A 103,635-nucleotide genomic window follows, 5' to 3' on the forward strand; every position below is an offset into this window, starting at 1 on the left:
ATTTTGTTTTTACAAGGCAGTAAACTACCACAAATGTACACAAAGATGTAAAGTTGGCATGACTTTTTTTTTTTTTTAATCGGTGAAGCTACTAAGCATCATTGGTTGAATCTTGTGTTCTTGTGTACTGAGGCTGAGAGGGTTGGAAGAGCCAAGCTAACAGGATGTGTCAGAAGACAGAAGTTCTGCTCCCTTCAGAGACCACCTTCATACAGGATTATATAAATGTTGAGCATCAACTTCAGGTAGGAGGACAAAGTGAACACAGAAACTGGATAACACACAAAGACTTGCCAAAACAGAATACTGGTACTTTAGTTCAGTCTTTAATTAGAAAATCTACTGTATACTTATACAGTATGTATATGATACTGTAGCAAATCATGTTAATTTCATTTGTCACATGATAACCTGGTCATCAAAACTTTACCACTTATAAATAAAGTTTTATTTGAAATGTCTTTATGCAGCAGTTCTTCCCATCATGGAAACACTTTCAGTTCATCCATCAGCACTGTTGCTGCATGGAAGAGCATTCGCTTTTTTGTTTCCAACATACAGAAAAAAAAAAAAATTAAAACAAAAACTTAGACCAGTCAACACAAAACGGCAGTCAGAAACCTGAGTTGAAACATGAGTTTTGGATCTGAACAAACACCCTGAATCCAGTTTATGACAGCAGCTTTCAGAGATGGGGTACATTGTGAGAGTTTGACTCCATGTTTAAAAGAAGGCAAAATGGGCTGGGCATAGAAAGAAACCCTTATAAACATGCAAGTGAAATGAACCTAGAGTGTATAATGTATAATATTATCATTATTATTTTCATTGTTATGGGAGGAAAAAAAAAAAAAAGTCATACATTCCATAGTTTCAGCCTAAAAGGACAGTCGGAACAAAATGCTCTGATCAACCTGACAGACAGTGTGTGGTTCAGTATATTACAGTCAGTCCATAGATACAGATGCAGAGGAGGAAACAAAAAAACAAACAAACAAAAAAACCCAGATCACAGTACAAAGTAAAGATAATAACTTAATTTGCTTGATCTTTAAAAAATCTGCTATTTATATAACCTACCAGCTGAATGTTATTTCAGATAAGAAGAGAGGTTTACGGTTCCTGCCCAACCTTACAAGCAAATATGCCTTGATTTGAATTCATATTTTTAAATCCTCACACTTTGTAAGAATGCAACTTTGTCCAATTGAACAGTACCAGGCACTGAAGTTCTATGGCCAGAGGGTTTTTTTTCTAAATATGACCCTGAATGTAATTGCTTGAAATGCAAGGATTTTCCCTTTAAACATCAATGTCCCAGCACTGTTTACTTACATTAATATATTTCATACATGTAACTAATACAAATTTACTTGCTCTTTGCAACTCCAAAGTCCTTATGTCCACCTGTGTAAATTTGGTACTCCTGTATGTACAGTTCACTTGTAGGCAGTGGAGATAATATATATATATATAAACAGCAGCTTCTCTGTCCTGTGCTGTGCTTCAGAATCAGAGACTGATGATAATGCATGTTCAGTCTGGGTGATTACCGTGGCTTAAATTTTTTTCTTCTTATACATTCTTGAATAACAGCAGAGAGCATCAGAGCTCTGATATGGCTGAGAAATGACAGTCCATCAGTATACAGACCCTCGGAAGCTGATTCTACCACTGGGAAAATCAAGACACATCTGCCTTAACTCCCCTTCCATATTCATCTTCACTTCTCTGCTACTTTCCTCTACCATCATGGTTTGGTTTTCTTATTTCACTTCTTAATTTGACTTCCTTCTAATATCTCAGTCTTCTCTGGTTCTACCTGTTGCAATTAATTACTGTATTTATCTGGGCTTCTGTTTAACAAGGCTCCCCCTTATTCTCTTTTTCTCTCAGCTTGGGTCAGACGAACTCAGTCAGGTGTTTAGCTACACATCCTACTGGCCTGACTTCTTGTCCTTCTGGAAGCTGAAGCTGGTACGCCGGCTTAGTTTGCGCTGCTTTTGGGCAAAGTAGTCAGCTCTTGAAGTGCTGGCACGAGACTCCAGAATGTAGTTCACCTGAGAAATAGTCAGAGGCGCAAAGGACAAATGGAGTTTTCAGTAGCATTCGAACAAGTCTTTGCAAAAAGTAAGGTGAAACAGCAAAGATACTTCATAGATAATTTTTTCAGTTCATACCTTTTAAAATTGTTTTAGATTTAATAAGCCCTCATAAATCAGTAATACCTCAAAGCATGATTTGCAGTTTCCTGACAACAGCACAAGTGTACTGTGAGTTTACTGTTTGAAAAGGAGATTTAACAGGTCTTTTCAAGTCTTATTCCATTTTAATCCATCACCCTGCCCAACAGTAAGAAGATTCAGAGGAATGGGTTTTCAATGCTAAAGCTATCAGCAAAATTGTGCTACAGAAGACATGGGCTGAAATATAGTAAACCTATTATATAAGGAAACAATCAGGAACACACACCAAAAAAGACATTTATTGACACTAATAGAAATTGACTGTGAAATTAACACTTCACCTTGAGCACGATCTCGTTGACTGTAGCAGCATCACATTCAAAGTAAAGCGCCTTGTAGTCATGATTGCTAAGATATGTGAGCTTAAATATCGCATGACCTGCAAGCATAATACAGAGATAACTGCATTTAGAACACATGGAAAAAAAAAACAGTAAAAGCCATATCGTCAGCTAACGAAGTCCCACTAGTAACTTTACAAACCAACCATTTTCATAATCAGAAATATTTTTAGGTGTCCAAGCACTTTGTTTTTTAAAGGGTCATATTTAAAGGGTTTGATTTGTTTTTTTTAAGGGTCCTATTATGTACTGCTGGACCTTTCTTAAAGATTATGTTTGTGCAAGAAGGGCACTGTGTTGGAGTTCAAACACAGGCTAAAACAATGATAGATGGGGTGAATCGCAAGATTGGAAATTGCTTGTGGACGTAGACAAAAGTCCTTGAGTGTATTGCCGTAACTACGCTAAGGCCAGATATGGTGGAAATAAATGGATAGTTTATGCTACAGAGCTAACAATTCTATTTGAGGATGTGGTGGATGAAGCTTTTGAAAGGAAAAAGCTGAAGTATGCTGACTTGGTTGCTGAGGTGAGAGAACATGGGTGGCAGGCACATATAAGACAGGTAGAGATAGGTGTTAATAGATTGTAGCAAAGTTTGCCACATCATTGCTTGTGCAGTTTGGCATTATAGACTGTAAATTAAGAGTAGCTCTAAAGGAGTTATCAGAAGTAGCTGAAAGGGCTAGTCAGTGCTTGTGGATAAGGAGAGCTCAGATTAGCTGGGGTAATGCCCAATAAAGGTGGAGTAGTTAATGTTGTTGTGTCACTGTGTAGAGTGGTAGATGGAACCAGCGGCATGGAGCAGGCATTAATAGTGTTGGCTTTAGTCACTGGGGAGGTGAGGATGGTTCTGTTGTGATGGAGAACAGATGCTGATATAATAGGTAAAATCCATGTGAAACTGGCAGCACTGAGCAAACATTAACAGTGCCAGTTGGGCTGAATACGGCCTTAGTAGCTGTGAAGGCCATCATGGATTTTTTGGGTTTTGCTAGTGGCATAGTGCTTAAAGATGTGTGACTTGGTTTAAAAGTGAGTTTGGTGGAAGGTGAAGCAGGGACCTCATTGTTGAGCCTCCTGGAGGTGGCATGGGCTTTTATATATATATATAAATAAAAGCCCATGTATATACACATACACACACACACACACACACACACACACACACACACACACACACACACACACCCACACCTTTAAAGTAATACTTGATCTATTAAAAAACAAAAAGTTCTAACTTGGACTCTTCTCCTCCACAAGGTCACAGGCGCACAATAAATCTGAGTCTATGGAGATGGGTTTTTGGCGGATCCAGAACTTAGTGCTTGTCTTTTGATTGGTGACAGGGTCGATCTCCACCTTCTCACCAGATATGCCTGAAAGATGACAGGTTAACTTGTTATTTGCAAGAACTGTGCCACTTTAAAAGTGCTGCCAAAAACAAAAAAACAAAAACATTTTTATGCTCACAAGGGGTCCAGGATTGGAAGAGCACAATAACTGTGAGCTCATATGGTGGCTTTGGCAATGCAGACCATTTAAACCAGATTAGACTAGTAAAACATATATAAACACATGCATATATGGCACAAATATGCACACAGATACAGAGAAGTCTGGAATATCATTAAAGGTCTCCCAAAAGGTTTACACCCATTCATTAAAAATGGGTTTAAAAATAGTCTGCAAATACTAGTAACACATGGTAAAATTTGTCAATCACATCAAAATCCCAGAGGAGTTATTCAGGTACATCCTGGAAGATATTTGATACATATGGCACTTATACACAAAACTAACTGAAGATTTGCAGTTAGAGTTATGGTATTTCTTGTAGCATTTAATATGGAAATTTTACAAAACAATGTACTCCAAACAGATTAATCCGAACAATGCTTTGATAGAACCTGTGTGATACTAAGTCCTCTAATGACTGTTAGAATACCAGTACCAGTCACAAAACTAATCAAACACTAATCAAAAGACAAAGCTTTAACAGTCAACTGAAAGGAGTTTATTCATGTAGTATCTAACACCATTATATAAAGCTACAATTTAAATATGAATGCTGATTACTAGATCAGGGCTTTTGCTCAAAATGCAGTATACCTAGTTGAACATCGGTGGTGAAGCGAAGCTTGTGGATCATGCTGATCTTAAAGGATTTGTAGTGGTGACTGCTCAGCATGTCCTGTACCGTAGTGATGTCTATGGGTGGGTCCTCCTCTGAGCTTTCCTCTCCTCTGGAACCTATGGTGTAGAGTTAAACAAATGAACATGGGACAGAAGTATGAGGTCAGGGAGGAGAAAAGTGGAATAAGGTTAAAACTAGGGAGAATTAAAATTAAGTTCTCTGTGCCCTTACAAGTTAATGAGGCTTTCTGTGCACACTAAGACTAATTCCTGAGAGAATGTCAGCTGGACTCAAGCTGTGTGTTGTGTAGGGGCCAACCCAAAACCAAAACTCACTGTTCTCTCGGACAAGACAGAATTCCAGTGTGCTCTGGCTCTCCAGTGTACTGTCCAAATCCACTGCCACGTTTGGCTCAGTCTGCTTCTCCAAACGATACATGGGACCTGCAACAACAGTGATTCTGTTGAGACTTTTTCCTCAAATTGAGGGTGCCTCAATTGTATTCTGACAAGAACTTTGGATGCACACATAGGACAATAAAATAGTAGGATAATAAAATCATTATCTTGAAAAGCTTCACAATATTACCAATACACCATAGGTTTACTGGGTTGAACCTGAAACCCATTCTGTGTTCAATTTGCAAAAACACTCACAATGGGCTACTGTCACAAATAGTAAATAAGATCCCCCCCCCCCCCTTCCTACTTAAAAGGCCTGAAAAAGGCTTATAAACTATTAGTAGCATGGTGCTTATATGGGGAGTATATTGAACCACATAAGAGAATCTCACCAAGCTTTTACTAGGTTTGGTGGAAGGGTTTAAACAGTGAAGAAACAACACTGAATATAAGCAAATATTTTGGCCTTTTAAGTAGGAAAGAAAAAAGGTTCACCAAGGAAAGATACAGAGCTTGTTAACTATTAAAAAACACAGAAAGAAAAAAAATCTACCTGGGTAGTCTCCCTTTTTTCAGGAGCACTGTGATTTCTCCTGTGTTTGTGTGCTTTACAAAAAACTTGCCATCATAGATGTTTTCAGATCTGATCTGAAAATCCTCAACAGAACAACCTACTATCTTGAGATGTAAAACATCTCAATGGAACCGTAGCAATACAATGAGAAATACTACCTGGAAAAACATGGCTTTGTAGACACATTAGCTACCATGTTAATGCTATACTCAGTTATCACTGTACATAGTTGCTTTCACAATTCTATCCCTCTGATTTACACTTCAGAGTTTAAGAATAACATATAAAACAAAAAACTTTGTTAGTATACAAGCCGCTTTAGCAGACTACCTCTTCCTCCACATATTTGGAGAAACAGTGGAATGTGTCATGAGCCTTCAGTTCCTTGGAGTTTACACAAAAATACTGATTAACACCTTTCACCAGGTGGAAAAAAACCCCCACTGTACTTCTTCAGAAAGACGAAACAGGCCCAACTGCCTCAACAAGAACTAGTGAAGATTATCACAGCAATACTAAGAGCACCATTTATTGCTACATAACTGTGGTATGATATCGGCACAGTCACACATTGGAAGGTTCAAGTGATCAGTAGGGCTGTGTACAAAATATCAAAATGGCAATATATTGTGAAGACATTCTTGCTGATACATGAATCGATACAGTCACTGTTTATATTTATATTATATTCTTTATCTGAATATAAATCTGAAATAGGTCCATTTAGGTTTAAAACCCCTAAGTGCACCTCCAATTGTAAGCTCATTTTTGAGCAATTTGTACTTTGTACTTTAACACCAATTATCTGAAATTGTACATATAGCACAGTGATCATTTGGGATTCAAATTGATGTAGACATCCATTCACATCCAGGCTTATTTTTCCATCATTTAGAAGAAAATGTCAAAAAACAAAAAGCGCCTTTTATTTTTGGGGCAAATAATGTGTATGTTTGCCAGAGATTAATTTTTCAGTCATGCTCGACATTTCCTGATTCACCAGGGTCTTGTCAATTAAAGTGAACAATTTTGAGCACATATATGAAATTACTCAGGAGCTGTGCGGTATTTTCCACTAGGTGTCCTAGATATCTCCAAAGTGCCCTAAAGCCTCTCCAAATGCACACGTCATCGGTCACTATACATTGAGTGTGCAAGAAATCTTTTTTTGCAAACACATCACAACAATGTTCGACAACTTATTAAGAGACAGTATTAGTTTCTTTACAGCTTCATTGTTATAGGCTAAACAATATTAGCTTTATTGCCATTAGTCTTTTAGGCTATGCTGGGGAAAATACTGTAATACTGTAAATGCTGTAATACTGTAATACTGTAATAGTATGCTCTCATTTACACAATTTTCAGCAGGATTACAAATTATTCTAGCAGTAAATGGAAACATCCAGTGATTTGTGAACAAACATCCTAGTCCACGCTAGAAGTCACTAAACCGTTACTCCCAGCTTCCAGCGCATAACTGCACCCAAACAACTCCACATTAACTTCATCCATAATAAGCCTCTTACTTTCCATAATGTCCAACGGTATCCATGACTGCATCAGTTTTGCTAAACAGTATCACACACATGCACTACAGCTTATCTGGCTAATGTGCACAAGTGATGTATTGTGGTCCGGAATGCCCTCCCTCTCAGTGGGCCTCAGTGGTGACCATACAAGGCAAGTGAGGTGTCTACATTTTCACCTAAGCAAGCTCTATTTGTTGAAAGTGCTGCTTATCATCCCTGGTGCATCTGAAAAACACTTGTGAAGTAATTGGTACTCATGGGTGTAAATGTGTGTTACTCAAAGAAAACAGCTCTTTATGGCCCAACAGTATTGGAGGGTTTTAGCTTTCTATTCAGGAACACTGCTACATGACTAACATGTTTTGTGGTAATTAACGGCTTACATATTTTGTGTTAGGTTACAAAGAAGATGAACACATTTTTTTGTACAAAGATATGAGCAAGCATATAAAGAACTTTATTAACATTCTATATACATTCTATATTTAAACATGTCACGCAGTTGCTTTGATGGTAATTGAATTTCTTATGACAATCTGAATTTATCTTATACTGCAAGCATTGTTTAAAAGGCTACTTAAAAGGACAGGCATGAACATTCTGGAAATAAACAAAATAAACATTATGTATTCAGTGTGGGATTTCTGGTGAATGTAGTGGCTGAAAATCTGTAAGTAGGTACTTAACTATTAGTTCCAAGAAATGGACTGTATTTTAAGAATATTCAATGCTATCAAGTGATTAATTGAGTATGCCAGATCAGGCCCGCCCCTGGCCCGCTATGGGGAGCGGGTGCAGTTTTAATGCAGTATGGCTTTTAACCTTTCCAGACAATTAACCTCTTTGGTGATGGTGCTTGCTGACTTAGCATCAACTCCAACTTCAAACAAAACAAGAAATCAATGCCATGTGATGTAATAAAATGTGAGAGTTTAAGTTATAAGTGAGGTTCATGAGTTGCTTTTTATTGTTTCTGTAGAATACTGGTCATCATGTTTGCCTAACATCCAAAGGTGTCACTGTTTATACCAGTCAGAAATGTTACTGCTGTACCTTGGCAGACACAAGTACACCTTTCAGTTTTCTCTTTTGGAAAGTCAATAATTAAATTTCCAACTGTCCTTTACAAAGCCTTTGAGCCTTCTTACCTGAGCCCTTCTGTGAGCCTTTCCTTTTCTTCAGTGCCTTCTGTAGAATGTCCTTCATGGTTACTTTTAGACTGTCCACTGGAATAAGGGAGAAGCCATGTGCTGCATTTCTACAGAGAAAGGAACAAAGATCATCAAATATGCATTACAGAAAATTTAGGTCTTATTGTCAAATAATTATGTTATAACCCAACATGCTATGTGGTATTAGAGATGTGACATTTTAATTGTCTGCATACATTTGTAATACCACAACAGCCATTTTCTCGATGCTATTGTGATTATGCTAGCAGCCAGAATCATCAGCCCTGTACGAACTTGTAGAGTTTAATCGGTTAAAAGGTGTACAAAACAATTATGAAAACCTGCCAATACATAATCCACCATAATTTGCTATTGTGCTGTCACTGCCAACAGAACTTGGCTGAAGGGAATTTGGCAGAGGCATTTTTCATGCAGTATGTCATGCAGGCCAGCCAGCTAATCACCTCTTTTCTTAATCACCTATAATGCTAGGTCCATCAATCTAGATAAGCAAAAACTGTTTGGTTATATTTCACGGATATTATTTATCTATAATACATCGTAACTTGTTAGCTAATCATTTAACACTTTTACACTGACAAATGCAACAAGAATCTAGGTATCTGGATAGCTGAAGTTATTTTGAATAGTGCAACAAAGTCCCCACATTCTTACAACTCATAATAACACCTTATAACACCTTTTTACAATGATATCTTCAATCTGTATTAATTTGTCATATAGTTGTAAAGAGGTTTTCTGATTTATAAAATATTTGTCAGACTAGCATATTTTGTTGGACTTTCATCTTTCTTGGCTAATTCAATGTTCAAAAGGCTTCACTTCAAAATAGTCTGAAAGTATGTAAACAACCATGTCTACAATATAGTTAAAGCAATATAAAATGTATTAATACTATATGGGTCTAATTAATTATAAAGAATGACACCTTCATTTATTATTTTAAAATGTTCAATATGTACAAAGGTGGTGGGGCCAGAGTTAGTAACAATCTTTTGTAATAATTCACATAATAAAAATACACACACAATAATAATAAGAATTATTATTATTAATTAATTAAAAATAACTTTTTGCTGACTCAAATTGACTAGTTCCATGTTTTTTTCTCCATCATGAACTGACATTTATCAATTTTAATGAACAGAATATTTGATTTTTTTTAACTTTAAATTCTAACATTTTGTCGAAATAAGAGCTAAAACTGGATTTAAATAAACAATGTGTTTTAGATCACTGTAAACAACTGTTTCTGTTGTTTAAAATTGTATGTATATTGTCTCTATAATGAATAATATTAACACAACAAGCATTTTATTAGCAATTTTGTCATCCAATGCCAAAAAAGAAATGTTCCACACAGACTGGAAAATATGAAACACAGTGAGTATTGTAGTGGAAGCTTCAGCCCCCACTCCTGTGACTGCCATTAACCCTGAAGTGACCCTCAATAGCCCTCTTGGAAGGTCTCCTCATCAAGATGGGAGACTACCCTTTGTTCTCCTGCCCGACCGGGCCCTCACTCTTAGGACAACTCATGACAGCCACCCTAAGGTTATAAACCCCTTTTGGGCTCTAAGAAGATGGCACTCTAACAATCTTATCAGATCTTCCAAGTCACTCCGTAAAAAAGGTTTATTAATCCGCAAGGACCAATGGCCCTTACAAAGTGACTTACAAAAGTGTTTTGTCATTTACTCATAGAATACGTCCTAGCCGGTACAGTAGATTAGAGTCCAAGATAACAATGAACTAGAATACTAGAAATACATGGATTGATGCTGATGCCTAGAAGTGCAAAATACATAAGCTCCATCTCTGACATATATCAGTGCAATAAACAATAAGTATCAGAGTTGGTCAACATTAGAGCAGTCAAAACCAGTGCATTAAACAATACCCTACAATAAGTAATAGAGTATTAGACAGTCAACATAGCAGCAGCAGGGTCAGTGGTCATTTAAATAATCCACAAATACATGGGTCCATCCGGACAGCAAGCAGAGGTTCATTCCACCATCTAGAAGCCAGGACAGAGAATAGTCTCGATGCTTGTCTTCCATGACACTTGAAGCATGGTATTTCAAGCCAAGCCGTACTTGAGGTTTGAAGTACTCGAGGTACGGATTGGGCTTTGACCATTGACATCATGTATGGAGGGACTGGTCCATTTTTGGCTTAATAGGCAATCACCAAGGGTTTATGTCTGATGTGGGCTGCTACTGGAAGCCAATGAAGGGAGAGCAGCAGTGGAGTGATGTGTGAACTTCATTAGATTGAAGATCAGTCATGCCTGATCCAGATACAGATTATGACCCCAGATCTGGCCCGAGGAACTAAAAGATCTAAGTAAAACTAAAATATCCCACTTGGAATTTAAGGATGACTTCAGAAACCTTAATATATAGACCAGAAAAACTTATTTAAAAAAAACATATTTTTGAAGGACTAATAGACTTTGACCTTTCCCATATGAAAGGCCTTCTTGTGAATATCACTGCTTTCTTACATATAATTGTGTGCTTTATATTGCTTGTAAGAATGTCTGCACTCCATTTAGAAATATGCAGGTTAATTACAGTGACTGATTCCACCTGTTATAGCTTAAAGGACAACCAAATATCACTACCTAGTTCTTTTATTCCACTCTTTCTCTTCTTTTTGTACATTTTTTTTTATTACTCCACCAAAGCCGGAGATGAGACAAAGAAAGCATGAAAATGCATGAACGAACCTAGGGATAATGTCTCTCACACCCACTCCCAGGAGTCCCATTATAAAAATCGATGCTCCGGTGCAAAGAGGTAGTTAAAGTTTAAGAAAAGTTGGATCCAGAAAAAATGAATTTTGAACCGCTTGTGAGAATTAAGTACTTAGAATAGCATCTTATTTTAGTGTCTTGTATCTACTATGTTAGTCTGTCAACTTGTTTAATTTTCTTTTCAATACTCTATCAATGTAGTAAATTTGTTTCTTTTGTCGTTGTTAGAATTAGAATTAATCCTATTTGGTCAACAGTAATTAATGCCAGTTTTAGCCAACTAGTCATAGCTTTTTCATAGCTACGTATAAGATATGAGCTCACCTTGACCCCTGCAAAGCTAAAAGGAATATCTTCATAACAGATCAAAGCCCTCGATGAGTTCCAGGTTTGCCAGTTCAGAACAACTTGGATGTTGGATCAGGGTCACTGGCAGTGCAGAGGTTTGGAACCTAGTGGAACACACAAACCCAGCTTTGGTCGCACCAAACATTTACCAACTTTCTCTGTGAGCAGACTGACCATTGAAGCCAGAGCTGTATTTTCCATCATATGCTATCTCAGGGTGTCTTTAGGGTGCAGACATCCTATAAATAATTCTGTCCAGATTAATATCTCATCCCCTCGTAAGTCTAGATAGTAATAGGAATAGGAATCTCTCCCCCTTCCTACAATTCTCTGTTACCTAGCCCCTGTTGCCTTAGCTAAGTTAGCACTGTAGCTAAACAGTTCTCTGGCTTATGCAAAAATTCTATCCCTCTTATTTCAATTTTTTCCTTTTGTTGCTTTTGTTTATTATTATTTATTTCCTTTGTTTTCTCATCCCCCTTTCTTTTTTCCCCCTCTGTTGTCATTTGTTAGGGATTCTGTAAACCTGATCCAAGTCCACTATAGTGGCCTATAACACTTGTCTTACAACATCAGTAATTTGTTTATTCATTAATCAATAAACACATTTATTCATCAAGTTGGTCATTGTGGCAAATATACTTAAAACAATTGTATTTGGTCACTGCACAAAATACAATCTAATTTAGAAAGGAGACTCATAACATTAATAAACCCTGGGTAAATCACAGGTAATAGTTGATAGTTTTTCTGTATATTTAGGGTGGTGCACCTTTCCAACAATTCCTAATATATATCTTTGCTACAGTATTGTTTCAGTATCCATATAACTTCAGAAAGGAGCTAAATACAGAGGTAACTAGGATGGTAGGAGAAGAAATGAGGTTGCAGGTGTATGTGTACCGATGGAAGAAGGTAACATCAGTGGACTGAGGATACATCAAGACAAGAGCTGGTGCTTGGATGAAGGAACTCAGGGGCCTTGCATTGTACAAAACTTATGGCATTGTTCAAATTAGTTGGCTGAAGTGGGCAGGCTATACATCACAGTTTGCAAGAGATCAATACCTCTACTACTACTGAGGAGAACTCAAGCACAGGCATACAGGAAGGTGGAGCATAGGTCAAATAAAGGAATGGTGAAAAACAGGGGAGGAAACAAGTGGCAAAACAAGCTGGGCATATTTTTTGGTAATTCCACAATTATGCCTGTCCTTTAAATGGCCTTTTAAAACATGCTTCTGGTATAAGATAACTTCAGACTTTGTTATAGAAAATTCAATTAATTAAAAATTCAATTAAACTGTGTGACATGTTTAAGTAGCATATAGAATGTTAGTAAATGTCTTTAATTGGTTTCTCATGTCTTGGTACAAAAACATGCGTTCCTTTCCTTCATAACCTAACACAAAATATGCAAGCCTCTAATGAGCATTTTGTGTGTAGCATTTATTAGCATAATGCACATTAGTCATGTAGCAGGGTTCCTGAATAAAAAGTTAAAGCCCTCCTCTCTTAGATTCCTTGGTTGCTGTTGATGCCCATTCACACCTATGAGTACCAAAGGTGTGTGTGTGTGTGTGGGGGGGGGGGGGCTGTCAAATTACTTCACAAGTGTTTTCCAGACACAACCAGCGTGATTAGCAGCTGTTTCACCAAATGGAGGTTGCTTAGACAAAAATGCAGATGCCTCCCTTGCCTTACTGGTTTCTCATTTAGTTAGCTACTGCCACGCACACAGCATAACATTGCTTTGTGTTCTCTGCCAGATAAAGTATCACACATGCATGTGATACTGTTTAGTGAAACTGATGCAGTCATGGATATTATTTTCAGTAAATTATTTGATCACCAATACTTTTGGACATTATAGAAAGGAAGAGGTTTATTATGGTTGAAGTCGATTTGGAGTTGATTTGGTGCAGTTATGAGCTGGAAGTTGAGATTAACCATTCAGTGACTTCAAGCATGGACTTCAATGTTTGCATTACAATTCACTGAATGTTTCCATGTTTCACTGCTGAAAAAATTCGTAATCCTCCTACAAATTGTAAGTATAATTGTGAAAGTATACTATTTCTTTATAGCAATAATAGCAATGAAGGTAATAGCAATGAAGCTAATACTGTTTAAGCTATAACAATTGAGCTATAAAGAAACTACTATTGTCTTTTAGTCAGTTGTCGAACTCAATTTATAGCGACTGATGACTGTGCATTTGGAGAGGTTTTTGGGCACTTTGGAGAGATGTCTAGGACACCTAGTGGAAAATACTACATAGCTCTTGAGTAATTTCAAAATTGGTCACTTCATTTGACAAGACCCTGGTGAATCAGGAAATGTAGAGCACGACTGAAAATGAATAATGAGCATCCAGATACACATTATTTGCCCCCAAAATAAAAGGCACAATTTTTTTTTCTTCTCTATTACATGAGCTCAAAAGGAACCTAAATGATGGAAAAATAAGCCTTGATGTAAATGGATGTCTTGGCCCAAGTGTCTACTTCAATTTGAATCCTGAATAATCACTGTGCCATGTGTACAATTTCAGATTTAACTAGCGTTAACTGGTGTTAAAGTGAACAAGTACAAATCGTTCAAAAATGAACTTAAAACTGGAGGTACACTTAGGGGTTAAGATTAGCTCTGAATGAGTTATCAGAAGTAGTTGAAAGGGCTACTCAATTAGGAGATCTCAGAGTGGTTGTAGTAATGCAACAAAGCTGATGTGGCTGAGGTTGTCATGTCATTGTGTAAAGTGGTTGATCCAGATGGATCTGGTGGCATGGAGCAGGCATTAATGGCTTTACTCGTTCAGGAGGACAGAATGGATCTGTTCTTTTGGAGAATGCTTGTGGATATATTATGTAACATCCATGTGGAACTGGTGGCATTGAGTATGCATTAACAGTGCCAGTGGGGCTGGGTAAGGCCTTATTCACTGGGAAGGGCATCATTTTTCAGGTAGTGTGGCATAGTGCTTAAGAGGTGTGACTTGTTTAAAAGTGAGCTCAGAGGGGGATGAAGCTGGGACGCCACCGTTGAGCCTTCTGAATGTGTTGTGAGCTTAATTCAACAAAACACCTACGAAGGGAGTTGCATACCTGATGACCCCTGATAAGAGCTTCTAAAGTTGTGGTTGCTGTAATGATGAGTGTAAGCAGGGCACTATGTGAAGCTCTAATGGAGCTCTGATGGCATAGGATATTTTACATCTTATCCTGGGTATATGTACACAATTAGTTGCCTAGCCACAATACATTCCAAACAGTGTGTTCAACTTATATTGTGCCCAAGTTAAAAGCGTAAAACTCAAATGAATTCCAAATTAATGCCAGACCACCTAGTTAGAGTTGTCTACCAGAAACATTTTCCACTCATTGACTCCCATTGTTGAAATGTGCATATGCAAGGAGTCCATCTGAATTTCAGTCTAGCTAACTGGATCTACGCATCTAAGATGGCAAAAAAAAAAACTGTAAAGTTGACAATGAGCTGGAAAAAAGTAAAATACAAAATAGAAAACTGGCATTGCTAGCAAGCAAAAATGGATGAGAGAGAGATGCAAAATTATAGTAAAGTACACAGTTTCCAGAGAAACAGAACGTTTCTGACAGAGGTCCTTCATCAGCTATGCAAGCAAAGTGCTTCCAAGGAACTTTTAGAACCCTATAGAATGAATGTTATGATTTAAACATTTATTTTTTCATATATAGACTGGATCCTGCTATTACTAGTTCAGAAGCACAATGCTCTTGGAATGAACACATAGACAGGGATGCCCAGAGAACAAGAGCTAAACATGTTGCTGTAGTGCATGCATACATAGTGCAACAAGTGATGCAGGAGTGTGTGTCTTTAAACATGTCACTGTGATGTGTGTATCCATACTGCAATAACTGGAAAATGATGGAGGAGGGAAACAGAACTAAACATGCTAGTATGCCACAACTAAAGCTAAAACATGCCAGTATGCCTCAACAGTTGGACCAGGATCCAGAGTAAAGACTTATGACAAAATGAGAAACAGTTAGAGAAACAAAATAAATATAAAAGACTGCTGGATACATAGACAGATTGAAGGACCATGTTAAAATTGCATTGTGCAATTATATAGGAACACAGAAAGAATAGACCTTTTCAGAGAATATCAGGAATGGACTTGTTTAGTGTTAGTTGTATGTGTTAGATGCAATAGTCTTCCATATTACAAAGTGAAGAAATATAATCATTTCTCAGATATTCCAAAGGTTTGTTTTTTTTAAATTATATATATATATATATATATATATATATATATATATATATATATATATATATTCTAGTGCAAATAGTGTAAATATTCCATTCTAACTTTAGAAATTTGCAGATGAAAATGATCTATTCCTTAATGGAGATTTCTTGATTTGTCCTAAACGTTCATTAAAAATAATTATTAAATATATAATTGCTTAATATTGAGCAAGGACAAACAATCTCCAGAGACTCAAACAACCTCCAACTAACCAGAGAGAGAAGGTAGGGAAGAACTTCAGTTGTCAGTGCTGGAAAGTGACATGATAGCCCCGAATAGTCCTTTCCAGATGATTTACCAACTCCCAAAATCATAGTGACATGCAACTAAGAGCAGCGATGTTAAATATTAACATTTCCACCAAGAAGAGTAGTTGATCACTTTCTTTGAAGGGAGAGATCAACCAATACTTCCCACCCTGTCTTCCACACCATCATTCAGTCCTTATTCTCCTTCCCCCAAATCACTGCCAACTTTCTCTTCTCTTCCTTCAGAAGTTGTTCTGCAAATCTGGTTTATGACCATACCATCTGTCCACTCAATCCCACTCATCCCACAATTCTCCAGACTATCTCCCAAGACCTTCTCCCTTTCCTTACTTCCATCATAAATGGCTCTATTATGCTGGGTCAAATACCAACTGCTGTCAAGACCACCAGGGATACTTTCATTTGGGGGGGGGGGGGAAATCTCTATCATCATCAACATCTTCCAAACGATATCACTTTTGTTACTTTCTGAAATGCTGCAGTCTGTCAGTAAGAATCAGGATCACAAACAGTGGGGTTTCAAAAACACACTATAGAACACTATACACTATAGCACACTATAGAAACTGCCCTCATAGCAGTTAACAGAAAACTTCATCCTGCCATATCTTCCAAACTATCATCACTCCTGATCCTCTTAGATCTTTTTGCTGCCTTTGACATTGTTAATTACAATATTCTTTTATCCCACCTTTCTAGTGCTAGTATGAGAGTGATTCAGCATGGTAATGGTTTGCATCCTATCTAGAAGAGCATTCATATCAGGTGATAAGGACAGCATCCTCATTTGCATGGAGCATACTCTCTAGGAGAGGCAATACCATTTCTATACTTTCTGATTCGTTTCACAGATTACAGTTAACAGTGTAATTGCCAGAGTATAATGGTAACGTCTGAGAAATGACAGCTCTACTTGCTGAGCAAAGAGTCACTGCAGCTAGACAGGCAGATTTAGGTCATCGAAGCGCAGGAGTCTAACCTTAACCAACAGAAGATGCTAAGTGAATTCTATGTCTACACCAGGAGTTCCCAAACTTTTTATCTGGGCACCCACAGAGTACATCATGAGTTAACATGACATGTTAACAGTATACAAGCAAAATAATTTTAAAACTGACATATGAGCAACATTTATTTTTTCATAAGCTGTTTTATTATTATGATACTTTGTACCCTGTCCATATTGCCTAGACTTCCCTCAACTCTCACAAAACAAAACACAACGCACGGTGTGTTGGCAGAATGTAACCATCAAAAACATGATATATTCACATATATGATATTAACAAAGGCAGAGGTCAACAACCCCAAGTGGGTTTTAAACCCAGGTCATACAAGCAATAGACATGTGCACTGATCAATGGACCAAAGAGCCAGCTCATTGCACTAGCAGCCAGAGCGCCAATGACATAATTGGATGATTGGATAATTACAAGAACGAGCATGTGTCCATCTGTTCTAACAAAGTGGCCGGTAGGGTTGCCACCTTTCCAACAAGCCAAAACTGGACATACTATTTCATTAGACTCAACATACATTAAAGGGTTTGCTTCCTGTATTTTATATTTGATTCTGCCTGCCAACTTCTGACCGGCCAGTGGGAGGCGGAGGTAAGGAGTGACAAATAAACTGACTGATATGACTGTATTGTTTGTTCAATCCCCCACAGTTCAGGAGCACATTGCAAAAAAAAAAAAAAAAACCAACAACATACAAACAGGAGTCCAAACTGGACACCCATATATACAGCCTAAAAATAAGACTTGTCAGGTGAAAACTCAGTGGATGACAACCATGGTGGTCATATATAAATTAATAGTAGTGATAAAAAAAGGTAAAGTGAAAAAATAGGAGGCACTCTTTTGGAAACATTTTTGTGACCACAATTTGATTCTTGCTTCTTCAAAAAGGTATTACCATGTCAAAAATGTAAGCGAACATGGATGTTAATTATCTTAAAATAAGTTATGCTATGTTATCTTAAAAGAAGTTAACATCTTAGCTAGCTGGCAGGCTAAGCTAGCTAGCTAAGATTGGTTCATGTCAGAACAACATAAGGCAATACTGTACATGATGCAAATTTGACAAGCTGTGCATTGTTCAGAAGCATGTTTAGATTTCTATTAATAGGGAATCCCACTGGTTATACATTTGTCCTTAGTCTTTTATATTTTTTTAAACAGCTCTGAACCGCCCCTTCTCTGAACTATCACCACAAGTAATAAAGGTTTAAGTGATATGGGCTACTCGTCCTTATGCAAGCACACCAGCAAAGATAAAACAGAATCCAAAAGGATAGATCAGCCAAGGAGGGAAAATTAGCTTTTGCTCTGGCAACTTTAGCCCGGCCTCGTGCAAAGTGCATAAAATAAGTTAAGAATGACTCACATTCTTACAAAAAGTGACTGCTTGGGCCCCAGTCCTGGAGAAGAGTACTTCTCCACCAGAGCGAGTGTGCTGAAGCCAAACTTATGGATGGGCTCGTTGGAATCTAGAGGCGGGAAATCTGTGTCCACCTCCCCATCATCCTCAGCTATGTGGAGGCAGTATGTGTTGACATTCTCACTGCAAAGACAAGAGCAAAGGCAGACATAGTACCAGACATCAGTAATAGGTTTCAGTTAAAGGAGTTACAGGGTTTTAGAATTAGTTTTCACATAGCCATTATATGATCTTTAATGTTAAAACATGGCATGTTATATAGTTATTTAATTAGTCTGTCATTACGTTTGGTCATAGTTTGGTAAGTACTGAGGTGATGCGGTTTATTTTGAGTTTTCTTTTTGTCTTCTCTTTTGGTTCAGGAAGTTAGGGCAGGTTATTGTTGTTCATTTATGTCTGTTATTTTCTCCGTTAGGCAAGTTATCTGCTCTGTTTTTTTTGTAGGACTTTATTATTATTGTTTATTATTATTGTTTATGTTTATTATTTTGGCACCATCACCTCCTGAAGCACCCTCTATGAAATAAATATCTCCTTTTCTGTTATATCCTTTTCCACATTTCTCCTTTCCGTTATGGTCTGAACCCTAGATCGGGTCATAACACCTGCAAAAGGCCTACACTGCATGCATAGACTTGTGAATCAACATCATGATCAAAAGGGCATCTGGCATTCTGTCAGACAGCTTGGCCAGTCAGACTCCCAAGCCAAGTCCAGTGGGTCACAGAAAATGGAGTCTATTGCTTCCTCATTGCATCTGCAGGACTGTGAACCAGCAACTCAATAGGAAAGGGGACCCTTCATTCAGAGCCACTGATTTTGACCTGTTCAAGTCATTGCAGAGTAAGGCCTGATAGCCAGTATCTGTATCTCTGTATGAGGATTTGATCAGTTAATTCTTCCCTCCCATCTGTTAGATTGCCTGTTCAGTCTTAAAATGCATTACGTTTAGCTACCCTGCTTTGTCCTCAATATATCTTTACAACTTTAGCAAACTGGCATGGAGTCAGAAGGCCCAACAAATATGGAGGAAGGAGTGGTTGTTCCCAACATTCCTTGCCCTATGTCCCAGGTTCAATTTACTGTAGCATGCATCCAGTAGCTGAATTGGAGACATTTGGGTCACATCTATTTGCATCCAAATGATGAAAAAAAAAAAGTGCTGTAGTGCTGTTGACCATATGGATCTTGTTTTAATGTATTTGTAATGATTCTTCTGATTTTCCTCTAAATGAGGAAACTGTTCAACTGTTCCAAATATAATCATCTGTCCCACTGAACTGGTTCTTCGCTTAATGTGTCCAAAGTAATAATAAAAAAAGGTTTCAATGAGGTTTAAACTTCATTTTCATGGTCTGCTTTGATGCCACTTCACTATCTGCAATCATAATAACTTACCCATAGAATTAGAATAGGACTAGGTTGAACCCTGATTCAATAATTAGGTATCCAATAGCTCTTTTTGACCAAAATAACTGGTTCTTGAACTGGTATTGCTCAGGCTTCTTAGAATGTTGGTGTTATTCAAAGATGCAGCACATGTTTGCACAAGTATTTATTGGAAACAAGGATGCATCCTCAACCCGAGGAAGTAAACAGTAGTAACAAGATGGCAGAACACATAGATTACATGTGAGCATTTGTGCTGTTGTTTTGGATGTTTGTTTTTATCCAGAAATCAAGCATCGATCAACTATTGTTGCTTTCTTTTTCCTCTACAACTTGACACACACCCATGTCATCCTCATTTGCGCTGAAAAACCTATTCTTTGTTGCTGAGAAGAACTTACAGCTGGGAATATCTATTTTTGGTGGAAATGTGTCAAATGTTTCAGTTAGGTGTGCCCCAAACTGGAATGAAAATATTTTTCTAAGGCCAACTGTTCCACTTGTGTTACCTTTACCACAAAGGCAGTGTTCTCGGGACACTGAGCATAGGAGGGTATTTTTCTGTACTGGGTGGTTGTAACCGCATTTAAGTCCCACATAAGCTCAAAGCCTTTGTATCTTTTCTAGGCTCTTCTCCAGAGGAAACTTGTCCTCTCATTGTTATGCCAATCAGGCCACATCACAATCACCAAGAGTGTCAGTCCTTGGTGTTGTGCTGGCCAAATTAGATTCTGCTTTCTTTACTTCATCCAATCTCTTATTTTCATAGTTGTGTTCACACATTTCACAACTTAGCCAAATTATAAGTCTTCATATTGTTCTATGAAGTAGGGAGCATGTTCCAGTAATTTTATGCAGGCAAACCTAGGAAATGTGCCGAGTGGTGAAATAAAATAATAAACCCAAGGGAATTCCTGTTGAAACTGAGAAAGGTCAAGTCTTTTTACAGCTAGAGGGAAAAGAGGTACCTGGGGAGGATTCAAAATAGTTCTTTACTTAAGCATTATTATAAATTAAATGAACAGACAATGCCTAATATGATTAAAAAGAATACTGCTTCATAAACTATTATATAAATTATGGGAGCAGACTTTTATGATGAGCCAAAATATGGTGATTTGGCTCATCACCATCATTTGGCTCATCACTTGGAATTTAAGCATTGCAAATTCTGCATCTTATTTGTCCACTGTACAACATTGTACAAACAAAAAATGGTAATTGTTGCTCTGGAATGGTTTTTTCTACTAAATGTACTCAAGTAAATCTTTGCTGAGTCAATTTCAACAACAAAAATATAACTTTAAATATATCCACAAGCAGTAATTTTGGGTCCAAGCAGTCTCGCCAGTCTGATGTGAAGCAACATGGACACAGAACCCACCCACCATGGACACACGACATTCTTACTTTGTCCATAATTTCATGAAGATGCCGTAAAAAGGTGGTTGAGGTTAGCTCACAATGAAAAAGTGTTTTGATGAACTAGAAATTTGATTGCTAAGTTAATAAAACTGTATAGACATATACACATATAGAGTTCGATATCCCTTGCCCTCCATTCAGTCATTAAAGGTTTTTAAATGTATACAACAGCAGTTTGAATATAATGTGAAAAGCTGGTGACAGTTTTTGATGAGGGCCTAAAATTGAACTGTTCAGTGCAGCGCAATTGTTTCTTGCACCACACTGCAAGTAGTGGATGCCTTAGCACCAGTGTTGGAATTATGAAATGTATGGAATTAACTTTCAGTAACTGTTACAACTGGTTAGTTGTGACGGGAATGAGAGAATGTGTCCGGTTACATCACATCTATGAATGTTTTCTTGAAAACACCATGTCTCTTTGCAACCAAGACTACTCATGGTGTTTACAACACACAAACTGGTATGTTGGGTCTAATGTGAAATGGTGGTGAATTTCTGAGTTTTTGATGATGGTATAAAAACATAAGAACTGTACTGTGCTGCTATAATAACCTGCATTGATTATATGATAACATGATTGCAAGTACACTTCGATAGCCCTGTTTACTGTGCTGTTCTATATAGTATTTCACTAAACTTCATTATCTGTTGTACTGTATCATATTCATACATATTCAAACAAACCAGACTTATTGGAGGGCTTCAGTTTTTGTGAACATATATCTGTAGGTTGAGATATATACAACCTACCCTTGTAGGTTGAACCATGCAGTTTAAATGTGTCCCTTTTTTGTCAAAAATATCTCATTTGTACAAAATAAAGCTCATCATTTATCAACACTGAAGAGTTAACAAGACTGACATAAATGTGACATAGCTATTGTATCTAACTGGTCACTGCACATCCAGTCAGATAGATGTTTGAATATCCATCAGCCAATCAATTTGCAACGAAACAGCTTTGTTCTTTCCAATTACTGTTAAGATATTGCATTCCAGTAACTGTTATTTTGAATAATATTGACACATATCAAGCACACTTCCAATTAAAGTGTTGAATTATTGTGTGAAGTTTAGTTGTAAGTTAATTAAATGAGTGAAAGCATATGTATATGTAAAGACTGAATATAGGTATATGTTATAGACTCTGACACCACACATTGGCAAGATTATAAATAAGTAAGAAGCCAAATGTCAGTTTGATTGTGTATGCATGTGAGAGAGAGAGTGTGTGTGAGTGTGGGTGTGAGGGGTAGTATTTAGGATAACCCTAGTAGTAAGTTTGTGTGTGAAGTGTGTGTGCGTCACTGTGTATTTTGCTGAGTTTTTGAGTATTTGGTGCTGGTATAAACAACTAATAACAGTACTGTGCTGCACTAAAGACCTGTGCGGATTGTATGACACTATGACTACAAGTAATGCATGCCTTGTGAATGTTTACAAACTGCCATGTTCCGCCCATAATCTTCTGAATCTGAAATCAATGTACAAGATTGTTCCGTCATTACATGCATGTCTGTAAATTTCTATGTGGATGTAAACTACTTTTCCTGACTTCTGCCCATTTACGTTTTTAAAAATAAGGCCTGTGAATAAGTGCAAAGTGGGTAACTGTGCATTGTAGCGCCTCCCAATGTCATAACTGGTTCAATCTTTGCAGGCAACATCAGACTATCATACATGTGTGTCTGCAGAATTCTGTGTTGATATGACATACATTTCCTCACTTCTCTCCATTTAGGTATATAAACAGGCCTGTGACCCCTATGTGCACCTCCAATTTTAAGATCATTTTTTAACAATTTGTACTTGTTTAGTTTAACACTAGTTGTCTGAAATTGTACACACAGCACAATGATCATTCAGGATTCATTCACATGCAGCACTATGAATGATTTGATTGCCAATACATCATGGAAAGGAAGAGGCTTATTTTAGCTGAATTTTGTGTGGAGTTCTTTGGGTGCAGTTATGAGCTGGAAGCTGAGAGATGGTATTGTACACATGACACAACGATCATTCAGGATTCAAATTGGAATAGACACTTGGGCCAAGACATCTATTCACATCAAGGCTTATTTTTTACATCATTTAGGTTCCATTTGAGCTCATCTAATACAGAAGAAAATATCAAAAAACACCTTTTATTTTGGGGGTTGATGATATGCATTAGGATACTGAAGATTCAATTTCAGTGATGCTCTACATTTCCTGATTCACCAGGGTCTTGTGTTGTCTAATGTGAACAATTTTAAACATATACATTAAATTATTTATGTGCTATACAGTATTTTCCACTGCGTGTCCTAGACATCTTCAAAGTGCCCCAAAACCTCTCCAAATGCACACAAAGTCATCATTATACATTTAGTTTTCTTTTTAAAGCATCACAGCAATGTTGAACAACTTACTAAAAGACAACATTAACAATATTATAGCTTCATTGTTAAAGGCTAAACAATTTTAGCTTCATTGCTATTAGGCTAAATAGTTGTTAAAAAGTTATATGTAATTAAAAGGCCCACTATAAGTGCTTGGACCCCTTTTGTTTTTGTTAGGATTTTTTTTAATTATTTTTTTTTTCCCCCATAAAAAGTATGCAGATCAAACCATAAGTCCGAAAGACATGAAACTTGATCAACAGGTAGTAGTCCCTCCCGCTACTCAGACGCATGACGCCAGCCTGATCAGACTATAGGTGGTGCTATGACACATCCAAATGTGTTCCAGTGCATGACACACACCATAAGACCCAAAAAACTAAATTCCACTTCCAGTGAATTCCTCGGCTCAAGCCAAACAAAAAGCCTCAAGAAACACTTAGCTCCACCTAGATATTTTGCTAATTTGCATAATATGCAAAAACTACTTTTCTGAACCTCAATAATTATCAAAAACATTTTGACATTTCAAAACAACATGGCCACCATATGCAAATTAACCCTTCAGGTTATGCAAATTTTGCATTATTGGCTATAACTCATGAATGCTTCATTCAATTTTGATGAAACTTCATAGACAGTTTAGGCCCCTAATGGTGGTTTGCCATATTCATTTTGGCGAATGTATGTCAGTAGAGGGTGCTATAAATCCCAGATAACTATCTCAGCAGCCCAACATTAGATCAACAGGCTTTGGCAGTCTTAACATTGACCAGTCATGATGAAATTTAAATGCTGTGGATTTCAAGACATTTGCCCATTAGGGCCGCTATTACAGAAAATCAAATATATCTCCTACATATTTTCACTTAGGAACATACTGGATTCACATGATACCCTGCAGTAGTCCTAACAAATTTGCAACTGCAAGTTGCAAGTCAGAAATGTTTAGTTTTGTTGCATTCATTAATTGTATAAAATTTGCACTTTTGAAACTAGTCCTAGGATTTTCATTCAGTCACATCACATCAGTTCTTGAAATAATCTATAGAGTCTGAGACTAAATAATCATCAAAAAAATGTTGACTGTATGTGGCTGCAACACATTGATCAAATGGGTACAAGTATGACTTTTCTGAGTCAAATTACTGAAATGCTATCATAGTTTGTCTGATTTTGACGAAAATGGAAATATGCAAAGTTTGAGCACAGTAAACAGGGCTACTAAAGTGTACTTGCACTCATATAATCATATAATCAATGCTGACTTTTAGAGCAGCACTGTACCATTCTTATCTTTATCACCAAAAACTAAACTCAGCAATTCACCACCATTTCACATTAGACCCAACATTCCAGTTTGTGCAATGTAAACACCTTGATTGTCTTTAAAATATTGCAAAGAGACAGGGTGTTTTCACAAAACATTCACAAATGTGATGTAATCCGGTACTTCACCAGCTTTTCACATTGTATGCAAAGTGCTACTATATAAATTTTAAAACCTTTAATGACTGAATGGAGGGCAGGGGATATCCCAGTTTACACGTCTATACAGCTGTGCCTATACATTCTTCTTAACTTAGCAAGCACCTCAATCAAATTCATCACAATTTGTCACCTAAGCTCAACCACGTTTTTCACAGCACCTTCATGAAACAGTGGACAAAGTCAGAATGTCATTTATCCTTGTTGAGTGGTTTCTTGCGTCCATGTTGCTTCAGAATTAGCGAGACTGTGTTTGAACCCGGAATTGCCGCTTGTGGCTGTATTTATTTTTGTAATCACTTACTTGAGTTTGGGTTCACGGCCCTCGCTAGTGTATTGCCAGCAAATAAGACCAATGAGATCATAAACCCGTGCATTGGCCATTGTGACCACCACCATAGGATGCAACTTTTCTTGGGCAGACTGCATTGAGAGGTAGACGTCGATTTTTTTGGTTGCTGTTGTCCCTACATGGCCCTGTACAGAAAGAACAGAACACACACTGTCTGTTACTGTTACGCATGAAATATAAACAATTAAAATAATATTAATCTTAATTTTAGAGTGACAAGAGGAAATAAATGAGAAACACATGAAGAAAATGACAAGTAAACAACAGCTGACACACGACCAATTTTTTGTCTTAAGGCAATCTCTATGTGCTTGTAGTTGATACTAATATAGACTACCAAATAACCCCATAACCCATACTGCTTGTACATGTATATAAAAGGGTATTGTAAGCAGAGATACAGAATCCAATTATGGTAGTTATTATATCACTTTGTTAAATCAGATAGAAGAGTTTGTAGAGTATAGATATAGGAAAGCATGGGGTTCCAAGTGGAATAAAATTTACAGTACATTTAATTTTCTCTATTTCTGAGAAATAATAAGAGTTTGTTGAGCCATTTAGAATCTTTGGGTGGCCCCTTTGATTTCTGCTCTAGCAGAATTCTTCTCTGTGTATATGTTCTAATCCTTGTTTTTTTTGTCCTAAAACTCCAAGAGTTTTCTCTGCACTCAGCTGTATGCTAACTTTCATTGATTCTGACTGCTTTTGAAATATAGCTGACTAAAAACTTCTAATTTTAGAGCAGGCCCAGAACATGTGGGTTGTCAGCCTGAGTAATCTAACAGTTGTTGCAAATGGGGTCTACATTCAGCTATATCTTAGCCAATTTAAATGTGCTGTGCTAAGTATGATGTAAAATCTTGAACTGGATCAAGCAGTGTTGTGCACAGGAGCTCAGGCCATTTACTTGGCTCAAGGTGTCATCAGAAATCTCAAAGGATATCAACTCTTTTTCCTATTCAGTTTGAATTTGTAGTGTTGGTATTTTTATGACATGATGGTAATGTAGTTTGTGGCATATACAATCATGGCCAAAGGTTTTGAGACTTGACAAATTTTGGTTTTCACAAAGTTTACTGCCTCAGTTTTGTTTTTTGTTTTTTAAATCTTTTTGTCAGATGTTTATATGTTATAGTGATGTACAATTATAAGAATTTCATAAGTTTTTTTTATACATTTTATTGACAAATATATCCAGTTTAAGCAAAGACTTCATATTTACGGTATTGGCCCTTATTTTTTAAGACTTCTACAATTTGACTTGGGATGCAGGATCTCAGCTTCTGGGCAAAATCTTGACAGATGGAAACCCATTCATGCCTGATCAGTGCTTGGAGTTGATCACGGTTTCTTTGTTTTTGTTTTTCCACCCTTTTTTTGAGGATTGACCACAGGTTCTCAATGGGATTGAGATCTGGGAAGTTTCCTGGTCATGGACCAAAATTTTCAATGTTGTGTTCACCGAGCCACTTGGTTATCACTTTTGCCTTGTGACATGGTGGATGCTGGAAAAAGCATTGGTCATCACCAAATTGCTCCTGGATAGTTGGGAGAAGTTACTCTTGGAGGATGTTTTGATACCATTCCTTATTCACTGCAGTGTTCTTAGGCAAAAGTTTGAGCAATCCCACTCCCTTGGATGAGAAACAACCCCACACATGAATGGTCTCAGGATGCCTCACTGTTGGCATAACACAGGACAGGTAGCGCTCAGCTTTTCTTCTCTGGACAAACATTTGTCCCAATGTCCCAAACATTTTGAAGTGGGCTTGATTAGAGAAAATAACTTTACCCCAGTCTGCTGCAGTCCAATCCCTATACTTCCTCCAGAATGTCAGTCTGTCCTTGATGTTTTTCTTGGAGAGAAGTGGCTTCTTTGCTGCCCTTCTTGACACCAAGCCATCCTCCAAAAGTCTTTGCCTCATTCTGCGTGCAGATGCACTCCCACCTGCCATTCCTGAGCAAGCACTGCACTGGTGGTGACACGATCCCATATCTGCATCCTCTTTAGGAGTCCGTCCTTTGTGCTTTCTTGTGAGACCTGAAGCCTTCTTCACTGCAACTGAACCTCTCTCCTTGAAGTTCTTGATGATTTGATAAATGGCTGATATAGGTGCACTTACAAGCAGCAATGTCCTTGCCTCTGAAGCCCTTCTGGTGCAATGCAATGATGGCTGCACATGTTCCCTTGGAGTTTACCATAGTTAACAAAAGAAAACTTCAAGCAGCACCACCCTTTTAAAGCAACCAGTCAGCTCAGTTTGTCATGCTGATAAGAAGAGCAGTCAGCTGCCTTGCCCTTGTTAACACTTTCTCTTAATGAGATGATCACTGAAACGATTTTAGCAGGCCATTTTGTGGCAAGGCTGAATGCAGTGGCTGGAATGCAGTAATTTTTGTAATTAAGTTAATTGTCATGGCAAGGAATGACTTTGGAATTAATTGCAATCCATCTAATCACTCTTCACAATCTAGAGTTATTGCAAATTGCCACCATAAAAACTGAAGCAGCAAACTTTGTGAAAACCAAAAATTGTACTAGTGTACAACTTTATGCCATGTACAACTACATCTCCACAAAACATCAAATGACTAAATGGATAATTACTAACTGGCTAGCCTGTATTAGCCACCACCTACTGATGAATCATGATTTTCATTATAACAAATGACTGCTCTTCTGGTGCATGTTAGCTTTGCTGTTAGCTTCAGCTCAGCCTTCAGGTAACCAGTTTATTGGGGGATATAGGCCCCTTTTCTGCTTGTCTATGAATATCAAAAGATGACAAGTTTATACTTGCTAAAAACAATTTTCTTGTTTTAAGTCAAACTCACACCCTCAAACTAAATAAGGTATGGTTCAGTGAATAACTACATGAACTACCAATGGTAGGCTCAAAGGAGAAAGGTACAATTGTTTATCCATTAATTATATATTTCAAATGTTATCTAGCATGTTTATCAAAACTTTTGGAATAATTTGTTTTCGTAATGCAGTCCAGATAAACATCTAATCACATTTTACGGAAGACTTAAAATATTTGAGCTAACCAAGGAGTCAAGTTTGAGAAATCTCAAACTTGACTCCTTGGTTGGCTCAAATATTTTAAGTACAGTATTAGTAGAGAAGTAAAAATAACATAGGTTTAAAATACAAAACAATTTAATAATTTCTACCTTTCCATCAAATTTGGAGTACTCATTGAAAGGATTGTTGAGTTGTTGGGGACACTGCTCTAGCCGCAGAGAGAGGGTAGATTTGGTCCCTGTTCTCTGAGGCCTTTCCTTAAAATCCTTCTTTTCAAACAGGGAGCTCAAATCTTCTGCTACAGAGATTTAGGTCAAACAGTGAAATCAGTGGGCAATGAGTAATAAATAGGACAAAAATAGCCATGTCTATTACACATATGGCAAAAATCATATTTCATTTCACTTTTGTAAGTGGTGCTGTACCTGATTGAGATGTCGTCCTTTCTTTCCACTGAATGTTTTTACACTTGATCTGGTTCTGTCGTTCTTTCCTCAACCTCTCCAATCTTTGAGCTTTAAAATGTAGAGACCATAATTATCAAGTATGAACTACTCCAAATCAATGTATGAATTAACATCAGTTATGTGAATAACAAGTTTATATAGCATCTACATTTCTGAATATCACATATTTTGATACTTTAAATGGCTTAATGTATGGTAAACACACACAAAAAGGCATTTCATTAACAATTAATTTGGAAAATACTTATGTGCAACCAGATAAATGCAATTAATACATGGGTTAGGCCAATTCTAAAAATATTCTATACTATGAGTAATCAACACCGCTCTCTAAAAAAAAAGAAGAAAAAAAAGACTTTGCAGTCTACACAGGTGAATGTTTTTAATCCCACAGATAGATTCAAAGTCAATAGTTTTATGGTAGGTTTAGGACAGTGATATCAGTTTTTATATCAGCACAATATCAGTTTTTTTGGTACCGATCCAATAACTTGCATTTGAATGTTACCTTATATTGATATTGATCCAATATTGTTTCATGACAAACCACAGTGGAGCTGTAGTTAACTGTATGGCAGAGTTATTTTGTGTGCAATGCATTATATATACTATTTTACAGATGTCATGCATGGATATGACCGATAAAAATAAATAATAACTTTTTTTTCCTTCTATTGCATTACAGTCAGTGTCATTCTTACTGAGATAATATTTATTGCCTTGGGCATCATCTGCTTTGTTCTCAGCTTTACTGTACTTATACTCAGCGCACATGTGTACATCCCCACCCCACAGACTCACTATCTCTCTGGCTGCCTCACTCACTCCTGAGATTTACACTATAGTTTGTCTGCATTTTTTCTTATTAGTAAATACAACTGTAATTCCACATCAATTTAAAAATAATCTTATAAATGTTTTTGTGAATTTCAATGATAAGTGGCTGTTTTACCTGCTACACAGCAAATACAGACCTGGCATCAATTCAGCAAACAGTGAGGCTACCAGTGCTATGAGTCATCACTCGAGCTCTGCTTGAACCAAAATAAATTTAATTGGTTATAATAAAATGTTATATGATACATTACATTGTCAAATGTCTGCTGCTCTTTTCTACCTAATCATCTATCTTGGCCGCAGAGTGGAACATGTTCAGCTATTCTTTGTCCGTCATTAGCGATAGTTTTATCTGTGAGAAGTATAAATTGCTAGTCTGATGGAGAAGATTCTTGCACCAGAGGTGCACATTAAGACTTTAGAAAGTGTTAAGAGATATTGAGAAATTAGATGTACAAGCTCTGGATGCCTTAGGCCAAGTTAAAAAGCCTCCAACTCCGGCACTACAGCCCTCTCAGTAGGGCAAATGAGTGATGTTAGATGAAATAGCTGAGGTTCGGCTCGCCCACGAGAGCGCCACACCCCTCCCATTCACGCGTCTGAGGCGCCAGTTGAGAAACCTGTTGATAAAGCTCCGATTATAGGGAACTCCATTTTGTGACAAGTAATCTTAAAGTCTTAGGCAAGCACAGGTTCTCTAAGATAGTCAGTCATGGAGGAGCTATCGATATATGCCTTTAGCAGTCAGAAATTACTAAGTATAAAATTCTAGAAGTGTGTCAATTAGTGATCAAACCTTCCATTTATTTCCTGTAGCTCAGCAGCTGTGCTCATACCTGCAGCAGAACCAGATACACAATGTCTTTCAGTCAGCGTTTAGGCCTCATCATAGTACAGAGACAGCACTGATTCAAGTAGTTAATGACCTGTCATTGGCTTCTGAGCAGGGTTATGTGCCTTTGGTTATGTGCTCTTTGCATTTGACACCACAGATCACAACATTTTACCAGATAAACTTGAAAATGTTGTTGGAATTAGGGGAACAGCCCTTTCCTGGTTTAAATGTTAGTGAGCCACCCACTCCCAGTTTGCCAATATAAATGGTCTTTTCAGCATACAACAAGGTTAGCTATGGGGTCCCATAAGGATCTGTTCTAGGGCCTCCGCTTTTTTCTTTATGTATGTTACTTATAAGTGATATCATACATAGGCATTTTATTAAATACTGCCCATCTTAGGTAAATCTGGGGGTCCATGGGCATTGAGAGTTATGGTAAACTGGGACGTTATGATGCTGTCATTTCATTTCTCAAGTTTGGTGACTTAGAGCGGCCAGTACTGATGTTCCAGTGTGTCCCCATGCCCCAGTTTCCCGCTGGCTCTATCCTTTTATCTGTGCTGTCATAGCTAGATCTGCTGGAGTCCATCTTTCCATATTATACTTCTCCAATTTAAAAACCTTCATACCTGGACATGCCCAATAATCTATTCTCCCTTTCTGCCGAGGTACACCTACTCCTGATGTCATGCTGTTAAGAGTCTCAACCCGTCTCAGCTGTTAGGGTTCCTCCCACAGCCCCTGATGCCTCCCCTGCTGTAGCCCACCACACCTCTACCCTAGCCAACTACTTCTCCATTGCCCTTGATAGACATTCTCATGCAAGATGGGTTTTGGACAAACACACACCATAAAAATCCAAATAGGATTTCTAGAAAACCGGAGTAGAAACTGCTATTTCTTCATTTCTATTATTATTTTTTTCTCTCTCACTGCATATTCTGCTCCTTATTGTTTATATTGTGGCTATTGTGGCCCTTGGCTTGCTCACTTGGGGCTTGGACACAGACACTTGTAAAGCTGCTTTGTGACAGCAGCTGTAAAAAGCCCTATATAAATAAATATTTGCATTTGAACATAGTTTTTAATTGTTAATGGGAAGAAAATGCTACAGTTAAACTCTACAGCGGTGTATAAACTGTGCTCAAACTAGTCCAGCTGTTATCATGTGACCTGCTAAAACTAACCTGACTGCCATCAAATGCGCTGCATTGCTACAAATTGGCAATGTGCTATATTCAGGCTGGATTTGAGATGGAATTGGTTTGGTTTCCTTAAAAATTCCTTCACCAATATATGGACCAACATATTTACTGATACTGGCCCGATTCCGATAAATGATATCGGATCAGTGCCATCTCTAGTTTACGACTAGCGCCCTGTCCAGGGTTGGTTCCCATATACCCTGTGCTGACAGATTACCTCCCCAACATCTAATCAACAGAATGTGTGGAAGAAATTACACCATAGCACTAAACAATAGCCTAAAAGAACCTTTCAATCTGAGCCCTGGGGGGGACTCAAAGAAGGCTTTACAGTGAAAGTAAATTCAACATAAATAAAACACCTTTAAATCAGGCATATTGGGTTAAACAAACATCTGATAAATATAGTTTAGAGAGCAGGCAAACTTCTTCCCTTAAAAAAAAAACACCATTTGCAAGTTGCACATCAGTAAGCTTATGAAAGCAAATGCTGTCTAAACGTACTAAACAAAACTGATTTTCAGCTTTTCCACAACTGTTTCCTGAGCAATACAACAACTTGACAACAGCAAATATCAAGCCATCAAGGGATGCAGTGATGTGTGTGACTTAAATGTTTAGCATCCTTCACAAAGTGGCCATTTTGAACCTTTGGCACACCCACACAGGATGAATTAACTCTATTCGAAGCAGTATTATATAGCAGTATATTACCTCTTTAGCTGCTGCATTATTTGCAAATATGCCCACTCCCCACCCAAATCTGTGTATAACCTGTATTCCAATACTGCAACAATCTCAGTTCAAATCTAATCACTGCAGTCAAACTTATTAGTAGAAACTTACTAAACATCAAAGTTTTTTATTTATAGCGCTTTTGATTTTCACAAAACAGCTTTACAGATGTCCGAATCTAAGCCTACAGTGAGCAAGACAGACATGACAGTGGCAAGGAACAACTCCCTAAAAACATGAAGAAGAAGCCTTGAGAGGAACCAAGACTCAAAGGGGGTCCCATCCTCCTCTGGTGAACACCAGACACCACAAACAGCTGATCAGTAAGCAAAAATCAAAATGTAATCAAAAATAAATAAATAAAAATTGTTGATAATTCTGAATTCTGTTGATAAGCAGGGCAAATTTTACTCATTCACACTCATTTATATGTAAAGCACTGCAATACTATTACTACTCTTCAGCATACCAGTAGGTTTACCAGGAGGTTCTGGTTTCCTGAAACTGGGCTTCCTGTCCTAAAGACAAACTGCTAAGACATTTCTCCAAGTGAAAACACTTCAATATATATAGCATCTCCAAAATAACCATCCCAAGACAAGAGCTGAACCAGCAGAGTAATGCATGGAGTCCCACATACCAGGGAAAATGCAATAAATGCAAAGATTTTTATTTTAGTTTAAGGTAGTGATAAATGTATGGCTAGTTAAAAAAATCTAAGAACCCAGTGATTTGCTTATTTTTTATGAAAATTGGGCAGATTTTAAGGTAGGTTAAGGTCCACCATGTTTTTATTTCCTAAAACAAATGAACTAGCCAAATATTGTTCCCAGTAAGAAAATCCAATATACTGAATCTGGGACACCACAAAGCCAATGAATATACCTACATCACAAAACTCCGCACATGCACTTAATCACTGGACAATTCTTTCATCAGGGTTCCATCGTTCTCCTACCACTGCAATCCTTACAACTCAGTTAACAGAAAGATTTAGTACTATAATTAAGTAACATACATTCTTTAAATAATACCTTATTATATGTTATAACATATTGGTGTAGTAAAGCATCTAGTCAGCAATAAGCAGTAGAGTTAATGATCGTCATTCTTTGTTCTTGCAAATTTACACACAGAATCTAACTGAAATATGATGATACAAACCTGGAAAGGAAACCTATTAGACCTGTTTAAGAGGCCTAAACAGGGAGATAGCAATACTCAAAGTATACTAACTGAGATGGAGTGCTGTCTTTGGTTTAAACAGTCAGTGATGACATGTCTCAAGAGTATTTACACTGTGTCTGAGCTACAGTCAGGAAAGAGACTCATACTCCATGTGTAAAGTTTACAGCATGTTATGGGATAAATAGGTCCTGTTCAAACTTTCTTATGGTTAACACTCAGTGTTACTCAAACTTAGAAATATGTAATATACTTCTGGCATTTGAGCTCTTATTTTAAAGATCACCACTGAAGCATTTTGTACTGAACCGAAACTCCATTACCTGCCAAAGCTTGGTATTCAGTTCTCAAAAATCTCGCCCAACTCCAAAGACAGTTGATATAATAAGCATCCATAGTTTAAACCTAAGTGATCGGGCTAGACCATGGTCATATATTATAAGACAGCAACTACTTCAGTCAATTTGATCCTTAGTGTTGCTTTAACTGTCTTAAATTAATTTTGCAACACAAAAGAGCAGTGGAGCCAAGCCAAAAGTATAGTGACAGCTTGTTTGTAAATTCAGTATAATATCTAAGGCAATGTTTCATCACACTCTATTGGTAATCAATAACATGTTAAAAGTCCCAAAGAACTTAAATGTGTTTTCTTTCTAGTAAGGTTAATTTTGCTCTTCTGGACACAATGTACACACACAGTACTTAATTTTTCTCAGACGTTTTGGCAACATTTCTCATGTAAGTTTACTCTCAACTGTTAGAAACCTGATGCCCCTCTGACACACTCTTTTTCTCGCATTCTCACCCTCTTCAAGTCTAAGCAACCTTATTAGCGAGTGAGGGAGAATAGCCTTGTATGATTGTATAATTAACCAAATGCATAATTGAAATTTTTGACATGGTTCTTCTAAGAGTGTACACATAGCTGTGTTGTCAAACTGAAACTTTGATGCCTTCGCAGTATTCATGAAGTCGTTTACCTGTGTTGGAACGCCGACGGATGCCAAAGTCCCAGCTGGAAGTGATGTCCATGGACTGAGAGAGGTCACAGGCCTGTCCATCTCCACTAACACTGCCATCCCCTAAGAACCCACCCACTGATCCACCACCAGTAGACATTGCAGCCAGGTGACACTTCTCCAAATCCACATCATGGTCAATCAGCACCATCTCACACATACCCGAGTCATCACTGGTCACATGGGACTGTCGGATGTGGGCTAATATGATGGTGGGATTGTCCAGGAAAGCCATTCTGTGTGCCACCTCCTGTTACTCTTTCCTTAAGCCACCCTCCCACCCTCCACTTCCTCTTCTTTCTCTCTCCGATTCACTTTTATGATACTCTGGCCCTTAATCACTGATGCTTGAACCTGATGCTTCTTCACCAGTGGTGTCCTCTTCTTTTGGGGGTTTTCTCCTTTCTGTAGTGGAGCATGTGTGCTTGCCTGTGAAAATGTTGACACTAGTTATCAATTTAATCTTTATCACCAATAAAGTGACTAGGTGAGTGATAGAAAATATTGTTATTGCGAAAATTACATCATATAGGTTCTTAGCATGAAACTCATATTGTGTCTAGAATGTTTAAAAAAAATGGAGCTCTCTGAACAAGATCCTGAAAACAACTGATGGTGCCATATAGCTAAAATAGCAGCATATAGTAACAAGTAACTGACTAGATTGTCCATTACACTTCATGCAATCAGGGTTCAACATTAATTATCCCCCCCACCCCCACTTGCCCAATCAGGCAAACGACTGGAAAGTTCACTATCTCTAACTGAAATTCTACTGTCCCGAACATATCTTTGTATTTTAAAGTGTTATTCACTTATAAACACACTTACTAATATATTTAAGGCTATGTACTCTTAAAATAAGTGTACATTTTCAAAATATACTTTATTTTTTGTTGCAAATAAACAAAGGTTTCATAAACACCAAAATTCACCTTTGGCGACCTTCCATTTTAAATTACATATTTGGTAACATTAATTAATGAACTGCTTTTTCCGTTTTAATTAACGATTTTTCATGTGGATAGTCAGTGAAAGGTCTTTCTCTTAACTGGGTGATATGCTATTGTGACTAACTTGGTCAACTTAGAATCGGCTTCACTGTTCATCATAAGCATTTCCAGGGTTCAGATGCACTATAATAACTGCTATACTTGCAATATGACAGAACTGTTGTGACACTAGAGAGACAAAGTTTTCTAAAATTTGTAGCTCAGACAAAAAGCCACTTTTATCTGCCATTTTAGGATATTTGTTACAAACTTTGCAGAACATCTCTGGTACAGAGGAATCAAAATTGAACCATGAAAATAGAGTTTTTTCATAAGGGAATGTGGACTCAATTTGCTTCAAATTCATACTCTGCTCTGATGCAGTTTATCAACAGAATGTCACTGGTATGTTTTGACTGGACACGCAAATGTATAAGATTATTTTTTGCATGATGAAGAGTTAAAAATTCAAGTAAACTGAATATACAATATATGGTTTGGTTCTGTTAACACATAGCAGCCCAAACCCCAACAGGGCAAGTGATTTTTCGTGTTTCTGTCCTGACCTCGGGTTTAACTTGCCTCAGGCAGTCATTATTGCCATTATTTATTTTTTATCCAAGTGTTCTGTTTTTCCTCATGCACCTTCTTAACTAGTTTCGATACATTTCTTTTATAGGTGAAATAATAAACGTGACCCCACTCCCCCCAAATACAACTGGGACAACCTTGATGTTATCCTTACACATTCTCTCCATTTTTTCCAATTTGTCATATTCCTTCCATTCAATGTGTCCATTAGACACTTTGAACTGCCACATCTATTACCACTGCAGTTTTCTGTATTATCTATTATGATGTCGTTTGCCATGTTATTTTTTTTAAAAAGATGTAAGAGTCAGAAGAATCGGCAGGTTGAGTCAGGATGTTTTTATTCAGTTCTATGTCTAGTTCTACTGCAGTTCTGATGTGAATCTGTTGATTGGCTCTTTATATCGTGTTAGAAGAACTGTGCCCGCCGTTAAAATCACCCAGGACAGCAGATGCACCAGGATAGAGTACTCTCTCAGGAAAGACACAGCACATCTGGTGACACAAATCCATAAAATGAACTGAGCCTATCCTGCTGTAAAGTCGTTATAGTTTCTGCAACAGTGGTAAACTAAGATAACCATCATCTGCCTGTATTACCCAGTGACAGACTAAAAAAAAGAAAGAAAAGACTAATATAGGAATAAAAGGAAATTCCCACAGCCATTACTTGATTATCTGTTTGGATTTATAAGTCCCACAGAACCTTGGCCTTATTATTCTTCACCACTGTGTCCTCTCATTTAGAATTGGGAGTGTCCAGTTCATATGCCTGACATGTATTCCTGTACAGTGGTGCTTGAAAGTTTGTGAACTCTTTAGAAGTTTCTATATTTCTGCATAAATTTGACCTATAACTTCACAGTGTCACAGAAGTCCTAAAATTAAATAAAGAGAACCAAATCAAATGAGACAAAAATATATGTGAACCTTTAGGATTAGCAGATAATTTGAAGATGAAATTTTACTCATGTTGTTAATCAATGGGATGACCATCAGGTATGAGTGAGCACCGTTTTATTTAAAAAAACAGGGATCTAGCAATGTCTGATATTCACAGCACGTTTGTGGAAGGATATCAAGGGAAGGTCATCAAGTTATAAAACTTCTATGCTATAAAGGGTTTAGACTCCACCATTCCAGAGTCAGGCAGATTGCATACAAAGGGAGGAAATTCAAGACCATTATTACCCTCCCCAGGATTGGTCGACCAATAAAAATCAAAAGAGCAAGGCAAGTAATAGCCTGTGAGGTCACAAAGGAACCCAAGGTAACTTCTAAGCAACTAAAGGCCTTTCTCACATCAGTTAAAGTTAATGTTCATGAGTCCACCATCAGGAAAACACTGAACAATGGTATGCATGGCAGAGTTGCATGGCAAAGAAAGCTGCTGTTCTCCAAAAAAAGAACATTGCTGACCATCTGCAGTTTTCTAAAGATCTTTGGTGGGACCAAAATAATTATTTTGGGTTTAAATGAGAAGTGCTATGTTTCAAGAAAGGAAAACACTGCATTGCAGCATAAAAACCTCATCTCTTCTGTGAAACATGCCCTGTTTTGCTGCATCTGGGTCAGGAGTGTCTGACATCATGGATAAAACAATGTATTCCAAATTATACCAGCAAACTCTAAAAGATGATGTTAGGCCATCTGTCTGTAAGCTGAATCTTGAGAGAATGTGGGTGATGCAGCAAGACAAAGACCCTAGGCACACAAAAAAACACAAAAAAGTGGTTTTTACCAAAGAATGGTTAAAAAATAAATACAGTTAAGATTTTGGAATGTCCAAGTCAAAGTCCTGACAATATAAATGTTGTGGAAGCACCTGAAGCAAGGAGTGCATGGGAGGAAACCCACCAACATAACTTAGTTTAACAGTTTTGCACAGAGGAATGGGCTTTTTCATAAATTTGACTTGTATTTGTGGATGTTTTGTCACAGCCTATACAAAAGATCTTACACTATGACGGTCCCTTGAATCCTCCTGGCTTGTGAACATGTTAGATGGTTTCTTAAATGGAGTGCCCTGTGAGTCTTCTCATGGCCATTTTAACATGCCAACTGGGTCTCTAATGACCGTCAAGGCATACATGTTTATGAGTATTATATAATTCAAGTGACCAAGCAACAGTTAGATTGATGCTTCTGGTCTTGAAATGCTGGTGGTATCCTGCCAGTAGATGGGGCTTCATAATATTCATTGCATGGTGTTCTAAAGTTCAGAGTGTCTAAATGAGTTATTTTTCACTGCCACAATAGCAAAAACTTCAAACTGATATAAGATCAATGCAATCCCCATCAGACATGAAATGTCTTCAGTCTGATGGTCAGTGTGTTCAACAAAATGATGAAGCCTTTGCTTGGTTTCTCAAATGCACAGCTCATTATATCTCTTGAAAGAGAAATAACAGACAAAAAATGCAGTAATATATGTGGAAGAATGAATGCTAAGCGTTCCTTTCATGCTAGTTATGTTAGTCTCGTGTGTTAAAAAATAAACATGTAGTACATCTCAGTTGCAGGTTACAGTAAGGATTATGTAGAATGAGATGGCTCCAGGAGAAGTTCTGCTAGCTACCTATCCTAGTATTCCTATGTTACTTAATAAAACGTTGCCATTTTACTGTTGCTACAGTTTTAACTAATGTGTTTAATGATAGAGTGTGTAAAAAGAAAAAAAGCCCTTGGAATGTTACAGTGTACTTAACGAACCAAATGTTTTAAGCATGGAAAACTGTGGTATTCATTAATGGGTACATCAGAACATTAGTATATGTAGTACTTGATTATTAGATCCAGGGATAGAGGCCAATGCACTTCCTGGACACATACTGCCAAACACTTGATTACAACAAGCAGGCCCAAGTAAACATCATAAACGTACCTAGCTAACATAGATGCGTTTGTATAATGAAAAGAGGTAGGCTCAGGGACACAGTTTGGATATCTATCTAGCAGTTTTCTAGCCAAATACAGGTGCAAATTTGTAAGGCATCTTCAATTACTGAATTACTGATATTACTATATTAATGCCATATTAATTTCAAGCAGGGTACGTTTAGTTCTAAGACTTGTAGTTATCTAACAAGACTAGAATCTGTTCAAGATGTCAAGATATCTACCTAGCCTGCTAACCAAATAATACAATTGTTGAGACACAAGAAATATAACTATGTTAGTGTATAAAACCCTGTAGAAAGTCTTGTTTGTGTACTTTTTTCATTATGTACACAAAGAAATGTAACCACTTTTTATGTCGCTAACGCTAACTACCATTAACATATACGCCTGACCGTGTCCCTTCAGATGTCAACTAACAATGCCGTCGTTAGCTCGCTAGTGATAGGTAAATTTATCAGTTAGCTAGCTAAAACGCAAATGTGTGCAAGATGGATTAGCTAGTGACGACTAGCTGTCTAACTACATACCAAACTTTAGCCCACCTAAAACTAAAGTTAATTTTACCAAGACGTTGTTGATTCAACTCGTACAATTAATGATTATTGGTTAAAAATACTATTTGTTTGCAAGCTAGCGAGCTTGAAAGTTTTCTTGATCTCATTCACAAAGCCCGATAGTGCACACTAGTCATCTACGCCAATTTACCTACCCAGCTAGCGTTAGCTAGGTTAATTAACCAAGAAAAACACTTAGATTATGTTAGCTAACAAGAGCTAGCCAGCTATTGTAGGTAAGTAGCTATGTATTTTGCTACAAAACCCTGTGTATTTGCAATTTCCGATTTACCGTCGCCATCAGATATTTACTAAATATCAACGCCAACTACCTACTATCTTATTTGACATCTATAGCTAGCTACTACATCTAATATTAGTTAGTCGATAAGGCCTTGTCGTAATCGACCATCATACTAGCTAAAATAATGTAAATAGCAAGGTTAGTTAGCTAACGTAAGACTTATCGTAAGAGTGTAAACGAACTAATGTGAGTTACCTTCATTCATTCCCAATGCGGTTATTTAAAAATAAGTCCACCAGAACAGCCATACAGGTAAAATGTCTCATTTCACTGCCGCTTTTGTAAAGTCATACAATTTCAATAAAATGTGTTTCCTCTGTTGTTACCACTGCTAGCCGTGGAACTAGCTAGCCATTTCCGCCAGTCTAAATCTCAAACAGGAAATACAGTGCATAAACTAGATATCTAGGAACGCACGCCGTGTTAAAGGAAGACTAACATTTGACAAATCATAGTTGAGATTATTTATTGTTTAGTGTACCCGATAATTTTAAGGATTTCTAAACAATAGGAGCCTAGTTATTTTCAGTGGCAAGTTCCTTTGGGACCAACCTATGAGTGAGAAATCACTACTTAGGCACATCTTTAACTTTGGTCATTTAAAATGAAAGTTAAAAGTCAGTGAAAATGAAAGCAGTTAGAGCTCACGTCAGTTTTCAAATAGGCTATACATTTATTTAACAGGTAAACATAAAATACTAAAAATATTGATATATAGAAATACAACAATATCATAAACAATAAATATTTATGACAGGAGTTTTGCATCTTACAGGATGACAAGTAATTATTTTCATAGTAATTTGGGTAGCAACACTGTAAACTAAGAACAATTCAGTAATTCATTCTGGCAGAATGAATTAAACTCTCTGAATTCATGTTTCATGCAGTATACACTGTTGCTCATTTGTGCTCACAGAATCAGGCTGGAAGAGTAGAAAATTGGAGGAATATATTGGTGTACAATAACTTAGCCTATAGGTAAAATTAATAATATTCTGGTTTAAAATACATTAGCCTTTAGGTTGATAGTCTAAAAGCTTATAACAAATGCTTCCAACATTAAAACTACAGGTAGGACAATTCGATAGACTAAATAATTTTGTGTGAAAATGCTCCCAGTAATAAATCTACAGGTAGACAATCTGATGGTAACACTGGAGCTGGAGGCAGGTTGTTAGGATCCATTCTCAGGCTTAACAGAAGGGCAAACAGATGAAAGGGTAAGGGCAGAGGGGAAGCTGCCAAAAAAACATGCTGGCAGGGACTTCTGCTCTGAGTCAGCATGGTGTAAAGTGTGTTCAGTGGTTCCTGTAAAGTTAATATTTAATGTCTTGACACACCTACAATTTATTTTGCTTGTTTATTAGTCTTTACTATCATTTGGTTAACTCTGTTGAGTTGATTGTTTGCATCGTAATCCCTTAAAAACTAAATAAAGCAGCGGGTTCAGTGCAGTTGCTCATCTGGCCTGTATTACAAGCTACATCCTTGCTTGTTGATGTCATAGAGACCTTTTAGACATGATAGATACCGCTGCAATGACAGCCGAGATTATGCTGTTGCGGTGGAGCTCCACTAAGTTTTGAAGGAATACGATTTCAACATTAAAGAGGAGCTTCAAGACATGAAGGCTGAGTTTGACTCAGGACTTTGCAGAACTAAGGTCTGAGCACGCTATTATAAGCACAGTTTCAGTTCCTAACTAAAGAGTTCAACAGGCTCAGTACTAAATTTGAGGACTTAAGAGTCCAGATCTCGGTACCAAAATCTCCGGTCTGTGGGAGTCCTGGAAGGTGACTCATTTTCATTGACCATCTCAAGTGTATCCAAGCTTCTTTAAGGGGAGCTTTCCTTGGATAAATGCCTCCTATTTATTTTAATGTTGATGATTATGCCTACAGCCAATGAAAACCCAAAGGTCTGTATCTCAGAATATTTAAATGTGATCTTGCAAAATTATCCTTACTGTACACAAAGGCTTGATTTAATGATATTTTGCTGTAAGAATAGGATTTTTTTTAAATGTTGAAAAATTATTGCAGTAGGATTGATATTCTATTGAATTTTTTACACTTTCAATGTTGTTTCAAAATGTAGGGTGCAGATTGGAAAATTCATTCAATGAAGTTAATGCTTTAACATTAACCTAGTTGTAATTTTCTAGACAGTTATTGCTGTTATCTATTAGTTAGTTTAATGTGTGTAAGATGAACTTCATCTTTTAAGCATATGAATAACAAAAGTTACAGACCAAGTTACAGGTGTGTTCCATTCAGGTAATCAGGAGTTGGTGATGTAAATATGTTAGTATGTAAGTATGTACATTAAAATGAGTTTTACATCCATCTGCAACTTGGCAAACGGGCATGCTTTGCAGTGTATATGTATGTATATTAGGGTGTGTGTATCTGCTAGAATTAGCAGAGAGCTCAGGGCAAACCACTATTTTCTCAGGTAGCAATGTTTCTCTCAGGGTTCACACTCAACAGTTACAATGGTAGCATGAAGCCAAATTTGTGTCAGCATACCCCAAAGGAGGAGGATGGGGTGAGCACTAGCTCATTATCATTTAAAGGAACAGGCACTCAAACCACCCATTATCAAGAGTTGTTTATACAGGGTGAAAGGGGTGTTGTAGCGGTTGATCCATGTGATATTTGGACCAAAGCATGTCATAGTCATTTCATTAAGACCCCAGGTAACTGTGTTGACTTGTGTTATGTCCGCCTGTATATCTGCATATTCTGTTTTCCAGGTTTTGCCTCTTCCTCTCTAGGGGTCCCCCATCCTGATCCACACCAGGTTTTCCAGTGAGCAGAGGAACAAAATAAAAGGAAGAGGAAGAGCTAAAGGGTTTGGCTTGAGGGCTTATTGGAGAAGAGTTTGTTTGCTAGACTTTAGGCGTATGACTTTGGAGTTGCCCCTTTGGTTGATTGCTGGATAATATGTTTCTTGTATGTATATTGTCCTGTATATAGTTTCACACTGGTGGTAGGGAGTGGCTGCCATTTTGTTTGGGTGTGGGTTTATCTTTGTTCTAACAGTGTAGTCATTGTAAGTTTCTTTTTGTTAGCTTAGTCCCTGTTTTGTTTCTAGTGTGGTTTTGTTTGTTGTATTGGCCTTGGTCACTCCTGACAGGATTGCACCAGTTTATTGACTTTAAACACCAAAAACTTGTAAATACACTAGATCTTTGCTGTCAACTTTGTTATTCATCAGATTACTCATTTCTACTTTTGTAATACTCAAAACGCCATGTTGTGGCCTCCCAGCCTAGACAGGGCCCTAACACTTGTGTGAAGGTTGTGGATCAAACCTTGAGAAGTGTTAAATAAAAAAACATAGTCACACACACAAAGTGGCTGAGAGAAGAGTTGGAAAAGATGTTAAAGGTGTGGGCAACAGTGGTTCCAATAGTAATCTGATCCCTATGGAGTGTGACCCTCAAACTAGGAGAATGGCTCCAGCAGGGCCCAGGAACATCTCCATCCAGTAGAGTGCAGTCCTGTGAACAGCTAAGATACTATGCAGGACCCAAGGAAAAGGAGTGTGGCTTATATATTACACATGAGAGAGATGCAAAATGTAAGTGAAGTACACAAGGTTTCCAGAGAAACAGGACATTTTGACCCATCTACTGTACAAAAAGTGTGTGTGTGTATATATATAAATAAATAAAATTACACACAAAGATAGAACATGAATATGCGTTTCCCCTCCACCTCTGCCAGAGATTCAACTCCTTTGGTAAGGAGGTTCAAACCCGAGCGGCACGACACCGCACACACTCACCCTCTTCACTCAGCGATTGGATTCAAATGGTTGATACTAAAAACCGCTAACTACAGTTGGAGCTAGTAATAAAATGGACTAATATTACAGCAGTGATCCGTATGAATAAGGGAGAAGACGCTATCGGAACAGTAATAATTCGTGTGGAATAAAATCTGTTGACTTTAACTGGGTAAGACATCGATCCATCAGGCTAGCTAACCAGCTAGCGAGTTGCCACCCTCCCTCTCCTCGAGGGCTGGCCTCGCCCGTGCTGCATTCCCTGTCACTTTTTCCCGCTGTTGCCTCATGCTTACCCGAGGCTCTAACTAGCGTCTGCAGCTACTGTGCGGTGTCATGAAAAGCTGCTTTTGTCAGAAAAGGAAGGACGCGTTGCCGAGAGTAACAGTTAAGTCGAGACGACATTTAGTCATGACTAAGTATTTGAAATAACGGGCTATTTAAGCTAAAACGCTTTAAATACCATATAATATAGCTAAAGTCGTTTAATTTAGCTAGCACCTTGCTGTGTAGGTCATTATGTCGAATTTGCAAGCTAGCCAACCAGATGTTTAGCTGGTGGGATATACGCAGAATATAGCGAATGAATAAAATATTTCGTAACATTAGAAACTTAAATGATCCTATTATTGGTATTATTAAATATTTTAAGATAGCTAGCTAGCTTAGTTAGCTGCTTGTAAAACAGCTCGCATTGTTAAAAGCTAGGTAGGTTAGCTAAGCGCTAACGAGCTATCTTATAACAGTTCTTAAACAGTAGTAGCTAGTAACGTTAGCTAGCTTGATTAAACGCATTTATATAGCTGGCTTGCTATCTTAAACGCATTTTATATAGGTAGCTACCAAGCAAGCTAGTTTTCCAGTCTACATAACAAACCCGCTGTGTTGAATTAGCTAATCAATAACGTCAGTTCACTAATGTTCTCAAGCGTACTGTAGTGAAATCATTTTGGCATATTCATCTGAATTGAAGACCTCAGTGCTAGTGTATTATCTTTTGAGGTGATTCATTGTCTCGTGATTAGTAGTTATCCATCCAGATAACTAGGCAGCTCTGTTTTGGAGCTTACTACTGTTATTTAATAGTTAGTTATTTTAGCCTGAAATTGTTTGTTTAAAATGTCATGTCACATGCTTCAGTTGCATTGCTGATTGGTAATCCCAGGACAGTCTTTTTGTTAGGTATGTTTCTGGTTGCCATGCATGGTCACTTAGCTCTATATTTTTAACAGTTGTGAGGTGTCTTTGCGACATTTAAAGGAACGAGATGGTTTTGATGCAAAATCCTTATTTACAACAAATGTAAAATGGATATTAATAATTTGTAATGTCAATTAAACCGTTCCATATTAGTAAAAGTGTGAGTGTATGGCTGCATAGGAAAACAATTTTTATTGAGATGATGCACAGTTTTGTACAAGGTTAATAAAGGTAATACATGGTTCCACAGTCAGTTACCTTTCATAAGAGGGATTGTTGTAGAGTCAAACTAGTCCTCATGGCAAAACCTACAGAGATGTGAAAAGAAACCACCATGTTTTATTTGAAGCAGCCTTTGGTGTTGGTTCCTACTTAGCATATCGGGAACCTGAAACAAGACCTCCATCTGAAATGTGAGAAACATCTCCATAACTATCTGAATGAGTGCAATGCCTCTTGTCTCTTGCACTTACTGATTAGCTTGGTCTTTCTTTGTATCCTTTTAGGGTCAGGAAGATTACATGGGTCTCAACATTTTAATTTTTAATTCACATGAAGATAGCTGACAGGTTGGGTTGAATAATCTAATGAATACTGTTTGGTAGTCTAAAGCATGTTTTGACCTTAATGTACAAACCTAATGCTCCTGCCAACTGTTCAATTTGTAGAACTGAAAATAGTTCATTAGAGCTCAGACTACTTTTTATAGTATACAATTTACCACTAATCTTAATGCAAAAAGACTCTACTGTGCAAAGAGCATCAGAAGGGCTCTACCAAATGTGTAGGCTATTGGTATGAGCAGTCAACAAAACCTTTCTTTCCCTTATATCAGTAGAACTTAAATTCACTTTATCAGCCCTTCCTTCACTTGTGTTTGCTTCTGGTCAAACCTCAGAACAGCTCCATCTGTGCCAGTGATTTGATGTGATCTTTTTGTGACTTGTTTGCATGTGAGCCAAGAAAAAAGAAAGACAAAGAGGCCTAGTTTCCAAGGTGCTTACAGAGAATTTTGCTCCCTTAAGATGATGTCATTAGTATGCCACTACATCACAGGACACTCAGGCTTAGTGATTGTTAGCAAAAAGAAATCTCAGAATAAATAAAATAAATGTAAAAATCTTTGATAAACGCAATTGATAAAAGGAAAACATTTGGTGGAATTCACAATCACATGAAATCATTCATATGAAATAAAGTTGTTGACTATGTTGCGCTTCCATTGTACATGGACTACTGCTTTGATGGCTGAGCTGTATCCTTGTTATCATGCATTGCAAGTTCATTTTAATCATCTCCTTTTGGCATCAAGGTGTTTTAAGGTAGGGTCAGAAGCTTGAGTGTGCTAACGAATGCTTAATGCTCATGCTTAGCTAATGCTAAATAGGGGCCTAATATATTTTAGTGGATTTTTAAAAAGACTTTCCAGGTTATCAACTGTTTAATTTATTGTGTTTCTCATGTTAGGTTTTTTTTCCCCACACCTTTGTAAGATTCCCCACAAAGGTTTTTCCTGAGACATACTTTTTTCCTGAGATATACTTTGAGGCTATACCTTACTAACGTTGGTAGAAGGGAATTGAAATCGACCAAAAGGAAGAAAAGACAAAACTATATAGATGTGACATTTAATAATAACCCAAACATTATTATTTTAAATTTTTTACATCTTGCACACATTATCTATTACATATTTTACAAGAATCACAGAAAAGTAATGGGACAATATGATTTTTCGTTCTCTCTCTCAAAGAAATGCTCTAATGCCTTTCCATAGGGACAAATTTTCTAAATAGCTGTGTTTTACCAATGCACTCACTAATGGTTTCTCCAAAGCATGTGCGTACTGCCATTCCTTAATGTCTGAGTCACCTGCTTTGTCAAGTGAATACGCATGTTTGCACAGAAAATTGCAGTCCCCTTGAATTTTATTTTACACGCAGCAAATGCTGTGTCTCAAAAAGGCATCATATAATCTCATAAAGGCACTGTTATCTTATCTTATTGTAAATTCAAGCAAACAAATATATGTGGTTAATTTCACAGCAAACAATACATTTTTTATTCAAGCTTCAGCACTACCTCATTATGGTCAGGAAATGTGATTAAACAGTGTTGTCTCTAATGCTGAGGTGTCTAAATTTGAACTGTTTTGATGATGCTGTGTTTTTGAAGCTTTTTTTCCCCTTTCCCCCTTTCCATTTACTGCTATTGATTTTCTGTATAGTTTTTATGAACACCCCCTAATCTCCTTAGAATCTTACGATGCCTGAGGTAAGGGACCTGTCTGATGCCCTACCAGAGATGCCCATGGATCCCATTACTGGTGTAGGTGTTGTTGCCTCAAGAAACAGAGCACCCACTGGCTATGATGTGGTAAGTGTCCTGGCCATGATTTATGATTAGACATATTGAATGCCTGATAGTGTATAGTGGAGGAATCCATAATTTCTGTCATCACTTAGACTGTAATTGGGTTGCTACTGACATGCACCATATCAATGTGCTGTGATGTGAGGCAGTGGGGTTTGTCTGAAAGCACCACAATCCCCATTTCTTCTCCTGAAGGTTACAGTGGACATATCTTATCTTCCTGTCTGCTTTACTGTCAAGAGGCACTTCACAATATTGAAATGTTTACATTTATGGAATTTAGCTGACACTTTTATCCAAAGCAGCTTACAATTATGATTGCGGGTTAAGGGCCTTGCTCAGAGGCCCAACAGTGGCAAGTTAGCAGTGGTGGGGCTTGAACCAGTAATCTTCTAATTACAAGTCAAGTCCCTTAACCACTGAGCTACCACTGCCCTTGTTTAGTTTCAGACTAATGGAGAAAAGAGTGAAAAATAACATCTAGACAATGGACAGAACTCCTTATCAAATGCAATTCCATAGGAATTAATGTAGACTTTGCTAACCAGTGCCATGTACACTTCTCTCCACAATTATTGGCACCCCTGGTAAAGAAGAGTAAAGGGATTATAATATTCACCTTTTGGTTAATTACCTTAATCTCACACAAAAATCAGAAAAATGTAAGCTTTAATTTGAATAAATGTATTCTGAGGGAAAAAAACATCATCAAGATATAATTAAAAAAACAAACAAAAAAAAAAAACACCACATGTACCATAATTATTGGCAGCCCGCACTTAATACTTTGCACAACTTACTTTTACCAATTAAAAAAAACACTTAGTTTTCTTCTGTAACAAGTGGGATAATACAGAGCAAGGAATTTTGGAATGTCCATTCTTACAGAATCTCTCCAGATCTTCCAAGGTCCTAGGTCCTCTCTTGTGCACACTCTGTTTTAGCTCACCCCACAGGTTTTCTATGGGTTCAGATCAGGGGACTAAAATTGTAATGGCAGAAGCTTAATTTGGTGTTCAGTAAATCATTTTGGTGTTGATATGGGCATGTATTGGATCGTTATCCTGCTAAAAGATCCATTGATGACCCATTTTTATTTTCTTCACAGAGGCAGACAGGTTTTGATTTAAAATGTCATGGTATTGCATGAGATCATCAGGCCATATATTCATAACAATGTTCCCAAGGCCTTTGCAGGAAAAACAACCCCATGTTATCACAGACCCTCCACCATACATAACAGTGGGCATTAGGTTCTTGTCAATGTTGTCCTTATTTATAATAGACTAGCCTTATGTGTTTGTTGCCAAAAAGCTCAATTTTCATTTCATCTGACCATAGAACATGGCAATTGATCAGAACTTTTAAATTATTGCCTTCAACAGTACTAAGCACAGTTATAAGTTGTTCTAGGCATGAATATCTGCTAAATGAATTAAAAGTAAATGTATCCCTGGCATGTCTTACTTCCAAAAGAGAATTTTGATTGTGCATGTTTACACACTGTGAACATGGCTTCAGTACACACCTGCAGGTAGGGCCTATTGTAAACATATTTCAATTCCAGATGTTAATGCACAACAAGAATATTCACTTCATAGACCTGAGTTTCCACCTTGATAAAAATTTTCCTTTTCAATGATTCAAGAGTGACATTCCAATTTGCTTCAACATGGAGAATTCACATTTTCATGTCAAACTGTTATAGTGTTATGCCACTTTGTCTGGCTTTAGAAATATATGGCAATGAGAACGGTTCAGTATAAAATGATTTCAGCAATCCGATGTTTTTTGTTTTTCCTGTTGGGGCTGTCTCCATTTATTTGTATGCTCTTCCTTGTACAGTTGATTGAACATATTCTTGCATGTTTAACGTATCATGAGCTGTAACTACTAGTTGTACATGGTGGTATTGGCCAGCAGTCATTATTCGATGATAAAACCTGCACAATGAGAGAACTTTATAAAACTATCAGTGATCTGCATTGATTGTGCTCTGTTAGGAAAAAAGCACAAAGCTGGCCTTTGAGGCTAAATCTTCATATTGAAATTGTGTGGAACAGCTGTAGCATGTGCAGAAATTGCAGTACATTTGAGATATGTGGACTAATTTTATAAGGTGGTTCTGCTATTAAAAACTTCAGTAAAAGAAACTTTGATTAGTGTGACACAATAAAGCATAAAGATATGAGATTAAAACAAAAATCAGCTCCACATTTTGCATTTAAAGGTACATCAAATCACATCTTAAAGTGAAAAAAGTTTTATTGCCAAAATCTATTGGTAATCCATTTGAAGGATCATTTTATTTGAGTTTATTTTGCTGGTTTATTAGCTTTTCTCTTTAGAATTAATTTCCATGTATTTCAGGAATGTTATCTCCAAAGTTTCAAATAGTGAAGTTAATCAAGTTGAAATTGTGTAGTCAGTATAAACCATCAGTATAAAACAATGTTTTTGTTAAATAACCAACTGTAGGTATACAAAAATGGGAAAGGTATGGGACAGTGATAATTACCAATGAAGAATGGACATATGGAATTTCATTGAAACTGCATCATCTATAAGATGGAAGGAATTTTGTTGGAATAATTTAATCAGGTTTTTTTTTTTTGTATTCCATCTCGGCAAACAGCTGTTATGGGTGATAATGTCCCAGTGTGATAGAGGATGGGTGGGTGCTAAGATGCAAACCACTATCACATATTTTAGGAATGTCCAAAGATTTTGGCAAGACTATACAGCATATGTTTAGATGGAATGGAAATGTGCTCTGGGTTACATTCACCCTCATATAGGAAAAATATGTGAATATTTCATGGCAGTGAGTAAAAAGACACTGACCTGGAAATTGTTACAACCAGAAAGTCCAACTATCAAAGACTGGATGGAAATGACTAAAGAGATGTACATATTTCTTTGTATTTTTGTCTACTATGAAACATAAATGTGGAAACAATGTAACTGACACCTTTTTACCCAAACCCTTCTATTTAACAAATGTGCAAATTATGATTTATACAATTGTTGTTAATAGTGCGAAGGGAGGGGAGATTATTTTTGTCTTTTTAAAAAAGTTGATTACATTGATTATTGCAAGAAGGAAAAAAAGAAAAAGGTCAGTGGCAACAAGTACCGAAGATATACAGAACATTTTCACATATAAGTCATGCTTCAAACAGGTAATTTAAAAAAGAAGAGAAAAACTAAAAGGAATAAATGAAGTGCTGTGTGTGTGTGTGTGTGTGTGTGTGTGTGTGTGTGTGTGTGTGTGTGTGTACAGGGCCTTCTAGAATTTTTGGCATCCTCAGTAAAAAAAAAAAAAAAAGAAAAATCAGTAAAGGGTATACTTCTTATACTTTGAACGAAACATTAACGTGTGTACACAGTTAAAAGGAATTTCGCAGATATGCATAAGCCATATTTTAATGTTTTGCTGAGTTTGAAGGCCTCTATTTATTCCCTTTATTTGTTTTCTTTGTATGACAAAACAAAAACCTTGGTTAAAATGAAAACCTGCAGCTGCACTTTCTTGGTTTGGACAAACCTGACTCATTCGGCACTGGCACTGTGATTTGGGCATGCTCAGTAATACGCACTCAACTCAATACATGTCCAAGAGTACAGTGAGAAAATGATGTATTGTACCTCATCTTTAATAAAAACAGACTAAATCAGTTCTATTTGAGTAAGATAAATTAAGGAATTTTTATTCTCATTTTCTTGGCTGTATTAATTTCACAACATAAATGACCATTACTTTTGTAGCAATTACCAGCATGAACTAAGAGAGAGGTCACAAAATGGAATGCAGGATAATGCAAATATTCCAAGAAATTTGGGTTTATTTTCAGTTGCATTCTAACTTTTTTCTCTCTACAGGTTGCTCAAACCACAGATGGAATGGATGCCGACTTGTGGAAAGATGGCCTGTTCAAATCTAAAGTGACACGCTATCTCTGCTTCACAAGGGTTTTTTCCAAGGAAAATGTGAGTTGTTTTTGTTTTTCTTTTGCGGACTTTTACAGAACAGTATTTAAAATCCAAAGAGGCTTGGTGGTTAGCACATTTGTCTGTCAGCACTAGGGTCCCATGGCGTTTCCATGTTCTCTTTGTGTCTGTGTGGGTTTCCCCTGGGGTCTCTGGTTTCCTACCACACTCCAAAATCATGAAGGTTAGGTTGATTGGATACTCTAAAATTGTCCTATATGAAGGTGACGTATATAGATATAACCCAGGGGGCTGTAGTCTCTGATTCTGATTCAGAGTACACTATGCGCAAGTTGGCTGCCAATTATCATTGGTGTGTGATTGTTAAAAAAAATATATATAAATAAATAAAAAAAAAAGATGATATCTGTCTGTAAAGTGTCCATGAGTTCGAGATAGGTGTTATATAAATGCAACTAATAGTAATGTCATTTTATGTGACTTTTTACTTTCCTTACTTTTCTTTTTCTTGTGTGACTCAACCAGGTGTGTATGGGGGGAAAATTGTCTTAAATTTTGTGTGTGTGTTTTTTTTACATTTTTTTTACACATACTACAAATGGGAAACAAAATTTAATCCCTGGACAAATTTTGGTTTAACAAGATGGGAATGCCAATAGCAGTCACTTGCCATTAATTATTTCTACTCTTTTATCGTTGTCTTTCCACTCACCTTAAGGTTTCTTACCATTGCAAGTAAAGCTTCTGCTCAGTGATACACACTCCCAAGTAGCTGTAGATTAACATTACAAGTGAATTAGCAATTGTTTACTGCCATTATGGAATTTAGGTGTAATATTGTACATATTTGCGTTCTATTAATAATTAGTTTTTTTACGTTAACTTTATTTTAAGATCAGATTAAGTTACAACACCTCAGAAGTATTGTAATTTAATTGGTGGTTTTTGAGGTTTATATGTGTAGTTTATCATGTTCAGACATTCAGGTTTCATGTAAAAATATATTTCAGTTCTTAGATCATTTATGTTTATTAAAAATTCAATTACATAGTGCTGAAACCCGGTTATAACTGTTTTTTAAGGTTCCTACCATGTAGTGCTTGGAACCTTCTTGGAATTGTTCCAACTTTTATTATTAGGAGTTCATGCATGTAGTGCAGAATGTGAGACTTGGAGACAAAATTCTTGCTCAAGCAAAGGAATTTATTTATTTAGCAAGTTTGCATAATAAGCTCAATCTATTTTTCCAAACCGGTCCCTGAAATTTCTTGCCTGCACAAAATTGATATCCACGAGTGTTTGATTCCCAATGATTATCAAAAAGAGGTTGACATTTACAAATAACATTGCTGTTATATGCCATTCAACAGCCCAAGGGTGGAACATTATTTACTTCAACAGCTATGACTGATGAATGGCATAAACAATTTTATGGAATTTGAAATGCTTAGCTAACAGTATTGTTTTAGAAGCAGAGGGTAAATATTGACAGATTTGCCTCAATATTTTACTTTAATATAATATATACTAATTCACAATAACTATTTCTCAGCAACTGCTGGTTTTGTCAAGCTCAGATTTTGTATGAGCACCCTTTTTCAAAGCAAGCTGGTGAAAAGTTTCCTAAGGATGGCTCAAAAATTTGAAAAAAAACTATTGGATAGTCACAACTATCCAATAAGCTTTCACTGGGCATTTGACAGACTTAACATCAAATAAGCCAAACAAAACTTGAATGGTGTGTACTGGGGGGTATGTACCATCTACAAACATATAACATTTTATAACGATAAGATGAGAGGGGTTGCTGTTGCTGATTTCAACATTAAAAATGAGCATATCTGAAATGGTTTATCTTAAAAAGTCATGTACTTGATCTCATGTACTTGATCACTTGTATTTACAAGTGTTTACAAGAAATCTTTTTTTTCCTATAGGATATTATTTTAACCAACTCTTTGTGAATGAGTCCTATGATTTTTGCCTTAACATCACAAAATTAGCCCTTAAATAATCAGTCTAAAAATTTAAAAAATACTCAAATTATGGATTCAACGCCTCAAATTGTGTTGGGGTTTTCTAATATTAACTGGCTAAAATTTGTGAAGTTGTCTGTGGCATAGTTTGGCAGATCACATTCTAACATCACATTCTTGACAAATTTGTTAGGAACTGGCCTCAGGAAGGCACTAATAAATTCTAGTATATGATTATAGTATAAATGAGTTAGATTTTATATATATCTTAATATTAGTTTGTAGGAAAATCCCTATCCTCTTTTTATGCTTGCAGTTGTATTTTCACTTTTATTTGTATGCTTGAGAGCGGGAACATTTTTATCTAAATGTAGATTTATGGGATTGCTTCTTGAAATGCATTCACATTGGAGAGATTAGGATTATCTTGATTAAAATGAATGAGTTTTTGGGACACTTACAGTGCATCCAGAAGGTATTCACAACGCTTAACTTTTTCCACATTTTGTTATGTTACAGCCTTATCCAAAATGGATTAAATTCATTTTTTTCCAACAACTACAGCCTCAAGGCTTTTTGAGTATGATACTACAAGCTTGGCACACCTATTTTTGGGCACTTTTTCCCATTCTTCTTTGCAGAACCTCTCAAGCTCCATCAGGTTGGCTGGGGAGCGTTGGGGCACAGCCATTTTCAGATCTTGCCAGAGATGTTCAATCAAGTTTAAGTCTGGGCTCTGGCTGGGCCACTCAAGAACATTCACAGAGTTGTCCTGAAGCCACTCCTTTGTTATCTTAGCTGTGTGCTTAGGGTCGTTGTCCTGTTGGAAGATGAACCTTCGCCCCAGTCTGAGGTCCAGAGCGCTGTGGAGCAGGTTTTCTTTGAGGATGTCTCTGTACATTGCTGAATTCATCTTTCCCTTGACCCTGACTAGTCTCCCAGTTCCTGCTGCCAAAAACAACCCCACAGCATGATGCTGCCACTACCATGTTTCACTGTAGGGATGGTATTGGCCAGGTGATGAGCGGTGCCTGGTTTCCTCCAGATGTGATGCTTGGCATTCAGGCCAATGAGTTCAATCTTTGTATCATCAGACCAGAGAATTTTGTTTCTCATGGTCTAAGGGTCCTTCAGGTGACTTTTGGCAAACTGCAAGCGAGCTGTCTTGTGCCTTTTATGAGGAATGGCTTCCGTCTGGTCACTTTACCATACAGGCCTGATTGGTGGAGTGCTGCAGAAATGATTGTCCTTCTGGAAGATTCTGCTCTGTCCACAGAGCAAAGCTGAAGCTCTGTCAGAGTGACCCTTGGGTTCTTGGTCACCTCCCTGACTTCTAGGCCCTTCTACCCCGATCACTCAGATTGGCCAGCTCTAGGAAGAGTCCTGGTGGTTCCAAACTTCTTCCATTTACGGATGATGGAGGCCACTGTGCTCATTGGGACCTTCAATGCTGCAGAATTTTTTCTGTACCCTTCCCCCAATCTATGCCTCGATACAATCCTGTCTCGGAGGTCTACAGACAATTCCTTGGACTTCATGGCTTGATTTGTGCTCTCACATGTGCTGTCAACTATGGGACCTTATATAGACAGGTGTGTGCCTTTCCAAATTATGTCCAAGCAACTGGATTTACCACAGGTGGACTCCAATCAAGTTGTCGAAACAACTGAAGGATGATAAGTGGAAACAGGATGCACCTGAGCTCAGTTTTGAGTGTCATGGCAAAGGCTGTGAATACTTATGTACATGTGGTTTTTTGGGCTTTTTATTTTTAATAAACTTGCAAAAATTCCAAACAAACCTTTTTTTTTTACTTTGTCATTATGGGGTACTGTGTGTAGAATTTTGAGGGGAAAAAATGGATTTAATCAATTTTGGAATACGGCTGAAACATAACAAAATGTGGAAAAAGTGAAGCACTGTGAATACTTTTCGGATGCACTGTATGTACACCTTATTGCTCACATATATAGTGTATGCATATTGTGTTCAATTTTCCACAGAGTCATTTAGGAAACGTGCTGGTAGACATGAAACTGATTGACATTAAAGACACACTACCTGTGGGTTTCATCCCAATTCAAGAGACTGTGGACACACGTAAGCAGTTATTTTTCTTTCCCTTTCATTTGATCTTGTTTCAGCCCTCACTTTGCCATTTTCTTTAAATATAATCAATGTATGAACATGGCAATGTGTTACAAACTCTTTAACAACACCACAGTGACATCATGCAGGGAATGGGGAACAGTGAACTTTCAGGCAGCATCCCCAGTAAGATTCTAATAATCTTAAAAATTATATGTCTGCAGTTGTCAGCAGTTGGAGTAAGTCACTCACAGTTGAGTTGGAGACTTAAATTTACTATTTGAGTGAAAAGGTTTATTGTAGATGTTAAAAGATAGAAAACATTGTGACTAATTAAGCAGTCTGATTGTAGCATTGTAACATTAGAATAAAGCATTCATATTTGTCAGTTAAGACATTTAGATATTAAAGCTGTACTTATTTTTGTTCTAAAATAAACTTAAACTTAAAAAGTATGTGTTGTTGATTAATTGATGAAAGCTCATCCATTTGTTGAGAATGCCCTACTCATTCTTTTGAAACCATTAACCCATACATTCTAATAACCCAATTGATAAATAGTTAGAACCTGTTTAGTTAGAACCAATATGTGGTTGTTTAAGTTGCCTTGATTCTCAGAATTATTTCCAGATTTGGATTACTCACATAAAATGTATTTAAACAAAATTATACTTTTAAAAGAGATTGCACTTCAGGATGTTGTCTGAGGAGTGGTGCAATCCAGATAGTAGTCATATGAAATTACCAGTTGTAAATGTAGTCTTAAGTAGTGCTGAATAATATATTCAAATTAATATAATGGATTTTTCCTGTTTATATTGAGAAATGATATGTAATAAACTAATGGGTATTAAGTTCCCCTCTTTCATTACAGCCCTTGAGCAGCATTTGCTACCCACAGACATATAACATTTTCAGGGTCTCTGTTGTCTGTTTTGTTACTAATTAAATGTTATTTGAGTATTTTGTTCTTTCTGGATTTAAGATAACTGGTTGAGAACTGAACTTTTAACCGTTTGTTTTCAACCACACTCCAGTTGATTTGTTTTTCTCCCTCTGTTTTTCACTCTCTACAGAGGAGCCAGCATTCAGGAAAAGGAGGCTGTGCATTAAGTTCATCCCAAGGGACTCCACTGAAGCTGCTATCTGTGACATTCGCATCCTGGGGCGCTCCAAGCAGGCCCCACCACAGTATACCTTCATAGGGTTAGTTATTAAAATAGGCAATGAGAAATGTGTTTCACAACTGTTTACAAGACATTTGTCCAGTTTCCCAGATCCCAGTTCCAGATTAAGCCTAAGAATTTGTCACATCAGAAAAGAATTTCCAATGGTGATGGCCATTGGTACTGTAGAAGTATTTAGCACCCTCAATTAATTAGTAAATTCTGGATTAAACTCATCACATCATGATTCTTTTATGTGCAACAGTACGACTATATAGTTTTATTGAGAGACCACTACTCAGAAAGAAAGAAAACATTTAACTATTCAGTCTGTGTGGAGCATTCCATTTTTGGCACTGGATAGCACAGTTGTTAAAAGTTTGTACAAACATCATAATCTTCGTAAAAATGTGTGAGCAATTTATGTTCACAATAGAACAGTTGAGCATGTAATCTATTCACAATTTTGAGTTCCTTAACAGAAAAAGTAGGAATTAACATCATTCAGCAATCATTCAAAAGTTTTAATCAGTTTAGTGATGAGTTTTATTTTACATAATTTGGTGATGTAGAATGCTTGTCATTTTGATTTCACATTATCTGTTTGTAATAAGACATAGACCCATAAAATTGTGTTTTAGCTTTAGCTTTAGCGTTAGCTTTAGTTCCTCCCGCACTCCTTGGTGCATTGGGCAACAAGCGCTCTCCAACGGGTCCTATCGGCTGCAGCATCTCTGGCTTCGTCCAGTGAGTGTATGTCAGTAGTTTTTAGGTCGGCGATAAAGGTTGATCTCCAGGTGGTTTTGGGTCGGCCTTGCTTTCGCTTTCCTCCTGTCGGTGTCCAGTGTACAGCTGCCTTTGAGATGCGTTTGTCTGGAAGACGTAGGAGATGACCAGCGAGGCGCATTCTGTGTTCGATGACGATTTCTCCCAGCTTCCGCAATCCACTCCGTTGAAGAACTTCCTCATTGGTAATTCTGTCCTTATACGAGATACCCAATATTTGGCGGAGGCACCATTGATGGAAAACGTTTAGTTTCTGGGCGATCCTCTTTGTGTTCCTCCAGGTTTCACTGGCGTAAATGGCGGTTGGGATGACGATCGTGGAGTACAGACGCATTTTGATTCCTGTATTGATTGTTGTTGAGGACCAGATGCGGCGTAGACGCTGGAACACACCCGCCGCCTTTCCGATCCTACATCGAACGTCCGCTTCTGAGCCACCTTCATTATTGGATACTATGCTGCCGAGATATGTGAACTCGTCGATGTCCTCCACCGTTTGCTGCCCAATAGTTATCTGCACCTTGGTTTGGCGATTCACACACATGACCTTGGTTTTGTCTGTGTTAATGCGCAAGCCAACCTTTTCCGCTTCGCCCTCAAGGCATGTTGTCATGGATTGTAGAGCCGGTTTTGTATTCGCTAGCAAGGCAATGTCGTCTGCGAAATTGAGATCAGTGAGATGAGATCCATTTGTCCAAGGGATTCCAGTCACTGGGCTCATCATCACCCTTTTCATGACGTAGTCGACTGCAAGCAAAAAGAGACTTGGCGACAGGATACATCCTTGCTTGACTCCGGTTTCGATGTTGAAGAAGTCTGTGTAGCCATTGTCTGTCCTGACGCAGCAGCTAGAGCTGATATATAGGTTCTGGAAGATGTTGACAAACCGTAGTGGAATGCCGTAGGCTCGTAACATTTTCCACAAGGAGCCCCTGTGGACGCTATCAAAAGCCTTTTTGAAGTCTATAAAGTTGATGAGCAAGGGGCGCTGGAATTCGATGCACGATACGAAGCGTGTAAATCTGCTCACTGCACGATCGGCCCGCTCTGAATCCGGCTTGCTATTCCCGGAGAATTTCGTCCACTGCTTGTTGTAGGCGCCGTAATAGAATGCTGCAGAAGACTTTCCCAGGAACCGAGAGGAGTGTAATGCCCCGCCAATTGTTGCAGTCGGCGGTATTGCCTTTCTTGGGGAGTTTAACGATTACTCCTTTCCTCCAGTCACTTGGGACGCTCTGATCTTGCCAGCACTTGTTGAGCAGCACTGTGAGGGTGTTTACAATTGCGTCTCCACCGTGCTTTAGCATTTCCGGTGCTATCTCGTCTAGGCCGGGTGCTTTGTTGGCTTTGAGTGTTTGAATAGCCACCTTAGTTTCCTCCATAGTGATTAGATCAAGATTAACTACCAGGTCTGGAGGTGGCAGTGTGGCGCCAAAGTCATAGGTGTTGGCAGGGGTGGGCTGGTTCAAGATTTCCTTGAAGTGTTCTACCCAGCGCGCGTCTTGTTCTTTTCTGGTGAGCAGAAGCACCCTGTCCTTGTTTTTGATGGGTGCACTTGAGTTGCTCCATGCCCCAGTCAACTCTCGTACAATGCGGTACAGCGTCTTATTGTCATTCTTGCTAGCCGCCTCATGCGCTTCGGCTCCTTTGTATTCCAACCATGCCTTCTTGTCAGATTTGCAGCTTCGTTTGATTGCCCTATCCAGTTGCCGATATCGCTCTGCTGTGGTTTCCTTGTCAGGGTCAGCTTTTGCCTGTTCGCGTCAGCATTTTGTGATTTTCCTTTTGTCAATCAGGCTCCAAGTTGGGACCCGTATCCAACGTTCTTTCTGTGTCCCACGTCGGCGACCCACGGTTTCCTTTACTGTTTCTATGGCTGCTTGTTTGAATGCCATCCAGTCTTCGTCGATGTCGCCCGCATCTTGGAGTAGCTCGAACCGATTTCTCAACTCCAGTTGGAATTGTTGGACCGCGGCAGGTTCTTTCAGCTTCTCCACGGCGTAAGGACATTGTCGTTGCTTTTGTTCTCTCCGTTTGAGCCGTAACCGAATTGAGGATCGTACAAGATAATGGTCCAGTCCAACGTCCGCTTCGCGATAGGCTCTGACGTCCAACAGTACTGAACGCCATTGCCGAGAGATACAGATAAAGTCAATTTCATTGTATGTGGCTCCATCCGGCGATCGCCAGGTTTTCTTATGGATGTTTTTGTGTCGGAAGTATGTGTTACCAATGCAGAAATTGTTCATATTGCTAAAGGATAGAAGTCGTTCACCATTATCATTGGTCTGTCACCCCAAACTGTGTGGACCAATGACGTTTTCTAAGACACGATGGTCGTCGGTAATTTGCACATTGAAATCACCGATGAGAAGTTTAACGTCATGGGTTGGGATTTCATCAATGGTGTCTTGTAGCAGTCCGTAGAACGTATCCTTCTGATCGTCATCGGAGTCTTCAGTTGGAGCGTATACTTGGATGATGGAAGTTTTAGCGTGTCTTGATTGAAATCGCGCCGTGATGATGCGATCGTTGACAGGTTTCCATCCAAGCAGTGCACATGATGCCTTTTTACTAAGCACCAATCCGACACCATGAATATGGTGCTCCTCATGTCCTGAATACAGGACTGACTTGCCATCACTTACGATCTTTCCCGATCCAGTCCAACGCATTTTGGAGATGCCCAATATGTCAAGATTGTAGTTGTCAAATTCGTGTAGAAGCTGGGCGAGCTTCCCACCTTCGCAGAGAGTTCTAACGTTCCAGGTGCCTAATTTGGAAATCATTTTTGCATTGAACGTTCCGGTCTGCATCGGGCGTTGGACACCCTCGCGGGTTTGCTCCAGCACCGTCATTAAGTTAGAGCCAGGTCCTGTTTGCTGATGGGATCGTTTAGAATAATCGCTTGTTGTTTCCATAGCGGTAGAAGTTTTTAAAGGGCCGGGTTGCTGGCCCGGCACCTAACCCTCTTCCTTTCGCATCCGGCGCTTGGGAACCAGCAATGGCGGAGTTAAAATTGTGTTTAGATTAATTAAAAAATTAAGGTAACAAAAATCATTTCTATTTTTGGCATAACCAAAAGTATTAATCACATGTTGAACTTTAAAGCCAGAATGAATACTGATGCAAATTCAAGTGCCCTTTGTTTGTACTGATAAAAAATGATTGTAGATGTTAGCTCCTGCTTCATCATTTCTGCCTGTCACAATTTGCTGTGGGTCAACTGCAGGGTCAACTACCTGTGGGTCAACTGCAGGGTCATCAGCTGGAGACTGCAGTCCAGAGTGAATTGTTTCACCCCCATAACCTAGTCATCTCCCGTCGGGGGGCAATGGCCAGCTGGGGATGTCTCTCCACCATTCCCTGCAACTGCCCTTACTGGGGTGTTGAACTCTAATCTCCATATCTCCTCTGTAGCTACAACCATTATCTGGCCTTCTCTGTCTCCTTCCCTAGAGTTCTGGTGGCCCTTCAAAGTTTCAATCTGGTCAAGCCTGCGCTGCAGAGCAGTTGAATGTCAGCTTATCTTACAATGCCCCTGCATCTGACTTCCACAGGGTGAATATTTGCATTCCAGTAGGCATCTTGGCACTGCTGCAATCTCTGGTATCTGGGTTGCTGATTGCTGCCACTGTGCGGCTTTCCAGAAGCTCTGACAGGACCTGATTGTGTTGCCATCCAAAGCACCTTTTTGACAGAGCCATCTTGCATGCTGTCAGGATATGTTGGAGGCTTGCAAATATTTTCTTCTCCATACCACTGACAAAGGTTTCAGGGGCATGGAAAGGTGTAATAGGTTACCTTATCAAAATATCAAATGTATTATTTTTTTTATGAATAAAAGAAATTACACTTATATAGTGCTTTTCAAGGATGCTTTAGAAGCGACACGTGGCTTTTATATTTGGTCTTGCAGCAGTGAAAAGCATACTCTCAACCGGAAACCCCCGCACCCTGGAGGACTGAATCACACACAGGGAGGGGAGAGACGATAACGCTCAGGACAGAGCATCATCTACCACTGGGCATGCAAATAGTCATTCACACACACTCACACTAGGACTTTTTTTTTTGCAGAGCCATCACTGCATACAGACACACAATCATTCACACACAATCACATCAGGACAATTTATTAGGGTAACCAGTTTGGACTAACCTCTGTTTTTGGACTGTGGGAGGAAACCCATGCAGACAGAGGGAGAACATGAAAACTCCACACAAATAGGGACAGAAACCCAAGACCCTATCGCTGACAAACATGCTAACCACCCAGCCACTATGCTTTTTACAACATTGTCACAAAGCAGCTTTGCAAATGTCAGAGTCCAGGCTTGCTTACTGTTGCCATGACATCCAGGCTCCTTGCCGGTCCTGTAACATTGCTTTCACCAGGTTGCATTATTGTTCTGCCCTGGTCACTTCAGCCACAACCATGGGATTTTGTTGTTTCTTAGTGGCTTTGGACCAGAACCATACCTTCTCTCACCAGCATAATCCTGTTTGGCGCACCCACACTCTTCATAGGACCTGTTTGTACTGCAGCCTGCTGATATCATGACTTCGGGCACATGTTCTCTGGCACTGTGCTGCTGTGCGGCTAGAGCCATTTTTGATCACCTCTAGTACCACCTCTAATACCAGAAGCTGTCAAAGTTTGTGTTTTTTAACAGCAGTGACTTCAAGACTCCCAAATGGCTTGGTGACATCGATGTAGTCTTTGATTGTAGTTTGATGTAGTCATCCTCTACAGTTCTCTGACCATGATGCTCTTAGGAAACGTTTGCCTCTGTAACCATATTCCTATGTATATAGCCAACGTGCACTTGCTTTCTTAAAAATACCTAATTAAACTGTATAATTAGATTATTTCACTAAGTTTTAGTAAGAGATAGAGATGATTAAGCCATATTATCTTACCTTTATCTAAGGTGTAAATAATTATGGAGAGAAGTCTATATTCTGGCTTAATGTGACTTAAGGTTATTGTTGGCTTCTGGTTGTGAATTTGTGACTGACTTGAACATTTTTCCCCCCAGGGAGCTGAATAACATGGGGATTTGGTACCGAATGGGAAAGGTGCCTCGGACTCAGGACTCATCTCCCATACAAAACAACTCTTCCTCTACAACCACCACCAACAACATTCAAACAGTCACTAACAACTCTACTCCAGCACCTGTGATGCCCAAGTATGTGTAGCCGTGTGAAAGAGGGTGTGTTTAAACATGGAAATGGAAGAAAAAAGAATGCATGGTCCTTGAAAAGACTAAAGATTTGTCTTTAAATACTTAAATTACATACAACTGTAAGGAAATCTAAGGCTACCTTAACATTATCAACCTGAAGTGACTCAAATCTGATTTGTGACTGACTGAAATCCTAATGGCATAGGATATTTTACATCTTGTCCTGTACAATTTTTTCAGTGCTTTTTTTTTTTCAAATCAGATTTGTCACTTTCGTACATGTTCCTACATCGTATTTATATCCGATTCTGGGCGATGCAACGTGAATTAGAAAGAACAGATTGGTTTTTCCATGTGTTTTTTTGTTTGTTTGTTTGTTTTGCCTATATACATGCATTTAGTGCTGTCGTAGTTAAAACAACAATGAAGGAGAGCAACAGCAGTAGCTGTTAAAGCAACTAAAACTAGTCTTCTGGGATTTTTTTACTTTCTTGACTTGATGCAGCTGAGGAACTGTTTGCCATCCTCCAGAGCAAAATACTATCCCATAAGTATGATGCTTTTTGTTGTTAGTGACACAGGTGACTAAAACATATCAATGTGTGCATGTGTGATGTTCCAAAAGACATGTATTATTACATATTACAGACAGATACAGGTCACTTGCAGTTATTTACGTGAACCATCTAATCTCAGCAAAACAAAATCTGAACTGAGCAATGTGGCTTGTAATGAGAACATAGCCTAAATCCCTATTTTGACGTGATAAATTTACATGGGCAGGTGGGGTAATTTTACCTGTATTCCTCAGTGATTTCTGTCATTCCTGCCTCAATGAAGTTTTTGCGTACAGTTTTAACGTACAGTAATATGACCAGTAGAAATAACCATGGGTTATTGTAATTTTGTGCAAATTAAAATGTAAATATTTCATCATATCCTGTAGAAAGGTGTTTTCACAAAGTCTTTTCTCAAAGAATAGAAGCACATTTACTTGCCAAAGGTTTCCTCACATTAGCGACACTTGTGGCTTCAAGTAGATTCTACACACATGTAGCCTGTTAATTTAAAACTCGTATTTTTACTATAAGCAGTTTCATCAAATATCAGTAGTTTGTATAGAAGCTATGTATAGGTGTAGACAAGTGAGGAATTTATACCTAATCAAAGTCTCCTGGTCTGGCTCATCATTGTAAGATAAATATATTGCACCAGGAATCCTGTGGTATGTATCGGCTGTCAAGACATGACTTGGTCATCATTAGGGCTGTCAATTACCAGCTAAGAGATTAATGCTAATGTTTTAAGGAACTAGAATACACACCTCACTGCTGAAAGTGGACGAGGCAAAGACACATTGACGTAAATGTTGAGTTTATAGAGAAGATATTAATATCTTATGATGATTTATGGTTACTTTTTGAGTTGGATCAGAATTTCATCTAAAATTGATTGGTCACATATAGTTACTGTCTTACCTCAGCAGAATTATCGTGAGAGAAGCAGAAGGTTTTTTAAAATAAATTTTCTTGCAATGTTTTTTTGCCCCTAGACACATATCCATGACCCTGCCTGCCAGCTTTAGAAAGAGTACCACTAGACCTGACTATGAACACCAGAACTCCAACTTGTATGCCATCTCAGGTAAATTAAAAAAAAGAAAAGAAAAAAACTCTTTTGTGTATAACTCATTGAGTTTTGCTTTTTGCCATGTAAGTACAGAGCAGTGTAACCTAGTCGCATAGATGGAGAAGAGTGGTCATCACATCATACTGAGAATAGACTGTGAAAATGGCTTGTTTGCAAATGCGTTTAGATTTGAATTAATTTACCGAAGCCCTTGAAAAACCTGGGTTAGGCTTTCCTGATTGTAATTCTCCATCCTCTTATTTTCTTAAATTTGAAATAGTGAATTTTTTTTTTAAATGTTCCAGATCGTGGCTTAGTTATTCTGATTCTCAGCTGCTGTATTTTTACCTCCTGCTTTGCTTTTTACCCCCCTCTCTTTTAAACTATGAATTAAGACCTTCTCATGAAAGATTTTTGCCTTTATAGGTTTAATACTATTGTTGCTTGAGTCACATATATAATGATTTGTGACAAATCAGCCAGTACCCACATGCCGCTTAGTTTCTTTTTTATTATTATTTATTTATTTATTTTTGCAGCTATGGATGGAGTGCCTTTCATGATCTCTGAGAAGTTTGCATGTGCCTCCAGTGATGTAAGTCTTTTTAAGCTCTTACCTCTTAAAGTGATGTAAAGTGAACAAACTATTAGAAAATGATGACAGCCAGAGATGAAAAGATCTATTACCTGAAAGATTAAATATAGTTGGCTTAAATAGAAAATAAATCATGAAATATTAATAATAATTAATAATAGTTTAAAAATATTAAATATAATTGAATATTAATAATAATACAAATTCATAATAGATGAGAAATGTATTCAACGAAAAATTAATTCTTAAAATCAAACTAAAGTTAGCCTACATAAAAGGAAACATAAGTTCAATTATAATAAATGATGAATAAATGATATAAAGAGCACCAAATCAAGAGTAGCAGTGCAAAACTGTCCTTAAGAGCTAAAAACTGTCAGTAGGTTAACTGATCTTAAATAACTTTTTATTTTAAAAAACAGCATGTATCAGTGGGCTCATGCACTAGCAATTAATGTAAAGCTGTCTAACTCAAAGTGTGCATGACAGCACGGCAAAATAATGGTCTGTAAATTTATATTTTGGGTGTGTGTGTAAAAATGGAAATGTCAGCAGAATACCACCTTTGTTCGATTTTGCAGTTGCAGCAGGTGGACCTGATGGGCATAAGGATCAAATCCCTTGCAGAGATTGAAAAAGAGGTGGGACATTCATTGTTTCAGAACTTTGTGCATGGAAACTGTTCATTTGGTGTTGAAACTGTTTGGTGTTGAAACATTTGGTGTTGAAACATTATACAAATGCTACAAAAAATCTATTTCTCATTATAATAAGATAATCATAACATGACAACAGGATAATTGCACCTTTTTTGTTTATTTAACAAATTTTATTGTCTAATGAAGTAAATTTATGAAACTGCAGTGAAAGATCTTATCCAGTGCAGTAAGACCATTTCACTTGACACTATCACTTAAAATAAAGATGAGGGTGGGCAGTTTAGAATAATTACTTTATTGTAAAAAAAAGTTTAATCAATTATTTGTTAACAGATAAGTGAACATTTAATATTAGATATGTCTTGTACTTTCTGTTGAACCAGCAGGGGTCAGGGTTTGCTCAAAAATAATAATCGATCCCTCTCCCACCCTCCCCTTTTCTCTCTCTCCATGTCCCAGTACGAGTATAGTTTCCGTACAGAGCACAGTGCTGCTGCCCGCTTACCACCTAGTCCCACCAGGACTTCTCTGAGTTCTGAGGCCTAAGATACATGGAACAGGAGAGAGGGAACGAGCACTGGCCTACAGTGGAGGACACTGCCTCTTTCTTACTTAAACAATATCCCCCACACACAACATTTTTGTTAGAGGTAAAATATTAGGCAGAGAGTGAAAGATGACTTTGGGATGCTCCTCTCAACTCTTGCTAGGCAACTCTGTCTTATCAGAAATATTTGAGACAAAGTGCCACTCAGGATTTGCCTGCTATTACTGGTTGAAGTGTTGAGCTTGGAAGCACTGGATGCATTCTCAAGAGTCCAGTAGTTTAATTACAGAGGTTGGTCAAACAAAACAGGATTTAATTGTGCATGGAATGGAAGGACTATTTTACTGTGCGGACCCCCCCCCCCCCCCCCCCCAGTCCCTGCATAACTTCACAGATTATTTAGTTTGAATTCAGTGTTTGCCGTAGAAAATGGAGCCAGGTTCAAAGTATATGGACAATTATTTTGAAATACTCTTTGTTTAAAAATTCAAAATAATACTTGGAAAATAATACTGTAAATAGGTTATAAATCAGGAATGCACTGTGTTTTTGGTTTAATTTTTTCCTGTTGTCTCATGTTGTATAGTGATATTGTGTGATTTTTTTTTTCTTCTAACTTGCAAGTTTTCTTTCTTTTTTCCACTTTTTCAATCCGTCCATTAAGTTGCTGTCTCAGTGCAGCAAATCCACTAAGTTATCACTATGATTTTAGAAAAAATATACATGCCTTGCTGTATCATACTGTCTGCATGACAAGACTGCTTGAAAATGCACAAACACTGTTTTTTTCCTGTTCAGTGGCTTCTATAGTTGTTAGCACCAAGTTATTGTAGTCAAAGCATGCGTTCATATTGTTTAAGGGATAGAGTTTACCCTTAAATGACTACTGTTTGTTCTAGATTTTGAAAAATTAGTTTGTTTTCCATTCACTAAAGGAAGATGACAGCAACAAAAATTCTCATAGCTGCTACAAGTATGTATGTTCCATGTAGGAAACATTTTGAAATTCAAACATTGTTGTACTGTGGGGGTTTAAATAACATAATGGATGTGTTTATTTTGGAGAATGTACATTGTTCCCACCTCTTCAAACCTGGCCTGTTTTGGACAAGGGACTGCCAAAACACAGTCCTTTACATCAGGCATTTTGAAGTTGTCTCGATTGACCATTTGTGATCAAATTTCTTACATCATTTGCTCTGAAGGCAGTGTCACTGCCACTGCATTTGTTTTCAGACATAAATAGCCTGCAAATGATACACTCTTTTCACTAGTGTGTCAGCCATGAGTATAACTTTTATTAGTCTAGCTTGTTTTACTTCCTTGCTTAGCTTCCAAACAGTGTCTCAATGATTACAGATTTTTCAGCTAGGGTATTGACACGGTTGATATGGGTGATGCTTTGTTGCTGTCAAGGACATATTAGGATGCATTACTGTTCAAACTACAGATGAAACATAGCCTGATGCACCCACCCTCAAAAGTGGTTGGAGTGATAGGATTACAACGTGTCTTCAAGACACATTGTACCCCATTCACACTTTGTGCTGGCCACTTATGATCCAGTTAACCAGGATGCATGCCAGGTGTGAATAGGGCCATAGTTGTACAGTGTATTCATGTATGTACCACAGTGTTACTTTTATCTGTCTCTTGAAACTGCCCTCATCTTATACTCAATCTCAGGTGAAAGTGTTAAGTTTGATAACACCAAGTGCTGAAAAAGTTTCTTATGCTTTTATCCGGTGGATAGGCTCTATCTAGCACCTTCACTGTGGGACATTTTCCAATTTTTCAGATTTTAGTTATGTGAACTGCTATATCAATTGTTAGACACTTTGGCTGGTTTCCTAGATATAGATTAATCAGTTCCAAAGCAGCATGATTGTGAAGGGTGGGGTAGGACTTCTTGAATTGTAAAATAGCATCAAAAATGTCTGCTTATTTCAAAATGTTACTAACATAAATCCTAGCATGTAATTTTGATTCAGTGACTGAATTTTATTGTAGCCGCTAAAAAGAAAATGTAAAAATATTTTGTGATTATTTTGCATAGTTCTACTGAGAGAACTTTTTAGCATTAATGTGATTTGTATTGAAACGTTTTCTCTCTTCACAACCAGAAAATTAGATGCAACTTATTTCTAGAGAATTTGTCCAAGTCTGTCCCTGTATTTTTTTTCCCACGTAAAATGGGGAAGAAAGGCTTTAATTTCATATTTTGGCAACTGTACTAAAATTGAAAACATTCCACATATTGGGTTTTGTGTTTTATAACATTGTGTACAATTATCTTATACCTCATGCCTTTTAATCTATATTTGGTTTCAGTCCACCCCAGATGCTCTGACAGTATTAGCAATATGTGTAAATGTTCACTGAAATTTCAACCCACTGTCTGGATGATACAGTCGTAAAGAAGATGCATGTAAAATGTTTTGTTTAAATTTCGTTTAATGATCTTTATAAGATCATCAGTCCATTGCGAACATTAAATGAGTTTCATTAACCAGCATGTTTCAGTGTAGTTAATATTTTTCTTTATCACTAACCTTTTTCAGATATCTTAGCTGGTTCTGACACTAATGAAGGAAGTTCTCAGACTCTAGTTCTGTAAGGCTTCAACAGTGGACACTAGATAAAGTGTCTATATCTACATTTACTTACCAAGTTGAATCAGGTATGCTGTAACAGAAGCAGGAATGCAATAATCTGCATTTTACTGTAGACATACATGATTAAGGATATGGGGTAGTGGTCTGCTTCCTGCCAGCATAGAAAACATAGTTAAATTTCAAATCAAACCCCTTATGCTTAATTGTACATGCTCCTCTCAAAATTGTTTCTATTACCTTTTTAAACTATATGATAAAAGAACTGTTAAGATTGTATTTTAACATATAGTCTTTGTAATTAGTATGTAATTCAGGTTTTTCCTACTAATACAAATGAAGGAAAATTTGCATTTAGGTGGCACACTGCCAGAATAAATATATTTGCATCACCTAACAATTACATAAGTTTGTTTTATCTGCTTCAAATGGCTTCCATCTCCCAATGCACCTGCTGTGTTGTCAACTTAAGTGTAACAACCCAAGCACTTTATTTTTTTACATGTATAATTGTGAATAACCACTGTCCTACTGTGTGATGTCTATTATTTTCTGTAAAGAAAAGTATTATTAACTAAATAATTGCATAATTATCTAAGCAGCTTTAAAATTAAAGATCTTTCACTGTATAATAAGATAATATTTATATTACATGTAGGAATTTTATTATCCTTATCATTCAAATTATTTGCTTATTGATTTCTTCAATATGCCTTCATGGAGTAGTCTCACCAGAAGCTAATAAAGGATCTGATTGACATGACCAAGTAGACCAAAGATGGCACAAACTACATTGTAACCATAGAGTGGTGTGTTCTCTTGAACTGTTGTCAGATTCACAGTTTTTATTTTGCATTTCCTTTATTGTTGTTGAGATTTAATGACATTCTTTGTTAAGACCTAACATGTACACAAGCCACAAGCTCATTTGTGGTTCAAAGCCTATTTTATTAAATGGTTAAAGATAGCATACAGCTGTTTGTGACGGTGCCTTTGGACTCAGTGTTATATTCACTGTAAAACATTTTGAGCTTGCACAACAACAAAAAAATAATTACTAATGTCCCTTTTTTTCTTCTACTCAACTTCTGTAAATAATTTGATATAGTGACTAACAATATTTTGTCAGCACTAAAATATCTATTTAGTTGAACTAACATAAAAATGTTTATCATCCTAAGAAGTACAACTACTCCAGAGCAAAACTGAGTTGAACCCACTTTGCTTTTTAGGTTTAACAAAATTGTTTATGTAATCATTACATACATACTTACTAAATAAAACTTTGAGGTCCAGTTCATAAAACAATTTCAGTGGAAATCAGTAAACTTAAAGAGCACAGTCACTGTCAAGCCCTAGAGTAAAAGAGTGAATTTGCAGTGTATAAATTATATTTTATTAAGCTTCTATTTTACATTATTTGCACTGTATTTATTTTTTGTATCCCATTCATGTCTAGTCATTTATGTACATTCTGCTGCAACACAGAAATCTCCCTTAGGACTAAATAAAGTACTCTATGTAGCTAGCCTAGTACTTTTCTCCTGAGCAAGAATATATGTTATTTTTTTGCATTGACCAATCATGTCCATATTCTTTTTATTCCCTTTTTTTGGAGGTATGCCCACTCACTCTCCAATGTGGCATCATCTACACCAATATGGTTATGGAATCGAAACCAATACAATTGTAATTGCAACAGCTAAATTTCAGAATCACTTAGATATGCCTCTATCTTCATATTTCTAGTATATTCATATCATTTTTATATCTCTAGATGTAGAGTTGTGATGGTTGGCCTATGTTTGATGTTTTTTGAGATTGTGTTTTATAGAGAATCTTTTTTCAATAACTGATTGGAATCATTTTGTGATTCAAAATGCATTGTCCACAGCTTTCTTTGTTAATAAAAACTAAAATAAATAATAACACAATATTTGTTATTTGTACAATAACAAAGTGGTACAATAAAACAAAGAAAAAGTTCAGTGTCTATTTCTAGATCTGATTTCCCGTAGTATTTTTAGATGATGATGATGTTCAATTTTATTAAAGTGGTGGCAGTTCTGATTCTTGTATTCATTGGAACTGACAAATATAAATAATTTTGAGACATAAATAATGTTAATAATCTTCTGAGGGAGAAGTAGCATACTCATTGTGAGCCTGTTTTAGTCGCATGTTTTCATGGAATGATATCATAAAGCATAGCTTTAGAGAAACTTTATTCCAGATGTGCCTATAATTGTTGAAAAATTTGGAACATTTCCTTGATTATGTTTGTGAATAATGACTGGAAAATGTCACGGGAATGTACTTTTCTTCATGCTTCTATCATAGCCTTGGAGCTAAAACATACAATATGTATGTTCAGGCATGCTCACCCGGTACAATACTTAGGTTTGCCCACCATGACACACGTGGGCAAAGCTTTTGGAGGATTCTGATTAGCAGATTTGGTGAATGAGCAGAATTAAATCTGACTTGCATCAACGTACAAAATGCAACATTCTAACACTGCATTCTACTTCTACTGGTAGGACCACACTAATTAAGGACCAGCTACTGCAAATCCCTGAGACACTGTAAGGTCAAGACTGAATTACATCATTCAGGGGTAATCAAGGGTAAATATCTATCAGCCGTTAGCTTAAACTGTGTAGACCTGGGGGAAATCCAGTCACTTGATAAAAATATGCAATATATATATTTTTTAAACACATTTCTCCCTTTAGCCTATTTACATTTGTCAAACTTGCTTCATTTTGAGCTCCTGAAGAAAAGCATCATACTGTTCTATACTTTTTAATGGGAAGAGTCCATCTTTCACTTCAATTTCAATACAAAATCAATCAGCAGACTGCTTCAATCTTGTGCCCAGGAGACTGACTACTTCAAAGTCATCAATGTAAAGACAAGTACAATGGCTGCATTCTCACCATGTAATGTTGAAATGTCTTATTTTTTGTTCTGCTGAATTTAAAATTCAACAGGTTCAATTACATCAAAGTTCTTTCTGTAATATGCATTATGCTTATGGTCATTTGTCTTATGAACAACCTTAGTTATTTCAGTGAGCACAGACAATGTGACAATGTAAAATATCTACAGTGACTTTTCCAACATTTGAGCCTTGTGAAAGGATCAAAATATCACTCAGACTATCAAAAGTATGTCTAATTATATTTCTAGAGACATGCAATTCTGTCTGCATGGAGAGGAACAAAGACACCAATTTCTTCACAAGAATTATTTCAGTGATGAATTTGTTTTCAGTGCAAACATTCCTGTAATCACTTCACAATGGAAAGAGGCTTGCTCTGTCTTTCTGTCTGTATCTGACTGGGCACTATGGTAGTGGTTGGCCAACTGATTGGCACACATGCCAATGCCAATAATGTTTCTTGAGACAAAATAGTGAAGAATTAAATTCCTACCTTTCAAAGCTCAATACATTTAACTGGCCATTCATAATAATCAGACACCACAATGCAAACAATATAATTCTTTAAAGAATAAAATAAGTAGGGAGAAGAATAAAAGTTAATTAACCAGTCAAATAATTAATTAATTTTAAAATATAGTTAAGAAATGAACAATGAATGTCTATTCCAGTTTTCTAGAAGTCGTAGTCTGAGTTTGATGAGTGTATGTGTCTGAAATTCATCTGGATCGAGAATGTCTCTCCAAGGCAACGAAGAAGTAGTTGGCTGGAGTGAAGTGGGGGGGGGGGGTAATTTTTAAATTCTTGGTACTAGTAAAGAATCTGCACCTTTTGATCTAAACAGACATGGAGGGTCATAATGCACTAGGAGTTCAATAAGGTACTGTGGTGCAAGGTACTGTGATACTTTGTAGGTCATTAGAAGTAATTTACAATAAGTACAAAATTTCACTGGGATCCAGTGTAATGTAGCTAAGATAAGAGTAATGTGATCCAATTTTCTAGTTATAGTAAGAGCTTGTTTAATCACTTAGTGGTACAGATAGTAAGGCATTACAGTAGTCCAATCTGGAAGGGATAAATGCATGAACTAGCTTTTCTGCATCATGTAAGGATAGTATGTTCCTAATGTGAGGACAGCAATGTTCATGAGGAGAAGAAAGGCTGTCCTAGAAATATTATTTACATGAGCTTTGAACAAAAGATTGGAATCCATAATTATATCAAGATCTTTTAACTGTTAAAGAAGGTGTGGAACTAGAGGACAAAACTAATTTTCCATTCAGTCTAATTTTCACCTTGTATGAATTATAGGATTCATATGATCTGCTTAATTCTGCATACATTATAAATAAATTACTAACATACTAAATCTTGGGCTCAGATAAATCTGAATTACTGATGTAGCCTGTACACTATTCACAACATTCATGTATAGCAAAGTATATACAATACAGTGATAATGTTATCAGTATTAATATAATATATTATATATATAGTTTATAATATAATATACAATATTACTGATAATGTACACACAGGCAGGAATGCTGAGCAAAGAATTGCAAGAAAATGCATAAGACCTTTTAGAACAGTATTTTGGCAGTCAATAAATACAATTGGTTGAAATATTAAATTTCAGATTTTGCATTCCAGCAACAAATAAATAACTACTAGTCAACAAAATATATTTAATCTTTTCATACTGCTCAAGACTCATACATTAGCCGTGAGACTCATATACATTTGGGACAGATCCTCTTCTCATGCCCAACCAATCATATCTCATACATCACAAAATGCTCTGACATAATAATCAATATAGTCGAATTTATTGTTTTGAAAGTATTTTATTTGTTGCTGTGGCAACAACAAATAAAAACTGAACTCAAAATGTCTGAGCCTTCCTCTAGTGTTACTTAGATAAGCCAGTGAGGCACACTCATGGTTAGACATGCAACTCTTCCCCATCTGACAAAAAAAATTTAAAGGACAACATTCTCACCTCCCTCTAATATTACCATTTCCAGAAATGTTGGGAAATTTTCTAAAATACAATAAAAACAAGAATCTGTGATTTGTTAATTCTTGTGAACTTTTATTTAACAGATAAGAGTACTGTTAGAATTCCCTGCAATATTATGACTCCCTTTTCTCTAAACAATCTATCCTTTAATCAGTTGTGCTACAACTTTATTCACTCTCATATCATGCTGTCTTATTCTGTTTTTTTATTTTTTAGATTTTAGGGTACATTATTGAAGAAAAAATTATATTTTTCTCCTGTGATTTGCATGTTTTTCTAAATTAGTTATATTCTTGCAAGTGTTATGTGATTGAGTTGTGTGGTCACAGAATGAGTAATATGCAAACATATCTCAATAACAACAATTAAGAGCTTTAAACATGCTCATGTGATCTAAGAGCATTCAGTATATAAACAATATTTGTCTGCAATGAATCCTATTACTATAGGCTCCTGGAGAAAAACATTACAAGGTAGTTTAACTACAAAACTGTTCTTCCTCACTTAGGGTGAGTCTCATCAAGTGTGACTCATCGATTGTGACTCAACTATTAATCTACTTCCTGTTATGCACTTAACATTAAAATGCACTTTACATTAAAATTTTACATTTGTCTAGTCTGTAATAAACTATTAGAAATATGAACCAACTTGCTGTATGTATAGAAGGCCATATGACTTTGCAAAGACTGTAACATTACACAAAGAACCTAAATATAATTCAATTTTAACTTTGACCAGCACTTTAAGATGCTTCTTCACATCTAAAAGTGCTGAATTTCAACTTCTTGACAGAATGCAACTTCCTTTGCATACATGCACTTCAGGCAGTTATGTAAACACTAAAGACTGCATTCACATTTTATGATGAATGTAGTGTTAAACATGACTTGTCCTTCACTACTGAGTGTTTACTAACACCAGAGTGGTGTAAAGCAAAATAAAGAATATGACAGTGATAATACTCTGTGAACTGAATGTGTTTTTATCCTAACAATGAGTATTGTGAGCATAGAATAGAGCTTTCAGCTTTAATTCCTAAATGTGACAAAGATACTGCTGACCCACATACTGATCTGATGTGGAAGTAGGCTCTTATTTCCTATTATTATTATTATTATTATTATTAGTAGTAGTAGTAGTAGATGTTATTTCCCTGGAGAAAAGGTCTCTTTGGTCAGAGGTGCTGGCAATAAGTCTTCTTTTAATTTGGGTTCATTAGACCCATCAAAAAAAAAAAAAAAAAAAAAAAAGCAGTTTATGTCCAAATAATCTTTTTAAAGACCAAAATGTTATTTGATAAAAATGTATAATAAAATCACTCCATGTACACTCTATACTGAACAATACAATTTAAACAGATGCATATCAGCCACTGTGACATAATTAACTACTGTTACAGCACACTGATTGTTGTTTTGTCGTCATGGAAAGAACTTTGGGTTCAGACCTCCCAGTTGTCAGAGGTCTCTAAAGCTCTGAAGTATTACAGTTTTCTGTCTTTCCATTAGCTTCAGAGGATTTTTTTCAATTAAGAGCAACTTTCATGTGAAGTTGTGGAGTACTAATGCATAAAAACCAGATTATAAAAATGTGCCATGTAGCACTTCTCAGTTTACTATACATGTGTACTGTGTATCTGTGATACTATACACACAAACACACATATATAAAAAACAATCTGACTATATGAATTGCTTGCCACAGTTTTTACACTGGCCTGCATGTACTTATTTGTAATACTCTTACCTCGTACAATTAATTTTCTATGATTTGCCTTATTTCCCTCTGGGGTAAATGACAAATACATAATGTTATGACCTAATTTCAGAACTGATCAGGGACAATGAATAAATACCATAATGCATAAACAAGAAAGATGTCCAGACAAAGTATTCAATCAATACCAAAAAGACAACATGAGAAGACAGCTTGAGAGGATCTAGAGGTAAGATTACACGGGCACCTGGAATAGGTAAAGGAAAGAGTCAAGTTAATAGCCAACAATAAAAACCTGACATAGCAAACTATCCATTGTATAGATCAAATAAAGAATGTTAGATATGAGAATATAGTTAAGACCTTCATGTGAGTACAAGAGCAAATTCAGAAATGAGCTGGCAATTTTCAAAATATTTTCAAGTGAAAAACACGCTTATCTCAGGACAAAGAATAGAATACACACATGTCTCCAAGGCCCCAAATGGTAACACATTATAATGATTGACTTCATAATATATAATAGGTCTGCAAAGCAGGAGGTAACATGTTAGGACCTTGCACTGCCATCTAATCAGGTAGCAAACCAGACCAAATTAGTGGAATGCAGATCATAAGTAAAGTAATTGTAATAGCTGGAAAGAAACTGAGCAAAGTGGAGTGTTAACACTATAAATTGTTTTTGTCACCTACACTATTTTTTTCTACAAATATCCCTCTGTTATTTATTATGGGTAGACTCCCAAACCTCCTTATTAAAAAAAAAGGTCAGTAAATTTGGAAATTTGTGACCCCTATCTTGGGCAGAGGATTCCTGGTTCTGGAAATGAAGAAGCACACTAGGGGAGAAATATAGTCTGAAAACAGTGGTCCAGACTGCCATCAGTGAGAGTTTCCTTCAGTCACCTAGTCTAGAATTATATCATTATTTCCATACTTCAAGCTGTCCAGTATAGCTAATGGCTCAGGAACTCTGGCATCAGTGTATTGGTTTTAAGATGAGATACTTATAAATAATTAAAACTACATTTTTCAATAGATTTTTCAGTTGTTTACCTTCTTAATGGTTTTGCTATTTAGAAAAAGTTAAAAGGTGGACACTTCTGCTCCTGTTAAAAAGCAAAATGAAAAAAATAATTAAAGTCAGTTGAATCAGTTAAAGTGTGGCTTAATTAAAGTGAACAGCAGCACTCTGTTGCCAGATGAAAGGTTTTCTATAAGCCTCACATCTACAACCACAGCAAACACTTTAAAACTCTGGTTTGTTTGGACTGGTTTCATTATCCACATCAAACATGTTCAGATGCAGTATCTTCTGAATGGACCAAAGTTTATGACAAACAAAATTACATAAATGTATGCTGAAAGAATATAACTTATTTTATTTAGAGAGTGGCTTAAGCTCTTAACAGCTAATGTAATGAAACACAGCTCTTCAAGTCACTATACAGGATGGTAATCATAGGTCATCTCTAAACTAATATTCAGTTTAGAATAGATTTATGAATGGAGCCAGACAGCAGTCAAATGAATGAATGAATGAATGAATGAATTAGAAAATAAATAAATTACGTGGCAGCTTGATGTTACCAGTTGTAGTTTTTTCTTTCTTTTAAAATATTTTATTCATTATGATATTTCTATAAATAATAACAGAACACGGAATATAGGACATATAGAAAATTATATTTGAAGTCAATAGGAACAAATGAAAATTGGATAATGGCGAAGTAACTAAGAAATATTATAAATAAATATATAAAATTATAAGACAAAAACAATCCAATTTATAACAGATAACATTCATCAAACCTTGTGTCACGGCTAGTCCCTCCCAGCTTCCAAGTTCCATGGTTTCCCTGTCGTGTATGTTTTCGATCCATTCCGTAGTTTCTTTTTCTCCGCCTCTCGTTTGGTTTTCCACACCTGTTCTTCGTTTCTACTCTTGATTAAGTTCATATATTTAAACCCTCTCTTGTTGCTGTTGTGTTTGCTGTTCATTGAATGTCTGAGAAAATCCGTATCTGTATGTTCTACGTGTCTTTGTGTTTCCTAGGCTCCGAGTTTTTCCTAGTCTCTGTTATAGCCTGATTCCACTGTTTGCCTTCGTGTGCTTTGGTTTGTTTATCATGCATCACCGTACTGTACGTATTGGCTCTATGACCCTGAACCGTTATATTCTGAATCTGGATCTGCCCACAATAAATCTGGCTCTTCTCCGCATTTGCGTCCGCCTCCATACCGCTCAGCGTTACACCTTGTCTGTGTGTTCAGAAAATGAAAAAAAAAGATTATATTACAACATTAGAGAGACAGTTATGGGGGAAAAAAAACATCAGTCTGGAAGATCAAGGTTCATTGTATCCTAATGGGACAAAAAAAAAGGTCACCATACTTTGTAAAATGTAGTGAGTCATCCCCTATATTTCTGTTATCCAGATTTGTTATTAAAAAACATAAAAATATTTCCAATTTAAATTATACATGCACAGTTGGCATTATGAATACATGCTTTTTTCCATCTTTTGTACTGGAGTTTTGACTGTGTAGCCTTATTAATGAATATATCTAGTCTTATTAAATAGGTCAAATAAATATGGAGGCTTCGATGGCATGCAAACAGTCGCAATACCTAGCGTACCTGCCAAATTCGAAAGGAATACTTTAAACACTAGATGGCGGGATTCTCCAATGAAACAACAACGAATATCCATTCTTAAAACTGATTTAAGATTAGCGTGTAATATACAAGTTGTTTTACGTATATTTTCTGGATTTACAAAGATGTAATCATTTTCAACATTATAGGTCTTGTCTGATTGGATTCACTGTCTGTTCAGACTTTCTTGTATCACGACATAACGTGTGGTCTAAATTCTGAAAATTAACCCTTGGTTGCTTTAATGTAGTAGACACTACATCCCATACGGTCCCTACTTATTTATAGGATAATATAAGAACATAAGACATTAAAAAAACAAATAAACCAACAAAAAACAACAACAGTATAAAAGAAGTGGACCCAATTGTCAAATTTATATTTGTGTGTGAGAGAAAGAGAGAGAGAAAGAGAGAATGCGTGCGCGCGCGTGCGTTTGCTGGGAGCAGGTGCCCATCAATTTAATATAATCTTATTAATTAAATCCGAGAAGAATATTGTTGAGTAAAGTAATATAGTAATAAAGTCTCAATTTCAGTGCGCCATGATATAGCCTATATTGTTGTAATAAATGCAAGAAAATGTGGAGGATAAAAGAAACACCTCCTTATGAACACTGCTGAGAGATAAAGGAGAAGGGCGAACTAGATGTTTCATTTTAAAGACCATTTCTCTTTATCTCGAACTTTATTAATCATGTGGTTATTTCAGTTCATAAAAAAGCAGATCCCGACGCTTGCGCGACTCAGATGTGGCTGACATTGGACTGGATGGTTAGTGTAAAGGTGCGCATGAGGAGAGAAATGATTTGTAACGAATGTGAATAAAAGTGCTCGGATGCATTTCAAAGTGTTTCTTAAAAATGTGATATTTTAAAAGATGTCTAAGCCGCAAGGAACGCTATTCTACATATGTTTATTATAACTTTGCAATAATAATAATAGTAATAATAATAATAAAGTACATGTATTTTTATATTCTGTCATATTTATTTACAAAAACATTTATTAAAAATTATCTTAAAACGTCTAAAGAGACGTTTTAAGATAATTTTTAATAAATGTTTTTGTAAATAAAGAAAGGACACCAGAAATTATTATTATTATTATTATTATTATTATTATTCTTTTAAATTTAAAGCTCCTTTATACTAAGGCACAGGCATCCATGACGTTCGGAAGGGAATGATGGGCTGGGCGGTGCGTCCCAGTGCCAGCTTGCCTACAATACTGTGTACCAATAGCATCCTACACCTAGTATATAGGGAAGAAAAGTGACGCCATCCACGGTTGGGAGATATGCAGCACTCTACCTCGTTCAGCCTCGGTCTTGAACTCCTCCACAGGCAATCCGGGACAAGGCAAAGTAAATTTGGATTTCACTATTGACTCGCCAATCTGGCTGTAGTTGCCCATTTGTTTCTTGGAAGACATTTTTCTTTTGCATATTCGACTACGTGAAATCTCGTCGGAGGCTCTTATCACGGAATGGCAGATTGATATTTTCCCCTCGTGATCATCCGATGATACTCCAAACCAAACTTAATAAAGCCCTTAACAATCCTAAGAGTCTTTACTATTGCTAAATTTTATCGTACTGGGTAGATGCGTCCTTTGCCATCATATTCATTAGCAGAAGTCAACTTTTTGTCCCTTCCTTTAGTACTGGCAAACAGCTCTAACTACTCAAAAGGACAAGAAGAGGATTGGAACAGTATTTGCTATTTCGTATTATTATGGAAATTAAAACGGATCTTCCGTCGGTAGAAAAGTATTTTTCTGCAGGCGGTCAAACATCTTGTATCAAGATGTTGGACGGGATCAAAATCGTAAACCAATTAGGAACAGTACCCGCTACTTTAGGAGTGATGCCTGGTGAGTTTTAACTCTGAAATAAATTACTTCAGGATTGAAAATCCTTTACTGCTTTATCGTTATGTTCATATGACCACCACTACATCCATAAAAAGTCTGTTTATTAGAATATTTACATTTTATTTTTTTCCTCAAATGATAAGATACGAGTCGTATTAGTTCGCCGGTTTCAGTTTTCCTGTTTTAAAATTTGATATACCTACTGATATTATTTCTCTGGAAATATTGTGTACTTCGCTGCATTTTGTATTCTGTACAGCTTTTACAACAATACAGTTACTGCGGTTACTCACCTGGAATCATCTTTTATATATATAGGCCAGCCTCTCTAATCTAGTATAACTGCATACTATGCGCTATACGATATGGCTGAAGTTGTGCTATTTTTCAAATGCAATATCTTTAATCCCAATGTTTTTAATCACCAGGCACCGAGTGTCATGAAAATGTGTGCGAAGGATGCAAGCGACCGATCTCTGATCGTTTCCTCATGCGCGTGAACGAGTCCTCCTGGCACGAGGAGTGTGTGCAATGCGCAGTTTGTCAACAGCCGCTTATTACGACTTGCTACTCCAGAGATCGAAAACTTTATTGCAAACAGGACTACGAACAGTAAGAACTGAATTTTATGTATTTTACACAGCTTGCACTTCCTGTTCTGGTTAAATGGCTATCCCACCATAAGGAAATTCAATTTAATACAGGAATACTTAGCTGTTGTTTTTTTGACAATAGCAACAACAACAATAACAACATTATTAATAGCAGAAATATTGTAATAGCAATATTATGGTTAAGTAGTAATAATAATGATGGAAGTAGTAGTAACAACAACAACAACAACAATATTTTACATTAATCGTCTAGATTACGGCCGAATAGCTCTTGATATTAAAGCACCTTTGCTTTAAATATCTTAATACGTTTTTTAGGAGCACTGTCTGTCTCTGTGTTTGTGGTGTTTGTGTTCGTGTATATGAGTACTTGTAACCGCAGATAAATAATATTCTATAATAATATTCAAGTCAGATTCTTAAAGGGAGTCGTAATCTGTTTTATAGGTGGACACGTTTAGTTCGGAATAGAATATACAGTGTTCAGTGGGAAAGCATAGGAATTTCTACCCACGAACGGCATACCTGTCATCAAATTTTAAGTGTATTTTGCGTGAATCACTTAAAACACTGTTTGAATCACCTCGACATCGTCGCTCCCTGGTAGAGGTCTAGCAACATACATTGGATGACATCCATCGTCTTGCATCACTGTACCTGACATCAGACATCACCGACAAGATTGGCTAACAATTGAACATTTTAAAAATGTCAGGGATGAGTATGTTTCCTAAATGTAGCAGGCTAGGCAGCGGTGCGCACAAGAGGGGAGCCGCGGCGAGACTCTTTTCTCATAATTAATACACAAAACGCATAACGTATAATTATTCAAGATGGTAAATTAATTGTGGTTAGTTCTTTGTTCCCAAACTTTTTTTCCCTGACGCTTTAATCTTTCTACATATTAATCTTTCTACAGATCCGGCTTAATTACGCAAGAAAGACGGCGGTAAATCGCTTTACTTTGCATTTTTTCTTTTTACTTTGTAAAAGATTTGCGTTATAAAAGTATTATAGTTTAAGGCAATGATTTGCCCAAATGTGGACAAAGCTTTCTTTCCTTGCTATCTAGGCCAAACTAATTGCAGTCAAATAGCATTTATGCATAGTTTAGATTAGAGTACCATTGCAAGTGCAAAGTTCCCTTTTAAAGCAGTTAAGCCCCTGCCAGTACCCAGGGCTGTGCACACCACTGAGGCTAGGTTACACTAGACTATGTGCATTCGATTCAGTAAACCCAGCCATGGTCGCTCAGTAGAAGGAGCTAAATGCTTTTACCGTAACATTTTTCAGCCGTCTTGTTATATTTACAAGATATCGTGTATTTATTTTCTTATACCATTTATATATTTATTAAATTTTTGTACCTGATTCATGGTCTATTATTATTATTATTATTATTATTATTATTATTATTATTATTATTATTATTATTATTATTTTGTATTTTACTAAAAGTTTGAAACATCTAATGGGAGGTGATACCGTGAAGGTTCATTCCTATTTTCGGAAGTATAACGCTTTGACCTGGCCTACGTTTGATCTCGTTAGTTTTTCCCATGACCTTGCGTTTTTACTGTATTATGTTTAGTTTTATATGACTATTGTCATAATCCCAGAGAGTCATAATCCCAGTCACAATCCCAGTCATAATATGAACTGCTTGTTCATATCATTTGTGCTGCTTTGTCACGTGTGTTCTTGGAACGCAGTCAGACGGAAGGTAATGCTGGTCTAAGTCTTAACCAGTCTCTCAAACTTCACGTAACTTAACCCCGGAGACAATAAGAATAGGCTATAATACTTTGCGCTAAAGATAAGAATTATGACGTAGGCCGTTGAAGCATTGTTTGTACATCCCAAAGCAAACGTATTTGCTGTAAGTGCTACAAACTACTTTTAATTCATATTACTTGCCTACTCGTTCTAATTGCTCTGACTGCCACAAGCGCGAGACGCGGCTCGTGGCCTATACTCAAATCAGTTATTCATTCTTCTCGAATATTAAATTTAATTTGAAGCTTGTTAATTTTATTTAAGAAAAGAGAGTAGGGGGAAGCAAAATAAGACTCTCACCAACCTTTACAGGAGCTATTACTGAATTTTCATATTTAGACCGTTCCAAATCTCTTTTTATTCTTTGACCATCTTAAAAAATAGCTTTATCAGTTATGGTAACTGCTTGTAGAATTAAGAGATAAAGTTACGTTTATATAAAGTTAATTTACTATTGTTGTGGTAGCAATGGTAGCTCAGTGGTTAAGCTTATTCTAGATCAGTAGAAATCTGTTATGTACTCTGACGATTTTGGTACATATGATTATACATTTTTATCACATTCCTATCCAGTCTTTATGAGTGGATTCCTGCAACACATTTGCTGAATCTTCCCTATGGAAAATATAATTTAACGATGGGCTGAGGACATGAGAATTTGGCCTTTTTCTTTAAAAACAGCAAAATAGGCAATGCTGTTCAAAACTTGCTGAATAATACTATTGCTGATATAAAAATGAACACCTGAACTTGGTGGATTAATGTAGATAAAGAGCAAAATCTGTTTATTTTTCCCATCCTGTAAAATAACTGCTTCATATTTAAGAGGTGAGTCCTATGGCTAAGATCTAAGATTAAATCTGGCATGAGTGACTTGCACATATCAGAAGGTTCTCAAAGCCAGTTGTTAATTTATTCACTAAGAGGAAAGAAGGGCAGTGTTATGTGGTGGAGTGGAGCTCTGCATTCTCCTCTCAGTGCTCAAGGCACCTAATGATGTCAGTATTTCTAAAACACTTAGACCACCCAAATTAATGTCTTATATACTAATTTGTGCTGTTAATACAGAATTATGTTAAAAGTACCATTAAGTCCTGCTAATATTAGCTCCTGTATTTTGCATGTATGAACCCAAATCCGTCAATACAGCTTATGCACACTTGCTGTCATTGCTTTATTAATAGCTTTAAGGTAAGAACCATGTACTCTGCTAGTCAACCAACCTATTATCTGTTATGAAGCAATCAGATTTTTCTATGGATTTGTTCCAGAATTGGATGTATAACATAATATTGTATTAAATGGACATGAAACTTGCAGATTACTGGAAGGGACTCAAGTCAGAGAGTAGCGGCACAGGAAAGTAAAAAAAAAAATTTGGTTTAGTGATTACATGGTAGACAAAGACTTATGTGGACATTGTGTCCACATAAAATCTAGCTAATCAATTTATAAAATTGTATAAATACATTTTATTTTCTTTGTTTGTTTTCTCATTGTATCTTATATTCAATTATTTTGAGCACATTATTGTTGTCTGTTTTACTTTTGAATTGTGAAGCACCTTAAGATGTCACTGCTATGAAAACATGCTATATGTATTACTGGTTGTATATCAATTATTATTATTATTATTATTATCTAATGATAATACATGTTTCAATTGCTTCCCAAGCACTGATGACAGAAAGATGGGAGAAAGCACTATCAACTTAATGCATGCCCTGGGTGATGTCTGCTTAACTAAAAGTTCTAAACATTAGCACCCAGCATGGGCATTTCTTTTTAAACAATATAGACAAAGAAACAAATGATCAGATTGAAAAACCTGCATGTTTATGAACTATCTACATGGTTACTTATGTTAAATAATAATAGATAGATACGTTGGATATAATAAGGTTTATCATTGTGCACACTGTGTAATGCTGTAAGCAAAGTCAGACGTTTGCGGATAAAAGGCAGGAGTTTTGTTGTAATCTGTGTTCGTGGTGGTTAAACTAGCCAGGGTCAGAACCATACCATGCAGACAAAGGTAATCACAATCATAGAGGTAAACAGTCTGAGTCCAAAAAAACATAGAGCAAAAACACAGGCAGACAAATCCAGGAAAACCAGGTCTAAAACACAGAAGATAAAAAACATGAATAGAATGGTCTGTATGCACAGATGACCTAGACACAATACTTTGCAATGACAAACAGTCTTAGGATGGCATATATACATGAAAAAACAGGTGAACTCAATATGCAGGCGATAAGGATCTGGTGAAGTGTCGATGATTGGATGAGTCTCTCTCCTGGAGACTAACTGCATGATGGGTATTGTAGTTTGTTTGGATGTCAGGCAGTGTGACACATTGTCTATTCTACTCATGAATTATCTTTTGGCTTTATATTTCAATTGGATTAATTAAACTTCGCCTGAATCTATGTGACACCACACAGTTTACTCTCGGAAACCTGTAATGGAATATAAGGCATGAGATTTTGGAAAGAAATGAAAGCCTGGCTGAGGGTGCTTACCTTCTCCCTCAGGGTTGGCATGTATGTAAGACTGTTCTTTCTCCTTCACTGTCAGCTCCTTAGAGAGTGAGTGTGATGTGCTTACTGAGGCTTTTTCCTTCCCTCTCTCTCTACCCCCTTCAACCACCACTAGCTCAGCTCACTCCATCTCCCATCTCACCTCCCCCTAACATTCTCGCCCATATGTGAGGAGAGGGTGGCACTAGCTTGCCAAAGGCTGTCACCGGCATGCTGTTTATCTGGAGACCTGCTTTAACACCCCAGTCTCACATTCTACTGCTGCATGCCGATGAGGGTGCAGTTGAGCAGACTCTCTTTATGCCATGTGTAAAGGAGAAAAGACTTCACCTTTCTAGGTTACAAACTACAGGTCAACTGACTGCAGGTCAAGCTGATATTTCATGGAAGGGAATGGCACATTGTAATGTTTGAAAGATTATACATAGTAGTTAAACCTGATATAAGTTTGTTAACATTTTTAAAGTTGAGTAATGGAGTAATTGATTTAACTTTTCTTCAAACCCTAATAAACATGTCATATTAAAATATTCATTTGAGGGTAATAGAAAAGAACGAATGATAGAAGGGGCTCTTGAGGCTATCAAAGCCTCCTCTTCTCTAAAACCACCTTCTTCGCACACCAACACCTCCCCATAAAAAAAAAAAAAATATTGGTGTCCTCTTCATCTTTTAACAGGATTAGATGTGTGAGCCCCATGTTTCCGCACCAGCAGACTAACTGAGTCTCACACTTTTATCACTGACTGTGACAATAAGCCCCCCCTCTTGCTTTGTCTTCAACGGAAGCCCTTTTCCTTAATCCCCTTATTTGTGTCAAGAATGTAGAGAATAGGGGGCGACAGAACAATCTTGAAAGAAAGAGAACCAGTGTCCAATGGTCCCGCCCCTAAAATTGTGCTCCTTGGCCAAAACAGAAGGAGAGTGATATTATGCACCCCCACCCCAACTCAACCCACCCCACCCCACCACTCAGAGTTCCCATTTACCTTTGTACTTCTGCTGCATTGGCCAAGGGTATAGATTTGGCAGGATTGCTCCAATGTCTTTTCATCCAAATATGTCCATAGCCCTTCTACAGCTTTCTCTGCTTTAAGGAGTTGCCAAGCTTATGGTTAATGACAGTCTGCATGTTTATTTTTGCCTGCCTATTTCTCTTTCTTGTACTTTCAGATCTAACCACAAAAAGTTAGAAGACCATCTTTAGGGTGTTGTAATTTTATATGTAATATATCTAATGAAATACTGTCATTATAAACACAACTTAACTACTAACACTATCAATAAACATAATTATGAATGCTTATTCATTATTTTAAGTTAAGATAAATGTAGCCTACCCATCCATTTTGTTTTATGACTTTAAAAATAAAGGATCTTCATGAAAACTATGCTTGTTATCCTTGCACTCACTGACTACCATTTCTCTTTGCCATTGATGCTTTCCTTTTGTGCACACACTCTGGTTAATATTTTTGGTTCAGGAGTAGGTAGAGCCTAGTACCCCAGGATCTTTATTTACTTGCCCAATTGTTTTTGGAACTTTGTTTAGGGCTAAGCGATGAGATAAACTGAGACCAAACTCATTATCTTAATATAAGGCAACTGGTTACCTTTTTGCATACTGACCTTCACTCATTCACAACTAACGGGAAAATGACAGGTGGTCTGTAAGGTATTAGCTACCCTCTTGTCCCATGTCCCCTGCCTTTTCTGTACTTACTGGTTGTAACTTCCATCATTTCATCCAGTCTTTGCCTGCCACATTTCAGTCTAATTGCCTTCAATTTGTTTCTCAATATTACTTTGAGAAGTGGCAAGAAAAATATTCTGGGGCTATTTTCATATGATGTCATTTGAACTGTGTCTCATAACTATAAACAGGTCAATATTATTCTCTTATCAGGTCTGTACCCTCTTTAGAGGTGTAAACACAATTTTTGGCCCACTGCATGGTCTGAGATTTACACTGGGGTGTAAATCTCAACTTCCAGGCTCAGTGGGCTGCCGGCAAATCCAAATATATACCATCTCTGCAGAGTGGAGTGAAAAGTTGGAGACAGAGTGCTAAGTAAACCTAAAGACCCAGAGTGCCAGCAAGCCAATCTTCCTCTCTGTATGGGTATGGCAGTTGATCATTGACCATTCTCTACTGGCTATAAAAAACAGTTCTGAGCAAAAGCTTTTAATAAATAAATAAATAAATAAATAAATAAATAAATAAATTTATTTTTGCAGATTGTTTTACCACCTCCTGCTAACTAGACCAGTGTATCCTCTTTTACTTTGCCTCCCATGCTCCCTTAGCTTAAGATGATTTGCGTACAAGTCCCCAACCCTCATACAGCTCCAGAAACGAATCAGGGGAAGGATTTGGCAGGAGCATGTAGAGAAAAAGAAGTCAAATGCAACATAAGCCAATGTAAGGCACTGGCTTATGTCAAATACTGATGGAAGGGCAAAATCCTTTCAGTCATTTCATCACTTTGGTCTTGGTTTTTTTTTTTATCTCTCTTTGAATGCATATGATTCAATTTCACATTCCTGTTACCAAGGACCTAGAGTCATCATTACAAGGTAAATCTTATTAAAAAATTACAAGGTTCACAATATGCAAGACATCTTTTAAACACACAAGTAACACCCCTCATAGGAGTTGTTTAATCATTTTTAAGAGGGGAATCCTTGGTATAAGTGGCAATGTGAATGTAGGACACATCTCACTTTTTAGTGAGCTAAAAATAGCTAGCTGCCTATCTTCTCTCTGGTAGATTTGAAAGTTGTGCTTCTGATACACAGAATAAAATTTGAAATCACCCCTTTTTAACACTAAGACATGTATAAACAAACCTCATCACTACAGAGCAGTATGTGTTTACACTTAGGACCTACTGAAGGTGGGAGAGCCAGTAGTCAGTTTCGGAGTGTGGATTGACTCCAATCAGTTTGGTATTTTTCCAGAAGGTGTATGTTTCCCTACTGGTTAAAGTGAATTCCCCGAAGAGGTATTCATACATTTGATCCCTTTTCATGCTATTTTAAGTCATTTACATGTTCTACATGCTGTGTTAATCTAATTCCCTTTTTTTGCTGCATGTCCTATTCATCAGCTTGGCAAAACAAGATTACCATTTTATTTTCACTGAAGTCTCTAGCATATTATGTAGAACAAGGAAATCTTAGATATTGACCAAGAAATTATGTCAAGGGTTAAAACCCTTTCATGAGGATTTTGCTCTTTACTGCATCTTTACTGATTTTAGTCTCCAATCCCTATAATACAACTTCACACTCTGAAAGCAGCAGTCAGTTGCTGTGCCTACTCAAAGGAGATTTCAAAACCTGTGGGAGGTCTCGGGTGCCTATCCTTGTGTATCCTTTGCACTAGATGCTTGTCACCACCACCTACAGGAAGGGGTCGCCTGGGCTCTGCCTCTACTTGTGAGCCCTGGTCTAGTTTGTCTGTGCCCTGCAGAAGCTCTAGGCTTAAGGCCTGGAGGGGAGGGGCTGGGACATGATCAAGGCTTCCTTCTGATGGCTGCAGCTTGCAACCAGATCCAAGCTTTAACTTTCTGGTCACAGCAGGAGCTTTAGCACAAGGCTTTGACGGAGATGCATGGACATAGGAGGCAGAGATGTGCTTGGGCCTGCCACTGTGCATGGCACCTATGTGTTTGTGGGGCTTGGGGTGCTGATGTAACAGGTTCACATGGTTTGGGTCAGTGCCTTCTCTGATGCTGTACCAAGCATTCATAAAAGTAACTGTTTCTGCTTGGCTGTGTAGTTCTAGAGCAAATGCTTCTGATCGAAGGTCGAATGGGGTCTTTCCTTGTTTGTCTTCAAAAATATTTTACCCTGACCTCTCTCTAGTTTACTGCAAGTGCATCTTTGTAGAAGTCGTGTCAGTTTTGCTAGTTTTGAGACTAGACTATTGGTCTAGACTATTGATCTGAATGTTATTATACTAGCATGAAACCTCTGACTAGTTTTGTTGTTTTACTACAGTCAGCTTTTAGTTTTTTGTCCTTGATAACTATATATATCACATTCTTCATATGGGTTGTGTGTTAGGCAAATATGTGTGTATGTGTGCCTGAATGAGTAAATGTGTCAGCATGAGAGTATGAGAGTGTGAAGCTGACCAAGCCACATTACAAGATGTTTTTGAGTCTGACCACTCTCTTGTCATACTGCATACCAGCAAAAATATAAGTGCAGGAAAATGAGTCCATGTATTCCAGGGTGTGTTTTCTAAACACACTAAACACACACACACACATGCACGCACGCTAGAAACCTGGTATTTTAAATGTAATAGATAAGGTAAGATGTGATAATTTGTCAAATTACTGGAAGGTAACTGAACATAAATATTTAACACAAAGCTTCTCTGTGTAGATCTTCATTTTAGCAATTTCTGTTGTATCTTTTTATATGCAGTCCTATACAGTTAAATAAATGTCACATACACTGTGACCCTTGGAATATTTGTGTGTGTGTGTGTGTGTGTGTGTGTGTGTGTGTGTGTGTGTGTGTGTGTGTGTGTGAAGTATGGGGTATAACTATACTTAGATTTTGTGAGTGGCGAATATAGCTGTCTATTAGCAACTCACAAAAGAGTGTGGCAACTGTCAAAATGTTGCCAATAAACATGTTGTGAGTTGCCAATAGAGCTATCAGTCTCTTTATAGCCATTTACAAGGTCAGGAAAACAACTGAAGAGAAATCATCATTACCATTTTATTGATAAATGGTTTAAAATTATGAAGCAAAAGCAACCTATAGCAGGTTTCTAGACGTTTATAGATGTGTTTAAGACATGTGTCTTTCTGCGTGGCTGTGAGAGGCATCTACCTGTTTAGCATGTTGAAAAAAGTAGCCATGTGAGTATTATCATATCAGTTTGTGCAACACTTGTTTGTGTCCAATGGGTGCCAAAAATCACCATGCCACCAACACCAATACTTGTGTACCTGAAGCATAGGCTACTTGTGCAAGTGTTTCACTTGTGCTTTGAGCCATGATAAAGCTGTCAAAAGTATAGCACCCTAGTGCTCTATAATTATTATACTGTATTCTATGCTTAAATATCTCTGATCAAAATAATTATCAGAGAAGTTATCCCTTTAGCAATACAATTAGAATTGATCAATTATTCATTTTGTCAGTTGCTTTCTGTCTATGCCATATGCAACCCAATACTTTACTACTCATCAGATAATACTACAGTATGGTAATTAAAATAGAAATAAAGTTAAAAAAAAATTTCACACCTTTGAATCTGGAGCAATTCTGTCAAAAGATAAAAGCAGTTATCACTCTCTGTTCTGAATAGTACCACCCTGAAATCTATTTAAATTAAAGTCTCTTAAAAAAAATTGCAAAAAACTGAATTCAGCCCATGGGATTCACTCCTCTGTTAATTTGTCCTTCATCAGGTTCCAATATCCCAGAATCTTGCCAGTGCTACTATGGAAACGTGACTCTTAGACAATGCTCTTGCACAGTTTGAGTCCTTTGTTTGAGAGTCCCTCTGTAGAGTTTGGGCTAGAGTTTGAGCTGTCAGGGGGAAAAAAAGTCTATGGTCCAACATTTACTCTTAAAGCTACAACAGAGTCCACATTAAGCCCTCATCTACTCGAGAACGATCTGAATTCAAACTCACCCTATAATCACATATGTTAAATGAGAAGCTGACAAAGAAAGGAAGAAATGAGACACAGACTGAGATTGAAACATTCCATCTGACACAAGTGTGAAGTATTGTATTTCTGTCATGTTGTGTTTCACAGGAATGGCTCAGTAATGCTCCCATTTTGAAACTGGTCATATGATAAGATCTGAAAAATGTTAGTACAAATATTGCAAGGGATTTCTCAGAGCTGGGACACACATTCACACAGAGCAAGGGACTAAATGATGCACTTTTAATTCTCCACCTCTTCATCTCCAATTATTTTCAATAATATCAGGATTATGACAGCTAATTAAAACTCCAACAAACTGCCACTCTGCATACCCAGAAAACCTTAATCTGTCTTGAAAATACATACACATAGTAATCTATATTTTCAGAAACCCATGATATCAGTGGGTAGGACTGTGAGAGTTTGAAATGCAGAAGTGTGTGTGTGTGTGTGTGTGTGTGTGTGTGTGTGTGTGTGTGTGTGTGTGTGTGTGTGCGCGTGTGTGTGTATGTATGTGTGTGTTGAGGGGCCAGACATTTGAGAATGGCAATAACCTTACAGCTGGGTCACTGGCGAAAACCCTCCCTGCAGATTAAGACCTTGATATTATTGACTCCATGACAGAGCTTTTTAACATCTTTCACATACTCATACTCTATGGTGTCTTGGTGATCAAGAATACTTGAGTCCACAAGACAAATTCTGGGTTCATTTGAGGGAGGTGCTCATTATCACTAGTTTGCTTTCACACACAATAACTCTATCTGAACCATGAATTGATTGCACGATTCCATACATCAGTTTTCTACACGTAGGCTTGCAAAGTGGTAGGATGATTCATCCATTTCCTGCTTTTTATTCATTTGTTTGTATACCAACACACTGGTAACAAGGAACAGAGCTTTTGGGATGCATGGAATTTCACCATGCAGGAGCACCTATAACCAAGGAGCCATTTTTGTATGAGAAGTTGTTTTTTTTTTTTTTTGCACAGATTGTTTTTTTCTGTAAAATATACTCTACAGTGCTGTGCAAAAAAATTAAATACATGACTTAAATACACAAAAGTTGAAAAGGGAAGTAACGCAATAAGTCAAAGCGGTCACATTACAAAATGAACCAATCACACAGCTGCACACACAGTGCTGGGAGTGGATAGCTTCCACACTTGCTCTATTAATAACAACACAATTCTTCTTATGCATTCATTTTATTAATTTTCCTTTATGTGCTCTCCGCTTCTAGCAAGTGTTGGACCATAGGGCTTGTGTCAGACAACAATGCCAAGCACATGTGCTGCTCAAGAGACTGCCCTGGCATTTTGCCATCCAAGCTAAACTGAGGATTATCTTGATATTAGATCTTGAAAGGGATCCTCATTGGTTTACCCAGGTGCCACTTAGCCAAACTGAACCCTCTTTTAGTTATTTTTTTCCCAGGGGGAAATGGTGGTGGGCTGGGCCATTAGCATTATATTCCTGTCATTCATGTTCTGCATGTTCTCTAATAGGTCCATGCTCAAGCCAAACAGTTGTATGCCCCAGATACCCATTATGACCTATAAGTGGAACTGGACCCAACACTGGATTGAGTGCCTAAGCCATCAGCCTGCTGAGACACAATGAAAGGCGGTCTCTGCTTTACGTCAGCCAAATTGACATGGAAGTGGGGCAGATGAAGAGAAAAGGAGCCATTAAATAGCGTTTAAGGTTCACAGCAAACTAGGGCCAGCTTAAGACCATATCACCTGATTTTTATGCATGCTGTAGGCTACATAAAGGTACAGTAGTGCTGACGTTAAATAATTTGACATATATATGACAAAGAAAATGAGACATAAAAAGAAGCTCACACAATTATATGTTTGTGTGTATGTGTGTGTGTGTGTGTGTGTGTGTGTGTGTATGTTTGTACTTTATTCTGTCATACTGCCTGCAGTAGCAGTGGAGCTAAGTAAACTCTATTATACACAGAACCAATCAAGCTCAGGAACAGCAGCTGTCCAAACACACCCACTGTGTACCTGTTTCTCTCTCTCCCTCCCTCCCTCTTTCTCTCACTTTATCTTTCTTTATTTTTCTGCCCTATGTTCATTTCACGCCTTCTGTAATCATGTCCATCTCCTTCATATGTGTTTCAGTGCTGAGCATCATATTTTTAGAAATGATCAGGGAAGAAAACCCCCCTAAACTTCTACAATTGTTCTTTCTTTTTCTTTCTACCATTCACTCATTGAATCTCCATTCTATTCATTTGTCAATCCTCTCAAAAATATTTAACTGCAAAGACTTGATGAAAAAACAAAACTGATTCCCTCCTCTCCAGTCCACTAGACATATCTCTGGATATGACTTTGGGAGAAATTACAATGAGCCTGGACTTTGCTCTGGAGACCTAGGCAATCACACACTTCATTTGACATTGCAATTAGCCATGCGCTCTGCTCAGTAGCACAATAGAGTCTTTCTCACTCCTTTTGTTTAATCACAGTATTTAGTACTTTTATTAATGGGCAGTGGTTAAGGCACTCAATTAGTAATCAGAAGCTTGCCAGATCAAGTCTCACCACTGCCAAGTTGCTACTGTTGGACCCCTGAGCAAGATAATTAACTCTCAATTGCTCAAGATATATTCAGTCATAATTGTAACTTGCTTTGGATTAAAGTGTCAACTAAATGCTGTAAATGTGATTAACCTCCAAACTTCATGGATTGAGTGAACTTCAATCCATGTGTGGTTCATGTGTGGTTGTTCAAATGTAACAGAGTGAATGCTTATGAGATAATTCTTCAGTGGTCTATAACTTTCACAAGTTTTCATATGTATTTTACCATTGAAGTCATGCATCACAACTCAAGATCACATAATTTCATTTTAGCAACATATTGTTTAGTTCAGTTGGGGGCAAGTGTGGCCAGTATTGGCACAAGAAATCACTTTTATTGTATAGTAAGTTGAAGTAAATACAATTTATGTGTACTATGAAGTCACAAGTCCTTTATAATGTAATTAGTTTTACTGTTCCATGATGAGGATGTGGCTTCTCCCTAACTCTTTGCAGTAGCAGTGGTAAAATCTAATTTGGTATGTGCATGTATGTGTACATGCCCGTGTGTGTGTCTGTGTGTGTGTGTGTAAGTATTTTCCACAGAGAGTAGTGCTGTTTTGCTTATTGGAAGACAGGCAGTGTTTGAAGTGGTTGCAGTTAATGACATGTTTAGGTTCTTTGTAGTGCACATGCTTTTGGTTTACATGGATGTGGACAACATACACACACACACACACACATACACACACATACACACACACACACACACACACGCACACACATTTCTGGGCACTAAAAGGTGAGAAAGTCCATAATACAGCATCAAAGAGCAGATTAAAAAGAATATAATTATGGCAAACTACTTAACTACTAAGATTGGACACATGTGTGTGTCAAATGAATTTCTGAAGTAGGTTTGGTATACTTGATGTATGATGTTAATGTAATGATGTTGGTGAAGCTCTTTTTAAGCCATGATTTCAGACTGCAAGTAAATTACAAAAGTGATGTCATTTAGCTCTATAAAGTTTAATATTTAATATATATTATTTACAGAAAAGAGAAACATACAGAACTTTGTAGCCTTTCAAATTGGAATCTGAAAGCTGATGCACAGAAATCTCCTGTAAATTCTTACAGAGAATGACATTAAATGTAATAACAAACCAGATCTGACATCTTCACTAGAAAACCTTGGTGGGACCAAAAATATTTGTTTGCGTTCATTGCATTAGCATCAGAGGTGGGTAGTAATGCGTTACATATACTTATGTAACTTTTTGAACAACTTGTACTTTTAAGAATTGTTTTAAAAGAGGGTACTTTTACTCATCTAGATTTGTGAAGTCAAAAATATACGTTTACTCCTTATTCCTTATGTTACATTTTAAAATAATTTTTACATTTTGTATGTTTCTCCACAACCTGTCAAGTGTAGGATGGTTAGAAAAATCCCTAAGGTTTAATGAACATTGACGAGGCACATATTCCAGCATGGGACTCAAATGATTACATTTTTGAAAAGTAGCTATATCTGTGTGTGAAATCGGTGTTCTCTCCTAATGTGGATTATTAATATAAAAGTAAAGTGTGGCCCGAAATCAGTGATAGCTTGGAATATTCTCAAAAACTGTACTAATCACAAAGTGTGCGATGCTAGTGACTTATATGCACAATATTGAGCTGATATGAAAAACCTCGTGTATCTTAAACATAATACATGAACTAAGTATGAAAAATACCCAAAGCAAAGAAAAACAGCTGTTGATTATGTATATTTGCACAATTTATTTTCAGAATTTCCCTATCAACCATAGATTTTTTGTTCAATTATATTTACATCTACATGTATCGCATGCAGCAGATGTGATCTACCAAAGCACTTTTAGTTGTCTACTTAGATAGGACAAATAGTCTTATCTAAGTTAGGACTATTAGCCTAAGTTAGCCTAGTTATTTAGGCTATAGCAAGCCTATAAGAAATTGTTACCAAAAGTGAAGTCCCTCTAAATTGGCATACTATTACTATTACTGAGGAATGTTCAACATTGTCCATATTTTAAGTGTAATAACTTATGAATAATTTATGAATAGGTAATATACTCTTATTGTAAAATTTACTTAAAAGCCATGCTTGAGAGAACCATCTTAAACACAGAATTGAAATTTAAAAAGAACTATGAGGACCACATAGTTTATTTTGTGGATGTAATAGTCTGAGCATGTGCAGAGTCAAACCAAACCAAAGCAAAACAGACAGGGAACAGGCAAAGAGGATTTCCAATGAAACAAGCACAGATCCAATAAACCAGAAGCAACAAACACTATGATAAATGGCTCAGAAACAAAACATGGGTAAATGAGACTTTGCAAAGGCTGATAACGATCATGGTGTTTAAGTACAGAGACTAATGTGGACTAAAAGAATATACAGGTTAGTACAATAGCTGGTAGATTAATAGAATTAACTAGGGGGAGGGACCAAAAAAAACCAAATCAAGAAAACATGAGGAAACAAATCCAGGAAGTAAATAAACAGAGGGAACCATAATGCCAGGAAGGAGCAAATGTGACAGTGGGATACAAATTTATCTATATATTCTTTTTAACAGTTACTTACTTATGTACTAATTCAATTGACTACATTTAATTCTACTTGAGTAATTATTATTTTAAAGTAAAAGTACTTCTCTATCCACCTCTGATTAGTCAAAGTCAAGTCGGATTTATTTCTATAGCACTTTTTACAACACATGTCACAAAGCAGCTTTAGTAATGTCCAAGTCCAAGCCATCAGTGAGCAAGCCAAAGTCTACAATGCCATGGAAAAACTCGCTAGAGTATGAGGAAGAATCCTTGAGAGGAACAAAGACTCAACAGTCACCACAAAGTAACAATATACACAAGGAGCTGAATAAATAGTGGTAGAGAAAAATAAATAAATAATAATACAATGGAAAAATAAGCAATTAATGTCCAGTCTGGTTTTCTAGAAGTTCTAGTCTGGTCTTGATGATGAGTGCATGTCCGAAACCCATGAGAACATCCATCAAGGGCAGCGAAGAAGAAGTTGGCTGGGGTGCAGGTGTGGCTACAGCAGGGGACTGTACAAATAGGTTTTTAGCCTAGACTTAAATATTGAGGCTGTGTCTAATTCTTGAACATTTACAAGAAGGTTATTCCATAGTGTGGGAGCTTTATAGGAAAAGGCTCTGCCTCCTGCGATAGATTTTTTTATTCTTGGTATGAGTAAAGTGCCTGCACCTTTTGATCTAAGCAGATGTTGTGGATCATAATGAACTAGGAGTTCTCTAAGGTACTGTCAGGCAAGACCATTCAGTTCTTTGTTGGTAATTATAAGTATTTTATAATCAGTATGAAATTTTATTGGGAGCCAATACAAATTAGCTAAGATAGGAGTGATGTGATTTTGTAGTTCTAGTAAGAACTCTGCCTGCTGCATTTTGAACTAGCTGGAGCTTGTTTAGGCACAGCCAGATAGTAAAGCATTACAATAGTCCAATCTTGAACTGACAAATGCATGGACTAGCTTTTCTGCATCATGTGAGGAAAGAATGTTCCTAATCTTTGCAATGTTCCTGAGGTGGAGAAAGGTGGTCCTAGAAATATTATTTACATGAGCTTCGAATGAGAGACTGGGATCCATAATTACTCCAAGATCTTTAACTGATAGAGAAGATGTGATTGGGAGACCATTGAGGTTTAATGAGTAATTAGAGAGTAAGGACCTAGCTGTTTCTGGGCCTAATAGAAGCATCTCTGTTTTGTCAGGATTAAGTGAGAGAAAGTTTGTCAACATCCAATGTCTGACGTCCTTTATGCATTCCTCAGTAATACCAAGCTAATATATGTCCTCTGGTTTGGCTGAGACATATATCAGAGTAGCAGTGGAAACTACCACAGTGATTATGTATAATGTCATATAGAGGTAACATATATAAAGAAAAAAAAGCAGAGGCCCCAAAGCAGATCCTTGTGGGACAACATACTAACCTTGTTGCATGCTGAGAAGTCTCCATTTATGTTTACAAACCAACTAGATAAGATTTAAACCAGGAAAGGGCTATTCCCCTAATCCTAACAACATTTTCAAGTCTATCTAGTAAAATGATGTGATTTATAGTGTCAAATGTTGCACTCAGACCAAGTAATATAAGCAAAGAGACATAACCCTGGTCAGAAGCCAACAACAGGTCATTAACTACTTTAATCAGTGATGTCTCTGTACTATGATGAGGCATAAACCCTGACTGAAGGACTTCATGTATCTTGTTCTGATTCAGGTATGATCTTAGCTGCTGAGCTACAGATTATTCTAGGATCTTGGAAATAAATGCAAAGTTTGAGATTCGCATGTAGTTTGACAGCTGACATGGGTGGAGGTTAAATTTGTTTTATAAGTGGTCTGATTACTGATCATTTGAATGATATAGGTATGTAGCCAAAGTTCAAGGAGGAGTTTATTAAATTTAGTAAAGGTTCAATTACTTGTTAATAAATTCTGAATAGCGTCCTGGTGGCCTGTAGATGCCGATTAGTGGAAGAGGCTGGATGGGCTTCTTATCGCTAGCTACATCATTTATTCTAGTAAAAATAATTTCAAATGTCTCAAAATCATAACCAGCTTTCTGGTTTATGCCTAATAAATAACTGCAATAAATTGCAATAACTGCAATAAATAAATAACCTCCATGGCCAGTTAGATGAGGGAGGTGTACAGAGCTGTAGCCAGAAGGATATGCTTTAAATCTATGTACTCATTTGGCATGATCCAGGTTTCTGTTATACAAAGTACATTAAATCTATGTTCTGTTAGGATTTCATTTATCAGGAATGCTTTAAATATTAGGGATCTAACATTTAATAAACTTAGCTTTAGATGAAAGGTGCAGGCGGTGTTCTGTGAGTCAGTTACTCTAATACTAATTAGGTTAATTATGTTTTTCTTTGTTTTCCATATTTCTACTTAGCTTGGGGAACAGACACAATGTCAGTATGATGAACCATGGGTGATGTCACGTAATGACCAACAGACGGTTGGTTTAGCCTCTTTGTCTGCTGCCTGGCCTCCACTCTGTATTGTCATAGATTAACTAAGGCTGTCGTAAGACTTGTGGTTTATGCTACAGGAAAGGAGAGCAGTACCCTCCCTGGTAGGATGTATACCATCCCGCCCTACAAGGCTAGGCATGCCCTTGAATGTAGTTCAATTATCTATAAACCCCACTTTGTTTTGTGAGCACCACTTAGACATCCAGCAGTTCAGTGAAGATAACTGGCTGTACATTATATCACCACACCGCATTGGGATGGGACCAGAGCATACTACAGCACTGGACATCACCTTTACTAATTGACAAACCTCAGCAATATTATTTTTAGTAACCTTTTTAGTATCTATAAGCGACAGATGAAGAATGGCTAAAGACGTTGAACTCTGCACACTGAAGAAGAAGCAGTCATGACAGAAAAAGAACAATTTTAATGTCACACACGTTTTTAGGTACTTCTTTGGATGATGTTTTGGTAATGAAGTAGTCTTCGATGTCTAGTGGAAACTGCCGATTTCCAGATAGAATGTAGTTAAGTCCAAGGAAAAAAATTATAAACAGTTATAGAGCAGCAAGGCCTAGTATGCCTAAACAGTGGTGTTGGTGCGAAACAGTTTAGAATCCTAATGGCATACACATACACACACCTCACATACTCTCAAATTTTACTAAGTGTGGTCGACTCTCCATGAAAGCTTTTCTCTCCCTCAGGGCATTCTTAGTGGTATTAAAGAGGGATTAGTTTCAACCACACACTTTATATTTATCGGTCAAAATACACACATATCCACACAAACACAGACACACACAAACTATACACACTCTCGTAGTTTGACATGTTGAAATTCATGTCACACAAAAGTGATAAAATATATGGTTTTGCTATTGTTATTGCTATTTTCCAACTATGTTTAACTTGCTGAGAGTTACATTTTAAAAAATTCCACAAATTTCTTAACACCTTTCTTAACACCTCCACCCCCATCTGTGGTTGCCATGGTACACACATCACACGTGGCTGTCCTGTGCGCAGGCTGTGACTAAGATGCTACAGAGGCCACTCAACAAAGAACAAGAAAAGGCAAGATTAGAAATAGTGTACAATAGAAGACAGGAAAGGATCATGTGGCACTAGAATAATGCTTACTTAAAGAGGACATATTTGCACCTTCTTTGTTGATTCTTTCAGTCTGCCTCCTTTTTATTTCTGTACACCTGTTTTTTTTTCTCTGTGTGTTTTTTCCTCTTTCACTCACACTGGGTGACACTGTGATACAGTGATATACAATAAAACTACTTTAGACTTTAGATTACTTTAGACAACTGCAGAACCTGCAAAGCTACAAATATACAGAATTTCAAGTAATATGATTGTGGGTTCTTACTTTATTGCTATATTTTAAATAAAGGCAGACAGTAAATTCCTTGGAATAGAAGGTGCTTAAGCATTAGACTTTTTTTTTTTTTAACTGAAGTTTACCTTAAAGGACACACCACAACCTTTCAGGTTAACTTCTGATGTTGCTCTCTTTGTGAAATAAAGTGATCTTACAAATGCAATAAATCCATAAGAATTTATAAGCGTTCACAACTTGTCACTTCTTATCAAAATTTACAAATGACTAAGTTTTATTAAATTACTTTTAATAAAAATACTTTTAATAAGTTTTATTATAAGCTGTTGTAACATTTTCTATGATGCAAATTGCATGAACTCCAACAGAATCACTCCTACAAATTTTCTGGGAAAGAGTTCAGGTTAACAGTCCCATTTAAAACTGACTTTGCACAAATTCTCTCATCCCTTTTCCTCCAGGATGTTTGCAGCTAAATGCAGTAGCTGCCTGGAGAAGATTCCTCCCACTGAGTTTGTGATGCGTGCACTAGAGTGTGTCTATCACCTTGGCTGCTTTTGCTGCTGCATATGTGAGAGACAGCTGTGTAAAGGGGATGAGTTTTTGCTGAAGGATGGACAGCTGCTGTGTAAGAATGACTATGAGAGGGAGAAAGACCTACTCAACTCCATCAGCCCAGAGATGTCAGATTCTGGTGAGAACTGGACTCTTTCTCTTGTCTGTTTTTTAAAGTTTTAATCTTTAATCTAATATTAAGTAAAATTAATCTAATTTATATCCAAGAATACTCTTCAAAAAAGTTAAAGCAAAGTGAAATGTGGTATAAAACCACATTGGCTTGATTAAATCAGGTATGTGCTGCTATTATAACTATTATAAAATCTGACACTGCAAATAATAAATAATAAATTATGAGATTAATTTGTTTATCAAGAAAAATTGGGAAGAGTCCTGCTGCAACTTGTTTTTCATGACCACTTTTCCTTGTCCTTTGTACCCCACCAATGTCCTCTTTAGGACCTTGGTTCCATATCTTCATGAAGCTATTTTATTAAAGCTGTTGTTGTCAAAATGTTTTAAGTTGTATGAAAATATATTGATTGTTGTTTTCATAGACAAAAGTGAGGATGAGGATTTGGATGTGAAGACAGAGAAAGGCGCTGGAGTGCAGAACAAAGGCGGTGAAGATAGTAAAGACTCCCGCAGACCCAAACGACCCCGCACCATTCTCACCACTCAGCAGCGACGCACTTTCAAAGCCTCCTTTGAGGTATCCTCCAAACCATGCCGGAAGGTGAGACTTCCATCAAGACATGAAAAAAGATTTGAGATGTCAACAAGTATACTTTTAAGTGGGTGAATAAATCTACCCAGTAATATAAATGTGCAGGTTGTCTTCTTTTTTGGTTTAGGTGAGAGAAACCTTAGCAGCTGAGACTGGACTCAGTGTGAGAGTTGTTCAAGTCTGGTTCCAGAACCAGAGAGCCAAGGTGAACACAAACCATCAAATCTACTTAAATTTTGTAACTTTTAACTTGGATAACTTGATATTTAAGGAAGAAATAGTGTGACATCCAATGTTATTTTCTGTGTCTTTCCTCATATTAGATGAAGAAGTTGGCCCGTCGACAGCAACAACAGGAGCAGCAGAACTCACAGAGACTTGGACATGGTGATGCCTGATGAATGTAGTCTTTATATCACATAAATATACACACATACATATGCACCAACCTAAGAAATTAATTGGAGATGTTCGAAATACATAATACCCTTAATTAATTGAAGGTGCATATGTAAGTGCCGGATTAATACAATATGATGACATGCTGATATTTCATCTCTTGTAATGAGGACTCCTCAAAATGAATTAATTGACAAACATTTCAGTACCTACCAGAATTGCACTTTTATTGCACTTATGTTTACCTCAAGTGGCCTAACTTGTATAAGATCAAGTCTGATAAACTGCATCTAGAACTGTATGTGTGTGTCTCTTTCTCTTTCTCTCTCTCTCTCTCTCTCTCTCTCTCTCTCTCTCTCTGTGTGTGTGTGTGTGTGTGTGTGTGTGTGTGTATGTGGGCATGTGTGTGTATTGTAGAGGTGATTTCAAACAAAATGGATGATCTGATGAATTCCTACACATCACTTCCCCCACCACAACAACAGCATCTTATTACTATAGACACAAACAATTGCAGCACAGATCCCTTCCAGCAAGGACTCACTCCTCCACAAATGCCCGGAGATCACATGAATCCATATGGTAAGCATGGGTTCCACTAACTCCTCAAGAGACCTGCCACAACACACAGACACTTAAAAAACATAACAATTATTCTTTGATTATTCTAAATAATTTTTTTGTGGTAAAGAAAATACATTTTCTAAAAGGTTTAAAAGACCTACAAGTCCTAGGTAGATATAGCATCTGTGCTCCTGAACTGTTATGACGTTTTTATCTTCTCCTCGTATGAAATTAAGTTGGAAGCTGTTGGAAGTGTTTCTACTCTTCACTTACAATAATGTTATAATGTTAAATAATTTTATTTTGTTTAATTTTAACGTTTTAACAATTATATTTTGTTTGTTTTGCATTTATTTTACTGGTACTGTTAATTTGTATTACACATTTCACCCTCAGAACCCTTCCTAAGTTTTCTTTTTTTTTCTTTAGGAAATGACACCATTTTCCATGATATCGATAGTGATACATCTTTGACTAGCCTCAGTGACTGCTTCTTGGCAACCTCAGAGACAAGCTCCCAGAAAGCTCATGTGGTAAACCCCATTGACCGCCTCTACTCCATGCAGAGCTCGTACTTTACATCATGAAACCAAATCCAGTGGCAAACTAAAAGGGATGCTCCACCCAAATGCCATGTTCCTGCCACAGTGAAAGGCAAAAAAGCTGCTTTTTTTGAAGAAAGGAAAAGGCATAATGAGAAAATACTTTTGTTTCAACTTGTTTATTAAGGAACAAGACGGTGCAAATATTCAGTATCTGGATATCTGCTAAATTGCTAATCTAAAGGGCAAGGAGTTCATAAAGGGAAAAAAAATATTTATAAGTGTAAATACTATAAGCAACTTTCAAAGAAATCCTAGGACATTTACACTTTACCGAATATTTGTGAGAAGAATCTAGATTATATCACGGAACGCTCGCCTCCCTCGAGGCACGTGGTTTGGCCGGCCACGTGCAGTAGAAGGACCTTTGTGTGTGGCCACGCCTGCATACACCTGCACCTCGTTTGTATGTGTGTATGTAAACCCACGTCTGAGACTGCACCATCGTTGGTTATTGTCGATGTAACGTGTTAATGTTAAGTGTTAGCGTCATCATTACATGTATTCCCGTTTATCATGTCTGTTTATTGTTAACCGTTTCATGTTCGGTGTCTGTAATACATGAGTGCCGTTGTGTTTATATGTTTCCATTAAATGTTCGTCCCTGTCGAGGAAGTCTGGGCGTCCTGCTCCACGCCCTCGGGCCACGACACGCGTTACAGATTAGATATGCATCTTTTTTCTTGTCAAGCTTACAGATAATTTTGCTTCAGTTTAATTAGTTAAAATGTGCTGTACAAGTATGCTGCTTTATTGGCCTCTTGTTTAATATCACCCAATCATCAATTTCATTTCTTTTCTAACGTCTCAGAAAATCTAAAAGCAAAACTGATGAAATGAAGAGAATACCAGTAGTATATGTTGTAATGTATATGTACAACTATTTATTATGTAGACATGTTGACTGCAAGATGCTTTATTTAAATATGCCGTGTCACAGTAAATCATGACAGAATGGATCATTTTCCTGTTGTTTAAAATAGGGTGTATTTGTCTTTTGCTGTTCTATTATTTGTCAGCTTCTTCTACAGATGCTCAGTATTTGCTAAATTGCCAAAATGTTTTGTACTGAAAATAAATAATAAAAATAACACTTGTTTTTGTAGCCTCCAAACAGGACCATAAATGAATAAATGATTGAATGACAGATTAAATGGGTGA

General features: G+C 37.1%; 3 protein-coding genes across 7 annotated transcripts; 2 read left to right on the forward strand and 1 right to left on the reverse strand.

Moving 5' to 3' along the window:
* Positions 1-290: 290 nt before the first annotated feature.
* mapkap1 (MAPK associated protein 1) lies at positions 291-40,586 on the reverse strand. Of its 2 annotated transcripts, XM_027030482.2 has the most exons (12): positions 40,434-40,586; positions 34,858-35,325; positions 29,036-29,125; positions 28,760-28,908; positions 25,532-25,704; positions 18,488-18,664; positions 8,380-8,489; positions 5,060-5,167; positions 4,700-4,840; positions 3,829-3,966; positions 2,528-2,625; positions 291-2,060 (listed from the first exon to the last, which is right to left on the reverse strand). In XM_027030482.2, the coding sequence occupies exons 2-12, from the start codon at positions 35,129-35,131 to the stop codon at positions 1,938-1,940; spliced, it is 1,581 nt and encodes a 526-aa protein (XP_026886283.1). In that variant the 5' UTR covers positions 35,132-35,325; positions 40,434-40,586; the 3' UTR covers positions 291-1,937. The 2 variants fall into 2 exon arrangements, with proteins under 2 accessions (XP_026886283.1, XP_026886284.1); XM_027030483.2 differs by lacking the exons at positions 34,858-35,325; positions 40,434-40,586 and adding an exon at positions 30,052-30,111.
* Positions 40,587-44,010: 3,424 nt separating this feature from the next.
* Positions 44,011-66,562, forward strand: mvb12ba (multivesicular body subunit 12Ba). 4 transcript variants are annotated; one of them, XM_027030479.2, is made up of 10 exons: positions 44,011-44,205; positions 47,461-47,609; positions 51,489-51,596; positions 55,537-55,633; positions 56,698-56,827; positions 62,616-62,768; positions 64,318-64,409; positions 64,934-64,989; positions 65,571-65,630; positions 66,108-66,562. In XM_027030479.2, exons 2-10 carry the CDS (start codon positions 47,499-47,501, stop codon positions 66,192-66,194), a joined length of 894 nt encoding a protein of 297 aa, XP_026886280.1. In that variant the 5' UTR covers positions 44,011-44,205; positions 47,461-47,498; the 3' UTR covers positions 66,195-66,562. The 4 variants fall into 4 exon arrangements, with proteins under 4 accessions (XP_026886280.1, XP_026886279.1, XP_026886278.1 ...); XM_027030478.2 differs by having other exon boundaries at positions 47,490-47,609; XM_027030477.2 differs by lacking the exon at positions 44,011-44,205 and adding an exon at positions 44,244-44,420 and having other exon boundaries at positions 47,490-47,609.
* Positions 66,563-79,890: 13,328 nt separating this feature from the next.
* lmx1ba (LIM homeobox transcription factor 1, beta a) lies at positions 79,891-102,459 on the forward strand. Its single transcript, XM_027030481.2, has 8 exons — positions 79,891-80,029; positions 80,458-80,641; positions 100,086-100,318; positions 100,740-100,918; positions 101,037-101,114; positions 101,233-101,296; positions 101,726-101,890; positions 102,302-102,459. The coding sequence occupies exons 1-8, from the start codon at positions 79,891-79,893 to the stop codon at positions 102,457-102,459; spliced, it is 1,200 nt and encodes a 399-aa protein (XP_026886282.1).
* The last annotated feature ends 1,176 nt before the right edge of the window (positions 102,460-103,635 follow it).

The sequence above is a fragment of the Electrophorus electricus genome, chromosome 5, assembly GCF_013358815.1.
Source record: "Electrophorus electricus isolate fEleEle1 chromosome 5, fEleEle1.pri, whole genome shotgun sequence".
In the NCBI taxonomy this organism is placed as follows: Eukaryota; Metazoa; Chordata; class Actinopteri; order Gymnotiformes; family Gymnotidae; genus Electrophorus; species Electrophorus electricus.

What these genes read in the sequence shown, in the direction of transcription:
- mapkap1 (XM_027030482.2), bottom strand. Translation starts at nt 35,131, where the DNA reads ATGGCTTTCCTGGACAATCCCACCATCATATTAGCCCACATCCGACAG. An exon ending in ACTCCAAATTTGATGGAAAG is followed by an intron (nt 25,705 to 28,759) that starts GTAGAAATTATT and finishes CTTTCTGTACAG; the next exon opens with GGCCATGTAGGGACAACAGC. An exon ending in TCAACGAGATCGTGCTCAAG is followed by an intron (nt 2,061 to 2,527) that starts GTGAAGTGTTAA and finishes ACTATTTCTCAG; the next exon opens with GTGAACTACATTCTGGAGTC.
- lmx1ba (XM_027030481.2), top strand. Translation starts at nt 79,891, where the DNA reads ATGGAAATTAAAACGGATCTTCCGTCGGTAGAAAAGTATTTTTCTGCA. An exon ending in TGCAAACAGGACTACGAACA is followed by an intron (nt 80,642 to 100,085) that starts GTAAGAACTGAA and finishes CTTTTCCTCCAG; the next exon opens with GATGTTTGCAGCTAAATGCA. An exon ending in TCCAGAACCAGAGAGCCAAG is followed by an intron (nt 101,115 to 101,232) that starts GTGAACACAAAC and finishes TCCTCATATTAG; the next exon opens with ATGAAGAAGTTGGCCCGTCG.
- mvb12ba (XM_027030477.2), top strand. Translation starts at nt 44,370, where the DNA reads ATGAAAAGCTGCTTTTGTCAGAAAAGGAAGGACGCGTTGCCGAGAGTA. An exon ending in ACGCGTTGCCGAGAGTAACA is followed by an intron (nt 44,421 to 47,489) that starts GTTAAGTCGAGA and finishes TAATCTCCTTAG; the next exon opens with AATCTTACGATGCCTGAGGT. An exon ending in GGGTTTTTTCCAAGGAAAAT is followed by an intron (nt 51,597 to 55,536) that starts GTGAGTTGTTTT and finishes AATTTTCCACAG; the next exon opens with AGTCATTTAGGAAACGTGCT.